At 37.4% G+C, this 144,179-nt stretch overlaps 1 protein-coding gene, 2 long non-coding RNA genes and 2 pseudogenes across 5 annotated transcripts; 3 read left to right on the top strand and 2 right to left on the bottom strand.

The window, feature by feature from the left end:
• The first annotated feature begins 1,171 nt into the window (after positions 1-1,171).
• LOC148852573 (uncharacterized) lies at positions 1,172-14,016 on the top strand. Its single transcript, XR_016098799.1, has 4 exons — positions 1,172-1,750; positions 9,657-9,779; positions 13,208-13,293; positions 13,386-14,016. It is a non-coding gene; the product is annotated as an uncharacterized LOC148852573 (long non-coding RNA).
• A 20,692-nt stretch (positions 14,017-34,708) lies between these two features.
• On the bottom strand, positions 34,709-37,884 carry LOC148852572 (uncharacterized). The gene is made up of 2 exons (XR_016099028.1): positions 36,949-37,884; positions 34,709-35,068 (listed from the first exon to the last, which is right to left on the bottom strand). It is a non-coding gene; the product is annotated as an uncharacterized LOC148852572 (long non-coding RNA).
• Positions 37,885-61,219: 23,335 nt separating this feature from the next.
• On the top strand, positions 61,220-61,833 carry LOC148852571 (pyruvate dehydrogenase E1 component subunit alpha, mitochondrial pseudogene; annotated as a pseudogene).
• Positions 61,834-61,887: 54 nt separating this feature from the next.
• On the bottom strand, positions 61,888-69,042 carry LOC148852570 (uncharacterized; annotated as a pseudogene).
• LOC148852569 (binding protein) lies at positions 63,137-115,282 on the top strand. 3 transcript variants are annotated; one of them, XM_088946327.1, is made up of 14 exons: positions 63,137-63,532; positions 77,500-77,737; positions 77,942-78,114; positions 78,226-78,443; positions 81,464-81,672; positions 81,765-81,867; positions 88,400-88,563; positions 98,802-98,940; positions 99,959-100,135; positions 100,254-100,390; positions 104,280-104,600; positions 105,990-106,132; positions 106,261-106,358; positions 114,576-115,282. In XM_088946327.1, exons 2-14 carry the CDS (start codon positions 77,583-77,585, stop codon positions 115,089-115,091), a joined length of 2,553 nt encoding a protein of 850 aa, XP_088802453.1. In that variant the 5' UTR covers positions 63,137-63,532; positions 77,500-77,582; the 3' UTR covers positions 115,092-115,282. The 3 variants fall into 3 exon arrangements, with proteins under 3 accessions (XP_088802453.1, XP_088802454.1, XP_088802455.1); XM_088946328.1 differs by having other exon boundaries at positions 63,143-63,532; positions 77,486-77,737; XM_088946329.1 differs by having other exon boundaries at positions 63,171-63,532; positions 77,407-77,737.
• The last annotated feature ends 28,897 nt before the right edge of the window (positions 115,283-144,179 follow it).

The following is a 144,179-nucleotide window of genomic DNA, read 5'->3' as shown; positions in this document are numbered from 1 at the left end:
GATCGAAAGCTATCGAGCTATCCACCGAGCTGTCTACCGAGTTATCTGTCAAACTGTATGACCGACGAATATGTCGAACAGTGAATAATGGGTTGTAAATTGCAATCTAACTACAATTCTATGAATTTTTATTGAATAATATTAAAAGGTCATAATATTTAATATATATAATAAAATATTTATGTGAAGCATGCCTTAAATTTTTTGGGTTCACTAAGTCATTCCATGCAAATTGCAACATAGTAACTAATAGGTTCCGATTTCAAAATTTGGGAACAAAAAGTGAAAAGGAGAGGATGATAAGAAGTAGAAGAATTACCACCTTTTCAATTGGAAGACCCCAAAAGATATAACACTGGGCACTGGGCAAAGGACTCCCTGTCAGTTCATGATAGACTGATACTCTAATAGTGTTGAAGCCTTATAATAAGATGGATAGGGTGAAGAAAAACTCCATTGCTCTAATAGTGTTGAAGCCTTATAATAAGATGGATAGGGTGAAGAAAAACTCCATTGATTGCCTTGAGAAACAAAATCCACAAGAATATAATACTTATATGGTTATCTTTTTGGATGAATATGCATTGCCCTCTGCTTATTTATTCATTTTTGGAGGGAAAAGGGATGTTAATTCATCTCTGAATGTGATGCAACGAAAACGTTTTCCTTTCAAAATCAAGTTTAATCAGTTGCAAGTTTATAAATGTCTGTGTGTGGGTATTTTTGTTTTGACATGTTGTCAATACCTGATTTTTGCTTAGTCTGCCGCGTGAACCCCTAATTCATCCAAAATTCCTAATCAGACCCTTTTGGTCATTCTCAAACACCTAAAACCCAAAAATCCCAATTTTTAGCCCCAAAGCCCCTAAATCCACAGTTAAGCTCATTCGATACCAATCGGATGGCCCCAATCAACCCCCATCTACACTTTTACCCTCATATCAGACACCATCATTAAACTCAAGACCTTTCAAAATACCCACCCATAAAATTTCAGCTCAAGATTCCTTCCTTTACCACTTCATTAAACAAAGATTCCATTATGATGCTTCTCGTTAGCCTAAACACTTGGAACCCAAATTCTCTTGATCTTAACACATTCAAACTGATCAAACCACATCATTAGACTTCGGATACATCAAAACACTTGAACATAAAGTGTTCCTGCCAAATTTCAACCCCAAATACCCCTGTTTGGCCATTCATCCAAAATGATTCTATTTCGAGAAAAATCATTCCTAATTGAGAAAAATCCACTAGTTCTCTCTCTCTCTTGAAATCATTCGCTAATTGAGAAAAATCCACTGAAATACACTGTGATTGTCTCTTCCAACCGGAAAACAGAGGCGTCAGCAACCCTCCTCCGTGTTCCTCTCTCTCTCTCTCTCTCCTCTATTATTAAATTCCCTTTCTCTTGGTAACGTTCTCACCCCTGATTCGGTCTCTCCCGCCGCTACAACAAATTGCAGCAGCAGCCACCGCTTAAATCTGTACTTTTCTCAATCTCCGGTGAAACCTACACCCGGAGGATTGTGACTTATCTCCCAGATCTCGGTTGCAATAGCTAGACACCATTGTCGATCAAGGAAGTTATTTTCTGAACACAAACTATCGAAGCAGATCGAGCTCTTCCCTGCAGCAACAAATGAATGAATCCAGGTCTAAATCTCTTCAGAACGATCGGAACCCAAGGGAGACGGAGAGCCGACGGAGCATCAACCAGCTTCTATGAATTCCCACATCAATCCAGGTCTGTAAACATTTCTTTGTTGGTTATTTAGAAATTGAATAGGTCTTTCCTGGTTTTAACGGTTGTGGTCTTTTCTGATTTTACTGTTCATTTTGTTATTTCTTTTTATTGAAGTTTAAAATTATTTGAATAGAAAGGTTAGAAAGTTTTGAATTCTCTGCACATCGTTGGATTGAAAATTTATATGCTATATTAGCCATAGCTACGACTGCGACTGGTACTAGCATCTGACTTACTCTAATGTTAATCTAAATTAGTCTGATATTTTAGTATCGAGTTAGCTTTAGTTTTGTGATTTGAGTCAAGTAGCTATTGGGTTTGGCTTACTGATATGAGATTATTGGCTGTTTGATGACAATGAATTACGATTTCAGAGAGCCTCCCGTCCACTGTGAATGAGCTGACTACCGATACGAGAGTTCGCCCCCGGAGCTTATTTAGCTCCTTTCCCGTCTTCTCGAAACAAACCCCCTGACCAAAATTAATAACTTTTATAGAATCAGCGATGTTAGGAGAAGAAACAGTAAAATATATAAATATGGTCTGGTGGGTTTGTTTTCATTCTTTTTGAATTTCACTTCACATACCATGATTATGACCTTGATGTTGTCTCTCGTTTACTCTTCTAATTCATCATTTTTCCCATCTTCATAATAAAAGGGGTCCCTTTTATACCATCAATGCTCTTTATTGAATGTTTGAAAACCGTTGTTTTTATGCCATTTCCTGTAACTTCAATGGAGAAGACAATGAACAGTATAAAAGATGTAGTTTGGACATTTAAAAAACTTTAAACAGTCGGATGAAAATTTTTAAGAAGTTAACCCATAGAAATAAAAACAAAAAATAAAAATAATTAACAAATAAAAGGATTTAAAAAGAAAATGATAATAATTAACAAAACAAAATAAAAATAAAAAAATGTAAAGATAACAATAAAAAAAATAATTCCATCAAACAAATAAAATAAAATATGGGTCTCATAAGAAAATATCAAAAAATAAATAAAATGTAAAAATATACAAATACATCAATATAAAAACATAATTAGGGTAGAATCCCTTGTGTCATTTTGTTCTTTACTTGTTTTGCTTTATTATGTTCTTAGTTAAATGAATAATCATGTATTTGTGATCATGCTTATTTGGGATTCCATGTGGGCTCCACCTATTGGACCTAGGAGAGGAGTGCCTAATCGCTTCTCTCTCCCATCCGAGTCTTACCTAGACTAGTTTAATTGGTGCCTCGGGCTATTGACATCACTATTAAAATAAAACAATTTTGAAATCATTCTCAGAGGTCCCATCACCTTCATTTTCGTAACTGATGGGTGGTGACTCCGTTTTCAACCCAAGTTAGCCATTTCTCGATGCTCACAAATTGGTGAATCCACTAGGGAGTTCTCGGACCATAGGTGGGCCCACATGGGCCCATTTGTGCTTCATTGCTATTTTTGTATATGTGCATGTTTATTTGTTATTTCCTTTTGTTTTAGTAATAACTGTTCATTTTCTAATAATTAGATAGTTATTTACTGCTTTATTGCTATTGTTCTATATTTGCTTATGCAAACTGTGCACATCATCCTACATTAGATCTAGAATCCTATCGTCCTATAGGAGAGGGTTAGAAGCCTAAGCGACAGGATCTAAATATCCATTAGCTAAGTTGATGGTTCTCAACCAGCCACTAACTAGAGAAGCTCATTTGTCTTATGGGTGGAGGTTTAAAGGCTGGCAACCTTGTTGGAGCCACTTGAGTCTAGGTGTCAACCCTCCCCTCATGCACCACACTTCACATGTCAGCCTAGTCATTTAGGATGTCAGCCACCCACCCAACTTACTTTGCTTGAATACTCCATGTGGGACCAACGTCAAAATAATAACATAAAATCAAAAAATAAAATATAAAATATAAAAACAAAACAAAAAATAGATAAAATGTCAAGAGTCAAATAAAACAAAAATGGAAATGGAACAATAGGATATATATATATATATATATATATATATATATATATATATATATATATATATATATATATATATATATAACAACTAAAAACATAATAAAATCAAAAGAAAGAAAAAAAATAAAAAAAGGGTAGGAAGGTTAGGCACAAGTACACATACAAGAAAAATAAGAAAAATTAAAAATCCAAAAAATTGAAACAGAGGAAAGAGAAAAATAGAAAAAAAAAGAAAGAAAAAAATAAAATATAAAATAATAAAAATTCCCCAAAAAATTTAAATCAAATAAAACGTCAAAAAATATAAAAAAATAAATCCAAAAAATCAAAAGAGAGAAAAAAATCAAAGATGAAGCTTTTATAAAAAATAAAAAATAATAAATTATAAAATATAAAAATGTAAAGAAAAAGGGTAAAAAGTAGAAATAATAATAAGATAACGAATTTCTAAAATAAAACAAAAATAAAATATATTGTTAAAAAAGTTGACAAAACAAAATAAAAAGAAAAAAAGTTATAATATAACAATTGAAAATAAAATTACAAACATATGAAAAATCAAAACAAACAAAAATAATAAAATAACAAATTAAAATATCAACAAAAATAAAAAGAAAAAGGAATAGAAATAGAAAGGTGAAAAAGTAAAAGGGATAATGCTAGAAAAATAAAAAAGAAAAATCTAAAAAGTCCCAAAATAAAGTGTCAAGAAATAATAAACCAACTTCTTTGAATTACTGCTTCAAGTCATTCAATTCTCTCTTATTAAATCCAACATTTAAGGTATTAACTTGCATTCACCTTCATTTAATCATATATTTAAGGTATTTTTATTTATTGTCATCATTAAATTCTATTAATTAAATTCATTAACAACAAACTAATAATTTCAATAACCTAAAAACTTGTACTTTTACAATCTACCTGAAAAAATAGTATTTTAATCTATGTGGTAAGAAATTAAACCATTTGGGTCAAATGGGCCAATCCATGCTGTCACAATTAAATAATAAAATTCAATAATAGATAAAATGTAAAAAATATTGAAATTAAAAAATTGGAAACATTTTTAGCATCATGTATTCAACATATTAAACAATAATAAGTATGAAAATGGAATGTAAAATTTAAAACCAATTGGAAATAAAACTATTTTCCCGTTCTCTCTCATTAAATGTCATATCTAAGGTATATTTAAAATATATTTAAATATTTTCATATATTTAAGATATATTTTTCTTACCATTAAATTCTACTATATTAATTTTAATAGTATAAAAATAAATATTTTGAAAAGTAATTTGAAAAAAAAAATCATTTTCTTCCCTCCCTATGGTGGGTAAGCAATTCAAGTATTCCACCATTTGGGGCTAAATAGGTTAATAAACAATGCCATAATTAAATAATAAATAAATAAAAATATATAATACAAAAGAAAGAATTGGGCATATCTCTAATATTGTACATTCATTATACTAAACAAAAAATAAGTATGAAATGTAAGAAGCATTTTTATTAATGATGAAAATGGAATGTCAAATTTAAAATCAATTGGAAATAAAACTATTTTCCCATTCTCTCTCATTAAATGTCATATATATTTAGGATATATTTAAATATTTTCCTATATTTAAGATATATTTTTCTTACCATTAAAGTCTACTAATTAAATCTATTATATTAATTTTAATAGTATAATAATAAATATTTTGAAAAGTAATTTGAAAAAAAAAATCATTTTCTTCCCTCCCAGTGGTGGGTAAGAAATTCAAATAAAATTTTATTAATGATGAAAATGGAATGTCAAATTTTTATTTCCAATTGGCTTTAAATTTTACATCATTTTCTTCATACTTATTATTGTTTAATATGTTGAATATATGATGCTAAAAATGTTTCCAATTTTTTAATTTCGATATTTTTTACATTTTATCTATTATTGAATTTTATTATTTAATTGTGATGACATGGATTGACCCATTTGACCCCAAATGGTTTAATTTCTTAACACCTAAACTAAAATACTATTTTTTCCAGGTAGATTGTAAAAATACAAGTTTTTATGTTATTGAAATTATTGCTTTATTGTGTATGAATTTAATTAATAGAATTTAATGATGACAATAAAAGAGAATACCTTAAATATATGATTAAATGAAGGTGAATGTAAGTTAATACCTTAAATGTTGGATTTAATAAGATGGAATTGAATGACTTGAATATCTTAAAATCACCTCTTTTCAACTCATTTAATATCAATAACACATTACCTTATTTGCACTAGGGGTGTCCATGGTTCGGTTAACAGAACCATGGCCCTATTTTGTAAACCGAACTAGTACCACTGGTTAACCGGTCCTCTAGTTTCAGTTTTTGACTAGTTAGGTTCTTCGACTTTTCGGTTTTTTATATTTATAAATAGATCATTATAAATATAATATAAGTATATATTTATATGTATAATGAATATTATTTATATATAATACACAGAAAATATGTGACATATATTACAAATATATATAAAATATACATATAAATATATATACCAGTCGGTTCGATTAACTGTTTTTTGTAGGTTAACCAAAAACTGAACTGGTCCTTCGATTTTTCAAAAATTCTGAACCGAAACTGAACTGATCGATTCAGTTAACCGCATTTTGTGGTTCGATTTGGTTTTTCAGTTTTTCATGAACACCCCTAATTTGCACTCATGTTTTATCAATAAATTTAAATATGGAGGAATAAATTTTATCCAAAAAATTACAGAAATATTCGTGAACCTATTCATGCTTTTAAAGTAATATAAATTTTATTTTATTATTTTTTTAATTGGATCACTTTGCCCCCTCGTCCAAACTCGGTAGTTGGATCATTCATAGTGGGCGAACTCCCGCAAACGGGAGGCTCTCTGAAATCGCAATTCATTGCCATCAAACAGCCAATAATCTCAGTAAGCCAAACCCAGTAGCTACGACTCAAATCGCAAAATTAAAGCTAACCTGATACTAAAATATCAGACTAATTTAGATTAACGTTAGAGTCACTCAGATGCTAGTACCAGCCGCAGTCGTAGCCATGGCTAATATAGCATATAAAATTTCAATCCAACAGCTGACAAAAGGAGAACAATATGTAGAGAATTCGAAACTTTTAACCTTTCTATTCAACTAATTTTAAACTTCAATAAAAAAAGAATAAACAAAATGAACAGTAAAACCAAGAAAACCATTATAAATGACAATCGTTAAAACCAGGAAAGGCCTATTCAATTTCTAAATAACCAACAAAGAAATGTTCACAAACATGAATTGACGGTGGGAATTCATAGAAGCTGGTTGATGCTCTGTCGGCTTTCCGTCACCCTCATAGAAGCGGTAATTCATAGAAGTTGGTTTATTATTTCTTGACACTTTATTTTGGGATTTTTTAGATTTTTTTTAAATTTTTCTAGCATTATCCCTTTTACTTTTACACCTTTCTATTTCTATTCCTTTTTCTTCTTATTTTTGTTGATATTTTAATTTAATATTTTAATATTTTATTTTTATTATTTTTGTTTGTTGTGGTTTTTCATATGTTTGTAATTTTATTTTCAATTGTTATGCTATAACTTTTTTTTTGCTTTTTATTTTCTTTTGTCAACTTTTTTTTACACTTTATTTTATTTTAGAAATTCGTTATCTTATTATTATTTCTACTTTTTACCCTTTTTCTTTACATTTTTATATTTTATAGTTTATTATTTTTTCTTTTTTATAAAAACTTCACCTTTGATTTTTTCTCTCTTTTGATTTTTTTGGATTTATTTTTTATATTTTTTTGACTTTTTATTTGATTTAATTTTTTGGGAACTTTTATTATTCTATATTTTATTTTTTCTTTCTTTTTTTCTATTTTTCTATTTCCTCTTTTTTTCTTTATTTTATATTATCTTATTGTTCCATTTCTATTTTTGTTTTATTGGACTCTTGACATTTTATTTCTATTTAATTTCTATTTTCTTTATTTTATATTATCTTACTTTGGTATTCAACCAAAGTAAGTTGGGTGGGTGGTTGACATCTTAAATGACTAGGCTGACACGTAAAGTGTGGTGCATGAAGGGAGGGTTGATACCTAGACTCAAATGGCTCCAACAAGGTTACCAGCCTTTAAACCTCCACCCATCGGACAAATGGGCTTCTCTAGTTAGTGGCTGGTTGACAACTATTAGCTTAGCCAATAGATACTTAGATCCTGTCGCTTAGGCTTCTGACCCTCTCCTATAGGACGATAGGATCCTAGATCTAATGTAGGATGATGTGCAAAGTTTGCATAAGCAAATATAGAACAATAACAATAAAGCAGTAAATAACTATCTAATTATTAGAAAATGAGCAGTTATTACTAAAACAAAAGGAAATAACAAATAAACATGCATATATACAAAAAATAGCAATCAAGCACAAATAGGCCCATGTGGGCCCCACCTATGGTCCGAGAACTCCCTAGTGGATTCACCAATCTGTGAGCATCGGGAAATGGCTAACTTGGGCTGGAAATGGAGTCACCACCCATCAGTTACGAAAATGAAGTTGATGAGACCTCTGAGAATGATTTTGAAACTATTTTATTTTAATAGTGACGCCAATAGCCTGAGGCACCAATTATTTTTATTTTTTGTTTTTATTTCTATCAGTTAAATTCGAAAAAATTTTCATCCAACTGTTTAATTTTTTTAAATGTCCAAACTACCCTTTTTATATTATTCATTGTCTTCTCCATTGAAGTTACGTGAAATGGCATAAAAACAACGGTTTTGAAACATTCAATGAAGAGCATTAATGGAATAAAGGGGACCCCTTTTATGATGAAGATCTGAAAAAGGATGAATTAGTAGAGTAAACCAGAGACAACATCAATGCCATAATCATGGTATGTGAAGTGAAAGTCAAAAAGAAGGAAAACAATTACTGACCCGCCAGACCAGATTTATATATTTTACCGTTTCTTCTCCTAACATCGCTGGTTCTACAAAAGTTATTAATTTTGGTCAGGGGGTTTGTGTCGAGAAGATGAGAAAAGAGCTAAATAAGCTCCGGGGTGAATTAGCAAGGGCACTGGAATCTTCTTGTACATGGCCGTGATGTTTTGATCATGGAAGGGAAGATAACCAACAATCAAAAGAAACAAAATCACCCAGATATCCATTTCCTAGGTTAAATAGGTTTTAAGAGAAAAAGGGCAAGAAAAAAGAAAATAGAAAAATTTTAGTGGGGTATTTTGATAATTTTACGCTTTCTATCATCTGACTTAACAGCCAAGGGGTCTTTGTCTAATGGCTAAAGTTCAAGGGGTTTTTGTAAAAAAAAAGTATAGGGTGGACTTTGTCACTTACCCCATAGTATAAGGGGGTATTTGTAATTTACCCTTATTTTATCTATTCTTCTTTTTTATTATTATTTTATTTTAGGGTAAATTTCTTAGGTTAAATACGTTTTAAGAGAAAAAGGGCAAGAAAAAAGAAAATAGAAAAATTTTAGTGGGGTATTTTGATAATTTTACGCTTTCTATCATCTGACTTAACGGCCAAGGGGTCTTTGTCTAATGGCTAAAGTTCAAGGGGTTTTTGTAAAAAAAAAGTATAGGGTGGACTTTGTCACTTACCCCATAGTACAAGGGGGTATTTGTAATTTACCCTTATTTTATCTATTCTTCTTTTTTATTATTATTTTATTTTAGGGTAAATTTCTTAAACTATCCTTATGGTTTACTAATTGACCAACTCTACCCTCATTGTTTGAAAATTGACTAAGTCTACCCTTATTGTTTTTAACAATTGACTAAGTGTACCCTTAACTGTTAAATATGGACGAAAAAGGTAAAATGCTCGTTATACCCCTATGCAAAATTACATTTTTATCCCTATTTTAACTTAACTCAACCCCTCTCAAATAGTCACCCCATCTGTCGAAAGAGAAGAGAGGAGCGCCGGCTCGACGCTGCCATCGCCATCGTCACCGACGACGATCGCTACAAATACCGAATAGCAGAGGTCTGGCAGAAGTCCGATGGAGGTCGGTGAGTTTTTTTCTCCTCTATTCTTTGTTCAAAGCTGTTTGTTCCTCTGTATCTAATCTCTCTCTTGTTCTCTAAAACTTCCTTCTAAGACTTCGTTCAAATTTCGTTGTGGGAGAGATCAAGGATTCTGAGCTTAAAGTCCTAAACCAATCTGATGTAAAATTTAATAAATATTTTTATTAATGATGGAAATGGAATGTAAAATTTAAAACCAATTGGAAAGAAAACTATTTTCCCATTCTCTCTCATTAAATGTCATATCAAAGGTATATTTAAGATATATTTAAATATTTTCCTATATTTAAGATATAATTTTCTTACCAGTAATTCTACTAATTAAATCTACTATATTAATTTTAATAGTATAAAAATAAATATTTTGAAAAAAAATCATTTTCTTCCCTCCCAGTGGTGGGTAAGCAATTCAATTATTCAACCATTTGAGGTTAAATAGGTTAATAAACAATGCCATAATTAAATAATAAATAAATAAATATATATATATATAATACAAAAAAAAAAGAATTGGGCATATCTCTAATATTGTACATTCATTATACTAAACAAAAAATAAGTATGAAATGTAAGAAGCCTTTTTATTAATGATGAAAATGGAATGTCAAATTTAAAATCAACCTAGACATAGATTGATGTCATAGTCAAATAATAAAATTTTTAAAGAATCACTAAAATAAAAAAATAGAGAAAATTTTGGACACATATCTAATGTTATATATTTATAAAGATAAAATATTGGGTACATATATAATATTATCAATGATGGAGATGTAAGAAATAATTTTATCAATGATCGAGATGTAATTCAAAATTTAATGTTAACTTAAAAATGAAACTATTTTTCTTTTTGGGTGGTGAGTTAGTACATTGGGTCAAATAGATTAATCAATGATATGATCGTTAAATAATAAATCTTTACAAAATAAAAAAGTACAAATAATCAAAAGAATATATAAAAATTAAGTATTGATTATGTTAAACAAAAAAATCAAGTGTGATAAGTAATTATTCATATAATATAGATGAAATATATAATTTAAAACTGATCAGAAAGCAAAACTATTTTATTATCTAGATGGTGGGTCAATGATCCAACTTTTTAAAGAAACTCATGATGTCATAGTTGAATAATAAATATTTAAAAAAAAAAACAGATTGAACACAAAAAATGAAAAAGAACAAAATTTTGTCAAAAATCTTTAGGAACATGTCTAATGTTTTATATTCATCATATTAAATAAAAATAATTGTTAAAATAAAAATTATATTTATTTATGCTAGAAATGGAATACAAAATTTAATAATAATAATAATAATAATAATAATAATAATAATAATAATGGTTTTTTACAAAAAAATAATAAAGTTGGTTGAATCGACAAAATCAGATATGTTTACAAACAAATTACAAAAACAAGGAGCGGGAAAATAGTTAACTTTTATGGACCTAATTACCTTCCCCAATTATTATTTTTCACTCTTCCTTTCTCTCATTCTATTTCTTCTTCTTCTTCCTCACCGGCACCATCAAGCATGGTGACCATTGAATCAGTCTAGTGGTTACGCCTTCTTCTTCTTCTTCTTCTTCTTCTTTTTCTTCTTCTCATCCTCCACTATAGCAAACCCGCCATTAGAATCTTTGAACTAGCATCTTGACTCCACCAAATTCCTGAATCTCGTGTCCCTCCTCTAAACGATACCAACAGTGATAGAAGCACATTAGAATCAATTCTTGATGGTAAATGATTGAGTTACTAGGGAGAGAAAAAAATTCTATGTTGTTGCTAATATGGGTAGTAGAAGAAAGCAAAAATGTGGAAGTTGGAGAATAGAGAGGTGTTGATAATGAATGGGCAACTGTGCTATTACAGGATAGAGGAAAAGGTGGGAAAAAAAATCACAGGGGACCAGTGGAAAATGAGTCTGAGAGGAGAACTAATGGGGGTCAGCTTCTAGTTTCGTTATTGATTCAAAATGCAGCGACGATGAGAGATAGAGTAGGGCAATAAGGGGGACCGAGGGGAGCCATGGCCCCCCCTATGGTTCAAATACTCCTCACTGAAAAACAGATTTCCATGTAAATTTTCTCCTCTACCCACTCTCCATCTCAATGGTTGGCCCCCCTATGGGCCCATCCATACTTCATTTATGTTTTGGCCCCTCTTATAACAATTTCCTGGCTCGCCCTATATATATATACAAAGAGGGAGAGAGAGAGAGAGAGTAGGAGATGGGATGAGAAGAAGACTTACCTTGCCAAGTTCTGTGTTTGAGTGTCGGGAGGAGGAAGACAATGAATGGTAACTTCTGCCCTCCCTTCTCAATTTAATTTGCAGATTCATAAAAGGAGCAATTTGGTCCAAGAAAATGATTTTCTTGTCCCACTCATTATTTTCATAATATATTCATAATAATGGCAAGTTCTATGTCTGGGTGCTGGGAGGAGGAAGACGATGAACGGTAACTTCTGCCCTCCCTTCTCAATTTAATTTGCAGATTCATAAAAGGGGCAATTTGGTCCAAGAAAATGATTTTCTTGTCCCACTCATTATTTTCGTAATATATACACACACAGAAAGAGAGAGAGAGAGAGAGAGAGAGAGAGTAGGAGATGAGATGAGAAGAAGACTTACCTTGCCAAGTTCTGTGTCCGAGTGTTGGGAGGAGGAAGACGATGAACAGTAACTTCTACCCTCCCTTCTCAATTTAATTTTTAGATTCATAAAGGGGTAATTTGGTCCAAGAAAATTGAGGGAATTAGCCCTATAGGCTCAAACTTGTTTAGGTGAGAAGCAGAAAGAATAAGCTCTAAATGGGATGCAACAATAATAAAAAAATGAAAAAGACAAAAACATATAAATAAAAATATAAAAAGTATAAAATAATAAAAAACAATTAAAAATATATAAAAGATGTAATAATTAATAAAATAAAAATAAAAGGTTTTCAATAAAACAAATGATAATAATTAACAAAAAGTAAAAAAAAACATAAAAATTGTAAAAGAAAAAAAATGAAAAGATAATAATAAAAAAATAATAATTCCATCATGCAAATAAAATCAAAATTGGGATTCATAAGAAAATATCAAAAAATAAATAAAATATAAAAATACATGAATATAAAATAATAATAATAATAATAATAATAATATAATTAGGGTAGAATCTCTTGTGTCATTTTGTTCTTTACTTGAATAATCATGTACTTGTGATCATGCTTATTTGAGATGCCATGTGGGCCCACATATTAGAGCTGGGAGAGGGGTGCCTAATGCCTTCTCTCTCTCATCCGAGTCTTACCCAGACTAGTTTAGCCGGTGCCTCGAACTATTGGAGTCACTATTAAAATAAAAACAGTTTTGAAACCATCCTTAAAAGTCTCATCACCTCTATTTCCATAACTGATAGGTGACAACTCCATTTCCAATCCAATTGAACCATTTTCGGACACTCACACTGAGGAAAATGTCAGATCTCAATCGAAATGTTCAAAAGTATGATCTGCAACATGAGCTCATGAAGGTTGTTCTAGTTTGATTTAATTGTCGTAGTATATTACATGCGTTTGGCTATTTTTTTTATGCAGCAAAAGATTGCCGTCGAAGTGCATGATCTGCAATAAAAATGCCGATCCAAGGCTATGAGTATCGATCTTCACGGTGGCAGTGGTGATTGTACCATTTTTTTTTTTTTTTGAGAGATTGCTGCTACATGGGCGAGAGGCATTTCCTCTGATGTGAGGGGATCGAACGAAGAGGAGGCGAGAGAGAAGAGAAAGAAAGAAAGAGAGAGAGAGGAATGAAAGGGGGAGGGATGGGTTGTGGGGAAAAACTTTGGCTGTTATGGGGCAACAGCCTATGCTGTTGAGAATATTTTTGGGAATGCCACGTTAGGGCTGTTTATAAGAAGGCCCAACCCAAATAAACCGACCAATTCGGACCGACCTATTCTGAGTCGGCTGGGTTTTCATCAGTACGGGTCAGTTTCAGGTTGTGCAAATTCCTAAATTGATGATTTGGGTCGGTTTCGATTTTTACATAAGAAAACCAAAACCAAACCGACTTAGTTCAAACATGAAGTTCCAAAGCCCATTAGGCCACCTAGTTTTTGAATGTTTGCAAGAAACTTTGGATTAGTGAATAGTGATTAATGAACAACTTTTGTGAATAACTTTTCATTTAAATTTTATCATAGGAGATGGTTGAAATGATGTTCAATTTATGACTGTTTTTAAAATTAGCAAGATTTTATCACAGGGATGAACTTGGAACCGAAACTGACCCAACCCGATTCAAATCGACCAGATCGGTTTTGCTTAACACTGGATCAATTTCAGTTTCTATGTCAGGTAACCCGACTAGGTTGGATCGGTTGGAAAAACCACAATAAACCGACCCAACCAGACTTGTGAACAGCCCTATGCCATGTTACTGTGGGGTAAAATAGTAATTGCCTCCTAATTATTTTTAACCATAAATATCGGCATGGGCGTGAATTAGTGGGGAGCGGAATAGCTGGAGACAAAAACATATACACCTCGTTGAACTATCTATCAAGGTTGAACATGCGAGTGTTCAATACAGTTGGATTTCAGGTGGGAACCACAGTGAGCAACTGGTGTGTTCAACTGATAGGTAGTTCAGCTGGGTGTGTATGTTTTTGTTTCTAACTAATTCGTTCCCCACCAATTCACACCCATGTTTATGTTTATAGTTAAAAAGAAATGAGAGGCAATTACTATTTTACCCCATGGTAACGTGGCATTTCAAAAAATATTTTCAACAGCATAGGCTGTTGCCCTCTAACAGCTAAAGTTTTTCCTCACAACCCACCCAGCCTAAAAACATAGGCTGTTGGCCCCCAACAGCCAAATTAACTCGGAATGTGCGCCTTAAATGAAAAAAAAGGCAAAATGACTATGAATACCCCCCTCACAAAAAGAAAGCCCCCTAACACTTGCAACCCTGCACAATGAAAAATCAGCCCCAAAAACCTAACGGTAAAATCAAAATGACATTGCAACCCCCTTGTACTTAAGTCTGGATCACCTATAACAAAACACATTCTGTTCCTTTACCAATATAATCTCACATCCCACATTTCATACATGGCGGATCCCAATCTCATAGTGAAATGTGCTGTGTTAGATCAAGTTGGTAGAGGGTTGAAACGTGTTTTGTTGGCAAAAGATCTTAACTCTTTGTACTCACACAAACTTAACATACATCATCACTCTCTGAAATTTTTCACGAAAATGCCCTAAAAATCCACTTTTCTGATTATACTATGTAAATAATGAAAATGCCACTAAAAACCTCCCTATTCTTTTCCCTAAGGCTTCATTTGGAAAGAGTACAACTACAAATATATAGAGCACAAAACCTTATATTTTGTATTATTTTGTATGAAATTTATATTTGCACTCCTCCTAAGCTTAAATAACGAAAATACTACTAAAACCTCCCCACTCTAACCATGACCCACGTTAGCATTCTTATGGAATTGGTTTTATGAAAATATATAGAGCACAAAACATTCATTCAATGTTTTAACAAGAATCCCACTAATGGTCGGTGTTTTTGAACACCCGTATATCTTCTCTCAACCCATCTAAATAGATCATTAAACTAAGCGACTCATATACTATTTTATATAATCTGTAAATAACAATTAATACTAAGTCAGCAAGTGGAGTACGATTTTCTATCAATTAATGAAATTTGCTTTATGGTTTTTTTGCAAACAAAAAAAGGCATCAGCTATATCTTGTTACATCAAAACAATCTATTTTAGTTTTCCCCGTTTCTGAATTTTACCTATTTTTATCAAAAAAACGGCTTGGTATTTTGAACATCAACTACTATATAACCGGTTTCCATAAAACCAATTCCATAAGAATGCATTACTGAGCATTTAATAGTTGGCTAGCACTATTGAGAGCTCAATATAGTTGGTGTTCACAACATTGATGAATACAGTATGATTAAGATAAGTACATTATTTTTTTTATGTTTAATTGGTATAATTTTATGAATTATTTTCTAAAATGAACACTGATGAGACTTGTGTTAGTTTGAAATGGTTTTACCCATTAAATAGACTTAGGGAATTTACCCAGATAAGGCTGACACCAATGTAATGCTGAATTGGTAGAGGCTGATTTAGGTATGATATTGGGCATGAACTACCAAACTAGGAGCTGCATTCTATAGACTCCATATCTAATACAAATAGTATTTAATTTGGATTTTAAATCTAGTCTGGTTCAGTGCAAGATCAATAAAAGAAATTATATTTCAAAATACCGAAAAATTGGTTCTCGAGTTGGGCTGGATTTTTTTTTTTTAAATTCAACCAGCAACTGTAATAGGTTCAGCCATGCTTATTTGAATTTCCATCTCATCCAACGTATGGAACCTATTCAGCCGTTGGAACCACCATAACGATCCTTAACGGTTCAAACTACAAAATTGCAGTTTTGGTTAGTTAATCCATTCCACACATGTTTAGGTGTTGAGACAAATTCCACCATCCATTAAATAAGTCTCCACATTAGCTACTAAAAGGTAGTACCCATTTGGCCCCAAAACTACCATAATAGTCTTTACTGGTCAAAACTATAAAATCATAGTGTTCACCATCGCGGTCCTACTTGGTGTTTGGTGTGTTTAGATCTCAATATCAATTCCACCTTCTGTTAAATTGTTACCACATCCACCTAGAGATTATAGTGTCCAATTGGCCATTGAAACCACCATAACGGTCCTTAATGGTTAAAATTATGAAATCGTAGTTCTATTGGTGTGGCTGTAATTGGCATGCCCAAGTGTCAATATAGTGTTAATTGGCCTGGCCATGTTTCTTGTTCCAAATGTTGTGATAAACTGTGCTAGGGGTTCCACATCTAGCTGTAAAAGATGGTCAAAATTGTAAAATCACAGTTTTGATTGTTTTGGCCTTGTCTAGAAGTTTCGAGTAACTAGATAAATTATGACATTTGTTAGATGGGTTTCCACATTCAATTGTCAAAGATGATTTTCATTCAATTGCTAGAATTCCCAGAATGGTGCTTAATGGTTAAAACTTCGGTATCTTAACTTTGGCCATTCTGGCTTTGTTTTGTAGTTCAAGTGTAGGAACCAACTATACTATCCCTTATACAACTTTTTACATTTGCCCATAAAAGACGGTGCCCATTTAATCGCCAGAACACCCACAATAGTGCTTGAGGGTTGAAACTGTGAAATCACAACTTTGGCTAGCCTGACCCAGTTTTGCAGTCCTAGGTGTTGGAACCAATTCTGCCATCTACTATAATAGTTTCCACATTTGCACATAAAAGGTGGTACTCATCCGATTGCACATAAAGTTTTGGTCAATCCAATCTTGTTTGACTTGTCCAGGTTCTCAAATTAATTCCACCATTCGTTATACAAATTTCAACATCAGGGTGCACCCAACTACCAAAACCCCCACAATAGTCCTTAATAATCAAAACTACAAAATCATAGTTTTGATAGACCCGGCAATGTTTGCCAATTCCAAGTATCGAGACAAATTGCAAAATCTGTTATATGGGATTCCACATCCATTTGTAAAAGTTCTCCATCCGATTGCCAGAACCCCCATAACAGTCCTTAATGATTGAAAGAGAAAACCCCAAATTTGGTCAGCTCAGTCATGTTTTGCGATTATAGATGCTAAGTAAAACTATACCATCTGCCTTATGGGTGTCTACATTCACCCACAAAAGAGGATGCCCATGTAGTTGTCAAAATGTTTGCTATAGGTTTCGACACCAACTATGCTATCCATTGTTTGGCTTTCCACATTCGCCTATAAAATATGGTGCCCATCCAATTGCCAAAACCCCAATAACAGTTTTTAATGGTTGAAATTGTGAAATCACAATTTTGGCCTACCTATCCATGTTTTGCAGTTCCAAGTGCTAAGACCAATTATGCTATTTGTTATACTAGTTTTCAAATTTGTAGGTAAAAGGCGATGCCTATCCAGGTGCCAAAACTCTTGTAAAGGTCCTTGTTGAAACTATGAAATTATAATTTTGGTTGGCCACCTTGTTTTGCAGTTCCAGATCTGGAACTAACTACAACATCTGTTATACCATTTTGCACACCCATACATAAAAGATGATGCTCATCTGGCCGTTAGATCCCTATAATGGTCCTTAATAGTTAAAATTGTGAAATTAAAATTTTCTCTGACTTGACCTTATTTGGATGATCTAGTTGTTGGAACCAGTTCCATCATTTGTTTTATGTATCTCCGCATACCCACAAAAGATGGTGTCGATTTGACCATCAGAACCCTTCTAACAATTATTAATAGTCAAAAATGCAAAATCATAGTTTTCATTGACCTGGTCATGTTTGGTAGTTCTAGGTGTCAGTGACAAACTGTGCCATTGGTTGTATAGAATTCCACATCCATCCTTAAAAGAAAATCTCCATATGATTGCTAAAACCCCCCATAACAGTCTTTGACAGTTGAAACTATGAAATCACAGTTTTGACCAGTCCAGCCCTGTTTGGGGGGTTTTCTTTTGAACGGGCTTTCCAAAAGCTTTTTTTAACAAAAAAAAAGTTAGTTGTAACAAAACTTGGGATCAAATCCTCGTTGCTACTAGGATTTGAGGGTTATGGGTATGTTAATTAGGAATGGCAACGGGGCGGGTTTCGGGTGGAGCCATATTCCATATCCCTGCTCCCGATTTTGTAATAAATCCCCATCCTCAGTCCTAATCCTTATTGGGGATAAAAGTTGTCCTCCATTCTTGATGGGGACAAGTTCCCCATGGGGGCCTGAATCTTTGAAATTTTTTAGTTAACAATATTTTTTGAAAAATAAATTTATTTAAAATAAATAAAAAATTTTAAATATAAATAGTATTTTAAATATATTTTGATATATAAATAATACAAATAATATCATATATATAATATATATTTAATATGATTAAGATTTAATATATATAGGTGGGGTCAAGGTGGGGCGAGGACCTCATTCCCCATCCCTAACCCCAACCTCAATTGGGGATCCCTATTAATCCCCATCCTCATCCTTGCCCCACCAAAGCAATCCACATCTCCAACCCAATGTTTGACCCCATTGGGTTAGGGAAGTCAGGTGCTTGTCGGGGATGTAGAAAATTGCCATCCCTAGCTTTAACTTACCATGAGGTTGGATTGAGGTATCGAGTAACCCAAGTTTAGACTAATACCCTTTCGTATATGTAAATTGTGTATTTATATTATACTAGCGGGAACTCGTGTGATGCATAGGATTTGTCAAAGGAAAGTAAAACAAAACAATATAATTGTAATTCATTATTTTAGCTAATGTAACAAAAAATAGACTTCAATCATATATTCTCTATGCAAAAAAAAAAAAAACTACTTTAAATTCTTTATGATATTTTTTAACCATCTTGACTACTTCTTCATTGCCATCAAGCCTATAATGTAAAAAAATTGTATGCATTAATAATAGATAATAAATAAGTATTAAATTAACTTGTAGGAATAGTCCATCTACATCAATTATTATTAAACTTTATTTACCATGATTGAAGCAATTCTTCCTTTGTAGTGTTGGAATTGAAAGTTGTTGCTGTTGTTGTTGTTATTATACTATGAATCACATGGTATAGAAAAACTGTGTGGTGCATAGTATAATAGAACTGTGAGTTATATGGTTTGGGTTTCGAGTGAACCTGAAATATTTTTTGAAGCCATTTAGTAGTTAATATTTATTATATATAGATTTAAATAATAGTTATTTTGTATATGTTAATATATATACCTTAATTTTTAATAAATAAATATAATTTCTATTAATCTTATTATTATATACATTTTAATAATCAAATTTTAGCATTTGTTGGGAAACATCCACCAAGGCAAGAAAGATTACTTTAAGCATAAAAATCATATTATTATGATAAGTAATTAAGGTTGGCATAGTGGTAAATTAATTATTGTCATAAGCAAATGACTAGGGTTCAAACTTGTTGCCTTTAGTTTATGAATAAAACTTAATGACGTACTAAATGCCTTAATTAAAGGTAACTCAAATGAACATTCAATTAAATAATATTAGCATTTAATGACATCTCAAATTTAAAGGTTTAATAAGATTGATATAAATGAGAGAAAGAAGAGATGAATTAAATTTAAATTTGAATAGGGAAATTAAATTCGACTAAAGCATAATGTGTATCATCCCATTTTAGGATTGTATCAGCCAATGCATACTCGAAACGGTCCGATACAGATGAAAAACTACAAAAATATGTAATTATATATGTTTCATGTATCATAACTCTTCTAAAACGATACATATCAGCCAATATTGGCTGATTCGTTGCAAAATTTTAAACTTTGCCCATTGGCCTTGCTATGTTTTGCATATCCAACAAACATATTTTTTTTATCTCTAGGTCCTAACTTAGTTCTTTTAGGTTCTAAAATCTTGTAATATACTAAAAACCCTCATACTTTTAGATATGCTAGATTAGACTTCCTCCATTTTCATAATTCATATGGACACTTATTATTAGTTCTAAAGACTATTTTATTATGCAGATGGTAGGTAGTTAAGAATGCTTCCCCCATAGATTCAAGGGTGAAATAACTTTCATTAGCGTGCAATATATCATTTTTGTAAGTGCTTCGTTTTTTCCTTTTGATTAAACCATTTTATTAAGGGATATAAGGAGTACAACATTGATGTATAATTCCAAATTTTATACAAAAGGAATTAAATTCATTTTTAAAGTTTCAACACCCCTATCACTTATAGGTATTTTAATTTTCTTTTCTAATCAATTTTTAATTTTAGTTTTGTACTATTTAAACATGTCAAAGGCTTTTATCCTTGGTTTTCAAAAGGTAAACATAAGTGTACCTTGAGAAATCATTAACAAAGGTTATGAAATATCTTTTACCTCCCTTAGTTAATACATCATTAAATTCACAGATGTCAGAATAAATTAATTCTAAAAGTTGAGAATTTCTCTCAACACTTGATAAAAGTTTCTTGTCCATTTTAGATTTTACACATACCTCATAGTTATCACCTATTCCGTTAGTGTAGGTGATTAAGCCAAGTTTACTCATATTCTTTATGGATTTAAAATTTTGGTGTGCTAATCTATTATGCCATAAAGAAAAAAGAATCAACCATATAAGTAGAATTCTTGTCTTCATTAATGCTCAATTTTAACATCCCTTTCCAACAAACATCATATTCTTAGACAGTATTAATTTGTTTAATTTAAAGACAACTCTGAATCCTCTCTTGCAGACAAAATTCACTAAGACCAAGTTCTTTCATATATTATAAGCATGGAGAACATTCTAAAGAATTAGTCTCTTTATGAAGGTGAAGTTCAATTCCAAATTGTCTCTCCTAACACTCTTGGCACATGTTTGGTTTCCCATCTACACCTCTTGGCCATCAATCACATTTTCATATGTTTTGGACAATGATTTGTCCTTGCAAATATGGACTATGGATCTTGAATCAAACCACCATCTGGAATATGTTTTTTCCATATTCACTTCAATTATCATAGCCACATGTTAGTCTTCTACCAAATTTATGATCTTTTTTCCACCTTTCTAATGTTGGCAAACTCGAGAATGGTGCTCATTCTTTCAACAAACATAGAAGGATCCCTTCTTATTATTGTTTTTCTTGACGTTCCTATCCTTTTCTTTACTTAAAATGTAGGGACAGTCTTCTTTGATCCATTTTCTATAAAATTAACCTTAGAGTTCAGTATACTAGCCATGGTCTTATCCATGTTGTCTAATCCGAGACTTTTCTTCAATGCGAAGGTATTGCTGAATTTGCTCTAAACTAAATTCTTTATACAGAAGCATCTTCCTGTAATCCTTCCAAATAGGTGGGAGTTTGTCAATTATTGCACCCACTTAGAATGACTTAGAAAAGGTGATGTTTAAGGACTGAATTTCATTGACTATCACCTACAACTCGTGAACTTGCTCCAATATGGGCTAATGGTCGCTCATGGTGAAGTCAAAATATTTTATGATGAGATATTTATTCATACTTATTTCTTGCACCTTGTACTTGAATCTAAAGCCTTCAAGATTTCTTTAAGAGATGAGAGTTCCTTGTAAAAGTTGTAAAGTTGGCCTAACAAGCTATTCTGTACGTGTTCTTAGTATAGAAGTGAATCCTCCTCTCATTTTGCCCTTTCTTTCTTCAGTTTTTCTAAGTCTTTATCGGTAAGTTCAGGAAGATGTTGCAAATTTGGATTCAGGAGATAGTACAATTTTATCATAATTAGGAAAAAGATAATCTTGTTTTGTCATCGACTAAAATTGGCTCCATTGAATTGGTCAAGTCGAACAAGGTCTTAGTCCATCATCTGGATTGAAGTCACATTGACTTCCACCTGCATAGAAAAATAACATTCTAAAATGTTTGAAATGGGGTGACAAAAATTTGGAGAAGTTTTGAGCCATATCTAAAGACATTGTTTTTAGAATGTTATTTGCCCCCACTTAAGACAATAGTAGATCGGACTGAGAAAGGAAAGAGTGATTTTTAGTGAAAAGTTATCAAAAACTTGTGTGTGAATCAGCATGGTTTACACCCTTTTATAAGTTTTGGATAAATCTCAAAGAGGAACATGTTGGTTCAAAGAGGTTTTTTGTACAACCACGATTTCAAACTTTGTAATTGTTTACTGTTAGTTAACAATTAGTGACTGTTAACGTTTAGATAACGTTCTAAAATCGCAAATCATGACTATTGGATTAACTTAAAATGTCAACATTCATGGTTTAACCTTCAAACCAAACACACCCTTAATTGTGGCACAAACTAGATGGCATTTTACATATTTTGTGATTTTGATATTTCACAAAAAAATCTATAGTCTAAGATTTGTGATATTGCAAATTGCATAACTTGTTATTTATGATTTCGCAAAGACAATCTACGATTTGTGATTTTTGTAAAATCATAATCACTTGTTTGTTTCATTGGAAATTACCTTATCGCATCAAGTGTCATCACACCAAAATATTAATGCTCCTTCTCGCAAATCACGTCAGTGTGCAAGTGTGCCTCTAAAGCGTCTCATTGCGTTACACACGCGAACGTGCATTGTGCGGTAGCAAGCATTTATACTCTCTTTTATATAGTGTAAACAAGCTCTTGGTTAAAAGCTTAAATCAAATTTAATAATTTTTCCAATGTGAGTCAAGACTTTAAAGAAGACAAAACAAGTTGAAGAACTAGTTTTGGTGGAAATTTAAAACCATTTTCAAGGTGTTTGAGTAAGTGTATTTTACATGTAATTTATCAATTAAACCCCATTGGATTTTAACCTTTTAGTGAGATTAAAGTCAAAATGATTTACATAACCTTTGTCAATAAAGGAGGTAGAAGGACATTTTTTGATACAAATAAACTGATGTTTTGGCATGAGTTATGCTTGACAGATTGCTATGACAAGAAGGTTACTCACCAAGCAAACTAATGAGAAGGACATTACTCCATTTCACACCTATAGATCTCAAAGCCACGGTTGAAGGATTTCATAGTCTAGAATCCAACAAACTAACAATATCTATTTCAGGTTTTCTATAGTTTCTTCATTGTTGTTGTAACATATCTATTTGTATGTTTAATGTGGAAGATGCTCCCTCAAAATTATTGTTTCTAATTTCATGCCTCAAAGAATTGTTCCCTTATTAACTGTTCTCATTTTCATTGTAGTTTTTGAATATAGAGTAAAGGAATATTTTGGTTTGTCTTATAAACTCATGGCTTCAAGCAAAACCCTCATCTATTTAAAAAAAAAAAATAGAGCATATGAGGGATACATTGATCAAAGCAAGAGAATTACTGTTTTTTTTTCTACACATTTTTTATTTAGGTTGAATAGGAAGGATTTGTCGAACAATGGAAGATAAGTAATTGGCTTACTTTGTTAATTTGAAAGGAGTGTACTAGAAGTCCAATTAAGTTGAAAGGACATTGTATGTCCAATTCATTAGTCCTTTGTCGCCAACCCAATAAGGTCTTACACGTTTTTAATCTATCTTATAACAAATCAAAAAATAGGAATCAAATAATGGTTTGTTCTTAAAAGTGGCCAGCTTCGCAGGTTTGTTTCTACATACTACACTTGCAAGTTATTCAAATACACAGTGTTTGGTAGCACTTCCGTTTTCTAATCTAATATATAAGAAACCCAACATCATACTTCAAATCGAGTTTCATAATACTCGTTTCTCATTGGTAAGTGGATAAGATGATGTGAATAGGTATTCAATGACCCGTCCACCCATACTTTTATGTGGGACCAGTATGAAAGACAACTAATAAGTAGACCTATTCATGGGTCGGGCTCGGGTTTGGATTTTGTCAAAATTCTAATGGGCCTGGCCTGATACAATGTGGGGGTGCTTCGATGAGAATGGGATCCCCGAGGTGGGGATCGACCTGTTTATCTTTTGAAGTCATTTCTTGGCATCTTGATCAATTCTTGAATGCACAGTGAAGAAAGGGTATCAAGGAAGGCTTTTTGTGTGTATCCCACAAACAACGCTAATCTAATGCTACTCGTTCCTAGGTGGTGCAAGAACTGAGGTCGTAGTCAAATAATCATTGCCACTTGGGTGGAGCTAAGGTGGAAGGATGAGGCCGCGCTCCAAGATCTAAAATCAAGAAAGGAATCAGAGGCCCAAGGAGTTATCCCCGGGTCGACACTCCAACGCTCAAGTTAGTAGAAAGTAAGGGGAATCGGGCTGAACAATTGGAGATCAATGCTAGTCCGATCAAAGTAATGGTATGTGAGTTAAGAGTTGGATCCTTTACCTTGAGTGAGGGATACCTTTTATAGCCAAGGTCCGTGTCCTAGTCAGATTAGGCTTCTGGGGTTGTCGGGATGAGGTTAAACGCCGAGGTCTTTAGGATAAGAGCTAATCCCTAGCAGAGTTGTCTCCATTCACTCTTTTGTCATGGTCGTGCTTATCCCCGTGATGTGGTGCCAAAATGGCTGAAGGGATAAGGTGGGCCACGGACGTAACGTGGTGCTGACATAGCTACGGAGGTGGCGCGACACTGATGTGACCGAGGAGCTTGGGTGGCCACATGGCATCCGAAGCCAGATTAGCTGTGACCCGAACAGTTAGTGTAGGTGATTAAGCCAAGCTTACTCATTTCCTTTATGAATTTAAAATTCAGGTGTGCTAATCTATCATGCCATAAAGAAAAAGAATCAACAATATAAGTAGAATTCTTGTCTTCATTAATGCTCAATTTGAATATCTCATTACAACCATATCCCTTTCCAACAAACATCTCATTCTTAAGAGCATAGAGAAATTCTTTCATATATTAGGAGCATGGAGAACGTTCAAGAGAGTTAGTGTCTTTCCGGAGGTGAAGTTCAATTCCATATTGCCCCTTTTTACAATCTTGACACATATTTGGTTTCCCATCTATGCCTCCTGGCCATCAATTACTTTTTCATATGTTTTGGACAAGGATTTGTCCTTGCAAACAATGACTATGGTGCCTAAATCAAACCACCAGCTAGAAAATGTTTTTGCCATATTCACTTCAATGATCCTGGTCACCGATTAGTCTTCTACCATATTTGCAAACTTGTTTCCACCTTTCTAATGTTGGCAAACTCAAGCATAGTGCCCCTTCTTTCCACAAACATTAAAGGATCCCTTCTTATTGTTGCATTTCTTGAAGTCCCATCATTCACTTGAAATGCAGGGGCAGTATTCTCCTATTCATTTTTCTGTTAAGTTAATCTTAGAATTCAGCATACTAACCAAGGTCTTATCCCTGTTGTCTAATCCAAGACTTTTCTTCAATGTGAAGGTGTTGTTAAATTTGCTCCAAGGTAAATACTTGTCTTATTCAAAAGTTTCTTCCTATAATCCTTCCAAGGAGGTGGAAGTTTGTCAGTTATTGTACCCACTTGGAATGACTTATGAAGAATGATGTTTAAGGATCTAATTTTATTGACTATCACCTACAACTCATGAAATTGTTTCAATATGGGCTAACGGTCGCTCATGGTGAAGTCAAAATTTTCTATGATAAGATATTTATTTGTACTTGCTTCTTGCACATTCTACTTGAATCCAAAGCCTTCAAAATTTCTTTAAGAAATGAGAATTCCTTTTAAAAGTTGTAAAGTTGGTCTAACAAGTATTTAGTATGTGTTCTCGACATAGAAGTGAATCATCCCCTCATTTTGCTCTTTCTTTCTTCAGTTTTTCTAAGTCTTTATCAAAAGGTTTTGGAAGAGGTTACAAATTCGGATTAAGGAGATAGTAAAATTTTATCATAATTAGGAAAAAGATAATCTTGTATTGTCATTAATTGAAATTGGTTCCATCAAATTGATCAAGTTGAACTAGGTCTTAGTTCATCATCTTGATTGAAGTCACTCTAACTTCTACTGCAAAATAACATTCTAAAATGTTGGAAATAGGGTCACACAAATTTGGAGAAGCTTTGAGGCATATTTAAAGTTTAAAACATTTTTTGCCCCCACTTGAGATAGCAGTAGATCGGACTAAGAAAGAGAAGAATGATTTTCTGTGAGAAGTGATCGAAAACTTGTGTGTGAATCGACTTGGTTTACACCCTTTTATAAGTTCTAGAGAAATATCAAAGAGGAACGTGTTGGTTCAAAGAGATTCATTGTACAACAACGATTTCAAACTTTGTGACTGTTTACTGTTAGTGAATATTAACGTACAGATAATGTCCCTTGGTCACACCTGATTAAGTCATGACTGTTGGATTAACTTAAAACGTCAATAGTCATGGTTCAGCCTTCAAACCTAACATACCTTTAATTATGGCTCAAACAAGATGGGTTTTACATATCTTGCGATCTTGAGATTTCACAAAAAATCTATAGTCTACGATTTTGGCAATTTTGCAAATCACATAACTTGCTAGTTGCAATTTCGCAAAGACAATCTACAATTTGCAATTTTTGTAAAATCGTAGTCACTTGTTTGTTTCATCGCATCAAGTGTCATCACACCAAAATATTAATGCCACTTCTTACGAACCACGTGAGTGTACAAGAAATGTGTGCCTCTAAAGCGTCCCATTGTGCGGTAGCAAGTCTTTATACTCTCTTGTATATAATTTTAAGGAGTGCAAACAAGCTCTTACTTAAAAGGTTAAATCAAATTTAACAATTTTTCTAATGTGAGTCAAGACTTTAAAGAAGAGAAAACAAGTTGAAGAACTAGTTTTGGTGGAAATTTAAAACCATTTTCAATGTGCTTCAATAAGTGTGTTACATGTAATTTATCAATCAAATTACATTGGATTTTAATCTTTTAGTGAGATTAAAATCCAAATGATTTACATAACCTTTGTCAATGAAAGAGGCAGAAGGACATTTTTTGACACAAATAAACTAATATTTTGGAATGGGTTATGCTTGACTGATTGCTATGTCAAGATGGTTCCTCACTAAGCAAACTAATGAGAAAGACATTACACCATTTCACACATATAGATCTCAAAGCCATGGTTGAAGGATTTCGCAGCCTAGAATCCAACAAACTAACAATGTCTATTTCAGGTTTTCTATAGTTTCTTCATTGTTGTTGTAACATATTTATTTGTATGTTTAACGTGTAAGATGCTCCCTTCAAAATTATTGTTTCTAATTTCATGCCTCGAAGAATTGTTCCCTTATTAGTTATTTTCATTTTCATTGTAGTTTTTGAATATAGAGTAAAGGAATATTTTGGTTTGTCTTATAAACTCATGGCTTCAAGCAAAACCCTTATCTGTTTTAAAACAAATAGAGCAGATGGGGGATATATTGATCAAAGCAAGATAATTACTGCTTTTTTTTCTACACATTTTTCATTTAGGTCGGATAGAAAGGATTTGTCGAACAAGGGAAGATAAGTAATTGGCTTCTTTATTAATTTGAATTGAAAGGAGTGTACTATAAGTCCAATTAATTTGAAAGAAGCACATTGTAAGTCTAGTTGATTAGTCCTTTGTCGCCAACCCAATTAGGTATTACACGTTTTTAATTTAACTTATAAAAAACCAAAAAATAATAATCAAATATTGGTTTGTTCTTAAAAGTGGTCAGCTTCACATCTGCATACTGTACTTGCAAGTTATTTAATTACATGGTGTTTGGTAGCACTTCCGTTTTCTAATCTAATATATAGGAAACCCAACAACATACTTCAAATTGGGTTTCACAAAACACGTTTCTTACCGGAAAGTGGAGAAGATGTAAATAGGTATCCGGTGACCCATTTTCAGCCCACCCATACTTTTATGTGGGACCTGAATGCTAGACAACTAATAAGTAGACCTGTTCATGGGCCAGGCTCAGGCTTGGCTTTCATCAAAATTCTAATAGGCCCGGTCTGAGACTGTGTAAAGTTGGGCCCGAAGCTCGGCCCTTGAACAGGTCTACTAATAAGTTGTGTGTAACTAACAATTTGAGGCCCAAGACAAGCTTAACCAAACACATCTTGGGCTGGGCTTGGGGTCAGGCATTTTGATAATATGTAGATATATGTATATCATAAAATGTTGTGTAGGATCATCTTGGGTTGGGTCGGGCTCGGGTTACCTATGGCCTCAACCCAAGCCCAACCTGAGTTTAGGTGCGAGTGTTTTGGCCCAATTCCAGCTCCAACACAAAATCTCAAGCCTAATCTGTGCAAAAACTTTGGTTGGGCCAGATCAAGCTCAGGTTGAGCCTACCCAAATTACAACCCTAACTAGGAATGGCAATTTCTATCCTACCTGGTCGGTACCCACCCTACCCTCCCTGCGGAGTGGGTTTTTTTTGCTTAAAGGGCAGGTTTTGAGGCATATATGGGTTTTGGGACTCTACAACCCATACAGGTACGGGTAGGGTACGATATTATGCTAAATCCGACCCTCCCCGACCCACATGTTGTTGGAAAGCATATAAACTTTACGTACTAGGTGTTGAATTAATAATATTTTGAATTTTATGTGAATGATAATTGATAGTTTATGATTTTTTTACATTTCTTAATCAAATAATTAGAAATCTTGATATTTATTTGTATTATTTTACTTATTTATTGCTTATATATGACAAGAAATAATAAGAAATTAGATGCGAGTTTTAAACCCAACCTGCCCCCACCCTTGAATGTGGGGAGGGTTTTGCAATTTCATGTGTGGGAGGATTTTGGATTCTCAATTTATAAAACCCTCCCCGAACCTGTCCCGTTCCCATCCCTACCCCTATCTCCTTTTGCCTCATATTTTTTTAACAAAGCAAATGCATGACATAGGTCTCTGCTTGTAATAAATATAATACCTGAAAAAACTAACCTACTGGTAAAATCTTTAGCTAATTGTAGCGGATATCTAAAGTTGAATCCTGCCTCTACTTCGGTTGGGAGGACCTAGGGGTTTGTGCGATCATCAAAAAAAATGAAAAAAAAAAAAACCTTGGAACATTCTAACTTCTAAGTAGTTACCAGATCATTCAACATCTTGAAAAATGGTTGATTAAGGTGTTGAAATATGGATAGGAACACTTCAATGTTAGTCAAAAGTGGCATTATGACTTCGGAACTTCTGTAAACACAAATACACAAATGTGTATAATGGGTTGTCTAACCAATTACAAGTGAACACATCAGTGTTTCATACATATGGGACCCACACAATGAATATGAAACACCGGTATGTTCACTACATTGCCCATTTTACATGCATGTGTTCACACCGGATCCAACTAAATTTGGAACCTATGTAAGAGTGGGTATAAAGGAAAGGTTCAGAGGAGCATGAAACACATGGAGAATTGCTTTGCAGGAGAGAAAGGTAGGACTAATCGAGCCGAGCATAACTTTTAGGAGTCTCACGAAAAATTCCATTTCCAACATGAAGAGGGTACTACTTCTGTGTCTATATATTAACCGGAGCTCAATCCCTAGATGAAACCAGGAAAGACCATTCTTCCGGCTTGGGGTGAGCTTTCGGTTTATTCAGTTAAAAATTAAACTGAATAAATTGAAACTTTAAAAACTAAACCGAAACTAAATTATAGAAAGTTTTATTATATTATGTATTAATATAATATATATATAAATAATTTATATATTATATATTATATGTTACATATTATATACTATATCTTACATGTTATATATTATATATTACATATAATAATAGAAAGTTTGATTAATTCAATTAATTCTAAAAACCAAAATCGAAAACTGAATTAATCCAAAAATGAATTAATCAAACTAATTTAACCAAAAACTAAAAATCCAAACAAACTGAAACCAAAATTTTCAGTTCAATTTTTTGGTTTTAACTGAATAGTACTCACCCCTACTTCTGGCTCTTCTTTCAGCACTACTTAAAGCCATTTGCAACAGCTAGGGTTTGAACTTCAACCATTTACGAGGAAACGTGGTAACTAGTAAGCATTCATTCGTTAATTTCAACCACTTTGGACCTGTAATTTAGTAATGACCTTTTTTAGTAAGAAATATTTGTTATATTTGGGCCTCCAATTTCATATTTTTTATGTTTGGGATCTTTTTCTTTCTATAAATTTCTATTTACAAAAAGAAAAAAAAAAAAAAAGATATACGTGACCTTACACATAAAGAACATTTTTGAGCATTTTTAAGAAGATAGACTGCTTTTATATGATTAATAGATATTCATAAATAGAGATCAAAATCAATTTTGTTGTGATATATCTTGGTAAAACACCTTATGCAGAAGAGATCTAAACTAAAATACTTTTGGCTACAAAGTGTGTGTGCAACATGAAATCAGCTTTTCAGAAACTATAGTCATGCTGATATGTTAGAGAATAAAAACCTATTCAGGAATCTCACTTAACAGCTTAAGCTTTCAGGTCGATTGGGTTCGTTGAAATGGCACCAGAATTGGTTTGATACAAGTCATTTAGTTTTTTATCTTCATCGCCCTTATTATAATTAATTCAATTTCAGCACATGAGCCCATTCTGGTCCATATTTTATGCTTAATAGGCTTTCACATGAAGGATGGTTTAAAGAATAAAAACATGGACCTCATGTAACAGTTTAAGCTTTTAGGTTGAATAGTTCCTTGAGATGATGGGTCCCAATAAATTCATATATTTGTTTTTCTCTTAGTTTCTTGTATGAAATAAAACCCTATCCTTGGTGTTAAAAATAAAATAAAATAAAGTAAAATCTCATCCTTGGTGTCAAAAATTAAATAAAATAAAGTAAAACCTCATCCTGAAAATTTTCATTTATTATATCAAAAAAGAACAAAAAAAAATCATCCTAATAAGATAGAGTCCTAAAATCTAGTTAGTTGCTAAAATTTTCTAAGGCTTAAGCTATGTTTGATTGCAGTGCAACCACATACAAATTTTGCACCTGGCCCAGTTTTGTATCTTTCCTGATACAAAATTTGCAATTTATTATCTCATTTGCACTTTTGGCAGCACAAATTTTGCATCCCAATGAAGTGGGAACAAATAACCCTTCTCCTATAGGTCCATTCTCTTTCATTTAAGGTGGGGCCTATAAGGAAAAATAAACCAAATCTTACACTAAGCCTATTTGCACTCCCATGCATTAACACGAGTGCAAACAAAATTTACACTGTAAACAAACTATATTGAAGTATTACACCGATACACTCCAACGTGTTGACATTTGTCCAGTCTCTCAATTTTGGTGCCGTTTGGTAAATCTTTTTTGAAAGATCTTGCAGCAAACTTGACAGCCAAAAGAGATATGAGCTTTTGCATTAAGATCTTATCATCCTGAAAGCCGTTTGGTTAAGGCACATCTTCTTACATGTATTTCCGTGCGAAGACATAATGAAAAAAAGTTGAAAAGTTCCATTTGGAACTTCCCGAAAATAACCTAAAACAGGCTTCGCATGTCTTTTTGGAGTGTTATCTTTTGACGACTAGATTTTTTCTCAACCAAACGGGAAAAGATTAAAACACGGACTGTGCAGAAAAACGCACCAAACGGGGTCTGGGTCTCCTCCCCAAAGAAGCGGTGTCTTTAATAATATTTGTTCGTCTATCACTGTCTAGCATGATCATAGGACTAAGGGGTGTCTTGAAATTTTTACCATACATAGATCACTTATCTACCTGGTAAACTCCATTGTAGAAATAGGGTTACTAGGGTTGGATATGGTTACACATTTTTAAGTCAGGTTCCGCTAGAGTTGGAGTCATCATGTTGATCCTGGACCGTCTAATCTGTTCAAATTGATTTTGATTTAGATTGGTTTCAACCCAAACCCAGTCCATTGATACATACACTCTTATCGTATATCAATGGGCCAAATATTGGCTTAATCCTACACAATCCAATATAAATTTGTTACAGACGGACCAAGTCCAATCCAATTTAATAAATATTTTTAACCGGATTGGTCAATCTAATATGTCTTGTTGGTCCATCCAATCCATCCAAATTGACTTTGGACTAGACAGGGTCTTATCCAAAACTGGTCCATTAACACCCTTAATCCAGACCAAACCCAGCCCAAGTTGCAAACCTAGGAGTGCAAATTGGGTGCCCAACTTGAAGAATTAACAAAGCATTAAGCCCAGGCACTCGCGTCAGGCCCATTTAAATTTTAGCAAATGCTCAACCCACCTAATTAAGTTGCAGCCCTAATTCGTTATTTCAACTAAGACTCGACTATATCACAGGTTTGTTTTCCTTTACTTCTGTCCTCATTGAGCACCTAACCTAAGTAGTGTAGACCTTGGCTTTCTTAGGACATTGTTTAATATGGTTCACCATGTATTTTGCTTCTTCATTTGTGAGATGAAAATAAGAAAGTAGCAATGAATTAAATGAATGACTCCTATTCAATTTACCTGCAAATTGTAGGCCAAAGACTCGATCCAATCTCTATTGAGTCCAACATTCAAGACAAAGAAAATACTAGCCAACTCTAGCATGATTCAAACTATAATCAATAATCCGTCCTAATTCAGGTACAAAAACTAGCTTATGGTTAGAAATTGTTTTTAATGGTATTACATATAAATACTCAGAATTAGATCAAATGCCTTTTAATTTGAATGCGGAAAAACAAACATGATTAATTTGCAAAGAAGACACATACATTAACTGCATTTAAATTCTACAAATTAAAAAAAAAGAAAAACAATTTAAGAACTTCTAATTGGGTGCCAGGTCTAGAACCAAGAGATAATCCTGGATCAAAACATAAGAGGGCCTCAGATCTAGCATATGCAATAGGATATAGAGGTCAAGTAATTTAAAATGTTCAATTAATTATTGTTGTAATTTATCATGATAAAGAAACTGATGAAATATTAACCATGTTAGGTGCTATATAACTAACCTCAAGCTTACAGGGATAACCCAGTAGCAGTCACAACTTGGGATGGCAATTTTCTCCATCCTCGACGGGACCCAATTTCCCCAACCCAATAGAGCTGGGGATGGGGATTGTTTTGGCGGGGCAGGAATGGGGATGGGGATTAATAGGAATCCCTGGTCGGGGTTGGGGTCGGGGTCAAGGTCAGGGATGGGGATTGAGCTCCCCACCCAGCCCCGACCCCAATTGTATATATATTAAATGTTATTTATATGAAATACACTACTATATTATTTATATGATATATATTAAAATATATTTAAAATATTATTTATAATTTAAAACTTTTATTTATTTTAAATAAATTTATTTAAAAAAATACTATTATCTGAAAACATTTCAGGGAATCCATCACTGTAGGGGATCAAGGATGGAGGACAAATTTTATACCCAGCAAAAATCGGAAACGGGGATGGGGTTAATTTCAAAATCCGAAGAGTATGTTACTGATGTTAATTTCAAAGAAAGCGACAGTATATCTTTCCTCAACAAAATCCCAGTAAATTTGGAAGAGTATGTTAACACTGTAAGAGAGCTGGAAAATGAAGCTAGAGAATGTTACGCAGAAAACATAGGCCTCAACAGTGGCCAATTTGTGAAAATGATGCTACTTGATGGTTGCTTCAGCATTGCGTTTCTCCTCGAATTTCATGGTTTGATGTATAGTCACGAGACTCACGACTTGTGAGCAAGACCCCTTCATCGGTAGCATCTGGGTTGTTACTGATGTGATTCAAGACATGGTGCTACTTGAAAACCAAATACCCTTTTTCGTTATTGAGCAGTTATTCAATCTAATTAATTCCACCCTTAATTGCAATAAATCCCTTATTGAGATTGTTTTCTTGCCATTTAATGGTTTTTTTTTTTTTTTTTTTTTTTTTGCAAAAGGAGGATCAAGAACCAGATCGCCAAAACGTTGATAGCTCCAAAGTAAAACATTTGCTTGACTTACTACGAAATTTCCATTTTCCATCAAAAGGAATTGATGAGCAAAAAGATGAGAATCCAAGCTTATCCCAACTATGTGGTCGGCTACGTGAATCCTGTTTCCACCACCCATCAAAAACCAGTGAAACAAAAGAGGATCAAATGTTTAAATTACCTCCTACTGTGGCAGAACTTCATGAGGCCGAAGTCAAGTTTGAGATGATTAGAAGCAATAGCTGGTTGGACATAAAATTTAGGAGCAATGGAGTGTTGCAAATTCCACACGTAAGAATTGAAAACAGAACTGAGACTTCATTCCGAAATTTTCTGGCTTTTGAACAGTGATACATAAAGGACGGTTCAGAGCTATACTTCTCGTGTTGCATCTCTCATGGATAGATTCATAAATACTTCCAATGGATGTGGGTTTACTCCATGAATATGGGATCATACACAACTTGCTTCGGGATGATGAAGAAGTTGCGCTTCTCATTAATAAACTCAGAAAAGAAATTCGAATACCACTATCTGATGGATTCTTTTATAACAAACTTTGCCAAGATGTGCAGGCATATAATAAGAACCCTTTGCACAAATGGCGAGCAAAGTTGGTACATGATTATTTCAACACCCCATGGGCGACCTTTTCATTCATTGCTGCAGTTGTGCATCTTCTTCTCACTTTCATACAGACTGCATATACTGTCAAACCTTATATGAAATGAACTGATGGAAATGATATTGTGATCATAAGATGGAACCTACTAGCTAGAGAAGGCCTGGCTGCTGAAGGTGCTAGAAGCTTGAATGATGTTGTGGTCTCTGTCCCGCCTGATTGGTTGTCTTCTCTTCTTTTATCTGACTGTTTGACCTCTGTTTCATTGAATCCACCCTCAGTATCTGTTACAGTTTGCTTTTGTTTGTTCAGTTTTAGGTTAGCTTTGGTGTGTCTATTAATTCTGTTTCTTTTGTTTTAATGAAGTTTTTTTTCACCAAAAAAGTAAAAAGAAAAAAAGAAAAAGAAAAGGACCAAGTTGTCTAAGTCTAAATAAGGGTTTTCTTTTTTTACCTTTTATTTGTTTGAGGGTGGTAGTTAATAGTTATTTGAGCACTGCCATAACAGGGCAAACAGCAAGTGAGAAGACACAAAACAGGGTATTAAAGCCAAAAGGTGGGGAGAGAGAGAGAGAGAGAGAGAGAGAGAGAGAAAGAGGAGAACAAGGACACTCTTATCTATAACAATAAAATTAATATTTAAGATGTAAGAGAGCTAGTCTGTCAACACATATAGACACCCTTTTTTAAAAGTTCCTTCTCAATAATTAACAGTTGGACTCTAAGGTTTTGTGACCCACACACAGCTTAAGTATCAGCTGCAATGAATAAGAGTACCAAAATTTTTTTCTTTCACAAAGGTTTTGTGCCGCACAAGGATTCCTTGACCATTATTTCTGATTAAAAAAAGCAAGAAAAAAAGGATTGCTTGACCAAAGCCCCAGCCAAAATCTCACTAGCACTTGAGCTTTCTTCATTTACTTGTTTCAAAAAGAAAAGTCTACAGAACTACTGCAAACACTTTTGCTTATGAAAAAGTTATAAATTAAATTGTCTGGTTAATAAGATTATGTTGTGCACCACACTTTTGAAGATTATTTCTGAATGAATAAGTGAAATTTACCAGTTCAGAAACTTGTAATTCATAGAACTTGAAAAGGAAAAGAGAACTGAAGAAAAGCTTATTCGAATTTAAAGAACAAAAATGATTTCTTGTATTGTATGTACAGAAAAAGCAAAATGAATAAGATGATCTTTTGGAAATCTGTTAAAACAGGAGATGGATTTCAGAAGTTGACAAATAAAGAGACCACTGCAGTTATTACATAGTAAACATGCTGGACATTAGTAGTAGTGTAGCATTTCTTAAAGATACTTCAGAATTGAAACTAACAAGTATGGAATTCCATATATCATCTGACGAGGTTGCAAATTTTCTTCTACTTGAACAGCAGAAAAAAAAAAATTCTTTACATGCCAAATGAAGTTTGAAAAGAAACTGACTTTATTGGCTCCAATTTTGCGTTATTGTAGCAGAAATAGGGTGCTGACTGCAAAACAATGCTGGGTTTTGAGACTACAAACACATACAGTTCCATTTCCTAATTATAGAATTGACTTTGATTGACACCCGGTCTTGCCAAATGTATCATCAGTCATGTTATTAGGTGATCCATGGGTCCTAATAAGAGATGCTCTCAGTTGATTGTGTATAGCAAGTACTCAAGGTTTTTCTTACCAAAATATAGATTTTCATGAATACCACCTGACTCGATAACTAAAATTTTATGGGTTAGTTGATCATTACAGGGCAGGTGAGATTACAACAAAGGAGCTGGCCATCAATCAAATGGGTTTGCCTGCCTGATGGTGAGAACAAAGATGTAACTACTAAAGGTAACCCGGATGCATGATTCTCTAGGAAGAGAGATTCTCATCAGATAAAGTTTGAGCAAATGGGAATGATCTTTAGAACTCACAACGGTTGATCACTGCAACTGAATGCTGCACTGTCTGTGATTGTGGATATAAGTTGCTGGAAATTGATCCTTAGCTATGGAAGCATTAGAACCCAAAAGTGAATGTTCCATGAAAGAGTATAATTTTGACAAAAAATCAATTGGGTAACCACACAATTCATGTATAACTAAATGGCAGCAACAGGATAAGTTCTGCTTTAGGCACATGGAATAACTTACAAATTTGAAGAAATCAAATACTTAATATGGAAAAGGGTTGCAAATGATCTGTACTTCTACATGAGGCAAGAGGAAACAAGATCAAGAAGCTTTCCCCTCACTTAATAAACTGGATTTGGATAGATTAAACTCCCCCGCTGGTAAGCCTCTATGAGGAAAAACCTTTATCTGCTCCCGTAGTTGACAAATAGAAAATACAGGGGTGATCCAAAAAGTGATCCCTCGTATTCAAATCAATCCCAAACCACTTGCCTATTCTCCACTGTGAAAAGCAAGAACTCATGAACAATCCCAAGGGCCCATTTCTCAAATGCCTTCAAACAAGTTCTAAGCTCGGATTCTCTTTCATCTCTCATACGACAGTTTCTGCCATTCCTTAACTCTAGCCCTAAAATCCTTACTCAACCACGTTTCAAGTGGAAACCCATGTCTAAAAGTTCTGAAGCATCAGTTTTAGAGTCTCGCCTACAGCACTCTGTAATCCTCCAATTCTCAACCGAGGCAGAATGGTAGATTAATCACTACCACGGTTTCGTGCAGATCAGAGAGAAAGACAGGCGTTATAAGAGAGAGAGAGATTAATCGCAGAGAAAGAGAAAACGACGTAAGGATAACGGACGGGTCCCACATCGGAAATTTATACCATCTAATAATATTTTAAATAAAAGAACTCAAACCAAGTGGCCACCACCGGGGGTGTGGGGCGGGAGATTCTCATGCACCCTAAAACCCTAAACCTCACAACCTCTGGGGGTGTTTTTCCGGTGTTTTCCCTCCTTAACAAACGAGAAACACCGATGCCCTTAGCGTGAGAATTTCCCATGTTGATTTCTCCTCGGGAGGTTTGCAGGGGGTGCTGCCGGCATCTGGTCGATGTTTCGTGGTCACCATGTCCTCGCCTCTCGGGCACCCCTTTTTTACTCCTACCCGATTCGTTTCTTGCTTCTTTGGTATGTCCGAGTGACTTATTTTACTTGGCCCTGAGTTTTTTTTAATGGTCGGTGACGAGGGGTAATTTGGCCTCATCTGTTGACATGCTGACACGTGGAGTGACCTATTTATTGATTAGGAGATATTTTAACAATTTCAAATATCTCAACAGGCTAAGGCCAAGTCATCTTGGGCACCACGGGCCATCGGCTAAGACCAGGGTCTCGAAGAGCTCATATGCACCAACCTTCTAAAGTATCACATAGCCCTCTTCTAGAAACTAATTAGCTATCTCTGACCTCTTTAAGATCATGTCACATGACAATGGACCTTATACCACCCGGATTGAAAAGACCCGAATAAAGCTTATCACCTTACACATAATCCATCTTCGAGTGTGGAACATACTCCGAGTTACGCAGGTTGTATTAGACACATTTCGTGAGGCGTACGACAGTTCGCCTATATAAGGGCATCACCTCCGGCCTCACAAGGTTTATGCAATTTAACTCTCGTATTCCCATGCTTACAAGCAATCTATCTCTCTACCAAAACTTTTCGCTAACTTAAGCATTGGAGTGCCCATTCCGGATAAAGTACCCCAGGACCTCTAATACCACTTTCTTAAAATTTGATCAGCCACCGTAGCAGACTGGCACCCGAATGACCATACAACAGGGAGCCACCAGATTGCCCATCATCATTTGGATATTAAATTATTTTATCTACTAAAAAATAAACATTAATTCATTTATTTCAACCACTTTCAACTTTATCCAACTTTATGACTTAGGCTTTCTTAGATTTCTTTTTTGACACAAAGACCCCCTAATTATGGGGTTAGTGACTAAGATCCCTGCATTTTGTTTTGCGACAAAAGGCCCCCTAGACTTTGGCCATTAGACAAATACCCCCTTAACCATTAAGTCAGAAAATACCCATCAAAGCTTTATATATTTTCTTTTTACCCTTTTCCCTTAAATTATCAGCCCTATTGTTAAACTACTCACCGGGTGGTGGTCTGGTTGCATCCGATCGTCTATTTCTTCTCCTCTTTATCATTTTTTTCCTGTCCTTTGGTTTTGTAACCGTTAAGAAACTTCATTGCACAAAATACAGTTGCTAAAGCATGAAGCGAAATTCTTAATCGACCAATACATTGAAGTGGTGGGTCTCTGGACTTTTCTACCTTGGTGGGCTTTGGGACGAAGAGTGATGGTACTTTCCTAATACTGGTAGCTGGGCAGGTAAAGAGATTAACTTCAAATCTGCAATGATTTGACATATGCAATGCAAGCGTCTTCTTCAGAGGAAAAGCGCTCATTGAACTATCATTGAGCTAGAGGCAAATGCACTTGGGTTGTTGATCATAGAGTTAAATGAGGTTGTCACAAGTTGAATGCATTGGCCAAGTGCCCAAGTGTTGAGCAGAAGCTGAGGCGGAGGTAAGCAAAATGAGAGACAACAGAAGTGCAGAACCATAGAAAGAGAAGCCATGCTCTCTCTCTCTCTCAAGCATTACTGACTCCACTAAGCCTCTTGTTTCAATTCCATTTGTAGTATTCTTCTTTTAATGCAGACAAATCACATAACTGAAAGTTTAAGATCCTCTCAAAGATGTGAGGTGTGGTTGGCTGGTCACCCACTTGGGAAGCAGCCTTTCCTTCACTCCAGGAAGGAGGTAGTAGAGTTCATTAACATAATTGAATTGTACGTCTTGGGAATGGAGAAAAGGTCTGAAGAACTCTGATATGGACACTGATCTTTTTGTTTTCTTAAGAGAGGACTAAGTAATCAATCTGACTCTGTTTCTTTTGTTCTTTTATATTAAACTCCATTGTTATGGCCTTATGGGCACCGGTCTGCCAGTTGGTCCATTTCCACTCCTGAAAGTTCAATTAACCACTTCATTATTTAAAAATAGGTTAAAGAAAGAATCATTGTGTTCATTGGAACACCAGAAACATACCACTGTGTGACCAAAGCCAGGGAGCTCTCTCTGTTTGCTGCCATGTCTCGGTGTCCATGATAGTTAGACCAGTCTCAGTCGATCCCTGCAATCTGCACACTCCTGTTTAAGTCTTATTATGCCCTACTTCAAAAAGGGAATTCTTAAAATATCATGGTTACAGTAGCAAAGAAAGCACCAAAATTGACTGCATCTGAATACAGAGCTTAACTTTTATGAGCCTCAAAGCGAACAGATTGATACGTTAAAGAATAGGAGTAACCCTGACGTTTGCAGAGTAGGATCTCTCCATTCCTCTGTGTTTGACTCTGGCCTCTAGATCCCCCATTAATGCTGCTTGGACAGCTTGAGTTGTGCTCCAAGCTTTGGAAAACAATTTTTCCTGAAAAAAAAAATCATCTGTGGACTGTCGGTGGAGACCCCTCTGGCTGAGATTGCAGTAGAATCCGGTGCTCAGTCGATTGGGCTCCGTCCAACTCGGGGACATTTCTCATCCTCTCTTTCTCTCTCTGTTTCTTCTCCCCTTTATGATGTATCCCAAACCATTGTTCAAGATTTAACCATCAACAATGTTATCGAATTTTTACAGGTGTTTTTTTTTTCTGATAGAAACCAAGAGGGGCTACACAAGACGGGGAGTAGCGCATCCCCATAAATCAGACTTACAAATGCAAGCTAAATTCCAAAGAAGATCACTAAGATTGAGACTTACTATACCCTATAGGGACCAAAAGGCTTGATTGGTGAGCCAGTCTGGCGCTTGATTAGCTTCCTATAGACATGATTGTAGACCAAGTCTTCATTTGCTCGATTCTTCAAATCCAAACACTCTTCAATGATGTTCCGAAGGTTCCAGGGGGGTCGATGAGACATTTCAGACAAGAAATCACGATCAAGGAGTCTCCCTCAATGATGATGGAATGGTTTGGGAAATTCATTGCCAAGTTGTGGGTCTCCCACGCGGCCCAAGCTTCCGCCAAGTTGATTGTCATAGAACCTAAGTAAGCCTTGTAATCTACCACCTCACCCATGAAGTTCCTAGCTATGGCTGCGATTGAGCACAACCCATTGTTTAGCCGGGACGCATCGAAGTTAATTTTGATAGTACCATTTTTTGGAGTTTGCCACACAACATATTTGCACAACTTATGGGAATCCACCCCATTAGTCTTCAAATTGGTTTCATAGTATTCCGAACGATAGAGCTCTTTCAATGACCACTTGAATAAGGGTTGACGCATTATTAAAGGATTTTCGGTTTCTAATTTTCTAGATATACCATAATAAGAATGCACACTTTTCTCTTTCATTGTTTCCTCCATTTGGATTTTTCTTACCAATTTTAAGCCACCAAACTTCAAATGAAATATTAAATCCTCAAGGACCCTCCAAAATGGGATTTATTGCACCCAATTTTGTTTAATAACTGTACAATTTTTAAAAATATGATCCACATCCTCGTTATTTCCACAAAAACTACATTTTCAATCCACACTTAAACCTCTATTTTGCAAAAGCAATTTTGTTGGAAATCTTTTATTAAGCAGGAGATAGAGAAAAGTTTTCAATTTTAGTAGACAATTAACCTTCCAAACAGTCGAAATCCAATTTGGGTTCAACTCTTCATGAATAGACAAGCTACATTTTAATTTATAAGCAAACTTAATTGAGAATTTTCCATCACAGCTAAGTCTCCACACTAATTTATCTTCTTTTTTATTTGAGGGGATAAAGATAGATTTTTTTTCCCCCAAATATTCAAAGGAACCAAGCTACAAATTCTATTTTCAATCCATACACTCCTATTCTGATCAATAACCTCACTAAGAAGGAGATTATCATTTTCAATCCTATCAGGAGGAATAATTTCGTCCAAAGAGGTATTGCCAACCCATGTATCTTTCCAAAACTTGATAGATTTGCCATTATTTATTTCCCAACCTAACCCATTTTTAAGGAGATCTCTCCCCTTAAGGATACCATTCCAAGCTCATGATATACCTTTCTTTTCCTTCACATTCCAAGAGTCCTTCTGAAGGTACTTTGTTTTAATAAATTTAACCCAAAGGTTATCATTGTTAACTAATATTTTCCAACTCGACTTTGCTAAGTTGGCTTCATTAACCCAATGGAGGTTTTTTAACCCCAAACCACCCCAACATTTAAGGGTACACACCTTGTTCCAACCAATTAAATGAACCGGCTTTTTTTTACTAGAATTTGTCCATAAGAAGTTCCTTTGGCTTTTATCAATTTCATCAATGATATTTTGGGGAAGCTTGAAAGAATTCATGAGAAATTGCGCCATTGTATTTGATGAGGGTGGATTTGGCCCTCTAGTGAAATTGTGACACCTAACACCTCATGCCAACCAAGTGCAGCCTCTTGACAACTGGTCAACTCGGCAGAGCTTGCCACAGGCAGCTTGCCACTTACAAGCAGTTCGGCATAGCTCGCCACAAGCAGCTCGACAGAGCTTGCCATAGCTCACCACAGGCAACTCGACAGAGCTTGCCATAGCTCGCCACAGGCAGCTCGATAGAGCTTGCCACAAGCAATTCGGCATAGCTCACCACCAAGGAGCTCGGCATAGCTCTCCCCCAGGCAGCTCGCCATAGGTAGCTCGCCACTTGCAGAGTAGCTCATTACAGGGGAGCTCGCGGAAGAGCAGTTCGGCATATCGCAGGAAGATCTCTTGCCTGACAACTGTACCTGATAGATCCGGAGACCTGCACCCACGTCTCTCGCCAGGCGGTGCCATGCCTGTCAACCCTGAGAGCTGTCCCTTGCCTGGTAGAGTCGTACTCTACAACAGCTACCTACACCCGCCACCTTAGCTCTGACAGTAATGGCTGCGACAGAGAGACAGAGGCGGTTATGCCTGACTTGACAGAGGCGGTTACGCCTAATTTGAAAGGACACCACTATATAAGGACTCTGACCCCCAAAGAACAAAGAGGAGGAAAAAAATGGAGGTAATCCTTGCCCTCTAGCTTTCTCATTTCTCTAATATCATCTTCAAGCTCTCTACAATCAGAGTGCTAACTTAAGCATTGGAGAGTCCCCATCGGATAAATACCCCTTGGTCCTCTGATTCAGTTCTCGCAGGTTCCTCGGCACCCGCCACCTACAAAGAGGAGAAAAAGATGGAATTCTCGCAGGTCCCTCAGCTCCTGCCGCCTACAAAGGAGAGAAGATCACCTCATGCAGAGGGCAGTCGGGTTGCGCTACACCAGGGAGCTCCACCATCCTCTGAGTCACAGGCCGCCTAGGAGCAAGTCAAATGACGAGTCCACCAAGGTAGCTCACCGCTAGGGAGCTCGGCATAGCTCTCCCCCAGGTAGTTCTCCATCAGGGAGCTTGGCATAGCTCTCCCCCAGGCAATTCACCATCAGGGAGCTTGGCATAGCTCTCCCCCAGGCAGTTCACCATCAAGGAGCTCGACATAGCTCTCCCCCAGGCAGTTCGCCACCAGGGAGCTCCACCATCCTTTCTTGAGAGCAGGTCAAATGACGAGGTACTTAGCCAAAAAAAAAAATGGTACGTGACCAGAACCAGTTACATCAATTGGCGCCGTTTGTGAGAACACGCTACCAAAAGCTAAGTTCTCATCCTACAAAAGCTAAGTTTTCATCCTATAAAAGCTAAGTTCTCATCCTACAAAAGCTAAGTCCTCTTCTTCCAGAAAGCTAAGTCCTCACTTTTTAGAAATTGAAGCTCTCGCTTTATAGTTTACATTTTTTTATGAACTCAAAGACTATGCAAGGAGCTAATAGACTAAGTAGCTCTACCAACTTTACTTTCAATTCGGATAAAACCTCATCAGTCCTCTTCTCAAGGTCCCCCTGCTAAGATGAGCTCTTCGTGGCTTCCGCGGGAGTTGGCGGCCAACAGACTACATAGGCGCCCTTACTGGTCGAGCCTTCCAAGGCTCCCGTGTGAGTTGGCAACCTAAAGTTAGTAGTGCTGCCCCCGAAGGACGAGCTCCTAGTAGCTTCTTGTAGGAGTGGGTAACCGGCATTACGAAGTTGATGTAGCGCAATCATAGCTCTAAGGCATCCAGTCAGCCCAACACCTCACTGGTAGCTCGACACCTGGTCATCTCGGCACCTAGTCAGTTCGACACCTCACAGGTAGCTCGGCACCCGGTCAGCCCGACACCTCACAGGTAGCTCGGCACCTGGTCAGCTCAGCACCTCATAGGCAAAGCCTACGGGCAACGTTACTTCTTTAGACCCAGTCGCCTCTTCGGCACAGGCAAAGTCAAGAAGAGTGGACTACGAGTCGCTCCCAAAGCCTACGGGCCACATTACTGCTTAAGACCCAGTCGCCTCTTCGGCATGGGCAAAGTCAAGAAGAGTGGACTACGAGTTGCTTCCAAAGCCTACGGGTCACATTACTGCTAAAAACCTAGTCGCTTCCTCAGCATGAGCAAAATTAGCAAAAGTGAAGTATAAGTTGCCCCCAGAGCCTAAGGGCTACACTACTGAACTAGCGGAGACCTCCTCACCATATAGGCAGCTCCCAAAGCCTAAGGAATTGGATCAGCACTTACTAGCTCGTCGACTTCCAGGCCAAAAGAAGAAATCTACTCCCTTCGCTAAGTTACTCTTAGCTCGGGCATGGGGGCAAATGATGAGGGCGGATTTGGCCCTCTAATGAAATTATGACACCTGGCACCTCATGCCAACCAAGTGCAGCCTCTTGACAACTGGTCAACTCAGCAGAGCTTGCCATAGGCAGCTTGCCACAGGCAGCTTGCCACTTACAGACAATTCGGCATAGCTCGCCACAGGCAGTTCGGCAGAGCTTGCCACAGCTCACTACAGGCAGCTCGGCAGAGCTTGCCATAGCTCGCCACAGGCAGCTCGGCATAACTCACCACCATAGGCAGCTTAGTAGAGTTTGCCACAAGCAGCTCGACATAGCTCACCACCAGGGAGCTCGGCATATCTCTCCCCCAAGCAGCTTGCCACTTGCAGGGTAGCTCAGTATAGGGTAGCTCGTGGAAGAGCAGTTCGGCATATTGCAAGAAGATCTCCCGCTTGACAACCATACCTGACAGATCCAGAGACCTGCGCCCACGTCTCTCACCAGGCGGCGCCATGCCTGCCAGCCCTGAGAGCTATCCCTTGCTTGGTAGAGTCGTACTCTACAACAGCTGCCTACACTTGCCACCTCAGCTCTGACAGTAACGGCTGCGGCAGAGAGGCAGAGGCGGTTATGCCTAACTTGACAGAGGCGGTTACGCCTGATTTGATAGGACACCACTTTATAAGGACTTAGACCCCCAAAGAACAAAGAGGAGGAAAAAAATGGAGGTAATCCCTGCCCTCTAGATCTCTCATTTCTCTAATATCATCTTCAAGCTCTCTACAATCAGAGTACTAACTTAAGCATCGGAGAGTCCCTGCCGGGTAAATACTCCCGGGATCCTCTAATTCAGTTCTCGCAGGTTCCTCGACACCTGCCACCTACAAAGAGGAGGAAAAGATGGAGTTCTCGCAGGTCCCTCAACTCCTGTTGCCTACAAAAGAGAGAAGATCACCTCATGTAGAGGGTAGTCGGGTTGCACTACACTAGGGAGCTCCACCATCCTCTGAGTCATAGGCCGCCTAGGAGCAGGTCAAATGATGAGTCCACCAAGGTAGCTCACCACCAGGGAGCTCGGCATAGCTGTCCCCCAGGCAGTTCACCATCAGGGAGCTCGACATAGCTCTCCCCCAGGCAGTTTGCCATCAGGGAGCTCGGCATAGCTCTCCCCCAGGCAGTTCACCATCAGGGAGCTCGGCATAGTTCTCCCCCAGGCAGTTCGCCACCAGGGAGCTCCACCATCATCTCCTGAGAGCAGGTCAAATGACGAGGTACTTAGCAAAAAAAAAAATTGTACGTGACCAAAACCAGTTACATCAGTATTCGTTGTAACATTCAGAAGGGTCATTCTACCTTCCAAGGATAAAGTGTTTTTTTTTCTAGCTTACTTGTTTGTTATTAACCCTTAAGATTCAAGAATGTGCTCTTTGAAACACTACCATTTATTATGGGGGCTCCCAAATAAATATCAGGCTTTGCTTGGATTGAGATCTTCAGAATTTTTGCTATGATTTTTGGGAATCTCATTGGCACGTTTTTCGAGAATTAGAGTGTAGATTTTGAAAATTTTGGGCATTGGCCAGACGCCGCAACAAAATTAGTAAGAATGTCTTTTATTTTCAAACATCCTGTAATCAAGGTCTCAAAGAATATCATACAGTCGTCTACAAACTAAAAAATTGGAATTTTTTGACTTCCTTTGGCAACCTTAAACCAATTGGGCTTTTCTTACATAAAGATTCTTTTTCAAATTTCTTTGCTAATGCTTTTGCACAAAGAACAAAAATATAGGGAGAAAGAGGATCTCCCTGTCTTATCCCTCTAGAAGGGGTAAATTCCATAGAGGGGCTATCATTTATTAAAATTTGATAAGATACCTTTTTTATACATTCCATAAACTAGGTAATCCATTTCTCATGAAATCCAAATTTCCCTAAGATTTTCTCAATGAAATCTCATTCTATTCTATCATAAGCTTTTCCATATCAATTTTCAGGCAAGTATACCAATTTTTCCATTTTTTCTTTCTCATTGTATGTAACATTTCATGAGAGATAAGAATATTATGTTAATCCTTTTTCCATATCAATTTTAAAGGCGTATTGGTAATTTCTTCTCACCGTTCAAATAAATAAAGAAATGGGTAATTTAGGGATTTAAAAAAATATTTTTGAGGTTAATTGAGAACATTAATGGAGGGGGTCTTTGTCTAACGGCCAAAGATCAGGTGAGCTTTTGTCACAAAAAAAAAAAGTGCAGGAGTCTTTGTCACTGACCCCATAATACAAGGGGGTCTTTATAATTTATCCTAAAAAATAAGAAAAATCTATCATACAATATAAAATTTGACCAATAAAAAATCCTATGAATTTATTGAAAATACACGTGATTGATGTATAGGCTTTGTTAAACAAAAATTAAAGCAAGAGCTATCTTCTAACATTTTCACTTTAGCTAAGTTAATCCAAGCCCAAGTCAATAACTATTTTCTGTTTGAAAAATCAATCTAAAAATGAAAGTGATTTCGATTCAATTCTCAAATCAATGATACAACCATCCAGATCAAGCAATTTAAAATGGTATAATTGCATATTGTACCCTAACTATTATATTAGAATGTTAGGTTATTAGTAATAGATCACGTCTCTTTTCGAAATTTGAGCTAGCTCTCTCTGTTTTCGTATCATAGTTGACTCTTATTCTTTTATTTGTCTTTATTCATCATTTGTGTTCATCTTTATTAATGTTAGAGTTCTGTTTGAACTCCATCTTCTTGTATTTAAATATTTTGGCATCGAATACAGAAATAGATCTCTTCTTCTTATGTCAAATATTTCATCTATGCTATCAGAGCAGGATCAACAAGAGATGGCTAATCACATCGACAACAAGTCAATTACTTCTATTGTAGCTACCACTACAAGAACAACACAAGATACTACTTCTCTTCAAGTTCCTTAAACCATAATAGCAACACTCAATTTTGGTCAACTTGTTACAGTAAAATTGGATCGTTACAATTATCTGATCTAGATATCATAGGTACTACTTGCTCTCTTTAGATCTGATCTGCTTGGCTATGCTGATGGAACACTTCCTTATCCGTCAAAAACAATTCAAACTAATGGTCAATCCACTCCAAATCCTGCACATATGCAATGGAGGAAGCAAGATCATTTCCTTCTTAGTTGGATGCTCTCCACGCTTACTGAAGGAGTTATTGGGCAACTTATTGCCAGCAACAAACACATGTTGTATGGAGCACCTTAGATAGAGTCAAAATCATGCAATTACATAGTATATTGATGAATCTGAGGAAGGGCATGTTGGATTTTAATCTCATAAGAGATTAAATCTAATGGGTTTGATTGGACAATTACATGAGAAGTTGCACCTACACATTTGATTGAAAAATTAGTTTTTCTCTTATAAAACCTAGTTTTGAACTTGTCCCACATTGGAAAATTATAAGCTTTATTTTCAGTATTTTAATAAGAATTGATTTACATTCCTTAGAAATAGTAAAGGAGAGTATGGGGGTTTGATACTGTGCAACGCGTGCGCATGCGTGTGATCAAGAGGCACAATTCAAAGTTAACAGTCATTAACTGTTAACTACTTTTTAAACAGTCACAATATTTGAAATTGTAACTATTCAAGGTGCCTTCTCTAAACCAGCACCTACCTTTTCTTCATACCTCTTCATAAATTATTTAAGGAGCATGAATCAGACTCCAAAAACACACAATTTCGAAATTCACTTTCTCTCTCTCTCTCTCAGTCCAGTCTGCTACAGTCTCATAGAAGGTTTCTTCGGAGATTCTTCAACTTTGCTGGTTACAGATTCTCGCCCAAGGCTCTATTATATCCTGGGAATAGATTTGCTTATAACCCAACAGCAAATTCAGTGAAACTGAGTGGGGGCAAATAACATTCTAAAGACAGTGTCTCCAGACGCGCCTTAGAGCTTTTTCTCCAAAGTTTCAATGACCCCATTTTCCAACAGGGCAATCTCTCTATGATTGAATGCCTTCAAAAGGCCAAAGTCATCTCTAATAGTCTTTCTATAGCCGACCAACTAGTGTTTGACTTTGATCTAGTGCTTTGGACGTTAAGTAGGGTTGGCCCAAATTATGAGTCCTTCATCACCTTTGCAAGTACTTGATTTAATATTGTTACTTTTGATGACTTACAAGATATGTTTCTTAACCTTGAAATTAGATTGGAGACCCTGAAAACTGGATCTAAAAGCATTTTCACCAGCATCCATGTTGCTCAACACAGACAACAAGACAAATCTAGCTATAATAAAAACAAGGGAAGAGAAAATTAGGGGAACCAACAGAAACCCAAATGGTTGAAGTACTTACCCACGACCTAGATGAAAAATATGATTTCATTTCTAGGTTTATTTTAAAAATAAAAAATTTTATTCTATTAATAATTATTGTGTATAGATTTATTAGTGGAATTTAATAATGATAAACAAAAGTATTTTTTAAATTTCTAAATTTGTATTATTTATTTATGACATCATTAAATTATCCATTTGACCCAAATGGTTGAACTACTTACCCACCACCTAGATGAAAAATATTATTTTATTTTTATGTTTATTTTAAAAATATATAATTTCCTTCTATTAATAATTATTGTGTATGGATTTATTAGTGGAATTTAAGGATGATAAACAAAAGTATAAATGTTGGATTCAATGAGAGAGAATGTTATTTATCTAATGACTTAAATGTGAGACTTAATGAGAGGTAATTGAATGTACTTAAATATTCTTTTAATTACATTTTCTTCCCTTATATATATATATATATATATATATATATATATATATATATATATATATCCCTATACTTGAACAAAATGGGATCACTCTTAGATTGACTTGTCCTGAGCATCATGGATACAAATGTCTTGATCCTTCCACTAGCCACTAGTATGTTCCCCATCATGTCTTCTTCAATGAGAATTATTTATTTCCATTTAAATTTATTGATCATGATACGTCTCAACCCACTCACTCCCAACCTATACCTTCCTTGCCTATTCAGTCCATAATTCTACCTCCCATTAAACCGAATCATATTGAACCCTCCCCTCCTCTTAACATCACACAACAAACCTCTTCTCCATTCATACTATATCTAATTCATTGCCCTCCAATTCTGGGTCCACCTTAGAATTCACCCATCACCATACAAATGAAAATCTCCCACCCTCCTCTCCCTCCTCCTCTACCAATCTACCTCTTGCCTCTACCCATACTGCTCCACCAACCAATATCCACCCTATGACCACTTGGTCAAAGAGGTATTTTCAAACCTAAAATCTACCTTGCACCTAAATACCCTACTATTAAACCCATATCTGACTCCTTCACAGTTAAGCAAGTTCTCTTGGACAAGAATTGGTATAATGCCATGAAAGATGAATTTGAAGCACTCACTTGTAATAGTACTTGGGTCCTTGTACCCCATCCAACTAATCAAAATGTCATTAGATTTAAGTGGGGTTTTCGCCTTAAGCATGGGCAAAATTGTAGTACTTTACATTATAATGCCCACCTCATGGCCAAGAGATTCTCCCAAAAAGAGGTGTGGACTTTCACAAGATATAAAGATATTTAACCCAGTTGTCAAACCTGTCACCACCAGGTTATAACTTTCTATTGTCATATCTAAAAATTGGCCAATTCATCAAATTGATGTTCAAAATTCATTCTTTAATGGGGATTTGTCTCTTAAAAATTGGCCAATTCATCAATTTTTATGGAACAATTGTTGGGTTTCAAAGAAGTTATTCATCCTAATTATGTTTGTCTCTTAAATCACTCTCTCTATTGATTAAAACAACCTTCTCATGCTTGGTACATCAAACTTTCCAAATTCTTGCAAAACTATGGCTTCAATTACTCCGAAGTGGATCATTCCCTCTTTTACAAGCATGATCAACATGAGTCTCTCTTCATTCTCATTTATATGGATGATATCCGCATTACCGGTAGTGACTCTTCCATGATTTCATCTCCTATTGCTCCTTGAGCTCTACATTTGCAGTTAAAGATCTTGGAGATATTCATTATTTTTTGGGTGTTGAAGCAACACGACTCTCATCTGGTTTTTTCCTCTCACAATAGAACTATAGTATTGATCTTTTAACTTCCACTGGTTTGATTGATGCCAAACTAGCTCGCACTCCATTCTCTTCAGGCTATTCTCATACTACAGAACATTTCTTTGATGTTACCCTATATAGGAGGTGCATTACAATACTTATCACTTACTCACTCTGCCATATCCTTCTCTGTCAATAAGGATGTCAATTTATGCATGCACCATCCACAAGTCATTGGGTGGCTATCAAACATATTTTATGTTACTTGAAAGCAACCATGCGCTTTGAACTATGTATCACATTGTCTTCAATGGATTTCCTTTTCTCATTTTCTGGTGTTGATTGGGCGAGTGATCATGTGGACAAAAAATCTCAAAATGGGTTTTGCATTTTCTTTGGCAGCAACCTGGTCTCTTGGTCTTCCAAGAAGCAAAAGACCACTAAGAGTGAATACCACAACCTTGCATCCACAGTAGTTGAGACACTATGGATTCAATCTTTACTCCATGAGGTTGAATTTCCCTTTGATCGCATTCTACTTTTGTGACAAAATTAGTGCTACTTTTCTTGTAGCAAATCCAATTCTTCATTCTTGGTCAAAGCATATTGAAATTGACATCCACTTTGTCTGAGATTTTGTTGCCAAGAAGAAATTTCAAGTTCATCACATCAACTCTGCAAAGCAGTTGGCCGATGGTTTCACTAAAGGGCTTACCTTCAAGAAATTTTCATTGCTTCGTTCCAAGTTATGCGTTACATGCCCACGTATAACTTGAGGGGATAATAGATCACGTCTTTGTTTCCATATTTTAGCTGGCTCTCTCTCTTTCTCTGTTTTTAGATCACACCTGACTCTTATCCTTTTATTTGTCTTTATCCATTATTTGTGTTTATCTTTATTATTGTTAGAGTTCTACTTGGACTCCATCTTCTTGTGTTTAAATGCCTTGGCATCGAATACAGAAATAGCTCCCTTCTTTTCTCAAATATTTCATTTAATTAGGGAGGAGAGAGTAAGAAGGAACAAAACCATGTTGGTATTTGTAGAGGACAAGGGGAGGTTTAAGTAACTTAGAATATTTAGTTTAAAAGTATTTTCTTTTTTATATTATTTCTTTTAAATAATTGACAGCAATAATGATGAACAATAATATTATAGATTACTATTAATAGTAAATTACTAATATCCTATTAATAATTTTCAGCAACAACAATTAGATTATTTATTAACAATAATAATTAACATTAATATCATATATTATAGTTTATTGTAATTAATTATAGATTATTGCTAATTATTAAAAAAATAATTAACATTCATGCATTAATTACTATAATTAACAATAATGTGTTTATTACAATAAATAATGGTTTGGTCAGCATTAATTAAACACATGTTTTTAATAGTTCAAGAGAGATCAAGCTGATCCACGAACTAATTGCAAAACGGGTTATGAGGACCCTATAACATCACCTTCCTCACATGTTTGTTGCAAAAAGTTGTCGAGAACTGCTTTGTTCATGATTGGAAAATGGTCTGAGTTGACACGTCATTTGAAATTGGTGATTCAACAGAAGTGACCAGCTGATCATAAACCAGTGAAGTGACCTACTAGCAAGGTTCATAGGTTGATAGTATGCTTTTTGCAAGCTTCAAAGGTCAATAATTATATCTGGGTTCTGATTGGCCTTGTTGGCAATTCTTTGTAATTGTATCAATTTCTTAAATGAATGGAATATGCTTTAAGCCTTCAAAAAAAAAAGGTCAGGCCTACCCTTACTCATTTTGCATGGAATAGTATCTGTATCTAAAACTCTGCTTAGAAGAGATATAAATATAAATATGTAGAGTACAGAATTTTGTATTTTGTATTATTTTCTATGTACTTGCACTATATGTATTTGCATTTATACTCTTTCCAAACTGAGCCTAAGTAATACTTGGGTATCGACCTATTTGGTTGAGCATCAATAAAACAAATAGAGCTAACTGGATACGGATCCAATTACATAAAACCCACCCTTGTTGCATGTTGATGACTATATGTTTTTGTTGAAACACCCAAAATCCAACAAAGGTTCAAAAGAGAGAAATTATTGGTTTTACATGGAAAACATGTATTGGAAACCATTGGTTTCAAGAAAGATTATGAGGCCCAATGGAAAATAACAGTGAATACATACCTTTAGTGGTGTCAATCGAATGAAGTAATCTGTCCTTTCATCAAAGCAAATTGCAATAATTTACTCCAAAGCTTTCGATAAAAAATCCATGATTACTATAGTTTGTAAAATGTTAAAAAAAACAAAGAAAAATCTTGTTGGGGCTTTACTAACCAATGGGGAAGATGGCTAGAGAGAGGAGTAAGAAGAGGGGAAGATGGGTAAATAGAAGAATGAAAAGAGAAGTAGCATGTAAGTTGAAAGGAATAAGAAGAGGAGCAAGTAGCATGTAAACTGAGGACTATGAGGCTAAGGAAGTTGCCACCGAAGAGGCAACACACTAACCATTTATGTTCCTATTTTCACACAAGGCTATATTTGGTTTGAAGGAAAATGTAGGGAAAGGTAAGGAAACCTTTACAAAGCTTGTATAGTTTTTCTTACCTTTCCCTTCCTTTTTCTACTTTTTCCTTCAAACCAAACACAACATAAGTGTTATGGGAAGTTTCCCACTATGCAGAGATATTTCAAAGCTTTTCCACATAGCCTAATGAGAAGTAATCTTGGTAGAGGAAAAGAAAGAATGAGAGAGGCTCAATGACAAGGCTAGGAAGGGGAAAGGAGAAAGGAGACAAAATTTAAGGAGAAAGCAAGAAAAGGGGGAAAGAAGGAAAGGAAGGGTGGGTGACATGCATGGACAACCTTACTTTTATATATATATATATATATAATATAGATTTTCAATTGAAGAGTGATTAAAATTAACCAATAATTGATAGTAGCTCAGTTGGTAAGTACTCTCATTAGTATTCAGAATGATAACAATGTCTTCATTTCCAAAAACCTCAATAACAGCAACCCCAATCTTGTTAACATTACCCATTTTAATTTCTTCATCTACATAAACTCTATCCTTTATAACACCATCTCTTCCATAGCAACTATTTCCTTTGAAGTTTGAAACACTCAAAGTAGCCATTGCCTTAATAATCATGGCCTCATTGTCATTAGCATCAATGAAAAAGATTCATCTCTAGTGGAAGCCATATATTTGCATGCAACAACCTCACTATCATAAAAAAAATTTATCCTTAGGCAGCACCACACCACCCTTATTACAGCCTTCAATCCTACACACATAAAATACTCACTTAGTATATGTTTGGTTCCATCTACATTTATTAATTAAACATTTATTGACAGTGCCACATAGGTGCCGCATCAGCAAATGCATCATTAATTGTATCTACATGTATCGATGTTTGCAAAAGCAAACTTTGGTTTCTATGCGCCTCTCCTGTTTCAGGAAGCTTCATTTTGGAGCTTCCTAAAATGGGTAGCCATTTATTTACATTTTGCTAATGTGGTACCTAATGACGCCTATGTGTCATAAACGCCCTCATTAATTGTTTTTCTTAGTTTTGCAGTCACACAAGTACAAAACGTTTATTCAATTAACGTAAACGGAACCCAACACCCTGTTACTCTCATAGAATATTGAGATTTCAAACTCTAAGGTATAATCCCAAGACTTCGACAATATTTACTAAAATATTCTCTTGCCCCATAGTCATTTTCTAACCCATCAATTAAAGGATATCCTAAGCCAGTGGTATTCACATACTCTCATCCCTTACAACCAATGGGCTCTCTTACAACGTGAAGACATATGCCCAACCCATGACCAACTTTGTACACTTTCAACCTCATTAGATGAATAGGACTAGATGTGAACCACCCAGCCCCAGAGGCAATCCTCCTATCCTCTACCTCCAAATTAATAACAACACCAAAATCCAATTGAACTAAGAAGCATTGCATATCACTTAGTGCTTCACTGTAACAAGAAAAAACAACAAAAAGTGAGTAAGTAACAATTATTTGGGGGGTCTGAACCATTGTAATAGGAATCTCATCAAAATTGGAGACAAATTCAATATTTCCAACAATATTAGAAAGAGCTTGAATAGGGTCACCACTCAAAACCCTCTCCATGATCTCACTACTCTAGATTAACTAAGACAACACCCCCACCTTCATTTGGAGACCTAGCCAACTTAATAGTAGGGGTGTTCAATTTCGGTTGATAAACCAAAAAACAAACTGAACCAAACCAAATAAGCTAATTCGATTATCGGTTCAGTTCGACTTTTATTTAAAAAAAATCGGTTTTTAGTTTTGGTTCGGTTTAACTGAAATTTTCAACCAAACTAAACCAAAAATCGAATTAATGTTGTTATTTAGTTAAGTATATTAAACATTAATGTTTAATTTAATACTTTATGCTAAATAATTATTCTATTTTCCAATGCATAATTAATAATAGTTAATTAAAACTATACTCATTATTAATTGTTTATTAGTCATTAATTGTTCATTAATCATTAATTACTTTTGAAAATGGCCAATTCGCCAATTCCCCATTGGCATAGGGCATTGGGCCTATTTTAGCTTTTAATTAATAATAGCTAATTAATTAAAACCATTAGGCTTTGGGGTCATTCTAACTTTTAATTAATAATAGATAATAATTAATTAATTAAAACCATTGTGTTTTGGGGCCATTTTAACTTTTCATTAATAACACTAGTGGCGGTCTTAACCGTGCCTTAGGCCAATTGAAACATTGCTTCCGTTTTTAGGTGGCGGTCTGAACCGCCGTCTTAGATCTATTTGGACCGCCACCTTAGATCGGTCAACATGTTGCTTCCGTTTTTAGGTGGTAGTCTGGACCACCAGCTTAGATCTCTTTAGATTGCTGCCTTAGGTCAATCAAAATATTGCTTCTGTTTTTAGGTGGTGGTCTGGATCGCTGGGTTAGATTTCTTTAGACCACTGGTGATAATTTCTATAGCTCCCAAGTAAGCTCATCCAACTACTAATCAATACTACTTATATGCTTATTCTTTTATTCTTTTGTATGCTCCATAATCACCCTTTTACCACCAATGTTAATGCCTCTATAGTTTATTCAACTTTGATTTCCCATTGGGCCTACCATCTCCAAAAGAAGTCAACATTTCAATCTAGTCATTCTTGGGCCTATTCTTCTTTATCTCAATTCCAATCTATTCTACAGATTTCTCTTCCTTTTGATAGTCCCAACTTCCCTAACACTACATGTAACTCCCTTGCGAATATAAATCCATCTCCATCATTGTGACAAAAGATGTGGTGTATGCTCTCTCGTTTTCTTTGCCCTCTTCACCCACCACCATAATATGTCTCATATCTCCCTCAACAACTTATGCAAAAATTCAAAGTTATGCTTTTTCCTTGCCTCCTTCCACCTCTCCTATCACCTTTCACCTCCTTACCTCCATCTCTTAGACAAAGTTGTTATTTCTCTGTCATGACCACCTTGCCAAAGAACCTCACATTTCCATCCCCTCTATGCCTTTGGTGACTATAAGTAATGACTAGGTCGCATTGCTCTCTTGGAATATTGTCTTTGATTAGTCTTCATAGGTAAAGAACATACTAAAATATGCACAGCTGTGGTTCCAAAAAACTCTTCACATCTCTGATGAAAAGTTTTGCTTCTTTAATTAAGATGTTTGGTTTCCCAAGTCGCCAAACTATTTTTTAAGCTAGCAGGCAATATTTCATTATCAAGTCGAAAGAGAGGTCTTACTACAATCATCCCTAAGATCAAAGAGAATAAAGTCAGGTGGCCCGATCCAGAACTCGAACCGGCCCATAGATAAATCAAGCTTATTAGCAACTTTATGGGTTAGAAAGTTCTCTGACCTATGAACATAAGAGAAGACAACGTGCGATGAATGAGACAAAATCACTTGACAATCTGCTATAAGAGAATGAATGTGCCACAAAGGTGGTAAGGAAGGGTCTAAGAGGAGCTTGATGGGAACTAGAGCATCACCTTTGGTGAAGGCTGAGATCATAGGCCCACTGAATGGCGAAGATGAAGGCTTGAGACTCCACTTCAATTAAAATGCACTTAGATTTGATTTTGGATCTAGCCACAACATATGTATCATTTAAGTCCTTAATTAGTAAATACTACTCCCACCATTGCACCACCATGAGAGACGATTGCATCAACATTCATTTTGAGATGGGCCTTTGGGGTTCTACTCCAATGGTGCGGGGTAACAATCAGAGATGGGGACCAACTCCTTGTTGAGTCCCGAAGAGAGACCACTTTTCTATGTGATAGAAGGAAATCTTCGGTTGCAATAATAACAACTAAGGGGTTTGGTCTCTCATTGTTGAAGATAACCTTGTTGTAATGCTTCCATATTTGCCATATGTAAACTACACTAGCTAGTAAGGAGGCAATGAAGATTGCCACTAAAGTCTTCCTCGGTCATTATCAACCCAAGTTTCAATCCAATCCTGAACAAACCATTGATTGAAGCTTTGTGCGGACGGCCAAGGGGGGAAGCAAACCAAACTGCTTTTACCATTGGGAAATAGAAGAAAAGATGGGAAGCCGATTTTGATTCATATTTGTATAACAAACAAAGTGGGTCAAAGTGGTGGGATTTGTAGCTAAGAGACTCAAAGACTGGAGTGCACCATTGAGAACTCTCCAAATAAACATGGACATGCGAGGAGGGATACACACACTCCATCTAGATTTTAGCCAAGGGAGGGCCATTGAACCTCTACTAGATGATGTAAAGGATTCAATGCTACAAAGAAATTTGTAACTAGATTTATTTGCAAGTGTAAGCACCATGAGGTGTAAGGTTCCACACCAATTTGTACGGATGGTCCGTAACGAGAAGGTGAAAATGGAATATTGCACTTGCAATTCCTTCATCAAATAGATCATGGACACTCTCCAGTCTCCAAGTTTGATTTCTCATATCTAACTGATCACTCACAAGGGTGGTCGGATCACACTCTTTTAAACAAGGTTCAACATATGAAAACTCAGAATCCAAGGGTCATGAAGAGATAAAACATGGGTATTATCACCAATAATCTCCTCTCTACAACCGAACATGCTTTGAAAAGCTAGAATATCATCCGTCCACAAGTTCTTATTCTGTAAGTATTTTCCCCTTAACACCCGGGCCCAAAGAGAGTTTGGTTCAACTAGAAATTGCTATATCAACTTGAATATCAAAGCCTTGTTGCATTTTTGGGCTTCATGGATTCCAAGACCTTCATTAGTAGTAGGTTGAGTGAAGTCTTTCCATGCCTTTAGAAATATATGTTTCTTTCCATCATCATGAAAAAACCCACCAAAAACTTCTAACAATTATATTAATGTCCATAAAGGTATAGAAACAAGGGGCAGATGGGCAAAATGGTTAGAGTGCTCTTTATAAGAGTGGTACAGCCTACATGCAATATGGAATTTAATTTCCATAAGCTAGAGGAGTTGGATGCTAGAGGGAGACAAAGGTAGTTTCACCATGGGGGCATTCTTTTTCTAGATTTTGAGACGGGGGAAAGTTGGTCAATGGAATTTTGATTTCCATTGACCAAGAACCCCATGTTCTTTTTTTTAGATTTATGTGGGGACTAGGGAAAGTTTATTTTCCTGGGGTAAGTGATACCCATCTCCTATGTGGGTAAATAACTTTACCACTTTAGGGGAAAGTTGCCAACACTTTAATGGGACAAAAATGCCCCTTGTAATAATGAATTTTTATGGATAAAATGGTCATTGACTTATTTATATCGGAAATAAAAGAACATGGGTAAATGCACTTAACTGGGTTACTCTTTCCTGGAAAACACTTACCTGGGTAAGTAACTTACCGAAAAGTGAACGTAGCCTATTCGTCATGTTAACTTCCAAGTGACTAGCAATCAAAGAGTGATGAATAGAAGAAGTGATCTTGCTAAATAGTATGGAGGATTTATTGAAATTTACCAACTATCTAGATCAACAACAATACAAGTCAAGAATAATCTTTAAGCTGCCAGCTTCAAGGGGGTAGCCTTGCTAGTGAGAATGAGATTGTCGACCAACATAAGGTGGTTGAATTTAATAGGTCTTTGTGAAGGAGTCTAGAGATAGCCTTAACACAAACAATGGGGAGTTAAGGCGGTAAAGGACACCTTTTTCTTAAGCCACACTAGGGAGAGAGGGAAATACCAATCCACCCATTGATGAGGGTGGTAAGTATCATGGTAGTTATGCATTGTTCTATGAAAAACTTGATCGTAGGCCTTGGCTAGATCAACCTTAAGAAGGAAGAAACCATGTTTGGACTTTTAAGCTTTCATAATTGATAATCTCCTAAACAATGACCATGTTATATATCTACAATTTGTCTTCCAGGGGAGAAGGTATTTTGAAATATAAGATAAAGCAAGGGAGAAACTCTTTCAACTTGAGCTATAATTTTGGTGATGAGTTTGTAGATCACGTTATAGAATCCTATGGTCTTGAACAAAGAACAATGTTAGTCCTATTGATGGATTTTATATTAGCTGAAATATCTCTTGCACAATTTCTACCAATTCAAGGCCCATAACAACCCAAATTGATTGATATAATAGAGCTGAAAATGCCTTCTGAACTAGGGGCTTTAGTTGGGCCCATACTAAATAGCATGGTTTTCAAAACCAGACCGGATCGGATGGTCGGATTGGAAAAACCAGGAACCGGATCCGTTTTTCCACAAAACCAGAATTTTGCCAACAAACGTTTATTTGGTCAGCAAACTGCTGACTCGAGCAATTTAACCGTTCGAACCATTCAATGATTTTGACTGCTTTTTAGTATTATTTTTTTAAATTTTTTTTGTTAGAACAGACTGCCCGTTCAATTCGAACGGTGGACCCAAGAATTGGACCCCTGACCAGTTCGTTGTCCAGTTTGGTTTTAAAAACCTTGCTGGATAGTGTTGCCTTGACTTCTTCCATGGTTGGAGGCAAGGAAAGCCAATCATTCTCATCTTCTGATATAATGGGCTTGAACAATTTGGATTGTAAGCCATAAAGGTCAGGTCCACTAGTGAATAAGCTAATGAAATAATTCTTAAACTCATGCTCAATTTCTTTAGAGTTAGAAGTCCACACCTCACCAATTTTGAGTCAATGAATAAGATGATTTTGGGATAAGTAGATTGGACTTCGCCTCAAAAATCTGAAATTATAGCCCCCTCCTAGTCTATTACTAGTAGCCCCCCTATAAACCGCATCCTACCCATGGATTTTGCATCAATTCACGATTATGACTCATCTCACCTGTACGGTAGAGCTAAGATTTCTAAGGGTCGAGTGAACAATGAAAACCCCGAAGATTTTTGTGTATCCTAGTCATGGCATACGTATGGAAGTAGGCCATGTTATGGTCACCAGATTTTGGTGCCAATACAACTCTTCTTTGAGTAACCAATCTTCTAGCTCCTTCCTCCTCTAAAGCTTGGTTTGAAGGATTGAGTGAGTGGAGGTTTGACAAATGAGCTTCAATCTTCTTAATATGACTATAGGTGTTGCCATTTATCGAGTTAGTCTAGCGAGCAAGAGCTTTCACATTGGACTTGCATTTGGAAAGGGAGTCCCCATTGTTCTCTGCCCATTTCAGCAACATAACCTTGCGCTTTAGTCTAGAAGGGCTCAAACTCTGACAAACGAGTTGCATCGTTGAGAGAGACAAGTAGACAAGAGGATAGGAATGTGGTCACTGCCAATGTACGAGAGGTGCATGATGTGGGCACCTGGAAGAGAGCACTCTAGTCATGGGTACATAAAGCTCTGTCTAGTCTTTCATGGACCAAGAATTGGGTAGACCATTTATTACTCAGGTGTAAGATGACCCAGAATAACCCAAATCCAATAGTCTATAATCATGCATGAAGTCCCTAGACAAAGCGAGTATGAGCCTCGGTGACCTTGTGACCTCCAACTTTATCTTCTAAAGAATAGATAGCATTAAGGTCCCCAATGAGTAACCAGGGGGTCAAGCAATTTCTGCCAAGATTCTTGATAGTGGATGATAACTTCTTAGCTTTTGGGCTCATCAGAATACAACCACCGTATTTTTGGGCTTGTGGGTCCTAGCTTAAAATTGGCCCATCACAAAATTGGGGGGATTTGTTCTGCTTTGAAAACAGAATTGGAGTCACATCTATCGCCATGGTAGTTGTATTTGAAATCACTCCGACATTAACGCAAGGTACCTTGATCTTTGGCGCACTAGCTGGTGAGGAACTCTAACAGTTGTCGTCCCTCTCTGGATCAATCATTGGCACCATGGTTTTTAAAACCGGACTGGAAAAATTAGTAATCATTCAACCCTCGGGTCTGGTTATACTATAAACCGATAAATCCTTAAAACCCATTGAAAAAGTCAGAAAAACACTGACCCAGACAGTCAAACCGCTAAACCGTTCGGCCCTGGCAGCGGTTCACGGGTTACCAATTTTATTTTCCCTAGTTTAAAAAAAGGATAAAATACAAAAACCTCCCTTGAATGTTTTGACAATCATAAAAACTTCTCCTAAACTTTCACTTTAGCAAAAACCTCCCCTAAATTTTTAAATAATTCAACAAAAATTTCCACATGGCCGCTCGTTCTCCTCATTTGTCGATGACACTTCGGTCATCACCATCGAAATCAGTGTCCCCTTCACTGGCCACAAGATCGACCCACCCACCCGCACTGTCGAAACCACCCCAAAGGTACTCCTTAGTTTTTTCAGAGACATGGCTGTCATGCACCGTATGGAGATTGTTGCGGACTCGCTCTACAAGGCTAAGCTCATCCACGGTTTCTATCATCTCTACGATGGCCAAGAAGCCATCTCCATTGGAATGGAATCTGCCATCACGAAGCCATCACGAAGAAGGACTGCACCATCATCGCTTACCAGGATCACTGTATTTTCCTCGATCGAGGCGGGACCCTTCTCGAGTCCTTTGCGAACTGATGGGTCGTCAAGTTGGTTGCTCTAAGGGAAAGGGAGAATCCATGCATTTCTACAAGGACTCTAGCTTTTATGGTGTGCATGGAGTTGTTGGTGCAGAAGTACTCCAAAGATAATACTATCACGTTCTCTATGTACGATGATGGTGCAGCCAATCAAGTCCAGTTGTTTGAAGCACTCCATATGGTAGCTCTTTTGGATCTGCCAGCAATTTTGGTCTGTGAGAACAACCACTGTAAGTGAATGAGATAAAGAAGTAATACAATTTTACCTTGGTTGAAAATTGAAACTTTTCTTTCATTGGTGGTTGTTATGCCGACGGCGGTTACTGACCTCCTCCCTTTGAGAATACACAAACATCATCAATACGAAGATCATTGTCAAACGAAGCCTGCAGTTCATGCCGACAAACTGGGCAAGAATTGTGAATTTGCAACCAGGGAACAATGCAGTCACAATGGTAAACATGCTTACACGACATCTCCCTAACTTCCTCACTAATCTTAAACTCCTCCTTACAAACTAGACAATGCGAATCACCTTTCAAATGGGTCTATGTGATTTTCACTTTCAGCATGGCATCAATGGCTAAAGTAGGTGCTGGAGGCGAACTTGATCGGTCATTCTAGGTCAATTCCTCAATCAGCTCATTCAGCCCTGGCCCGACAAAGTAATCTCTAGGGTCAACAGTCTGTGGCAACAGATTTTCTGGTGGGGACATGGTTTCGGTCGGATGAGGAAAGTTAGTGGGTTAGACTATAATCAAATGTCTGGGCTGGTCTTGAAGTTCAGCCTTCAGTTCCAAGCGAAATCTCCCGTCGAAATCATGAACAAGCTGACAAATTGGGGGGGGGGGGGTCAAGCATGAGAGACAAGGCTTCCGGTAACCGGGCCTTAGGAGAGGAATCGAGACCAGTGAGGTCAAGAACAAACCTGGGCCTAACCACGTCAAGCTCATGGAGGAATTGGCCGAAATGTCAAGGGCAGAAAATCTTTTTTTTTTTTTTTTTTTTCTGGGTTTATGGGTTTGTGTTTGTTTGTGGAGAGAACACAATGAAGAGAGATTAATAGAGACAAGGCATACGTGTATAAAGATCCGAAAGGAAGAGAGAAAGGAATGGCTTTTGGAGTTGCAGAAAGCGATTCTTTATTCCTCACCGATCTGCCTTGCTGTTTGACGCTCCATCTTCGATCTCCTCTAACTAAAGGAAAGGATGAGTGAAGAACGATGCAAAGCCTTCTGAAAGCCCTTCTGTCCTTCTGTCGACGTATGAGAGAGGAAAAGAGGATAACATGTCGATAAGGTATTTTAGTAAAAATAGATGCAAACTAATTTGGAAAGGGTTAAAATAGGTATTGTGAAAATTCACCGATTTAACATTTTCGGTCTTTGTCATTGACGAGGGACTTTTTGTCAAATTCATTAAAAATCTAGGAGAGGTTTTTGCTAAAGTGAAACTTTAAGGGATATTTTATGATTATCAGAAACCTCTAGGGAAGTTTTCGTGAAAACAAAAATAAAATGACCCCATATATCCCACCTCTTACGAATGTTTAGTGTTAGAACGACCCCCATTTTCGTTCTAACCCTTTCCTCCTCTCAGCCCTCACACCCAACTGACCACCTGCGGCGGCCACGACCTACGGCGACCGGCGATGGTGGTGAACTTAATCTACGGAGGCCAGCGTAGACTTTGCAGCAGGTCCAGTAGTAACCTCTAAGGTCTTAGTCTACTCTATTTATCAACGACTTGCAGCGGCGGGCGGGGTTTCTAACATGCTGCGGCAGTAACAGTTGCAGCGGCACTGGAGGTCGGAAGCGGAAGTAATAGTTGCAGCGGCAATCACCTGCGACCAAGCCCGAGCCCACCGGTGGCGATTTTTGTGAGTTTAACACTGTCACACCACCATTACCGGCAGTGAAACAGTGAAGGACCTGAAGGTATAAAATGCTTACTTATTTGAATTTTTTGTGAGTTTAATTGATTCTTTGAATTTTTTTGCTTAATTCTTTGTTTAATTAATCTTGCTTAGTTTTTTTATTTTTTATTTTTTTTGAATTCTTTGCTTAATTAGTTACAGAGGGTTTGTCAAAGAATGATGATGGTGATCTCAAAGAATGATAAAATCCCTTTTTCTTTGGATTTTTTTTTGTATTTTCTGCAAACATATGACTGAACACATATCACTAAAACATTCTATTTTCTTTTTTCATGTTTTTTTTTTCTGTATTTTCTGTGTTTTCTGTATTTGTTTGCAATTTTCTGTGTTTTTTTCTGTATTTCTTAGAATTTTTTATTTGTGCATTTTTGTATTTTCTATGTGTTATGTACATTATTACTTTGTATTTAGATAGTTTTATTTTTCTGTATTTTTTTGTGTTTTTTTCTGTATTTTAGAAATTTTCTGTATTTTTTTAATTTTTTGTGTTTTTTTTTTGTATTTTTTGTATTTTCTATCTGTTCTGTATTTTATTATTTTTGTATTTAGATAGTTTTATTTTCTGTATTTTTTATGTATTTTATTTAATTTTATGTTATTTTTATGTATTGTATTTAGATAGTTTTGTTTGATAATGCTGAGATCATTTTCAAATAATTGTGGGCTTTTGCCACATTAAGTGTTTAGATCAAAATGCGATAGACACAAACCCTATAAGAGTCCTTGTGCTAGTCGGTAATGGAATTAGGATTTTTCAATTTCCAGGCATGGCAACGCATTTCCTTAAGGCTTGCAACTTTGATCTGTTTGTCTATCAACACTCTGATAATCATACAGGCCTTCCAATCCATTGGGTCCATAATATCCTCTTCACTGGCTTGCAGTAGAGTTTGATCCTTAGATGGAAGTAAAATAGAGAACCTACAAAAGATCTCTTCTTCCATTGTGTGTGTGTGTGTGAGAGAGAGAGAGAGAGAGAGAGAGAGATGCTTAGAAAGCATTTTATGTCAAACATTTCAAACTCTAAAAGGTATTAGCATGCATCGGGGTTGGTGTCTTGGTGGGAGTTGAGTCCGTGTTAGTGCACCTGGACGCATGAACCCACCAATCACGTTCGACCACGTTGTCTAGGGGAACGAAGCATAATGCTAATGGTGTTAACATGGGTTTGGTGGTTCAACCAGACTATTAGAAGAAAGCTAACGTATATGACACAACATACTTAATATTTATCTCATGTATTTGTGTTGATCCCAAACTCTGTATTGTGTGATAAGCTCGACACATTACCTATTGTTTTAGATGTCTGTTGTAACTACAACATTCTTTCTACTATAAATACTTGCTGGTTGTATGGTTGATAATCCATCGAACCAGATTTCAACCACGTTTGTGTTTGCTTTCTTTAACTTGGTATCAGAGACATTTATACTCATGGCTTCTGTCAACCAGTTTGCCTCAATCTTTGTGTCCCAGACCTCCACTCAACATTCTTCCTTGACAGGGAACTCTACCTCTGTTCCTCAACTCCCCAACAATATACACTACTTACCTATCAGGTTAACCATTGAAAATTACATGTTGTGGAGGGCACAATTTATTCCCATTTTCTACACTCATAAGTTGATGGGAATAGTAGATGGGTTAGTTCTTGTACCACCAAAGCAAATCCCGGATCCCAACAATAATGAAGAGATTATTCCCAACCCTGCTTACGAAGCATGGTTCTAGTTGGATCAACTTGTGCTTAGCTGGCTGATTTCCTCATTAACAGTTGAAAACAACCCTATTGAAGTATAGAACTACTTGAGATTAGATGCAAAACTAGAAAACAAACAAGAGAAGATTAAGAGGATGAGAGAGAGAGAGAGTTGGTGGCAATGAGAGTTAGAGAGTGAGAGGTTCGAACTAAACCTTCCTCCAACACTCTAAAACATTTTATTAAGTTAATCTTTGAATTATTACAGAGAGACCCTTGGGTGGGCAAGAAATTACAAAAAATAGAGTATATAAGAGTATGGGCCCAGAATAAGGCCCATTACAGAGGAAAACATAAACATAACATAGAATGACAGCCTATGGGCCATTCGGCCCATCTCCTCTACACTCCCCCTCAAGTTGAGCATAGATGTTAATCATGCCCAGCTTGCCAGTGTCATGTTGAAGCCTTGCCTTGGAAATACCCTTGGTGAGGAAATTCGCCAATTGTCCTTAAGAATTGATGAATGGAAGACACACTTCACCAGAGACTCTTTCTCGAATAAAGTGTCTATCAACCTCAATATGTTTGGTTCTATCATGTTGTACTGGGTTGTGAGCAATCCCAAGTTTTTCCATTAAGGACTTTAGCCACAACAATTCAAAGACTTCATGTGCCATGGCTCTATACTCTGCTTCTGCGGAGGATCGGGCCACAACTGATTGTTTCTTACTCCTCCGAGAGACAACGTTACCAGCCACCAGACTGTAATACCCTGAAGTAGATCTTCAATCATCAATATTTCCAGCCCAATCAACATCAGTATAGGCTTCAAGTTTCAGATGACAATGCTTGGTAAATAGAATTCCTTTTCCTGGAGAGCCTTTCAGATAGTACAAAATTCATTATGCTACTGCCATATGAGTATCTCTAGGAGCATGCATGAACTGGCTAATACAACTGGCAGCATACGTAATATTTGGCCGAGTCATGCACAGGTACAAGAGTTTCCCAAGAAATCCCTGAAAGACCCCTTTGTCTTCCAACAATATTCCATCCGAAGTTGAAAGTTTGTGACTCGAATCAATGGGAGTTGCAGCTGGTCTAGCACCCATTTTTCTAGTTTCAGACAACAAATCAAGGACATATTTCCTCTGGGAAATAAGAATCCCATCCTTTGATCTAGCAACTTCTATGCCAAGGAAGTATCTCAACTCCCCCAGATCCTTAATCTCAAATTCTGTACGGAGGAAAGACTCAAGGGCCCGAATGCTTGAGGCATCATCACCAGTCACTATAATGTCATCAACATACACAATGAGATACACTGCTAGAGATCCATTTTTCTTCACAAAGAGAGTATGATCTGACTGTGTCTGAACATAGCCTAATTTAACAAGTGCAACTCTAAATTTCTCAAACCAGGCTCTAGGAGACTGTTTGAGGCCATAAAATGATTTCTTCAATTTGCATACCTTTCCTTGCATATCTTTCTCATACATTCTGGAGGGAGACACATGTAGACCTCCTCATGTAAGTCACTATTCAGAAATGCATTCTTTACATCCAATTGATAAAGAGGCCAATCAAAGTGAGCTGCCAGAGATAAGAAAACCCTCATAGATGTCATCTTGACAACAGGGGCAAAAGTCTCCAGGTAGTCAATCCCATATGTCTGTGTGTAGCCTTTTGCAACAAGTCAGGCCTTGTACCTCTCAATACTCCCATTAGCCCCGCATTTAATGGTAAAGACCCACTTGCACCAACTGGATCCTTCCCTTCAGGCAAATCCACCACCTCCCAAGTATCATTTTTGTGTAGAGCATCCATTTCAGACTTCATGGCATCTCTCTATTCTGGAATCCCAAGAGCTTTTGACACAGACCTATGAATGGGGTTAGCAGCAACTGAAGAGAGGTAGGCAAAGTATGAAGGAGAAAGTAGATCATAAGAAAGGTGTTTGGAAATGCAATGTGCAGTGCACTTCCGCTTTCCTTTTCTAACAGCAATGGGACATCAAGATCTGGGAAAGATGGTTCCATAGAGGCTGAAGTAGTACCTGTTATATCATTTGTGATTGGGAATGTATGAGCCTCATCTGTTGTAAGGGAAACAACTTGTTCATTCCTGGATCTTTGCCTTTGATACACTTTGGGATTATGGATAGGACAAGGAGGTAAAGAAATAGGGGCACTAGGGCAAGAGGAATGAAGTGGTTGATCATCTTTTGATTTGTTTGGTGAGGATACAGGCTTGTCAAGTGATTCAACTGGGACAGGAAGAGGAAGAGCAAATACTTGTGACAGACTCTCCCCCTGTTGACAATGCCCTTCTTGAGGAACCATAAAAAGGAGAAATCTCATCAAAGGTAACATCCATAGAGACATGTCGAGTGCCAGTCTTTGGATCAAAACAACAATAACTCTTTTGTGTGGGGGAGTAGCCAAGAAAGATGCATTTGTGGGCTTTTGGTTCAAACTTATGTCTCTGGGCACTTGGAATGTGAACATAACAGATACAACCAAACACATGAAGAGGAATCGGGAAGAGATCATTGTCTGGATGAAGAAGATTGAATGGAGATTTAAACCCTAAAACCCTAGATGGCATCTGGTTTATGAGATAGGTAGCAGTAAGAACAACATCACCCAAAAATCTTGTGGGAACATGTAAGGCAAACAAAATGCTCATTGCAACTTTAACGATGTGTCTATTTTTTCTTTCAGCAACTCCATTTTGTTCAGGGGTTCTAACACAGGAGCTTTGATGAATAACCCCCATGTCAGAGAGATACAAGGATAAACTCTTTTGCATTGTCAGATCTGAAAACCTTAATTCTGGTATCAAATTGAGTTAAAACAAGCTCATGAAATTGCCTCACAAGTCTTAGGACTTCATCACGGGATTTCATTAGGTATATCCAAGTGAATCTAGAAAAGTCATCAATAAACAAGATGAAATATCTGTAGCCCCCCATAGAAGATAAGTGATAAGGCCCCCACACATCAGAGTGCACAATACGAAAAGGGAAAGAAGATCTTTTATTGCTCACAGGGTAATTGTTTCTACAATGCTTTGACAACTGACATGACTCACAATTGAGACTGGACACACCGACTCCCTTAAACAATTCGGGAAGTAAATGACTTAAAGCAGAAAAAGGTAAATGACCCAACCGACAATGACTCAACATAATTCGATTGCCAGACTATGAAAAAGTAGAACCAAAGGCAACATTCTTGGGATGATCAAAACATTGGCCAGGAGTGTCGAGCAAGTATATTTCATTCGCTTCATGGCCACTCCCAATCACCTTCCGAGACTCCAGGTTCTGAAACACACAGTGAGAAGGGGAAAGGTTACACAACAATTCAATGATTTGGTCAAGCTACTTACAGATAATAAATTGATATTTAATTTAGGTACATGAAGAGTGGAAGATAAGAGTAAGGAATTTGTATCTTGACAGTTCCCTTGCTAGAAATAGAGGCAAGAGAACCATCAGCTAAGGTGATTTTGTCACGACCAGGAAGCAAATCATACGAGACAAACAAAGTGGAAAGGTTGGTCATGTGATTAGAAGCACCTGAGTCTATGATCCAAGGGGTTTTAGGATTACCTGAGGTGGATGCATGGTTAGCAGAAGCTCTTATACTTGAGTGAGCAAATGCGGTGGTGGCTGAATTTCTAGAAGGGTTGGATGATGAAGTTACACCTTCAAGATGGCTTATCATCTTTCCAAACTTCTTATACTCAGCTTTCATGGTTGCCAACTGTGCACAGGCAGACTCAACTTCTGTATCTGTACCCATGGCTGCATTTGCACTTTCTGTGTTTCTATTATCATTTTTCTTCTGGAACTGAACAGGGACAAGACTGGGATGCAATTTGCAGCACTAGTCCTTGGTGTGTTTCGGCTTCTTGCAATATTCACAGACCACCTTTTTTCTTGTGCCACTGGGAGCCCTTATAACCTCTTTGGGTTTAACCCCATATTTGCAAAATGATCATTGATGCCAACTCCTTGAACCTGTACTCGTCTTCTACTCTCTTCATTGCTGACCAAAGCATATGCTTGCGACAATGAAATACTTTCCTTGGACAAAATGTTCTGCTTTGTGATATCATATTCAGGATTTAGCCCAGTTAGGAACTCAAAGACCCTGTTCCTTTCAACTAATTTTCTGTATGTTTCAACATCATTGGGGGTATCCCATGTTACAACTTCTATCAAATCAATCTCTTGCCATTAAAATTTCAGGGTTGAGAAGTATGCCGCAAGGGATTTCTCCCCCTGTCTTAGATTCTTCACATCACTCCTCAGTTTATAGGTTTTGGCAACATTCAATTTCTGGGAGTAGGTTTCTGCAACACTATCCCAGATTTTCTTAGCCGAGTTCATCCAAAGATAGTGTTGATTAATCTGTGGCTGCATTGAATTCACAAGCCACCCAATCACTGTGTAGTTCTCTTGCATCCAACTCTCATAAGATGGATCATCTTCTGGGGGAGCATTCTTGCTCTCATAAACAAACCCCCATTTTCCTCTGCTACAAATATGGATTTTCATTGATTGTGACCATGCCAAGTAGTTGGTCCCATCAAGTTTAACTGTAGTTACAACCAACATAGAATTGGCTGGAGTTCCCAAAGTCTGTCCGTATTCAGCAGCATTCTTGCTTTCAAGGTCTGGGAAGTCCATCATGAAAAGGCTCCAATTAGGGTTTTAATAAGTTTCTCAAAGTGCAGGGATTCTTGATGAACTTGGTTTGAGCTGAATCGACAACACCACACAACTCACGAAATCAGTTCAGTCTTGACTACCGTGATAGCCAAATTCGGTGGCAGCTCTTTCTAGAAGAAGAAAAACTATTTCAGCCTTCAAGGTGCAACCGGTAGACCTCTAAACACAAAGTATTCCAGGTCCCCAACAACCGTTGTCCCAAAGAGAAGAAATAACAGTCCACAGTCCTTAAGAGACCTTTTAACAAACACTCTGTGTGTAGTAGTTAACACCCTACTGATAACTAGTAGAAACCACTTCAATAGTATTTTGTATAGGTCCGAGAAAAGGCTGGGCTGAATTAGAGACTAATACCACTGAGTCCAAGCCAGTTTCAGCAACTTAACAGTCCAACAACAACCGAACTGCTCCCCAAAATAACCCAGAAATCTCTGAGTTGAATTAGTCCAGCAACAACCAACCAGTAGGGCAGAATGGAGAGGGGTTTCGAGTACTTTAACAGCCCTCCCAAGCAAAGAAAATAACTCAGCAATAACTGCGGTAACTTACAGTATGTGAATCTCTGATTTGAGCTTCAAATCAGGCCGAACACTTTTCTCTCTGATTCTTCCTGGTCCCCGAACTATTCTCCAAGTGGGTAGAGACTTGGGCACCCTCCAATGACCTCCAAGAACCAGGCGAATGACTTTAAACTTCCAGCCCTAGAATATCCTCATGCAGTGGGCTGGACTAGAACCACATGAGGGTCACGCCAAGCTCTGGCCTGCTCTGATGCCAAGTTGAAAACAACCATCTTGAAGTATAGAACTGCTTGAGATTATTAGATGCAAAACCAGAAAACAAACAAGAGAAGATTAAGAAGATGAAAGAGAGAGAGCTGGCGACAATGAGAGTTAGAGAGTGAGAGGTTCAAACTAAACCTCCCTCTGACACTCTAAAACATTTTATTAAGTTAATTTTTGAATTATTACAGAGAGGCCCTTGGGTGGGCAAGAAATTACAAAAAACAGAGTATATAAGAGTATGGGCTCAGAATAAGGCCCATTACAGAGGCAAACATAGACATAACATAGAATGACAGCCTATGGGCCATTTGGCCCATCTCCTCTACATTAACCAAGAGTGTTATGTCGCAAGTGGTAGGCATGCAATCTTCTCATCAAGTTTGGAATGCACTATCGAAGTCTTTTTCGACTCTTTCTTGATCATGGATACTTTAGTTACGCAGACAACTCCAGAGCCTCAAAAAAGGTATGATGACAATCTCTTGTTATGTTCACAAAGCAAAGTCCATTCCAGATAATTTATCGGTGGTTGCTGATCCCATTTCCAATCAAGACTTAACCATGTACATCCTCTGTGGACTAGGTCCCGGATATGAATTTGTAGTTACATCAGTGACTTAACAGATTTGATTTAGATCAATTGGACGTAGATGACATCCTTGGGATTCTATTGAATCACGAAGCCTGGCTTGAACAACATAGCACCCTGACTCTTGATTCTCAATCACCATCTGCTAATATTGCCAACTTCAAATCTAAGAATTCCTCTTAGCAGCAGAACCATGGGTTCTTGCCCAAATCAGATGGTCTTGGCCTTGGCCGGGCATGTTGCCACAACCTTTGATCCTATGTGGTATCCTGACATTGGTGCCACACATCATATGACACCAAACAATGATAATCTGCAAAGCCGATCTGAATATAGTGGCGGTGGTCAAGTGAAAGTTGGTAATGATTCCGGTTGAAGATATCTCATGTTGGATCTTCTATATTTACTTCTAATCCTTACCAATTTCGGTTGCATGATTTACTTCATGTTCCGGATATTACAAAAAATTTATTGTTTGCTAGCAAATATACAAGAGACAATGACCTATTTTGAGTTTCACCAGGATGATTTTCTTTTGAAGGATTATATGGGGAGAACAATTCTACGAGGAACCATTAGAGATGGACTATATTGCTTTCCGGGTAGTGCTTCAGTTATGAATAAGTCTCCTCAAGCTTGTGTTGGTGAACGGATCACTGTTGAAGAATGGCATCGACGACTTTGCCATCTAGCTCTTCTAGTAGTGAGGCAAGTCTTGTCTAGGTTTAGCTTACCATATGTAGGGCGGTTTGATTTTCCCAAAGTTTGTGAACCCTGTCAATTGGGTAAAAGTCATAGGCAGTCGCTGTCTTCCTCCTTGTCAGTATCAAATAGTCCTTTGGACTTAGTTTTTTCAGATGTTTGGGGACCAGCCCTAGTGGTGTCAATAAATGGTTTTCAATATTATGTTATTTTCGTGGATAATTTTAGTAAATTTTCATGGATATTTCCCATGTGAAAAAAATCTTAAGTCTTTGACATATTTGTGAGATTTAAACGACATGTTGAAACCCTTTTTGACACCAAGATCAAAAGATTTCAATCTGACTAGGGTGGAGAGTACAAGAATCTTTCCAAATTTCTTGATGAACATGGTATAACTCACAGACTTGCTTGCCCTCATACTCATGAGCAAAGCGGAGCCATTGAAAGGAAGCATCGCCATGTTGTCAAATCCTGGGATTTGACATTCGGCCTTGTTGTCAAACAGAGGGCTGACGGATCCATTGGGCCCGTCTTGTGGCCCAAGGATTTAATCAAATTCCAGGAGTTGATTTTGGAGAGACATTCAGCCTTGTTGTCAAACTGGTTACAATCCGAACCATTCTTGCATTGGCAACTTCACAAAAATGGGTGCTTCGACAACTTGAGTTTGATAATGCATTTCTCAATGGCTTTGTTGATGAGGACATCTTTGTTCGACAGCCCAAAAGGTTTGAAAATCCAGATTTTCCTACTCATGTCTGTAAGCTCCATAAGGCACTTTATGGGCTTCGACAGGTGCCCCGATCTTGGTATTCCTGTCTCACAACTCACAATCCTTGGGGTTTAAATGTTTGTTAACTGATCCATCTCTTTTTGTATACTCCCATGGCAACAATCCAGTCAACATGCTAATATATGTAGACTATATTCTCATTATAGGCACTTCAACCTCTCTTGTGAACAATGTCATTGCTAACATGGGCAAGCATTTCTCTCTAAAGGATCTAGGCCTAGCCCACTTCGTTTTGGGCATGGAGTTTACACATAAGCCATCAAGACTGTTCATCTCTCAAAGACGTTATATTTTGGACCTGCTACATCAGGCTCGGATGGAAAACACAGAGCCTCTTACTTCCCCTATGGTTGTGAATTCAAAACTCTCTAAGCTTAATGGTGATTCTTTACCAAATCCAACTGAATATCGGAGCCTAGTTGGTGTTTTGCAGTATGTGACTCTTACTCGTCCCGGCCATTCCTTTTCAGTCAACAAAGTTTGTCAATTCTTACATGCTCCCACCACAGAACATTGGAAGGCTGTTAAAGGATTCTTCGGTACTTAAAACACATTCTTGATCATGGATTGCTGTTCTCATCTTCTTCCGGGCCACTTATCCTTCAAGCTTTTTCAAACGCTGATTGGGAAGGTTGCTCGGATGATAGACGCTCCACGGGGGGATATCCTATCTACTTGGGACGGCAGTTCATTGTCTGGAGCTCTAAGAAGCAAGCAATGGTTGCCAACTCAAGTACAAAATTTGAGTTTTGGGCCTGTGCTATAACAGCCACTGAATTATTATGGATTAATTCCTTGTTGAAAGATATTGGAATACACCGTAAGCAGCTTCCTCTCATTTGGTTTGACAACATTGGAGCAACATACCTTGCTGCTAACCCAATATTCCATGCTTGAACCCGTCACATAGAAGTAGACTTCCATTTTCTCCGAGATTTAGTGATGCAAAAGTCACTTCAAGTGCAATTCATTTCCTCTGTCAATCAAGTAGTGGATATTTTCACTAAACCTCTTAGTGGAACACAATTCTAGTTGCTTTTTCTCCAAGCTTCATGTCCGTCCAGAACATTTTGCTTGAGGGGGCGTATTAGAAGAAAGCTAACGTATAGGACACAACTTAATATTTATCTCATGCATTTGTGTTGATCCCAAACTCTATATTGTGTGATAAGCTTTGCACATAGTGATAAGTTCTGCACGTTACATACTGTTTTAGATGTTTGTTGTAACTACAACATTCTTTCTACTATAAATACTTGTTGGTCGTATGGCTGATAATCCATCGAACCAGATTTCAACCACTTTTGTGTTTGGTTTCTTTAACTCAGACAGAAACCGGACCAGCGGCTATCAGCCGTGACAGCGAGAGCTTCGGTGGTAAGTTTTCTGGCCTCTTCTTCTCTCTACTAATCGTGATGATCATCTATAGAAACTGGCCACCGAACCAGCGACTATCAACGGTGACAGCGAGAGCTCCGGTGGTAAGTTTTTTGGCCTTCTCCTCTTCCTCTTCTTCTTCTTCTTCTTCTTCTTCTTCTTCTTTTCTTTCTTCTCTCTACTGATCGTGGCAACTTCATCATTCATCAACCTAACCAAAATCAACACAAATGACGATCCCACATCATGAAACCGTATTCCACTTCCACTCACATGATGCAAAATACTAGCCACGTGGACTATATGACCAAAGTTATGGGAAAGGAATCTCTTGTAAATGCTTTCGATTCTGTTTTCTTACTTGGCGACTGGCGAGTCACGATTCCCTATGTGTTAATATGAAAATGAAGAGGGAAAAGCTTTTGCTTTTAATCCCCTTACGGTTTTATTATTTTCTTCTGCCAATTCAATACAACACGCCACTCTACCGCAACCGCTGATACTGTGGCATATAAGAACTTCTCCAAAAGCTGAGAACGACAAATCAAATCAATGAAAGAAGGAAAAAAAAGAACTGGAAGACAATCGAAAAAACAAACTTAAAATCTATAAAAGGAAAAAAATAAATTGTTCGAGAAAGGAAATTATGCTCTGCTTTTCGTAATGAAGTCTTTGAGTTTCGGTCATTGATGGGTGGTTCAAGTATAGATGAATCCGAGAGCAGTTCATCCAATATCACTATCACAATCGATAGCCGCTGGTTCAGTGGCTAGTTTCTGCAGATGATCAATCACGATCAGTAGAGAGGAAGAAGAAAACTTACCATTGGAGCTCTCGCCGTTGCCACCGATAGCCGTTGGTTCGGTGGTCGGTTTCTATAGATGATCAGTCACTATCAATAGAGAGAAGAAGAAGAGGAGGCTAGAAAACTTATCGTCGGAGCTCTCGTCATCGCCGTCGATAGCCGCTAGTCTGGTTTTTGTCTGGTTGAACCGCCAAACTCTTGTTAACACCGTTAATGTTATGCTTCGTTCCCCTAGACGACGTGGTTGAACGTGATTGGTGGGTTCACGCGTCCAGTGCACCCATGGGTGCACAGAATGTGGACTCGTGGGAGTTTAAGAGGTGGTAAAAGCACTCAAAAGAAGCTACATGGAATATGTAGAATTTATAAAACAAAATATAAAAAAAAGGAGAAAAAAGATAAATGTCGTGTCACACGATTCGTTAAAGTATAAATTAATATGTTTCATAATCTTTTATAGCATCTAATCTAGATATATTTCTAGAAAATTTTCTATATGTTGGATTAAGTGTTTGTACAAAATTTTCAAATTTAGTATCTTTTGCTAATAAAAATGGTTGTTTATTATGTACTATAACTAATGCTGATCTCATTTTTTCTTGTGAATAATGAAAATCAGAAATGTTACAATTCCAATATGGGTTTGAGTGGTTCATTTTCAATTTAGTTAATATGTTTTAATACAAATTTATACTATATATAAAAGTGTGGCTGTAGAGTGGAAGCTTTTTTGGACTAAAAATTATCCTTTATTTCTTTGTTTGAGAAAGGGTATAAAAGTCATTTTATTACAACTTTAATGCCAAGTTTCATGGTTACTAAAATGCCCATATTTGTGTATTTAGTCCAACTCTAATTGTGAGGGTTGAAAATGTAACTTCAGTTATTACTTTCCACCTCATTTAATCCCCTCTCATTAAGTCTTACACGTAAAGTATTAACTCCCATTTTCTCTTATTAAATCCTATATTTAAGTTATTTTTCACTAATAAATGCTACTAATTAGATCTATTTCAAAATTTATAACAATATAAACCCATATATTTTAAAACTGACTCAAAAACAAATCCATTCTTTGTCAAGTGGTGGTTAAGCAATTCAACCATGTGAATCAAATTAACCAACCTATGAAGTCATAGCTAGGTAATATAAATTTTAAAATATAAATAAATATGAAAAATAATAAGAATGTAAAAAATAGACATTTATGATATTTTTATTAATCAAATTAAAAAATAAGTGTATTAAACAAGAATTATTTTTATTGATAATGAAAATGAAATACATAATTTATAACTGACAAAAAATGAAATTATTTTATTGTTTGGCAAAACTTTTTTTTTTTTTTTGATCAATAACACTTTTATTAATTCATCAGTAGAAAATTTACAAGTGGAAGACAAATACACTTATCTTCCAAGAGTCACAAAGTACTTAAAGAAAGGAAAAAAGAAAATACAAAGATACATTTAATGTCAAACGTGTTGACATTTAATGTCATAAATAAATAATAAAAAATAATAAAATATAAAAATACATAAATTTTGCAAAAAAAGAACATTTAGACATATCTATAATATCATATAATTATCATATTAAGCAAAAAGTAAGTGTGATGTATCATATAATTATCATAGTAAGCAAAAAGTAAGTGTGACGTATCATATAATTATCATGTATAATATCATATAATTGTTTTAGACACATCATTCCCTTAGCCTGGCCCAACCCCAGGGGTCGTGCCTTGGCTGGCTCGGTCGGGCCTGTTTTACACCTTCACGCCGGGCTTCCCTTTTGAGAGATTCTGGGCCAGGCAGGCACTGTCCATGCTGGCCCTGTGCCTGCTACATTGTGGACGGCCCGCCAAAGTGGGCCGTTCCCATGCTACACTAGCTAAACCCTAACCCCTCTTTTACTTCTCTTTTCACGACAAACTTCAGCAATCTCTGGTGTTCACAACGGCGTGAGGTATCTTCAGTATCCCTTTAATTTTTCTTTTATCTTTTCACATTTGGATTTGCATATATTGTGTGCTGAAGCAATTTTATCTCTGCTCAATGATTGTTTGTTTGAAAGTTGTTGCTCAGCATGATGGTTAATGAATGTTGTAGGTCATCTCTTTACAGTTTCTTTGAAACGGAGAGTGCATTTAACACAATCTTCGCCCTTTGTTCTTATGTTTCTTATTGATGGTTTTATATTTATAGTGCTCATTTGCAACCTTTTTATATACTTTAGTTCAAAAGGATCTCATAAATGATATTAAGTTCATGAAAATGGGCAAATAGAAATATTTCAAATGTTACGACATTTGCATTTTCCAAACATATTTATTTTGAGGGGTGGATTTAAAAAGCAATTTCTTTTTCTCCTCAAAGGTTACAACATTCAGATATTCAGAAAAGCAGAAAAGCATCTCCTGGTGGTAGCCTTTCTTATTAACTCAATCTGATCAAGTCTTTGATCCACAGACTAGAAAACAGAGAATTGGGGCCTTTTCTTCTTAACCGTTGTCTCTGAAAGAACCCTGCCTTCACACTCTCAACTGCTTTGAATGGGGAAGAAGAAGAAGGTAATCCTCCCGCCTCAGCTCCCTCCAGAATTAAAAGAAGATGAGATTGAAGTCTCCGATGAGGATGTGCAATTTGTGAAGGACAATCAAGAGTATGCTGGATTTGTTTCAAAGCTAGATACTCAGTCGATTACAAGGTTTGTAAATTTGAACTACAACACCACATCATCTTTGAGTTCATGTGCACTGCTTGTTATGCTGTATTAGTATGTTTTCTAGGGTTTCAGGCATAGTCATTGGAGTTTTAACTTATAATCTCATAGCTTTATTATGAATTGTTAATATGTTCTTCTGTAGTGAATGGTATTGTGGTTTAATCAATGTTGTTTGCAAATCTAAAGGCATGTGACTCGTGTTGCTAATAAAAAAGAGGAAGAAATAGAAGCATTGTACGAGAAGCGGATTAGAAAGAATAGGTCTCTAGAGAAAGAAAATGAGGAAGATGGAGTTCAAGTTGATCCTGTGGATGCTCTTCCTGTTAAGACCTTAGATGGCAAGCTTTATTATAGAACAAGTGAGATTTTTTGTTCATTCTCTCTTTTGCTTGCAAAATTACTGTTTTTGTTTCAAATGTAGCCAAGTAAGCATTTGGTTGATAAGCTTAGATGTTTCACATTTAATGCAGTGGCAAAGGAATCCAGGAAATCTGAAGATGCACCCAAGGAAGATGACAATGAAAATGCAATGAGTAATGAAGATAACAAGGCTGATAAAAGCATAGTGAAGCTCACAAAAGCAGAAAGGAGGGCGAAGCTGAAGAAAAGTAAGAAAGAGGCAAAAAGGCAAGAGAAAGAACTAACCAAAACAGAGGAACTGCAAACAAATCCACAAGCTGAAGTGTTGGTATTTCCCTCATTTAAATTGGCAATCTCTATTTTCTTTATAGTTTCAAAGACGATTCTTTAAACGGTGAATAACTTATTTTTTTAATATTGGTAAGGCAACGATGTCTTGTTGATATAAAGAAGTAACTAATAAATTATTTTCCTGACACTAGATGAAAGTTTGTAGCATTGTAGCCTTGGAAACTACCTGATTCTTAATATATATATATATAAATTAAGAATATATAGATAGATAGATGGATATTAATTTTAGAAAACTTATCTCCTAGATGACAAGGCACCTCCCTGTCACCTAGCTTTGCCTTTGTCTAGAATATTGCAAAGATCTGTTTTTTTAGGTCAGTAAGATATGGTCAGAGTAGTACTTTCTATTTCTTTAAATTTTTAAAATGGCTGTGATTGAAAAGTATAACATTTGCAATCTTAAAGAAGCTGATCTATAAGGTTTATCAAAGGTTGGAGGGTAGGGAGATTTGAGGTGGTGGTATCTCACTTGCAATTTGTAGATGATATTATCATTTTTTGTGAGGAGGTTGATGATTATAGCTTGAGGAATTTGAAAATGCTAGTGGAAGAATTTCAAAGGATCTCTAAATTGAAGGTAAATTGGGGAAAAAGTTGTGTGGCAGGAGTTAATATGGAAGAGGATGAAATCTAATTAGTGGCTCAATTACTTGAGTGTGAGGTGAAAAGATGGCCATTAGAGTACCTTGGTTTGCCTTTGGGTGGCAACCCAAAACATGAGGGCTTTTGGAAATCAGTCATAGAAAGATTCACTAAGAAGTTAGCCATGTGGAAGAGAAATTACATCTCATTGGGGGGAAGAATTGCTTTGATTAAGTCCACCTTAGCAAACTTGCCCACTTACTTGTCTACCTTTAGGATCCCAGAAAAAGTAGCTAGGCAGCTAGAGAAAATAATGAGGGATTTCTTATGGGAGCCAGGAGAGGAGAAAAAGGACCAACTAGTTAACTGGGATCAGGTTTGTATAACCAAGGAGTAGGGAGGGCTAGGGGTTGGGAATCTAGTGAAGAGGAATACAACCCTACTAGAAAAATGGTTATGGAGGTTTCCCTGTGAGGAAGATAGACTGTAGCACAGGGTCATTGAAACAACTAGTTAACTTGGATCAGGTTTGTATAACCAAGGAGTAGGAAGGGCTAGGGGTTGGGAATCTAGTGAAGAGGAATACAACCCTACTAGAAAAATGGTTATGGAGGTTTCCCTGTGAGGAAGATAGACTGTAGCATAGGGTCATTGAAAACATTCATGGAATAGCGACAAATGGCTGGGATGCAAAACTAGCAACTAATGTAGCTTCTAATTCCCCTTGGAAAGCAATTTCTGAAATCTTGCCTTTGTTTCCTAATTTCATTTATCTTGATGTTGGGTGTGGGAACAAAGTTTTATTTTGGGAAGACCTTTGGCTTGGAGACCAACCTCTTAGCTTGTAATTCCCTAACCTCTGTGCTCTGTCAAACCTAAAGGCTGAACTTATAGCAAGGGTAGCTACACCCTCAGAATCTGGGTTAAACTGGGATTTAGGGTGTAGAAGGGGTTTGAGAGATGAGTGTAATTCTCTCCTTGTCCTTTTATCAAAATTGGAAGTGGTTTACCTGGAGCTATATAGCTGTGATAATAGAATTTGACATCCAGCTTCAGATGGTTTATTTTCCTGTTCCTTCTTCAACATACTTGCCCAATCGGCTAGTGTGGGGGTGAATTTTCCTATAAGAGAAATATGGTGTAAACCAATTCCTCCTAAAGTACAAGCTCTGTGCTGGGAGATGTTTCTAGGGAAGGTAAACGTGTGATGTGCTACAGAAAAAAAGGCCAAACATGTGCCTTTCTCCTCATGTGTTTGTTCTCTGCAAGGCTTGTGGTGAAACCCTCTCTCACTTACTGCTCTCCTGGTCATTTGTTTCTTGTATTTGGGACTATTTTTGTTCTCTATTTGGATACAGATGGGCTCTCCCAGGCCACAAGACATAGCGAGTCTGTTCAACCCAACCTTCCCAAGGCAACAGAAGAAAAGAGGAAGATGCATGTGGAAGACAGTACGTGCTGCTATAGTTTGGTCTATTTGGGAAGAGAGAAACCAGAGGATCTTCAAGGAAAAAAGTAAATCCTTAGAGGAGGTGATTGAAACCATCAAAATCAGATTGGTACATTGGGTTAAAACCTTGGAGTTGTTAAAAGGTATTCTCACGGATGGCTTCTTAGGAAATTGATTGGAGGTGGCACTCTTAGAACAACATAGAGAAGCTATAAGAGTGGAGTGGAAACCACCAGGGGTAACAAAACTGATGGTAGTTCATTTGGCAACCTGTGAAGAGCAGGAGTAGGGGGAAATCTTTTGAAACCATCAAGGAGCAGTGTTGGCCTTGTTCTCAGGACAAATCGGGTATGCAGACTTGATTCAAGCTGAATCAAAGGCCCTGTGCAAGGACTGAAGCTTGCTGAACAATTAGGGGCAAGAGAGCTGGAAATTGAAGGCTCGCTTCTGATTATAACATGGGCAATGCAAATTGAGTCAGCACCTTTGGAAGCTAAGATCACTTTTAGACAGATTGACCAACTTGCAAAGAGATTTAACTCTACTCTCAAATGGGTTAAAAGGGAAACTAATGGGTTGGCGGATATGTTAGCCAAGCAGGGAGCTAATAGACCACCCTTATTTTTGGCACTGTTGTAAACTAACTTTGTTTTAGGAATTATTGTATCTTAAATTCAGATTTAAATTAATAAATGAATTTCTTTGCTGTTCAAAAAAAAAAAAACAGTATATCATTTGCAATCCTAATCCAGGGATCCCTATTTTCTTTTTATGTAAATCAGGTTGCCTCCTTTTAAAGTATAACTATGTTTCTTGCCTACTTGTGGAGTCTATAACTAACAGTGAACATTCCTCGTTTTTCTAATACATTGTTTTTTATTGCCAGCCAAATGTTTGTTAGACACTACAGTGTGTCCATCATGTTTTTTGATTGGTATATCCTTTCATTTTACTTTCTATAGGCTAAGGTGAAGGAAGAGATTTCAGCTGAAGAAGCATTTGCAATGAAAAAGTGTAAACTTGCAGAGCTGGGAATGGCTCTACTCGCTGATCCAGAGTCAAATATTAAATTCTTAAAGGAGATGTTGCAGATTTCTAAAGATGAAGATCATAATATTGTCAAACTTGGGCTGCTATCCCTGTTGGCTGTTTTCAAAGATATTATTCCTGGGTATTATTATTTGCTTTCACTTTATAATGCTTGTTGCATGCTATTGGTGCCTGACTTATTTTCTGACCTTTCACTTTTTTTGATTCCAACAGCTATCGTATCAGACTTCCCACTGAAAAAGAGCAGGAGATGACTGTTTCTAAGGCTGTAAGGAAAACGCGGTACTATGAATCTACACTTCTGTCCTCATACAAGGTTTGTTTCCATTCTTATTTATTAGCATGTCTGGTATTTCAATGAAGATTTATTCTTAAGGTTAAGAGATGCTATGTAAGTTCTGTCTGCTACCATACAAGGCTGTAAATGCTGTTTGGTTACTTGATCCTTTTGTGGTATATATGTATGATTAGCATACCTAGTGATACATATTGTGTATTTTCCCTTTCTATATACATGTATGGCGGAACTGGAACCAAACACATAACTTCTAACTAGACACAGTATATAGCTTATCAACCTCTTTATTTTTTTTGATCAGCAACACAAAATATTTCATTAATTACGAGAAAAGCATGATTACAAAAAGAAGTTGTGAAGTAAACCAGCTAGAGAAGCTGTCCCAGTTCAGTACTACATTTGAGCCCAAAACATGTGTTCTATGTACCCCTTGCTTGGCTAAGCTATCTGCCAAGCTATTAGCAGTCCTCCTCACCCATTTCACTCGGATTAACGTGTCCTGTGACAACCAAGGTTTTAAAAACCGGCCTGGAAACGGAACTGTTCTGGCCACCAGTTTCCGGGTCAGCGGTTCGACCATCCGGGTCAAATGGTTCGAATGGTTTAAATATTGTAACTGGTGATATGTCATCTTACCCATTAGACTGGAATATTAGGGTAAGATGCATATAAATACAAGAGAAAAAAGGTTTGACTGTTTGAGAATGATAGAGATGTGAGAAGCTGCCGATGGCTGAGAGAGTTTAGAAGAGAAGAAGAAGAAGAAGGAAGAGGAGGAGGAGGTCACTTGCAGGCTGCAGTGGCGACGACGACGGCGACTTACAGCAGCAATAGTGACGGCGACGGTGATGGCGAACTACAGCAGCGGCGATGAAAGTAAATCTGAGATTTCTCTTAGTCTCAGATCTCTCTCTCTCTCTCTCTCAGATCTGTCATCTAGACTCTAGCCTGCTCTCCCAGATCTCTCTCACTATCTCACACATCCCTCAACTGATCTCTCTCTCTCTCTCTCTCTCCAGTAGATCTCAGATCTGAGAGATCTTCTCTTTTCATTCTTGCTCCAACTTAGTAAGCCGCAAACCGTTCTCCGGGTCGAACAGTTCAACGGTCAAAACATCCGGGTCAACGGTTTTTGACCAAAGACTGGGTTTGGGGTAAAACTGTACCGGTTGCCTGAACGGTTTCTGGTCCGAGCGGTCTGACCGTCCGGGTCAATGGCGGTTCAAAAACTTTGGTGATAACCATTTGTATTTTCTGAAATCATTCCTCAAATGCCGTGCCACCCCTCCCCTTTCCTCCCCTTTTACCAGCCACTTGACCACTGTTTTAGAGTCTCTCTCAATCATCAGCCTACTAATACCCAGTTCCCCTCTTCAATCTTGCCACGTCATCCTGCTCCACAGGGCTAAAGTATAAAGCAATTATGTTCCCCTCTTCATCCATAATGACCCCACCCCCCCAAATACCTGAGGGGCCTGGGTTACCCAAACAGCTCCCATCAAAATTTAGTTTCTTTCCACCATTTATTGGGGGAGACCAAACCTCAACAAGTCTGTCTTGTAGTTTTTTTTTTTTTGATTAACCGTGAAATGTATTAATTAAGATTAAGAAAATTACAAAGCAAGGGGGCTAAACAATAGGTCTGTCTTGTAGTTGAGGATGCAGCAATGATACTCCAAGCTCTGAAGAAATCTTCAATCTCGAAATCTGAAAACAGCTTCAAACTTTTTGCCCAGTGTGCTACTCAATGTTATAGTTTCAACCAAGGCTTCCTTGCTTCGTTCCTTCTCTTTAAATATTCTTGCATTTCTTTCCTCCCACACTGTCCAAATTAGTGCTGCTCTAGTGCATCTCCATAAGGTCCTGCCCCTCTTTTTTGTACAAATAATTCTAGTAGGTCTAAACAAACCCTCCAACCTATCAGGAGAAGACCAACTGCATCCAAAAAGAGAAGTAACCCAATCCCAAAGAAAGCTAATAAAAGGGCAAGAGATAAGAAGATGAAACACAGTCTCACCATTCAACTTGCAAAGAACACACCAGTTGCGGGACTGATTTTAGGGGGAATGGAAGAACACCAAATTTCCTTGACTGGGAAAGAAGAGGTGGCAACCAGAGAACAAAAGGACTTACAAGAGAACTCCCCATCAGAGTTAGGACCCCATACTTTAGAATCCGAGCCACCTTCACTCAAGAAAACTGAATTCAGCAAGCTCAAAAGATCAGTCATCATAGAAAGTTCAGATTAGGGCACAAGTAAGGTGTACACCTTCTCCAGAAGGGGTTGTAAAGCTGAACTTTGATGGTAGCAGCCAAGGCAATCCAGGGCCCTCAGGCACTGGAGGGGTTTTGAGGGACAAGGACGACAACATTATCTCTTTATTCTCAGGTCCAGTGGGAGTTGGAGACTCAACAAGGGCTGAAATACTTGCAGCTGTACAAGGGCCTACAAATTGCTAACCAACTTTGGGTGCAGGTGACTCAAAGGTGGTATGTGTTGGCTGCTGAATCCGATCAGTACTGTTTGGGGCTACAGAGATCTCCTGGAAAAAGTAAAATGGGATCACAAGGAATATGTCAGTCAACTTCCAGTGGATTAGCAGATCAAATGCTTTGGCAGACTCTGGCAAAACAAGGGTTTCCCGGGCTTCTTTGTATTGGGCTAATCTATAGTTCTGTTTTGTTTTTTGTCAAGACTTGGGTCTGTATTGACCCTTAAGGGGAGGTAGCATCTCGTACCTCCTCCAAGGTTGATTGTGCTCTCTTTTGTTCTCTACTCTCTTTAATAAAACTACTTCTTCATTCATAAAAAAAAGAATCTTTGGTTTGTGCTGGCGGTTTGCCCGCTAACCCCATTTTGATCATTAACATACATTTGACCCTAGTAAAAATGTTCCCTGGTTGCCCCTTGTTTGGCCAGTATATCAGCCAGGCCATTGGCTAATCTAAATTAATTGAAGGTCACATGCGGTTCCCTAATAAACACTGCAGTTTGTTAGTGGCCCCTTTAAATTTCCATAGCCCTTGTTTTTTGCTCTGAACCAGCCAATCACTATCCTTGGGACCCTTTCTACCACTGAGTTCTTGTAACTTAGTAGCTTTTCCACTCTCAAATTGTGTAGTACTGCTAACAGCTCAGCTTGTTTGGAGTCTCTTTGTCCTACTGGTCTGGAATACAAGGCTAGAACTGCTCTTATTTGCATCTCTACATACTCATACACCTGAGGTTCCAGGGTTGCCAACACTACAGCCAGCAAAGTTGAAGTTATTTTTGTCCCCAAGGTGATGGGGTGATTCTTTTTATTGTTGAAGCCCAAACTACATTCTTCCAGTTTCTGAGTATGGCATCCACTGACAAGATACTGAACATATTCATTGTTTCTATTCAATGAGCAAGTTTAACCAAGAATCTGAGATGCTGTCAATGAGGACTTCCTTGCAGTGTGTCTTTTCCTTAAAGATTCTTTGAGTCCTTTCTTCCCAAATCGTCCAAACCATTTCTGTGCTGTGCACCTCCACATAATTCTCCCTCTCTTTCTTGGTAAGTTGTGGAAAGAAGGCTTGAAGAGGAAGAGGGAATCCAGATACAACCAAAAAGAGTAGAGAACCAATCTAAGATATTAGATATGTGTGAGCAAGAGATTAGTAAGTCATAAATAAATTCTCCACATGCAAAACAAAGGGAAAAAATATGAGTCTTCCTCTTTCGAAGAATGGTAAAAGTGTTGATTTTTCCATGAAGGCACCTCCCAAGGGAAGCCTTGATTTTTGGTGGTACTGGTCCACTCTATTTTTTCATTGGATTGCCTGTAAAAAAGAATGGATGAGAGATAGGGTCTGGTAAAATGAAGCACAATTAAAATCACTAAATGTGTTAATAATCCAAATATGATGATTGTTTAATGGTTTCGAGAAAGGCCCCTTGAATAGTTTTCCACAAAACTTAAGGCTGAAGAAGTTTCAAAGTCCCTCAAACTCATCCTAAAACCAAAATTCCAATACATGCCATGAGGTGTGAAAGAGACAAATGAGGAAACTGAAAATTTCTGTTTGTTTAGAAAAAAAAAACAAATGAGGAAATTGTGATTCGTAATACCATCATCATCATTCAAGCTTTGTCACAACTATATGGGTTTGTCTACATGAATTCTGTTTCTCCATTCAATTCTGTTTAATGCCATATCTATTGTTGTGCTTAAATCATTTCTTACTACTTCATCCATGTCCTTCTGGTCTAAGCCTAGCCCTTTTAGCCCCTTCAATTGGCAACAAACCACTTCTTCTTATGGGTGCTGTTGATGGTCTTCTATGCACATGTCCAAGTCATGGTCATTTTTAAAGTGCAAGGGCCATTTTGCGTCCAAGGCACAAGGTGCAAGGTGAGGGGTGTGCCTTTTTGAAGCAAAGCTTAAAAATGCAAAAAAAAAAAAAAAGAAAAATTCAGAAGAATGCCAAAAATTCAAAAAAGCAAAATATTAAACACATTATTAATTAAAATATAAACCTAAAATTTAAAATAAATGCTTTTGAAAAACCTATTATCTCAAATTAAAATACATAAACATAACATGTAAAACATATTTAAAATGAAAATTTAAAAATAAAATCAAGCATAACATATAAAACTTATTCAAGTTTCCAACAATGCTTTAAAACGTGGAGGTGTGACGTGAGACGTTCCACTACCTAGAGGCGTGAGAGTGGTTCAGAACGCAAGAGGCGTAAGTCTCCTTAAGGGGTGGGGGGTTAGGAGGAGGAAGGGGGGATTCATTTTTCTTTATTTTTAATAAAAATCTTTTATATTAAGAAGAATAAAGATGCACAACATTAGTTGAAAGGGGCCCCCCCCAGTTGAAGGGACAGGGGGCAAACCACTTTCTTTCCCCTTATCTTTTCTTTTCTTTTCTTCTCTTCTCTTCCCTTTCCTTTCATTTTGTTTCCTTTTCTCTTTTCTTCTTCCCTTTCTTTTCTTTCCCTTCCCTTTCTTTTCTTTTCTTTTCCTTTCCTTTCCTTTCTTTTTTTTTTGTCTTTTTATATAAGATGTACATGAGGCGTACGCCTCTAGCACACCTCATGAAAAAAGCGCATGAGGCATATGCCTCTTGCACCTGAGGCATACGCCTCAAAGGTGTCAGTGCCTCTAGCATATGCCTCAGGGCGTTTTGGAAGTGCTTCGCCAGGAGGCATATGCCTTCCATGCCTTTTAAAACACTGTATTCCAAATAGTTAATGTGATGTTAAACATTATGCATTCTTGATTCTACGAGCTGCCTTTGTACCAAGCCCCTCGAGGCAAGCCACATACCCTAAAATGTGCCTTGCCTGTGTGCCTAGGCACACCTTTTAAATTTCTTACTAGAACAAACCTCATATCTCACAAAATGCCAGAAAAAGGAAGGGGCATCATAATTCAGTATAGCCTTTCAAGGTGAGACTAGAGAAAAGGTGAAGTGTATCACAATTCACTATAGCCTTTCAAGGTGAGGCTAGACTAGTCGTTTGGGCCAGTACAATACCCCAACTATTTTTATTGAATAAAATCCCAACCATATGGTACTGTTTCATGAATACTTCTCTCTCTCTTTCCCTCTCTTCCCCCCTGTCCCCTCTTTCTCCTTATGATTCTTGTACATGTCTTATCTAGGTTCATAACATGACTAACATGCATACTGATCAAAAAAAGCATGAGCAACATGCATGCCTCAGGCTGGTACATAGAAAAAACTTAAAAAAATAGGGACGGTGATAAAACCCAATTTTAAATCCACATCCATTGTACAGGTAATCACTATTATAATATTTACCATGTCTTCACTAAAATCCATAGATGGTGTAATTAAATTCAATTTCAAGGTCAGATAACCACACATAATGGTTCTTTAATATGCAAAACTGGTGGAAAATAAAGTCAAAAGGATCTTTAGATTGATTTGTATAACCCAAACCAATTTCTAATCTAGCAAAGGTTTAAAAGATAAAATCCCTTGAATCAAAAAAAAAAAAAACAGAAAAAAAATATTGGTACAGTACAGGCATGGGCCCTGGTTAAGTTGATTTGAATTGCATCATAGGTGGTGTAATTAAATTCAATTTCAAGGTCAGATAACCACACATAATGGTTCTTTAATATGCAAAACTGGTGGAAAATAAAGTCAAAAGGATCTTTAGATTGATTTGTATAACCCAAACCAATTTCTAATCTAGCAAAGGTTTAAAAGATAAAATCCCTTGAATCAAAAAAAAAAAACAGAAAAAAAGTATTGGTACAGTACAGGCATGGGCCCTGGTTAAGTTGATTTGAATTGCATCATTTGGGTCAACCATAAGATTCTGAATTGAATTGTAGGATTTAAGCATTAATAGATAAATATATTTTTTTAGAAGGAAGTGGTAAGATTTGTATCTGAGCCTTTGGGGTTCATAATTCAGATTTCAGTCTGTGAATCTTATTGTAAATCACAAGATTTTGACTGCTTTGCTTATCAGTCTTCATCTGTATGTTAATTCTTGTAATGGGATTGTTCTAACTATTGTTTTATATATTTATTAGGCATACCTGCAGAAGCTGATAGCTTTAGAAAAGCAGCCATCTTTCCAACATGTTGCTGTTCGTTGTATCTGTGCTCTACTAGATGCAGTTCCCCACTTCAACTTCAGTGATAATCTGTTAGTTGCTGTCGTAAAGAATATAAGTTCCTCCGATGATGTCATAAGGTTCTATATCCATACATTTTTTCTTTGAGCATTTCAACAATTTCCTAGTAGTAGTTTTTTGACTAAGGTAACATTCTGGAAAAGACAGTCCATTTTTAGACTTGCTGTGCTTCTGAACTTTAACTTTTATTTGATTCTAATAGCATGGGAGTTATGATTTACAAATAACCCATAAGGAGACTTATCAACCATGCTGAGTACAAACAGACAAGCTGGCACAATAACAATTAAAAAAAAGTAACACCAATAAATACTATCCTTGGAGAGATGATTCTGAGTACAGTTCCAATCTCCCTAAACCTGGCCAAGATAATCCATCATTCCAAAGAGTTTGCTGATTGTTGGATTTGTCTTAATGAGATGTTATCTCTGTATGCCTGAACTCTAGTTTTTGATAAGTTATTATGAAGTAAAGAGGCCCATGGGATCCTTTGTTGACTTGCCTTTTCCTTTCTTTAGAGCCATAGCATTTTGCCCTTTGGTCGTACTCATTCAATTATTATTTTTGGATTTTGCATTCTTCTCAATGTTCCCACTGTCCCAGCCCCCAACTGTTAGGATGTCACACTAGAAGATTCACAACTTGCTCTAGCGGCTTATACTGGTTGTGGAAGTTCAACATTCTCGTTATTGTAAAGTTCTGCATGTTACCTTTTGTGGGAATCATAATTTTTCTCCTCTATTCTTGGATAATTGAAGATAAATTTGATTAGAATAAAAAGAAGGTTACGATAAAATGGGTGATGAGATGGCACCCTGTCCATAAAAAACAAGAACAAAACACAAGATATATTAAGTTTTATTTTCTTTGAAATAGATAAAATTCATCCCAAAGAAACGAGAGGTAGTAAGTAACTAAGTATTGACAAGTCCTGGAGCACATCTGGTCTGGGGAGGAGTAGCCATGGAGAACTTCATTCTAGCGACAAGGTAGAGGAAAGAAATCAAGGTGAAGAAAAGACTACTACTGGAGGATTCAAAATCTAAAGGTGGAATAAATCTGAAAATCGAGAAGATAAACAAGCAATGGTCATCTTGGACTTGGTGGTTCTGAATTGGCTCAAAGAATTCATAGATGGCCTGATTTTCTCAATGAAGAAAGAGGGGTGGATGAATAAGATAGATAGAGGAGGAAAGTGGTTTTTGGTCGAGAACAGAAGAAACAATAAAGCTTGGTATATTACATTAACAGAATTTTTCGGCCAAGGGAAGAAACAAATGTGATGCCTGCCAGAAGATTTCCAATCGAAGTACGAAGAGCCTAGAGGAATTGGAAATGCTAAGAGCCCCGGAGAAGAAGTCTGAACAAACACAGAAGGGAAGGGAGGAAGATTGTCACGACAAAGGAAAATGTGACAAACTCAATCCAAAGAAAAGGCAACCCTTGTACCTTTTCGTGGAAGGAAGGCAATTTTAGATATGGGGAATTTTCAGTTGGAACTGATGGCTTTTGAAACTTGATATGGAAAACTGTAAATAGAAAGTTAGTTGCTCAACTGTAATGAAGAAATAGGCTTGGAGGGTAGTCTGGTTATCAAGCTTCTGGGACTACCTTTAAACCTTTGGTAGGAGCAATTTTTCTAGAGTTGCTGCTATTGGCAGAGGAGCTTAGAAGGCTGCTGTATGAAGGAATTGCAAGATAAAAAGATCAAACTAGTGGGAATGAAGCCAGGAAACACCCCTAAGTGTTGGAGGTGTTTTCTGATGATGCCTGGATAACAATCTGTATTGCATCGGAAGCTGAAGCGCTGCTTTGGAACTCCTAGTTGAAGGAAGAAGGTGATGATGTGTCATACTAGATGCCACGTGGAGTAAGCTAGGTGAATGGAAGGAAATGTGGAGATGAAGCTAAAATTTTGGAAACTAAAAAGTTGGAGGAAGTGTTAGAAACCGAAACACTTCCTTCAAAGGATAATATTTCAATTTTTTCTTTTTGATTTTAATCCAAGGGCCACAGGGCCTCTTATGTGGAAGTAGTAAGATCAAAACCAAACCAGTGATAACATCTATTAGATACGGATTGAATCAATGCCTAAACCTGTCGTAGGGATTAGAACAGAACTGGAGACACATGATTCACTTAAGAAGCTGGTGCTTCCTCAAGAGCAATAGAATAGGGACACAAATTATGGTATATCATAGTCCCATTCAAAACAACTAAGCTTTCATCAAGTTCAGGCTCAGGTTGCGAAGAATTCATGTAGAGCCAGGCTCCCTTTTCTCTCTTTAGTGGCAAAAGGCCTAGAATCTCCAAGGAAGAGTTTATGTTGGAAGATTTTCTTGGTGGAACACTCAATCACCCCTGATAAACCCAATCCGCTTTATGACAGGGAGCGAGAGCATGACTTTGATGATGAAACTGACTGGGAGGAACTTAGGGATTTAGATGAAGTAGTTAACGAACCGTCAAATATTGGAAGTGTGGACTCAACAAAAAGTTGCAAGATTGAGGACATAGAGCAACTTGGTACAAAGCTCCTTTTTGAAGAACAATTGGGTACAGAAGTTCTGGAGCTGAAGGAATGGGAGTGGAAGAAACTACTGCTGACTGTGGGGGATCTCAGGAGGAACCTCAGGGAGAGGAAAATCTAGGAACAGGTCAAATGCAAGAACATGGTGTCCGTAAATGGGGTGAAGAGGATCAAAATGAACGGAGCAGAGGAATGCTTGAGGAACAAAACTTGCTAGCTGTATAGGTTGATCAAGAAAAGGAATTTGACCATTCAAAGCTTAACATTGGGAAAGTTTGTACTATTTCGGTTTAGGGAGTCTCTTCCCCCCCTTCCCTCTTTTGTTCCTCCTTTCACTGTCTTCTCCTTTGGTTTTGTTTCTACTTAGCCTGATGCTAATCCCTCTGTTGGTGCCACACCTTAAGCGAGCTTTGACCCTATTGGGTTTGAGAAGAGTGGAAGAGTTGAAGTGACAGTGGAGGAGGAGGAGGAGATTATGGACATGGTATTTGGACACCTAGCAAACTTAAGTTGAACTGGAGGATAAGAATGAGAAAAGGTTAGAAGTGTAGGGGATTACCATAGAACTAGTAGAGAAAGAGGAGATTGATGGCCAAATTAAAGAGAGAGGAGGAAAAAGTAGTGATCAAACAACTCATAAAAAAAAAGGTAGTGATCAAACAAAGAAGGGGAAGAAACTTAAGAGATCAAAAGAACTTGCCAAACTGAAAGTATACCATATGAAGGAAGTGGAAGGTAATAAAAAAAGAAAGAGAAGGATGAGGGAGGTTGGAAAACTTGCCAGTGTAGTATCGTACGATAAGGACGAGAGTCAAAAGAGGGTAGATCAGTTAGTGATTTGAAAGGTGCGCATAGGTGCACAGACGATTCGCATTTCAAGGTAGGCGCCCTCGCCTAGGCTTGCGCCTTTTGAAACCAACACTTTTTTACTTTTTTATGTCTAGTGACTAGGTTGGGGGCTCAGCCTCCGGACCCCGTGCCACACCCTTCGAGGCAAGCCCAAACAAGTCCATATTAGGTCTTAATTTCCTAGTTCTCTCACACAAAAAATAATGATTTTATAGTTTTAATTGCTTTTTAAGAAGACATTTTATTAGGATGAATGAATGAACAACATTACCAAATAGGGGACTTGTTTGGGCTTGCCTCGAGGGGTGTGGTACAAAGGCTGTTCGTAGAATCAGGAATGTAATATATTTTACATCACATTAGCTACTTGAAGTAATGCAATTGAGGAAAAAAAGAGTGGGTTTTATATGCTTGAAAATGTTTTATATATTTGATTTTATTTTTAAATTCTCATTTCAATATGCTTCACATGTTATATTTATGTATTTTAATATTAGATAATAGGTTTTTTAAAACATTTATTTTAAAATTAAAGTGTATTTTTATTAATATTATGTTTAATAATTTTTTGATTTTTGATTTTTTTTTGCATTTTTTGATTTTTAGCTTTTTTTTTTTTTAATTTTTGCACCTTGCTTAAAAAAGGCGTGTGCCTTGCTTTGTGCCTCAGTCGCAAATTGGCCCATGTGCCTTTTTTGCGCCTTGTGCTTTTAAAACACTGAGCTTAGGTACTAAATTGGCACTCAGCTCATGTGCGGATAGTTTGAGGCTTCTATAATAGTTACAATGATGATTCTTTGTTGGAATCTAAAGGGTTTAGGGAGTTCAAGAAAAAGGAGAATTATCAAGAATGTGGTAAGAAAAGAGACCATATATGTTAATGCTGCAAGAAACAAAGTTCTCAGAGGTGGATAGAAGATGGATAAGAAGTATCTGTAGTAGTAGAGGTTTGAGTTGGTTCTGCCCCCTCTTGGGGTGTTTCAGAATTATTACAGTGTGGACAAATAAGGAGGTGGGGTGTCAAGAGGAGTTGATTGGGCTATTTTCGGTTTCAATAAAAGCAAAGAAAGTGGGTGATGGAAGAGAATAGGTTTTCACAAATGTTTATGGCCCTAACTTATACAGAGATAGGGGCCTCTTGTGGAGGGAACTATCTGCAATTAGGGGCCTATGGGAGGGACCATGGTGTTTGGGGGGAGACTTAAATGCTATAAGATTCACAAATGAAACAAATAACCCGAACCAGACCATAACCACAAGCATGGGAAAGTTCAATACCCTAGTAGAATCTCTAGAGTTATGCCTCTTTTACCTGGTCAAACTTTAGGAAAACCAAGTATGCTCCAAGTTAGATAGATTCCTTTCATTAGTAGATTAGGAGGAGCTTTGGGGAAATTTAATTTTAAAATCTCTACCTAGGGAACCTTTGATCATTGTCCTTTATGCCTTAATCAAGCAACTCCTCTAGGGCTCTCCACACCCTTTAGATTTGAAAATATGTGGCTGGAAATCCCAAAATTCATTGAACTAAAGGGTTAGTGCCCGGTGGGTGGAGAGTGGAATCAATGTGAGAAATAAAGGGTGAGATTTACTAAAGTCTAAAGAAACTAAAGAGGTTGAAAGAAAGGATCAAGGAATGGAACAAAGAAGAATTTGGGAGAATAGAAGAATCAAAAAAGAAAAATTGCTAAAAGGATAGAGGAGCTAGATCAAAAAGAAGCCAGAAGGGGGATTAATGTGGAGAAAAGAACAGAGAGATGGAGCCTAAAGGTGGAATTAGAAGGGATGTTAAGAAAGGAAGAAATCTCTTGGAGACAGCAAATCAAGATGCAAATGGTGGAAGGAGATGGCAATACAAAATTCTTCCTCTCGTTAGCAAATGGAAGAAGGAAAAGATTGATCTCTCGTATTGAGGTTGAAGGCCGAGTGATAGATAGGGAGGGGGAAATTGTTAAGATCTTTGTGGATCATTTTAAATCAACCTTTGCCACCATAGGAAATAGACACCTTGATTTGAGTAATTTGGATTGGAACAAAGTGCCCGAGACAAAAACAACTTTTTTATAAAGGAATTTCATTGTGGATGAGGTTCATGAAGAAATTTTCTCAATGAAATATCTAAAGCTCCAAGTTCTAATGGTTTTTCAATGGCCTACCAAGATTGTTGGGAGATTATAAAGGACATGATGGGTATGTTTTTTGAATTTCATTAGAAAAGGAAAGTCTCACCAAGAGCAAATGCCACCTACCTGACCCTAGTGCCTAAAAAGAAAGAGGCTAAAACTTTGAAAGACTACATACCTATAAATCTCATAGGAAGCCTTTATAATATCATTGGTACAGTCTTGGTAGATTGCAAGGAGGTTGGGAACTATTTTTCCCTCAGTAATCTCTCAAAAATCAAACATCCTTTGTAGAAGGGAGACAAATTATAGACCAAATCCTAGTAGCAAATGAGTTGTGGCTGAAAAAAAAGGAAATAGGGGGAGAGAGGCTTAATTTGCAAGTTATATTTGGAAAAAGCCTATGACATGGTGGATTGGTCATTTCTTCTTGTCCTTTTGGAAAATTTTGGCTTGAGAGAGAGATGGACAAAGTGGATTAAAGGGTACATTAGTTCAATACATTTCTCAATTTTTGACATATGGGGTAGGCCAGTGATTTAAAAGGCATGCGCCTAGGCGCACAAGTGAGGCGCATTTTAGGGCAGGTGCCTCGTCTAGGTCCTAGGCACACGCTTGGTGCGCCTAGGCATGCACCTTGGCCCAAACGTGCACCTTTTGAAAATTGTACGCTTTTTTGCCTTTTTTTGAACCTAGTAGCTGGGCCGGGGGCTCCGCCCTCAGACCCCCAACCACACCCCTCGCTTTGCTCACTCACCAAAGCTCCGAGAACCCCTTATTTGCTAATGTTGTTCATTCATTCATCTTAATAATATATCTTCTTAAAAGGCAAATAAAATTATAAAATCATTATTTTTGTGTGAGGATTAAGAATTTAAGACCCTAACATGGACTTGATTGGGCTTGCCTCGAGGGGTGTGGCACAAAGGTGACTTGTAGAATTAGAAATGTAATTTGTTTTACATCATGTTAGCTACTTGAAGTAATGCAATTGAAGAAAAAAAGAGATTGTGGGCTTTACATGCTTGAAAATGTTTTATATGTTTGATTTTATTTTTAAATTTTCATTTGAATATGCTTTACATGTTATGTTTATGTATTTTAATTTGGGAAAATTCTCGATAGGTACCCTGTACTTTAGGCCGAGTGCCAATTTAGTACCCGAACTTTAAAACGTGACAATCTGGTACTCGAACTTTTGAAATGCAACAATTTAGTACCTATTGTTAATGGACCGTCAGTTGTGTATATCACGTGACCTCATGTGCGATTTAAAACTTTTGGAAATGCCAAAATTACCCTTGAAAATAAAATACACCATTCATTATCTTCTTTCTCAACAAAATGAAGCCCAAGCCAAGCTCTCAACAGTCCACGCCTTCATTTGATGATGAAAACACTAGCTAGGGCTCGCCGCTGTCCGCCACCATGACCAGCGGGAGGAGTGGTGTTCTTAGTTCACCACCGTGGCTACCAACATGCCCACGCTTGACGCTCCTGATCAAGAGAGATAAAGAGAACTACTCCTCAAGAAAAAAGGGTGCTCGTTTCATCGTCGCTTTTCCTGTTGTCCTTCATTCCTTCATAGTCGTTTTTCCTGTTTCATCAGGATTGTTTCTGCCACCATAGGTACCATTCCTGGTATTACGATTGCTACTGTTACAACTCTTGTTTTTGTTCCGACGCTTTAGGTCGGCCAACTCAATCTCCAGCGTCCGTACTATGCCCACTCAAAAAATTTCCCATATTGTCGATCACCTGTCCCGATTACCTGCATTCCCCGGCCAAGCAGTAGCACTCGAGTACCACAATTTGGGTTTGGGCTAGGGTGGGTATGAAAATGGTTCTTCACTCTTGGCTTGTATCTGGTGGCGTTGACGGAGCTGCTACTTGATAGGTTGTGGCTTCTGCAACTGCTGCTTACGCTGGTGAAACCACAAGAAGAACTATGCTCCAAGGACTCTGACCTTGAACCACAATGACCAAAATTCCGACTATCTTGACGGAATCCTACCTGAATCGAGAAGGTTTCGAAATATTCTTGACTGTTGCGATTGGATTGGAGAACAGAGAGGAAGAACAAGAAGAATAAGATCAACGAGATATATCTCGAATCTCTCTTATCTTCTCCTCCTCTCCCTCGACTTATATATACCTTTGGAGATAAATGAACGACTTAATGAATTAAAAAAGGACTGAAACCCCATTTTAATATAGATTTAAATAATTTCCCGCCTGGATCACCTCATAAAAAATAGGAAAAACGACAATGAAATGAGCACCCTGAAAGAACACGTCGCCGACTCACACATTTCTGATTCTATCAAAAGAGAGGCACCACATGAACCATTTTATGTTGTTGGTTCACACACGTCGGCCCTGAAAGAACACGTCTGCTTTGTCTTGTTCTTTATGGGAATCGAAGGCCATCCATTTTACCTCGCTACCTCTATTCGCCTTCTGCAAAACTGGAATTCTTTTAGTAGAAACACCTGCCATTTCCTGCGAACATGCAAGTGGAAAAAGACGGGAAGAAATGTATAGAGAGTGATGAAAGACATTTGAATCCTTAGGCAAATAGAGTTTAGTAAAGTGGTCAAACTAAAAAATAAAAAAGAAAAACCTTTAACAAATAAATTAGGAGGAAAAAGTGGGGATTTGGCATGCAAGGCGAGCCAAATTAACAGGTGAGAAGCTTGGAAGAAAGCAACTGTAATTACCAGGGAGGGGAGCTGCTATTAGCCTATTACCTTCCGAGTAATGACCACTTGGCTCATTTTCATATATTTGAATTCTTATGCTTTGTGTTTGGTTTGGTTAGTGGGAAATTGGGATCGTTGTTGCTTTATTAATAGAGGGTTGATAAAGAAAATTATATGATAGTTGAAGGGTATTTGTGTCTTTTCCCATGACACTTAACAGTTGGTTAACATGTACTAAATTGTTGTATCTTGAAAATTCGGGTACCAGATTGTCGTGTTTTAAAATTCGGGTACTAAATTGGCACTTGACCTAAAGTACAAGGTACCTATCGGGAATTTTCCCTTTTAATTTTAGATAATGGGTTTTTTAAAACCATTAATTTTAAAACTTAAGTTTATATTTCTTATTAATATTATGTTTAATATTTTTGCATTTGTTTTGAATTTTTTGGATTTTTTTTTGAATTTTCTGACTTTTTTTTAGCAATTTTTTGTATTTTTGTGCCTTGCTTTTAAAAGGAACATGCCTCGCCTTGGGCGCAAATTAGCCCTTGGGCTTTTAAAACACTAGGGTAGGCATGGATATCTTCCTAGCAAAGGTTTAAGACAGGGAAATCCCATCCCCCCTTTCCTATTTACCTTTGTTGCTAAGGTTCTTAGCAAACTGATTATCAAGGTTGATTTAAAAAATCAGTTTAGAGGCTTGAGGATTGGAAGAAATGAAATTCTTGTTACCCATCTACAATTTGTAGATGACAAAATCATTTTTTGTGGGGATTGTAATGAATCTCGTCTAAGAAATTTGAAAGCTTTAGTAGATGGGTTCCAAAGGATTTCAATGTTGAAAGTGAACTGGGGTAAGAGTTGTGTGGTAGGAATTAACATGGAAGAACAAGAAATTCAATTGGTGGCATGTGTGCTGGGCTGTGAGATTAAAAATTGGCATCTAGAGTATCTTGGTATGCCTAATCCGAAAATAAAAAGCTTTTGGAAACTAGTGGTAGAAAGATTTGTGAAAAATTAGCTTTGTTGAAAAGATGCTAGATATCCATAGGAGGAAGAGCCACTTTGATCAAACCCACCTTAGCCAACCTGCTTACCTATTACCTATCCACTTTTAGAATACTAGGTAAGATGGCAAGGCAACTAGAAAAGTTTATGGGGGACTTCCTGTGGGAAATAGGTGAGCGGAAAAAAGGCCATGTGATAAAATGAGAGCAAGTGTGTAAACAAAAAGAATTGGGAATACTTAGCATTGGAAATTTGACTAAAAATAATACAACCCTCCTAGGAAAGTGGCTTTGGAGGTTTCCTATAGAAGGATATAGGTTGTGGCTTAGGTCATTGGAAGCATAGTTTTCAAGGCACCAAGGCGAGGCTAGGCAACAAGGGGGTGCCTTGTCGCCTAGTTGCCTAGGCGATGGATTTTTTAAGTAAAAATTATATATTCTAGGGTAATTCCCCAGGTTCCATGGCATAACCATATTTCCTTAATAATTATCCATAGTTTTCATAAAGGAAAGTTTAAACTTCATGTTGAAGTATAGAAAATTAACATATTCATAAGAAAAAGAAGAAAGAAAAGAAAATTCAAATAATATGGGGGCTGAACCCCTATTTTGTTATAGGAAAAGAGGAACAGACAATGTGTTGATTAGATGAAATTTTAAGTTCTTTACTTATTGGTTCAGATTTTGAAGTCTTTGAGGGTTAAATACAGCATTTAGCAATGTTTGTGTTGATTAAACCCTAAGAAATAAGAAAATAATAACAGGAAATTAGTATATAAATACACAAAATGAATGTTTTAGTTTAATAATGTCTATTTTATAATTATAATCTCAAACAATTAAGAATATAAAAGTATTTTATAACACAATGTACAACTATGCCTTCTATGCATACATGTGGTTCAAGTTGAAGACAGCTTCTTAATGGCTTCCCGGGAGGCATAATTGTCTGTGGATCCTTACTTTGGTGTCAGCAAAAGTGTTGAGTCTCTAATTTTCATTGTTAATTGCCTTCTTAAGGTTCTTTTTTTTTTGCCTTTTTGATATGCACCTTTTGAGAAGTATGTATTTTATATGTTACAGAAAATTCTGTTGTGCAACTGTGAAATCACTTTTTGCCAATGAGGGAAAGCATGGTGGGGAAGCTACTGGTCATGCTGTTCACTTGATAGCGGATCATGTGAAGGTTCATGATTGTCAGCTGCATCCTGATTCTATTGAGGTATTAAGGGTTTTTATATGTTGATTTACTTCGGGAGCGTTTTTATTTATTTATTTATTTTTTCGACGTGCCTACTGAGATAAGAGAGAAAAAGAAGAGAAGATTAAAAAAAATTTCAGGGCTAATGTTATCGCTTGCATTGATCTCTTTAATGAGACTAGTGCTTTGTATTGACACTAGAATTGTCTAAATTTCGAAAAAAACCCCAGTGAATCTGATATTATATCAAAGTCTTTGAATAAAAATATTCTTTCTAAAGTACCATCATTCCTCGTATATGTTACATCTGAATACTTGATCAAGAATGATTAGAAAATCTGCATCTTGAAGTGTCTGTACATTTTCATTCACAAATGAATACCAGTATAGACATGGATGAGGGAGACAGGGATATGACATTCCATTTCCTAATTTCCCAGACATGGATAGAGGTGTTAATATCCCATTTAATATGCTTATTATCATGCTTTTGTATCTGTTTTTTAAATTTCAGTGTCATCTTGGTATTTGTATCTGAGGTTCAAATCATTAACACACTTGATACTGAACTTTTCAATATCAAGCGTCTAAAGCTTCAATTCTCCATTTTTTTATGTATGTTTAACGGGGGGTTCTAACATTTAAACCCATAGAAACTGCTTAGATCCTATTATTTAGCATTTTATTGTCCTTGAAAACTAATACGTGTCATACAATATCTCAAGTATGAGGGACAGATGTTGTGTCTAGACTGAACCCTTCATTCCAATGACTTCAATGATCTAACAACTCAGTTATTTATAAGAAGAGTTGAGGACTGATGGAGGATGAGATGGAGGAAAGGCTTGTTATGGCAAATAGATGAAGGAAGATCCTAGGTGTGGAGAACAAAGATTCCTGTTTGGAGAAACAGGTGGAGGCTCGGCGGTCTGTCTTTAAGAACAAATAAATATAAAACCCAATGATTAAAATTAACTTGTTAAAATTTAATACTTTAATTGTTTTTCGTTTTATTTACTTCCTTTCCATGATGTATCAGGTTTTCTTGTCCTTGACTTTTGCTGAGGATCTTGGGAAGTCTGAACTGTCAAAAGATGCTGATGATGTCAAAGGCAAGAAAAATAAGAGAAAGAAAAATGCTCAAGAGCTAAAGAATATGCAAGTCAGTGACAGAAAGAAGAGTAGACAGGAATTGCTGTCAAAGACAAGGGCAGAGGTATAGTATGATTCACGAGAGCCCTTAATTTCTTTTTGCTTTTTTTTTTTTTTTTAATTTTTCTGTTAATCATTCTTCCATTGGGTGTGTTACTTAGGATTTTTGATGTTATGCATAGGTCCATGCCGATCTGAAGGCTGTTTCCTTTGCTCCAGACATTGAAGAAAGAAGAAGGATGCAGTCAGAGACGCTTTCTGCTGTATTTCAAACATATTTTCGCATCTTAAAGCATACCTTGCAACCAACTTCCATCAGGTGTGTTTCCTATCTGTTTTGCTACTCTTCCTTTAATGGTGGGTAAAGGTTCTGCTTTTTATGACCCACCTGCAGCATGCCACAAGGCACTATTCCATCCATGTCAGTGCCTTCAATCTTGGTGCCTTCTTGTGGCCTTGCCTCTTCCAAATCGTTTTTGTTTCTGGGTCACAGGTCACTGGTTCAACCATCCGTGTCGAACAGGTCAGACTGTACTACAATATATGTATATATGTGTGTGTGTGTGTATAGGTATGTATAAACATGTATGTTATTAATAAAAATGTATAATTATTTTTGAGATGTAATATTTGTATATATAAATATTATTAATTTATATTTTTCATTCAGTTTTTTTTTAATTGTAAAAAATGCTTAAAATTGCAACTTGAGGCCCCAAGATGTTTTACCCAAAATAAAAAAAAAGATCACCCCAATCGGACATCAGAGTGCAAAGATTTTTTTTTTTTTTTTTTAATTTCATTTGAAGAGCTACTCAATGGGGTAGCCCATTCCCCAACCTGTAACCCGCCAACCTAGGTGCAGGCAGGATTCGATCCAAAGTCTGCTATGGCCAGCAGGAGACCTTACCAACCAGCTGGTTGGCACCTTGCAGTGCAAAATTGCAGTTTGAGTGCTGAAACGATTCACATAAAGAAACAATTTTCTCCAATGAGGGAACAAACAAAGGGTTTGGACCAAATTATCATGAATAGAAAGGGTTTGGACCGAGATATTTTGGACCCAAAAGTCTAAGTTTTAACATCATACCTGTAGGATAATCCCACCACAAATGCAGTGAGTCACTATGCCATTCACACCCAATATGCCATTGTCTCATGAACCTGGAAAGAGGTTGTAAGTGGTGCAATCTTGATCTTGCTCAACCAATTAGTTCTTTGATGTGTAGGATGAATTTTGGCAACTTTTGCATGCTTTCCAAGGTGTCAAACACAGTAACCTTGGCTGCAATTGGCCTGGTTTAATGATGGTTTCAAACAACTTTTGTTGAACACCAATTAGGGCAAGATTTAAGAACTAGTTTGGTTCTCTTAGGAAGCTGAATTGAGGAGAAATGGTTCTCTTATGATGGTTTGAAAACTTAGGGTTTGTTCCATCTCTTAGAGAGCTTCTTAAACCCCTAGTCAAACCCCCAATCCAATTGGAAAAGAATTGGTTAGAAGAGCTCTCCTCATTCAGCCATAACTTTCCTAGTCAAACTAGGTTCAAATCCTAATCAAACTGAGACATTCTAAAAGTTGGTTGTACCAGTTGAAGTTTCCTTCTAGAAATCAGAGTACTTGTGAGTTATGACAGTGAGTTTGTTAGGTGTTGATCCATAGGAGTTCAGTTTGAAGCAATATAGGAGTCTCTTCCTCTTTTTTATCAAGTCCTAGAGTGAGTGGGACCACCATGGCCGAATTCATATTAAGGTGAATTTGTCCATGGTAGTTCGGCCTACAAATGGGCCCAATAATGTCTTACATTTAATATTTGGACTTTGCCACCCTTAGTGCCTAAACCCATTGGTTCTAACTGAAATGTGTCCATTAGGATTTTGGGCCCAAATTGACTCTTGCAATGCAATATCACTGCCATCAATGTCCAACACTCTTAATTGGGGATTGTTCCCTAACCAAGAAATCTAGTGTCACATCCTTTGCATGATGGAACCCTAGGAAAACACATTTTTCAAACCATTTTGAAAGTATTTACTTAATTTAATATTTGCAAAACCTACTTCAGACAAAATGGCAGATCCCATCACAATGATTACTTACCCAGATATCATTTTTTTTTTGATAAATAAGCAATATTTCATTATTAGAAAGAATAATTCAGTTACAAGCTTCCCATGGAGAAGCACGAGCTGCATCCTCTCCTAACAAGAAGAAGAATTCAAAAGATAGAAAACAGATTTAAACTACAGTTGGACCCAATAAAATCGTTCCTTGTTTGCCCTTGCTTTGCAAGACAAGCAGCCATAGCATTTGCTGATCTCCCCACCCATTATATTCTCACAACCAAATTCCCTGTCAGCCACTTGAACTTTTTAATTTCATTCTTAAAGCACCATTCTTTAGAGTCTGGGTTTTGTAGCCAGCCCACTATCACCTATCTGAACTGCTAGTTGTACGCCCTGGATAGCAGCTAGAATTTCTGCCCTAGTAGAGTTTCCAACTCCTAGGGGACCCGAATAAATGAGAACCACATTACCACTCTCATTCCTCGTTACCCCTCCCACCCCTGAGGGGCCTGGATTACCAAGGCTTCTGCCATCAAAATTCAACTTCACGAATCTTTTAGGAGGGCTGGAGGGGGTTCCCAACCCATACTTATTCTAGCCTTTAAAGATGAACAGTTTGCCACTGATAACCAATTCCTCGATATCTCATTAAATGAGATTTGGTGGAATAAGTCCAGTGATTTTAGCCACATGATCACTCTATTTAGAATGCACTCCCTTAGCTCTTCTAGGCTTCTCTCCTCTTGGAAGATTATGGCATTTCTCTCTTCCCACACTGTCCAAATCAGCGCTGCTCTTGCACACCTCCACATAATTCTTCTTCTTCTATGATGCCAAGGGAAGAAAGAAGGATAAAAAATCAAACTTACATCAGCTGGCCTAAGCAACCTGCACCCAAACAACAAGAAGAGCCACTCCCATACTTACCTAGATGTCATTCTTACCTGCTCCAACATACCCGGGTATTGGCCTCAGAAGGACCTCACTAGTTGGCATTATCAAAAGCAGACAAGTTTGATACCTGGTAGAGTACAATTGTCATGTCTGGGATTACATGCAAAAATCCAGGTGCTCCACCAGTGAAAAAGTTCTGAAAGTGGTCCAATTCAATGTTTCTCATGAAATAGACACCCATACATGTGCCTTGGGTCTCACCCTAGCAGTTATGCAAACTGCTTCCTCCCATAAGGTGGCATAAGTATGTCAACCTTGTCAGGGTGAACAACCCAAGTTCATCTACTGTTTGGGAATAGTTTCGGTCTGCATACTGATCATATTTGTCTCTATTTTATTCATAATTAACATAAACCTAAAATGTTGATCAAGGGTTATTCATAGAGATGAACACCCAAAGGCATATGTGATTGTACATGAAACAAATCTTTTATTCAAAATAAAAGTAGTTTACATATCCTATTGGATCATGAGGGCAAACATTGTCCAACAATAGCATTGGTGAGTGTGCATCATTTGGTTATTGCCAGTACTCCACATAGCGATTCAATACTTATACCTGCTATTTCCTCTATAGTCTCATTGGTTAAAAGCAGTGCTTTTTTCTTATCTAATGGTTTTATCCTCTTATCTGGTTTAATATTCATTATTTTGGAAAAAAGTTCTCATGATTTATCATTATTTCTCCATACTTTATGATCGTCTACCAGTGTTATCATTGGAAAATCTTCTATTTGGATTACTTTGTTTGAATACTATAGTTTCTCTTCTGTTGTATATGCGCCATTATATCTTTTTGTGTCACTGCATGCTTGTGTTATTAATTTGTTATGAAGGAAAATAGATGCATTGGTGATATGAATGCCTGAACTTTTTTAGTCCATTGTAATTAAAACTTGGTTTAAAGAGACTTGGGGATTTTAACTAGACACTAGAATATTGGTTTGAGATATGAACTTACTTCGTTTTCTGTTTGATAAAGATCATGTGGCAACATTCTCTCTCTTTCCATTTCAGAAAATTAGTATTCATTGAGATTTGGTTTCTTTTCCCAATCATTTTTATGAACAAAAGACTGTCCCAAAACTATGTCTTTGTTGCTATTACCCCAATGAAACTGGTTGTATTTGTTGACTTCTACCTCAAGTATCTGAGATCATTTTTTTTTCCTGATTTTGTTGTTTTCAGGTCTAAAGTGAATGCCAGTTCTGTACCTGGTGGATTTGGGGCACACCCATTACTAGCTCCTTGTCTGGATGGATTGGGGAAGTTCTCTCATCTGATTGACTTAGATTTTATGGGTGATCTTATGAATTGCCTCAAAAAGCTTGCCTGTGGTGGTAGCAGCTCTGATGATTCCCCAGAAAACTGTTTGACTGTTTCTGAACGCCTTAGATGCTGCATTGTTGCATTCAAAGTAATGAGGAGTAACCTTGATGCTTTGAATGTTGATCTAAATGAGTTCTATGTCCAGCTATACAATCTGCTACTTGAGTACAGACCCAACAGGTTTGTACCGCTTTCACTACTGACATGTGCAGGATATAAATTTGAGCAACTATCCACCTATTAGATTTTTGGCTGCAAAATCTTTTTTTTTTTTTGATAAATGATTTTTTTTGGCTGCAAAATCTTTTTTTTTATAAATGAGTTTTTTGGCTGCAAATTCTTCATTATGTGACTTTTGTCATTTTGTGTTGGTTGAGCATGTCAGTAGATTACCACATAAAGCTGGGCTCCCTTTGCTCCTCATGTCCATCTTTTGCTTGAAGCTTCGAATTTCTAAATACTAAGTTATACTTGCATTGCCAAACTGAACAAGATACAAAATTCAGTCCTTTTTTTCCCTCAATTACCTAATTGACTTAATCTAATTTTACCTATTTCAAGCTTGGTAAAAAAGGGTAGCTGTTTTCAATTTACTTATATTGTTTGTGCAAGTTTGTTACTTATTGTTTAATGCAGTAAAATGGCTAGGCATTTCTTTTATCAGTAGCAAGTATACACCAGCATTATACTTTTTCCAAGTGTGTTTCATTCTACTGTTTGTATTGGGCAACAAATTTCTGATAGGACAGACAAAAACTGACATTTTACCCATCAAATATATTCTTACCCCACCAGTAGGGATAGGGATGCAAACAGATGCGAGGTTAAGTTGGATATGCCTAGATTCTAAATCGATTCGTTAAAATTTGAATTTGAATTGAATTTTATCCATTGGATTTAGATTAAAATTGAGCCAGATTTGGTTATTGAATACCAGTTTAAAAAATAAACTATAGATGATCAAAATATCATATGCTATTAATAACATAAAAAATGAATTTGATATTTTTACCCTTAGTAAAAAGACTTGAAAATAACTTTTATGAGACTTTAACCTATGACTCTTCTTACAACATTCACACCAATTTTACTAATAGAGGTACACATTAGTTTTCTGTAGACGTAAGTGCAAAGATAATTTTTTTGATAAATAAAAGTACATATTTACTGAAAAAAAAAGATTGGATCATATTGGGTTGAACTAGATTTTGCCCATATTTGATCCAATTATAAAGCAATCAAAATTGGATAATGTTAATTAGACTGGATTCAAATTAATTTGTTACAACTCTATGTTATTGATTTCCTATTATCTTCTAGTAAACCATCCTTTCAGGCAAGCATTTAACAGTTATGATGGGTTTGATTTAGAATATTCAGGCAAAACATTTTGAATATTCAGATGATCCTAAATATCCACCCTATAATATTTTTTCTAAGTTAATGACAATAGTTAAGCTTGTTTTTCTTTTCCTTTTTTTTTCCCTCTTTTTGATTAATTGGGGTTTAAGCTGTGTGAATGGACCAAAGTAGTTCACCTTTTCTGAAATTTTCATGTCTTCTAAGCAGAGCTGATCAGGGTGAAGTGTTGGCTGAAGCTCTAAAGACATTGTTGTGTGAAGGAAGACAACATGACATGCAAAGAGCAGCTGCCTTCATAAAGCGCTTATGTACTTTCTCCTTATGCTTTGGATCTGCAGAGGCCGTGGCTGGTATGTCTAATTTTATTGTAGACAACTGTATATTCATGAGTAACATTTTTCTTGTGCAGTAGCAATCTTGTTAGTTGCAAAAGTTGGGCAGCAAATGTCTGATTATTTTGTTTTCAATTTTTCTGCAGCCTTAGTCACGTTGAGGCATCTACTTCAAAAGAATGTCAAGTGCCGGAATCTGTTAGAAAATGATGTTGGTGGTGGCTCGCTTTCAGGATTGGTTGCGGTAAAGTCTCATTCCAGCGTCTAGAAGATGATAGATAATATAAATGAACCTTTAGGAAACATGTGGCCCATCAATTCTATTATATTGATTAATGAGTGGATAAGCCAATTGTCCCCTGGATTCTAGTTAATAGGTTTGTAGTTTTTACCATTATTGGACATTCTCACCCATGAGATAATAATAATAGAGGCCATTAATGTGACTAAAAGAAAAAATAAATAAATTCAGAAATCATTAGCGAATCTAAACATTTTTTTTTTTATTTTTTAAGGAAGATAATGAATTTATATTAATCAGAAAGGGGGGGGGGAGGGTAGTAGTGGGAGAAATCCTCCATGTACATCAAGATAAATGCATGTATCAGTTAGCACCATTTATGAAAAGAAGTCATCAATGAACAAAGAGGGAATTGAACTCAAACAGAATTAGCACCCACACCCCAGATATCCTTGTGAATCTACATTCAAGATACAATCATCCCAATTTTTATTTATTTTGTTTTCTGGGATTGGTAATGATCATCCCAGTTCTGTTTCTTAGGACTTCCTCTAAGGATTGACTTCTGCTCATGAAAATCCTATTGTTCCTTTCTTGTCATATGTCCATATAATAGTCCAGGAACAAGACCTCCAGGCTGCTGAGTTCCTCAGACCAGATTCTATATATGGTTGGGAAATGTGACCATAGGTTAGTAGCAGACTGCAATGCAACAAAAGGTGATTTGTTGACTCTTCATGATTACTGCAAAAGATGCATGTGATGGAGTTCTGTGACGTGCCTCTTCTAGTTCTAGCTAGGCTATCCAAAGTGAGGCATTTCTCCCAATGGCAATCCAAGCAAAGAAGACATGTGGAAGGGGCTGCAGATTTCCAGATTGCTTTGTGGGGGAATTCATTAAGGACAGAATGTTGGATCATATGAAAGGACAACTTGACCATGAAAGACCCAGAATGGTCATCAGATCAAACTTTTCTGTTGTCCCAACCATTCAAATTCCTATGGAAGCTTGGCTGGCAAACAGTCCCCTGCTCACTTGTCTCATAGTGAGTGAGCTTCAATGGAAGGTCAAGGCTGTATGGAAGTTTCTCTAGGTGAATTTGGTAGAACCTTCTTTAGGCGCAAAGAAATGTGCAGCAAAATGGAAGGTCAGGGCTGTATGGAAAAGGCAGTTGGGGAGGTGCGTGTTAGACCCCGTGGTCAGATGGTGACAGGTGGGAATGTTGAACAAAGCTTTTCAAAATTTGAAACTATGCAGGGCGAGTTGAACCAACATGAGGTTGTAACAGGAAGAAGGACCCATCCTTTATTTCGGTGGGTCGAGCAAATTGGCGTGAGGCATGCGTGAGCTTAAGTTATCATGTGGGGGTTGTTAAGGTGGGCCAGGAAATATATTAAATGGGCCATTTACAGAAGAGGGGGCAATAAAAGGGTTTTGTACTTGATCACATGAGAGGGGGGCAAGGTTGGGGGATGGTAGACAAGGTCTGAAGTATCGATATGATACACCCCATATTGGGCATATTGTGTTGTTTCGTGAGGGTTCCAATACACTTGTTTAAAGATGTTTTCAGGAAACCCCATATTAGGCATATTGCTGATACAGTCCTGCTGATACATTTGGGTGTACTGATACTTTAAACCATGATGGTAAATTATCTATTGGATCCATCATCATCTACTTTAAAAATGTGAAACACTCAAGTGTGATGTGGTAGAGCTATTGAAACCAATGTTTTAAAATGTGGAGGCGTGATGCAAGGTGTTTCACTGCCTGGAGGCATGAGGCATAGTAGTTCAGAACATAAGAGGCGTAAGCCTCCTTTACTTTGGGGGGGGGGGGGATCAAGAGGAGGGAGGATGAGGAAGAGGAAGGAGGATGGAGGATCCCATCTTTTTTTTGTTTCTTTTTTTCTTCCTATAAAAGATGTCTTGTACCAAGAAAAAAGAAGATGCATAACACTAGCTGAGAGGAAGAGCTTGAAGTACTCCAGGAATTTTGAACAAGGTCTTTTTCTCCTCTCTTGAAGTACTCCAGGAAGCTCAGTGGTTCGGGAAAGGAAGAGCTTGAAAAGTGGGAGTGGGAGATAACTAGTTTCACTCAAGCTAATGGCGATTTGAATTTTTTTTTTTTGATGAATATGGCGATTTGAATTTTGAACAAGGTATCTTCAGACAATAACCAGCGTCAGGTTAGCAGAGTACTAGCGGCCGAGAGGTTGATAGCAGGTTTTGACAAATAGGTTTCATGCTCAGAAGAAGGGAATGCTACTCAAGTTCGTCCCCTTGTGGACTTTGTTTTGGAAGCATAATTGGTCCCATGGGGGGCTTCAATTAAACCAGTAATTCAGACAGAGTTGGAAAGTGCTCTCTGTTCAACAAATCTAGCTAGAGAGTCTGGGCTTACTGTGACGATTCAGTTTCAAGAAATCAACTTGATGGGGGGCATTATGGCTAGGGAGGAGAGAGAAAAAGTAGCGAAAGGGAGGTCAATCCTATCCAAAAACGAAATCAGTTATCAAACTGTTCGTAAGCTGGTCTCAAGTCTAAACATCAGTAGAAGATTGGAGGATTGTTCTGTTTGGGGAAAAAGGATTGGAAATGTCTAAGAATCCAGAAAAGTCATGTAAGGAAGTGGAGAAAGTAAAGTAGACAATGTTTTGTTATCCCATGTGTTCATTGGAAAATTGGAGGTGGATTTAGGGAGGAAAAAAGTTGCTGTCATGATTGAAGAGATAAAGAACGGTGATGGGTCAGTGGTTAATCAGAAAAAAACACAAGGACTCAAATGCTGGCCACCTAATTCATGCCACAAAAGATTGAAGGCTGGGCTTTTTGGTGTGCATCCTAGTAGTAAGTATAAGATGTACTACAAGATGAAGGGGTTTTAGAATAAAAATAGAACACATAACAGTATTAAAATCAGTTCTGGATTGGATTCTTTGAAGTAAGGGGTGGAGGGAAGTTTAGGATCTGCATTAGATGTTCAATTAGAAGATGCAACACTAAAAGGGGAAGAGATCGGAGACGATGCTAAGAGAAAGAAGAGGAGGATGACGACAAGATGATTATTGGTCGAGGTAAGTAGAAGGATATGGATTTGGAAAAAAAAAATAGAGGAAACTGAAGTCCGGGTAAGCAAGATTTTGGGTCTATATCTTATAGGGGGGTTAGCAAGAAAAGCCTTCTGGGAACTGGAAGAGAAATATGTATTGAGCAAGGAAAGTGAAAAAGGGCAGTCTTGATTTTGATGTAGGAAGGTTAATTAAAGCATTCCTAATGAGAGTGATCATCCCCTTTAGAGGTCAACTTCTTATAAATTCTTTCAATAATGGGTTTCCAAATAGAATTAGAGTTGCAGTATCCACCCAAAGGCATGTCAATATATTTTGAATGGGGATGGCCAGTCCTACAACCAAGGTAGACAGACAAAACATCAAAATTATTGACATTAACAACAGCCATTACTTTCACTTTCCTGGATATTGATCCAAAGGTCCAATATCCAAAATAGCTTCAAACCATCATTGTAAATTCGTAATTAACATCTCAGATATAGGAGTTGTTCCTCAACAGTCGCAAAGAAGTATTATATTATTATCAGAAAATTTGGGGGAGGTGGTAGGGGAGCCTTCAAGAAACCAAAAGCCTCTAGAAAACCGCCCTCAGAAGCCTTGGTTTGTGAACCTGTTCAGGGTCTCACTAATCCAAAAAGAAAAGCCTATTAAGGGTCTCCATAACACATAAGAACAATAGAGGAGAAGACATACTTGTCCCAGCTCTCTAGAGATGTCAAAGAATCCTGTATACTCTCCATTTACATTAATGAAGATAGAAAGCATAGAAGATATACACAGTATTAATCCATCATCTCCATCTGTTACTGAAGTTCATCCTCAGGATATAATTGAGATAGTTCCAACTTACATGATCATATGCCTTCTCGAGCTTGATTTTGCATATAACTCCTGTCTTCCCAGTTCTAATCGCGGAGTCAGTCAACTTGCTTGCTACGAGAATTCCATTTAAAATTTGGTGATCAGGGAGAAAAGGTCCTTGTGAAGGTGAGATCATCATACTGCATAGAATTTCCTGCATCCTTGTCAAGAATCCTAGAAACAAATTTTCCTGCATGATTTTGTGTCCACTCTCAAAGGGACTAATTGACCATAGTCTTTGAACTCCGAGGTACCATGTTTAATTGAAACTAGAGTGATGAAAGTGGCACCAGGATTTTTTTTTTCCAATGATGGTTTGAATGGAAATTATTCAAGACCATAGTTGTCAAGGTGATGTCTAGGTGACAAGGCACCCATGGAGGGTTAGCTCACTTAGTGCCTAGTTGTTTTGTACATGGCACTATGAAATATTGTCGTATTCTTTAGTTTTTGAGATTAATAAATAAACTGAATTATTCATTTTTTGGGTTTATAAACGAAGTTCTTTTTATTATTTTCTTATTTGTTAGGGTTCGATCAATAGGTTTAACTCACATATTGGTGTATGCCGTCTTCAACCCTTGAACAATTTAAAACCTGACCAACAAGCTAGCATGAATTTAAAATTTTGTCCAATCAACACATTCTTCTTTTTCTTTAACCCTTTCTTTTCTTATTTTTCTAAGGCAAACATGGCTCTGCACCTATATTTTCTGAATTTTCTTTTCTTCTTGATCTTGTCATACATATGTTGATCTTCTATGTTTTAATATGAAGTGTATACTTTTTTTTATGAAGATTGTACATAATTACTAGTGGAAGATGGTTGCTGGTTGCTATGGAACCTAAGAAATTACCCTAGGATTCATGTTTTTTATTTAAAAAATAATCCGTCTCCTAGGTGACAAGAACCTAGCCTTGCCTGGGTTCTTTGAAAACTACATTTAAGACATTCATTAAATCATTCTTGATAAATTCACAAGTCTTTTCAGTGAAGGTGATGGTGAATTTATCATGGTCTATTACCTTGTCTCCTTCTATTTTATTTATTGTCTTCCTCACCTCCTCATCGAATGGCTTTTCAGCTATTTGAATGTCATCGTTGATATTAAAAGGCAAGCCCTCCACCTTGGTTCTTCTTTTCAATTGCTTATTCAGTAATTGGTAGTTGAAGGTTTTGATGGTCTGTTTATGCAGTTGGTCAATCACAGGTTCATTCTACCATGAGCTTGTAAGAGGAACTTTCTTTCATCCTGGCAGTAGCCTGCTGGTAGAAGTATTTCGTGTTATTGTACCCCTTGGGAGTTGAAGGTTTTGATGATCTGCTGAATATGCAGTTGGTCAGTCCCTGGTTCATTCTACCATGAGCTTGTAAGAGGAGCTTTCTTTCTTCCTGGCAGTTGCCTGCTGGTAGAAGTATTTCATGTTATTGTACCCCTTATGAATCCAAATTACCTGTGTTCTCTCTGCCTCTATTAACTTCCTCCTGGTGTCACACGTACGAAATTGCTATTTAGCTTCTTGTCATTGGGCTATCTTGTTTGGTGTGCTCTTCCCTTTTCCATGCAATTGATTTTCGAAATAAAGAGAGCAACTCCACTTTCCTCTGTTTCGCTCTTTCAAAGGTGTTCCTTTTTTCATTCTTTACTACATTAAAGCATTTCAGCTTCAGAACTATGATATGGCCAGCTTTTCTTTTGACTTGAAACAAACACCTGTTCCGAAGTTACTTGAGAAAAATTTCTTCCTCCAGTCACATATTCTTGAATCTGAATGTGACTGAAGAGAGGATGAGGTAAAGCTTCTTGTGACATTCCCAGGCAGAACTCCTCCCAATCTACAGAAAGTCTTTTATCAATTTCCAGGTATCTTCTCGTAGGTTTATCTAGAAAAGTCTGAATGACCTGGGGAATCTTTCAAGTGGCAATGTGTTTGTAGGGCTGTCAATGGGTTGAGTCTACCTGACATAACCAAACCAACCGGACTGGTTATGTTTGTTCTGGTTCTGGGATTTTGCCCTGAATAATTGGGTCGGTTCTGGTTCTTGCTTGTTCCGGACCAAACACTTGAATTACTAACATATAAATAAAATACTATTTTACTGTCATTTTTATTACGGTTATAGGTTAAATTATGTAAAATTTATATATATATATATATAGATATATAGATATATAGTCTGGGTCTACAATTTTGTCCTGATTAATATTTGGTTTGGGATTGGGACACCCTGTCCTGACTCAAACCTGACCATTTGACAGCCCTATGTGTTTGTAGTCCAAATGAGTACTTTGTATTCCTTTCTTCTCCATTCTGTCAAGGGAAGGTTTCGGCCCAACAACCCTTGGAAGGCATCCAGATTAACACCACTGGCTCCCCCACCCCCCCCCCCAAAAAAATGAAAAAACATAAATAAGCAAGTGTACTAATATAGAGACCCCCAGGACATTAGGGAGCTCTACAGAGGGATATACAAAAGAAAGTATATATTTATGTGCAAAGAATATCAAAAGAAAGATGAGACTACATCCCTGTAGCTATGATGCTTAGCCAGGATCGGATTGTGTACTTGGTGCCCTTATAGTTTCCTTCTTCAGTGTTGCTGGTTTTTCCTTCAAAAGTAAAAACTTTGTGATAGATGGTTTGGATTAGCTACATGGTTCATGTGATAGAAATGACTGATGTCATCAATCTTCTAGATATTAGGCTTCTGATTAAGGTAATTTTTCTGTATAACGTATAACAATTTCACCAAGTCAAAAGTATGTCTGTTGATATTTATCTCAAAAAATGTCTGTTAAGACATTCACATAACACTTTTGGAGCAGTTGGTTGCTACTCCAAATGCTTCAGTCAGGTGTCTAAGCATTTCTTTGAGAATAAACAGAAACAAGTTTTCCCATGGGTAAACAGAAACATCTATGATGCAGACCAGATATAGTATTTGTATATTTTAGAATTTAATTAAATTTGACAATATATATGATGCAGGATGGGTAGGGGTCCTACTAACTTGGTATCTGGTGGTAGCCTTTGTGAGGTGAACGAAAGGCTGTGGATGATTAGAGAAGAAGAGTATGGATGTAAAAGCAAGTAGGGTGCTTACTGTTGGGATAAACAGACAAAAGATAGATTGCCTAGAAAAAGAAATAAGAGAAAGAGAGCTTAGGTCTTTTGTCTTTGTTATAGCCTGTGTACAGGGCTACCTGTCCAGGGTGGGAGTGGGCCTGGGTCTTCTTGTGGGAATTGTTGTAGTCTTGGGTGGGGCAGTTTCCAATTTGAGAGAGAGAGAGAGAAAGAGAGAGAGAGAGAGAGAGAGAGAGAGAGAGAGAGAGGGAGAAAATTTTCTGGCAAAAACTCTCCTTTCATGACATCAGAATTTACTAAAAATAGTGATAGGAGAATTGCTATAATTAGTACATCTGGAAGTTACCATAAAAAAGTAATTTGAAACAATTATTAAAATCTAAACAACCAAACCATGTTCTTAAGATACCAATCACTAGTAATTTCTCCATGATTTCTTTCCTTCCATATCTTCATCAATATAACTATTGAGTAATAATGCTTAGCTTCATAATCTAGATACCGTAGTAGCATATTATATGGAGCCCTGGTGCCTTTCCCTCTGTGTGAAAGAATACTGCATCCAACTGTGTGTACAGGGATGGCAAGTCTGCCTAGTGAGGTTGTTTAGTGAACAAGGTTGAATGACCAAAGAATCTTCCACATGGGAAATTGGTTTTGGGCCCACAATGGTGTATCCCTTTAACGGCAAAGTTGACCCCCAAAATCCTTGCCACATCAGGATAATCCTCTCTTTTTAGGAAAGTTCTATATTAGATCATTGAAACTCTTGACAGCAAAAATTGCTTGTCCAAAGAACTAATAAAAGGTGGGGGGCAGGATGGATAGGACTTGGAGAATGCACAAGTGGCCAAATACAGGGTCCTCTTGGTGGGTGGCTTGCATTGGTCACATTGGCTGAAATATGGCAGGTTGGTTAGGAAAGCTCCCTTTTTTGGTACTAGCAAAGAAGCTCCCTAATTGACCCAATTGGGGAGACTATTACTTCCATTAAAGTGCCTTCAATCTCTTGTACCATGCAGATGCCTTGTCAATTGGTAAAGTGTTCTGAGATGAAGAGTAGGGAATATAGAGGCTTTTTTTGCTGCCAAGACCTAGGATTAAGATAACTATGTTTTTAATATTTTTTTTTTTATTCTGATGATTGACCACTGAACCACTTGCTACCATGTCTTGTGTAATGTTTTCTCTGCAGAAATACCAGCCTTACGCCATGGATCCAAACCTAAGTGGTGCACTAGCTTCGGTACTTTGGGAACTGAGCCTACTGTCTAAGCATTATCATCCTTCAGTTTCCACGTTGGCTTCAAGCATTTCAAACATGGGGACTGGTCACAGTCAGGCTTATCTCTCCACTGTTTACCCTCAACAAGCTTTTGCAGATTTATTAATTGAAAAGGAATCATTCGACATCAAGCAAAACCTCGGTACATTGAGCCGGAAGATGAAAAGTTTAAGGAGGTCCTCTAAATCAAGCTGTGATACGTGCATCGAATATAATACGAAACTGGAAACGGATGATGAAATCAAACAAAAACTGTCCAATCATTTCATAGTGCTCAAGGGTATTGCTGAGAATGAGAGATTGAGGAAAGAGTTGAATCGTACAGTGTCATCCTTAAAGCTGTATGAAGAATATAAGAAGCAAAAGAGGAAAACGCAAGGTGATCATTCCAAGGCAAGGAAAAAGAAACGTTTATCCAGTGTTTAACATTTCCAGAACAAGGTTTTGGAAGTTGAATTGTAATTCGTGCATTTTTAGAAAAATTTCCATTAAATTTTGACCTAAACTTTCTTGAGTTTCATCTCTTTTCCAAATCACACAAAAATGTCTGAAATGTTTGTAAAAAATCGATTCAGCAAGATTCATAATATCAGTATTGCAAAGCATATTCGTAAGCATGTTATTGGGACACTCGGTCTGTCTACCCACATTGTAAGTGTTCCTTGACATGTCAAGTATTTGACTTCTCCCATCTTAGCGAGGTTTAAATTATCAATACTTGAATCGTGAGTTTTCAATATCAGCAGTATCAAGGCACCTGGGTATGATACATAGTGAGAGTTTGGGCATTTATAATTTTATATGGTTTTAAATGTTAATGTCCATTCTCAGTTGCCTGTGTGAGTGAGCATATTTATGTCATGGTTTTTGAACCACGGTTGACTTGGATGATCGGATCGTTTGACCCAAGAATCGTTTATGCAAGTGATTCCGTTTTTTCCAAACCTGGTCTTTGATCAAAAACTTTTGAATCAGTTAGCGATTCATTGACTTGGGTGGTTCACCCATTAACCCGTTTAACAGTTTTTGGCCTTTTTTTATTTTAAATTATTTTATCAGAATGAGCTAATTATTTAAACTGAACAGTCAAACTGTCAACCCCAAAACCTGTGGTTCTATTTCTGAGTCGTCTTTTTAAAACTATGATTTATGTTTCAAAATATTTTAAGTTTGGCTCAGTTTGAACGGAGTACAAAAGTTAAGTGCAAAATCTTGTATTTTGTATGTATTTGTACTTAAAGTTATTATCTATATTTGCACAATTGTTCTCTTTCCAAATCATTATTAACAATTTGAGCTTGAAGAAGATTGGCCAGGACTTGTCAACGAACATCTCCCGTTCGGACCTTTGGAAAAATAAGTTCAGTTGATCTTTAATACAAGAAGCCGCAATGGCAGGGCATTTGTCAAAGATTAATAAGTCATCGACAGAAAAAAGGTATTCAGCATTAAGCTCGACCGACCAAACTTAATGTCCAAGAAATCACTAGAATCTAGTTTGGATGACAGAAGAGAAGATAAAACTTCAGTGCAAAATAAGAAAAGAAAAGGTTATAGTGGACATCCTTGTTGGAGTCTTACTAGGGTAGAAAGCATTGCATGCATTCCCATTCAAAAGAAAGATATTTGAGTTGTTGAGATGCATCTTTAAAGTCACAAATTGACCTAGAGAGTCCTAGAATTTCCAAAGTTTTGAGGACTCACCAGCTAACTTTGTAAGTGTTTGGCATCGATGCCGGTTGTTCCAGAGATGCTTTCTGAGAAAATGGTGCTGTATGCATGAGGGTCTGTTGCACCGTTTTCTCAGAAGATGACTTTTTTTATTTGACATCGATGCTTCCACATAGACTGTTACCAGTGCTGTGTAACTGTTGTCAGCATTGGCTTACATTATCCAATGCCGAAGGTGATGCCATGTCATTTCCCATTAGCAGCAATAGGCCGTTTTTTGAGAAAATATTGAATGACATTTCCTCAGATCACACTTTCCTGATTTCTAAAGCATGGTCTAGAGTAATATTTTTTTTTTCCTAGAAAAAATGCCAAATGAAAAACCGTTTTCTGAAGCACCACTTTTTCTGACATGACACCAATATGGCACTGATTGCTAAGAAAACAGCATCAATGCCAAACACCACCTTTATCATAGCATGAAATATCCATGTCGGCCTTTGTGAAAATTTATCATGTAGATAACCTCTTGAGCAATAGTAGTACTATACTACTATCATAGATGTATTGGCTTGGGGTGAAAGCATTTTTCTATAGACCAATAGTATAAAAGATAAAAAAAAAATCTTTGCTATTATCTTATAAATCACATTCATTGCAGAGGGCCAAAGGTTAGAAATCTATGGCCTCCTCAATGCGATTAGCTCTATGGGTAAAGCAAAGTTAGGTTTACTTCTTTGATTCTCAGTGTTTCTTAGAACATATCTTGTATATATTGATTGCATTAGCCTGACACCACCGGAGCCATTGCCTGTTTCTTCATCTTGAATGCAATAAAGGGAGGCATTATATTCATTAGAAACAGCAGGGGGATTCAGCCCATCATCTGAAAATCCGAAAGATGTGTTTGGGTATTAGTAAACAAATCTTCAAAGTAATTGTCAACAAGGATTAAAATATCACTATATATCAGAATGTATCATATTGGAGGCTTCCTGATATGCTCCTATAGGGGGTGTTTTGGGGTTTGGCCTAGTTCAGGGGTAAACCGGACTTAAACCGACCCCTCTCAACTAGTTTCAAAGAAAATTTGAAAAAGTAAAAAATAAAAATAAAAAATAAGTAAATGGCGAAATATACAGGCCGATACGCCAAACCTTGGTTATCAATGATACTCATTTAGTCATTTTAGTATAGAAGAGGTTCAAGCACCACCTATTTTTCCCCCAACTAGTGGAGTAAGTGGACATTGCTGTGGAATTTTCTGTTTGAAGCATAATGGGAAAAACCGCATGTTGCGTTTTCCGTCTTTAGGCAATCAAGTCCCATACTTGACACAAACGCTTGGTTTTAAAAAACGACTCGGGAAGTGGGACCGTTCTGGCCACTCGTTTTTGAATTGATGACTCAATTGTCCGGTTTGAACGGATGGCCCATTCTGACAAAAAATTAAATAAATTAAAAAAATTAAAAATAAAAAAGATAAAAATTGTTGAATGGGTCAATGATTCAGTCACCCAAATCAATGGATCATTGACTGATTCAATGATTTTTAGTTAGGAATCGGATTTGAGGTAAAACGGAACCAATTGCCTAAACAGTTTCTCGGCCGAACGGTCTGACCATCTAGATCAACAGTGATTCGAAAAGCATGTACAAAAGTACAGTAGCATTTTCTATTTGAAGCATCACATGAGAAAAATCGCATGATGCATTTTCTCTCTTTAAACAACCAGATCCCAAACTTGACACAGGAGCGCTCACCTTGGGAAGAATAAAACTTAGCCAAATTTGTGTTTGAATTCAAATCTCATTTGGAAGAAGTGTAGTCACAGACTTGGGTTACATTTCACAGTCAATTTTGCAGGTGTATTACATTGAAGATAAACATTTTGCAAATCTATACAAAAAGATCTAAAGGTCTGCTTTTCAAGGCTTCAAATGGAACTGAATTTGGAGCTTTCTTGGTTGCTCTAATATATCTTAATGTGCATTAATTTCGAGTCTTTTGAATGTTTCTACGCCTTCTCCACTTCCTAAGTCCGAGTTTTCTAAAATAGTCCATGAATCGTATTAATTGTGATTCATTGCAGGGTTATTCCAAGCATGGTTTTTAAAAACGAACCAGTGATCAAACCGGTTAGGGGTCCGGTTATCGGTTCGAATGGTTCGATTATTTGACTTGAACGGCTGGCTCGTTTGACAAAAAAAATAAAAAAAATTTAAAAATTGGAAAACGGTCAAAATCATTCAAATGGTTAACCAGCCGGTTTAGTGGTTTGCTGATCAAAATCAATGATTTTGGGGGAAAAACGATTTTGGAGGAAAATGGAACCGGTCAGATGACCAGTTCCCAGTTTTTCCGGTCTAACCATCCGGTCCGGTCTGGTTTTGAAAACAGTGATTCCAAGCAAGTCTATATAAAGCTTCTAGTCATGTAAATCTAGTGGAGTTCACAATTTGAGTTTGAATACAATTGAACCTCTGGCTTTCTTAAAAGTTCTTCTAACTCAAGTTCTAATTTGATTCTTCTCTCCTCAAGCACATTTATTTTAGTGATAAGAAGATAAGAACCATTTGAACTTCGTTAGAAATTTTTCTAAATACTGAATTAGTGCTGCTTTTCACATGGGCATACTCATCATAGAATCCATCATATACATTGAACCAGTTCTCTTCAAAATGGTATTCCCATAATCTGTTTGGTCCAAACATGTAGGAATGGAAATGGGAATTGGAATCAAATGGAGAATGCCATAAATAAAAATGGGATTCTGATTCTGTCCAACCAAATATTTAGAATTAAAATAGCCCATTAATTCCGATTTCAATTCAAGACCCTTATTCCCATGAACCAAATGGGGCGATAATAATATATAGTATTCCAAAAATCAGTTTCACAGGTCTTACTAGGGTGAAAAAAACCATAGAAGGTTCTAGTGCATGTGGGCAGGCCAATTTAATTTGTTATTCTCTGTTAATAACAAGATTAATTGGCAAGTGCAAAATGTCAATATTCAGTCTGCCATAAACATGGGCAGGGTTCTCATGGGTAGGAGATCCGGAGTCTCTTCTCCCAGCCATTCCAAATATATTCCGTTAGGCCGTTTGATGGCACAATGTGAAAACCAATCGTTACAAAGGCTCATTTTGGAAAGAGTACAAATACAAATATGTAGAGTGCAAAACCTTGTATTTTATACTATTTTGTATGCATTTGCACTGTACATACTTGTATTCGTACTCCTTCCAAACTAAGCCAAAAAATTTTAATTTTTCTACTATTTGTCTCAGATAAAGTGTCAATTTTGGGCCCTGTGCTTCCTTAGGAGGCTTTTAAGATAGAGAACTGGAAATACTCACTTTGTATGGTGGGGCAGTTTTAGGGCCACCTCTCCAGCCCAAGAAGAAGAGTTTCTAGTGTTCACTGATGATTTGAGTCTAGCTGACTATTTAAGACTTGATGTTCTTTGATTGTGGCTAGGGCTGTTCATGGGTCGGGTTGGGTCGGTTTACTGTGGTTTTTCCAACCGGCCCAACCTGATCGGGTTACCTGACATAGAAACCGAAACCGATCCAGTGTTAAGCAAAACCAACCTGGTCAGTTTGAGTCGGGTTGGGTTGGTTTTGGTTTTATGTTCATCCCTGTGATAAAATCTTGCTAATTTTAAAAACAATCATAAATTGAACATCATTTCAGCCATTTCCTATGATAAAATTTAAATGAAAAGTTAATCACAAAAGTTGTTCATTAATTACTATTGACTAATCCAAAGTTTCTTGCAACCATTCAAAAACTAGGTGGCCTAATGGGCTTTGGAACTTCATGTTTGAACTAGGAACTAAGTCGGTTCGGGTCGGGTTGGTTTCGGTTTTCTTGTATGAAAATTGAAACTGACCCGAATCATCGGTTTAGAAATTTGCACAACCCGAAACCGACCTGTGCTGATGAAAACCCGGCCGACTCGGGTTGGGTCGGTCCGGGTTGGTCGGTTTGGTCGGGTTGGGTCTTCTTATGAACAACTCTAATTGTGGCCTGACATAGGCTCATTACTTAAATGGATTCGTTCACAAAACTAATACCTCACATTAACAAGAATGTTGAGGACATCTTAGGGTGTGTTTGCATTACAGTTGGAATTGAAATCCTTTGGAGTCGGAATCTGAATAGTCTATTTCCATAGGTTGTTTGGTTCAGATAAAAATAAGAATAAGAATTGAAATTAACAAGAATGAGAGAGAGGGGCAAGAAATGACTATTTCCTCAAATGGGGAATGCCATTCCAGCAGGAGTGGGAATAGAATTCCAATCCAAACCAATAAAACAGTTGGAATCGGAATAATCCATTCTGATTACGATTCCAAACCCTTATTCCTGCAAACTAAAATGGCCTTAATTTTTTTTTCTTCACAATAATAAAGGATAGCAATTGCAATCCTCGGCGTGATATTGCAATATTGCTGTTGGTGGGTTCTTTGTCAACCAATTTACCATCAAAATCATAAATATTCAACATTCCTGTCTATCTACATTTTAGTTGTTCTGTCAATGTCCATCTTTTCCATCGAAATGACATTTTTAGCATATATACTTAGAAAGTTCAATCTCAATCTCTTAGGCTTAGTTTGTTTGCAGTATATGAAATTTGCATTGGTATTAATTTATGGGAGTGCAATTTTTTTTTTTCAAGTTTGACTTTGTCTTGTTTGTTTGTTTGTTAGGAGTAAAATGAAAAGTAAAATATATGATTCTTACTTTTTTTTTTTTTACTTTATTTAAATGTTTTAAAGAGAATGCAGGCAAGATCAAAGTCTTTTGTATGAAAAGATTAAAATAAGAAGTAAAATGATATGATCCCCACTTTATCTAAGAGAATTAAGTTTGGAGGAAGGTGGTGCAAACTTTGCATCAATTTTTGACATGCAAATTTTGCACAGCCATACAATTGGACAAAATGCAAATTTTGAATCAGGTAGGAGTATCATGGTTATATGGAAAGCCTTAAACTCAGCCTCTTAATTAGGGTTATTGTGTGGTTATTCAGATACTCTCATGCAATAACTTGTCCCAGAGGATGTGGGCATGATTAGGTCCAATAACCATTTGAAATATTTTTTGGGCAATCCATTGGAAGTTGAAGCAAAGGGCAGCCCGGGAGGCTATCAAATTTTCTATGGATATTGGAGTTTCTTATAAGAGGGCTATTCTTACACTGTCATTAAGGCTGCATTTGGAAACAATGTAAATGGAGTGTAAATTTCGGTTCAGGGTAAGTTTGCACTCTAGTTCACTTTTGCCTGTGTCTTTGACAATATTACATTTATACATTGACGAATGACAGACCAATGCATATTTGAATTGATAACAAGATGTAAAAATACATCAATAAAAAAAAATTAATTTGCATTCAAGTGGGCTTTTGATAAAAATAAGCATATATTTTATTGGAATTCATGTTTGCATCCACTTACAGCTAAAAATCTATTTGGCAAGAAGGTAAATTTGTCAGTGCAAAATTAACTCAATTTTGAAATTTATATGAACTGTTTTCCACTCTATGTATTTGCATTCACACTTATTTACATTGTTTCCAAACGCAGCCTAAGAATTTGTTGGACTCTGATTCTTTTGCTCCTTGGCGTATCAGAATTCAGAACAATTATTGCTGATTCTAAACTCATCAGCTCACACAATGGGTCTCTCGTAATTGCAATAAATCTGTACACCACAGTTTGGCTAAACAACTCTTCCTGATTTTCTGCTTGAGACGTTGTTATCTGATTGTAATTCTGAGCAGATTCGTTAATGAATTGCCTCCATTACCATGCTGGATGGCCTTTTGCCTTAAATAAAAACATAAAGTTTAGGGTTGGAGTGGTGGATTGAAGACTATGGATATCTCTCTTTCTCTCTCTATAGGATCATGACCCACCACTGTAACACCATACACAAATCAAGAGGTGATTTGTAACCGTCAGATATGGATAGCTTTCTTCAATTCTGAAAGAAACATACTACCAGCTAGATTCAGTCTTCTAGTGTGGGCCTTCTTGGAGAGTGTAGTGGATCTCACTGAACCAACATTCTTGCAGAAACAAGAACAGTTTGTCTTCAGAGCATTAGTTTGTAAGCAAAAGAATAATACAGTACATAGAATCCACTACTCTCCCTTCTATACAAATAGTTTATGAACTAGAAGGATCTGTTAACAGAAACGAAGAAGAACAAACAGAACAAGAAAAGGTCCAGTGACAACTGATAATGAATGCAGTGCGAGACCAACAACCCCAAAGAACGAATCTTCAGATGAGTAAGGTTAGCCCTTGTACGGTACAGTCCTAAACATCCTAAATACAGAACTGAATGGGAGGGAATAGACCTGGCAATCTGCATCCATGGCTGTGGATCTTGTGCAGAAACCATACAGATTGGATTCTTTCTGCAGAAACAAATAAGCCATGCTTCATGCTTCTCTTCTGTTGTGGCAAGACGCAGACACCTTTATTTCCTTCACTTCATGAATCAGTTTCCATCTTCGAGAAGATAAATTGATTCAAGAAGGGAAGGAAACAAAGATATCTGTGCTGATCCCTCCATTAATTCGATCTTCTTTCTTCTCCATCTCTACACACACACTCTCTCTGACAACCCATTTATAGCTTGGTTTCTTGATTCATGCATTGAAAATAGACTAATGATGAACTTTTACCATAAAATGAAGAAATCATAAACTAATCCAACAAATAGAGGATGGAATATTACTTTAAGACTAAGGAATATTCTTAACACCCCACTATTTAAACTTATAGTGACCTCCACATGCCACTTGTTTTATAGATTATAATTGGAATCTTCATATGGAGAGCATAAAAAAAGGTAGTTCTAGATCTTTTGAATGAATTGTTCGATTGGATATATAATGCATCAAGGAAACTTTTCTCTAGTTAAAGAAACGTTCAATTCGAACCATTTGGTCAGAGAACCGTTTAGGTAATAGATTTCCATTTACACTTCCATTTTTTTTTGGTCAAAACCGTTGACTTGGTTAGTAATTCATTGATTCAGATGGTTGAACCCATTGTTTTCAAAACCGGACTGAAAAATCAGGAATCGGTTAGGTGACCGGTTTCGTTTTTCCCCAGAACCATTATTTCAGCAGAAATCATTAATTTGGTCAGTAAACCATTGACCCGGGCAGTCAAACCGTTTGAACTGTCCAATGGTTTGGCCGTCTTTTATTATTTTATAATTTTTTATTTTTTTGTCAGAACAAAATGTTCATTCGGTTCGATTAATCAGACCATTTGACCTGGGAACCAAACCTCTAACCGGTTTATTGTCCAGTTCAATTTTACAAACCTTGGTTGAACCATCGACCTGAACAATGGTTTTGGTTTTGGCCATTTTTATTTTAAATAAATATTTTATTTTTAAATTGAAATGAACTTCCATTCAAACTAAATGGTTGAACTTCTGACCTAAAAATTGGTGGCTAAAATGGTTTCAATTCCAAGTTAGTTTTTAAAACATTGATTGAATCTACTTATTGATTGCACCCAAGATCAAGAATAACTTAAATCTAATTGGGTTCCTAAGTTCGAACTCGTAATCTTAGCATTCTTCTATTTCCTTTTTATTTCTCTCTTCCATTCTATGGTTTGTTCCTTTGCCATCTGAGTGGTTTTTAGGGCGTTGTTTGTTTTTGTATTTGTTTTCTGGCTTTGAAAATTAAAAACGGTGAGACGCATTTGAGGAAATGACGTTTCAACAGTGGAGACTCTACGCTGTGTCTGCGCATTATATTGCATGTGAGATGAGTCCATTTGATTGAAAATTGAAATCTCACTAATTAATATATCAATTGGATTAGTGTGAATTCGGATTCGTAGTAACAAACATTATAGAAACCGCTATCTCAACAAGAAAATGTCTAATATACCCCAAGTTAAATTTGGGATTATATATTTTTTCCGGCATAATACATTCCTTGATCAAATACATTACCCCTTGCTAGAAATTCAACAAATAAAGAAACTATCATGTAGAAACTTCTCCTAAAGCTTTTGGCAATTATAAAAATCTTCCCTATAGTTTCATTTCAACAAATACCTCCCCTGAATTTCTAAGAAATTCGACAAAAACCTTCCTTTCATCACCTTCCCAGATGGAAAATGTTAGATTGATGAATCAGTTTTTTTTTTATTTTTTTTATCCAAATACCCATTCTATTCTTTTATAAATTATTTTACATACAAAATTACTGAAATAATCATGTTTTAACTGAACAAAAATGTTAGAAGATGACTGTTAAAGGAGGTTTTTGTCAAGTTAAAACAGGGTATTTCAGTAATTTTGTATGTAAAATAATTTATAAAAGAGTAAAATGGGTATTTGGAAAAAATCGGTGCATCAGTCATAACATTTACCATCTAGGAAGGTGACGAAAGGGGGGTTTTTGCCAAGTTTCACAAAAATTCAGGGGAGCTATTTGTCAAAATGAAATTATAAGGGTGGTTCTTATGGTTGTCAAAAACTTCAGGTGAGGCCTTTGTATTTTATCCACTCATATATGACTTGTAGTACATATTTTTCATAAATTTGTATTGATCAATCCAAAATACAATAGTAATACAATTCTACTATACTAAAACAAACACTCCCTTGATAGTGCAGTCAATATGACATACATTACCAATGGTTTAAGTCATTGCCCCCAATTCCGTACCAAACTGCTAGATTTTTATAAAATTTTTTCATACTATTGAAAGTACAAAAAATATGATATAGCATTTGTTTCATATACTTTATATTTTCACTTTCATGCTCTTTGAAAGTATGAAAAATATAAAAAACATGAAGACGGTTTTTCATACTTTATGTTTTTGGGGAAATATTGCTTTCGTTTTGTGCGAATGGCGGGTCATGTGTGACCACCCTTTGATAAAACTCTTGACCCTATTTCTGCTCACCACTACTAGAATCGGATCACCGTTGCTGGTCATAGACCATAAAACCACCAGAAATCATCATAGAAGCACGAATGAATGTGTTTTTGTCAAACAAAAAATTGTACTTCTTTTTAAAAAACATACTTTTCAAAAATTTTTACCCAAACGATTTTCTAAGCAAAAATACCAAAGTAAAAGTATTTTATATACTTTATACTTTGGTATTTTAAAAGTATAAATGTATATAAGTCTATCCAAAAAGCGCCTTATGCTTATACACCTTTATAATCTGGATTCACCTTGAAGTTACTGACATCCTTGATGTCACATAAGTACTTAATATTTTGCTTTAAGCAGAAATCCCTTAAGATATCTACATGTTCCAAGTTTCCGACAATGTTACAGCTTTTGACATATGCACAAGTATGTAATATGTAACCATATTGAGAATGATGATGACTTTAATACATTGAGACCAAACAAGTATTAAGGATTGGGGATTCACCAATCATTGAGCTTTGCTTCTATCCAATAAGAAATATTTCCAATTTGAAGCAAGACCACCAACCATGGCGAGTTACCTGCAAAGGGTGCAAAAGCTCATCAAACGGCTCAAACACTTCACTACACAGCAAATCCCTCGAGCCGAGAACATACGAGTTGATGCAATCTCAAAGCTCTCTAGCTCGCCACGCATAGACTTCGACCCGAAGTGTGATGGATACCCTAGCACAACCTAGCATTTCAGAGGCAGCAAGAGCCCTCATGAATGGCCCCCAAAACTTAGTACCTACAGGACAACACCCTAACAGCTGACCGAACTGAAGCAAAGAGGCTCGTACATAGGTTAGCCCGATATTGCCTCATCTAAGGATAGCTCTACTGTCAGTTATATACTTTCCCCTACCTAGGGTGTTTCCCTCCAGCTGAGGCTAACTACATCCTCAAGGAGATACACGAGGGTATCTGCAGAGACCATTCCGACGCCTGAACCTTAGCTCACAAGGCATTTTGGCAGGGGTACTTGATATTTTGCTTTAAGCAGAAATCCCTTAAGATATCTACATGTTCCAAGTTTCCAACAATGTTACAGCTTTTGGCATATGCACAAGTATGTAATATGTAACCATATTGAGAATGATGATGAGTTTAATACATTGAGACCAAACAAGTATTAGGGATTGGGGATTCACCAATCTTTGAGCTTTGCTTCTATCCAATAAGAAATATTTCTTTTTCCTCCCCAACAAAATAGTTTTGGAAAGTCCTCACAGGTGCAGAGACTCGATACTCAAACTTAGAGAAGGTCGCCCTGGCTCTAGCCATCTTGGCAAGAAAGCTCATGCCATACTTCCAAGCACACATCGTCCGAGTGTTCACTGACCAGCCTCTCAAGCAAGTCCTGCAGAGGCCAGAGGCATCTGGCCGCCTAGTCAAATGGAGTGTGGAGCTGAGTGAGTTTGATATCGACTACGCGCCTCAGCCCGCCATCAAAGCCCAAGCTTTGGCCAACTTCCTATCCGAGTGCACCTTCTCAGGTAAAGATCCAGTTGAGACCCCACTAGTTTGGACCCACATTGTGGACTGCTCATTTAACCAGCTGGGTAGCGGAGCTGGGCTCATCCTCCTCGGCTCGGATGACACCATACTAGAGCACACCCTCATGTTCGAATTCAAAGCATCTAAATACGAAACTAAGTACGAAGCTCTAATCATTGGACTTTGGCTCGCCCTAGACCTCGATGCTGGGCGAGTTGAGGGGTTTAATAACTCCCAACTGGTAGTCAACCAAATCCTTGGCCAATTTGAAGCAAGACCACCAACCATGGCGAGCTACCTGCAAAGGGTGCAAGAGATCAACAAACGGCTCGAACAGTTCACTACACAGCAAATCCCTTAAGTCGAGAACATAAGAGTCGATGCAGTCTCAAAGCTCTCTAGCTCGCCACGCATAGACCTCGACCCGACGTCTGATGGATAGCCTAGCACAACCTAGCATTTCAGAGGCAGCAAGAGCCCTCATGGATGGACCCGAAAACTTAGTACCTACAAGATGACACACTTCCAGCTGACCGAACCGAAGCAAAGAGGCTCGTACATAGGTTAGCCCGATATTGCCTCATCTTAGGATAGCTCTACTGTCAGTCACATACTCTCCCCTACCTAAGGTGTTTCCCTCCAGCCGAGGCTAACTACATCCTCAAGGAGATACACGAGGGTATCTGTGGAGACCATTCCGACGCCTAAACCTTAGCTCACATGGCACTTCGGCAGGGGTACTTTTGGCCCACCATGAAACAGGATACAACTCAGCTTGTCAGTAAGTGCGATCGCTGTCAGAGACACTTGAATCTCCTCCACTAGCTAGCAAATCCCTTGACGCCCATCATTAGTTTATGGCCCTTTGCCCAATGGAGAATGAACATCCTCAGGCACTTCACTACCATGACCGGGTAGAAGAAGTTCCTCCTCGTCACGGTAGACTATTTCACCAAGTGGGTGGAGGTCGAGCCCTTGGCACTCATCACCATGCAGAATGCCAAAAATTTCTTATGGCAAAACATCATTTTTCGTTGCGGTATTCCTCAGGTCCTCATCACTGACAACGACCCCTAGTTCATCGATCAGAAATTTGAAGCCTTCTGTGCCAAGCTAAAGATAAACCATCGGACTATGGCTGTTCATCGACCACAAAGCAAAGGACAGACCGAAATGCCCAACCGAACCCTACTCCACAGTTTAAAGACAAGACTTGACAAGGCCAAGGGAAGGTGGTTCGAAGAGCTACCGAGCATCCTATGGGCATACAAGACTGCACCACGGACAACTACCAAAGAGACACCGTTCAGCCTAGCATATGAGGTCGAAGCAATGATTCCCGTGGAAATTAGCTCTCCTACTCTTCGGACCGAGCTATATGATGACGAGTAGAATAGTGAAGATCTTCATGCAGAGATTGACCTAGTGGAAGAAACCTGTGGCTGAGCATAACTTAGAATGGTAGTGCAACAACACCGTGGCCAAGTACTACGACTCTAAAGTTTGGAGAAGGGAGTTCAAGACTGGTGACCTCGTCCTTCGCAAGGTCATAGTACTTGCGCCAAGATAAGAGAAGCTATGACCAAAATGGGAGGGGCCATACAAAGTAATTAGGGTCCTTAGCCTGAGGACTTACAGGCTAGAAGACCTCAATGGAAGGCCCATCCCAAGGAGCTAAAACAAAGGAAACCTAAGGATGTACTATCAATAGCGATGTTAATAAATTGCTCTATTTTTTCATCCAACTAGCTAGCACACATCGAACACACCGCCTAGTCGAAGTCTAATGGTTGAGGTGCCTAAGCACACCACACAAGCACACACCACCAAGCCAAACTCTAACGGTTGAGGTGCCCGCACATAGCATGCATGCGTCATTGCACAAACCTTCACACCTCGGCAACGCAAAGCCGATCTAAAAGCGACCAACAGACTCGGTCGACCTTCAACGGCTGAAGCTCGAAGCGGGAACGATGCTTCTGCCTCCAAGGAAGAGAGGGCAGCCACCTAACTCTGTGCACCCAACTGACAAACCTTTAGAGCAGAGCCAACTGAAGAACACTGCTAGCCCAAAGAGAGCACAAGGCTCCCCAAGACCAAGTACCACAGAGCATCCCCAAGACATCAAGCCATCAGAAGCACCTTGGCCAATGCAAAGCCGAAGAAGTGAACTCCAAGATCTTGGCTACCTAACACCATAGCCAAGGCAAGACCAAGGCCTATGATCGACCCATTTACTAAGCATAACAGTATGGAAATGAAGAACACAGTGCTCGGGGTAGAAAAACTGAACTTTCATTAATTACCAAAATAATTACAAGGCTTAAGGCTCACCATACCTAGCTACATATATGGAAAAAGAAAAGAAGAAAGTAGTAAAAGGCAGAACACTTTAATCTTCAGTAGGTGGCTCCCCCCAACTTGCTCTTGTATTTCGGTAGTGGTGTCTTCCCCACTAGGCGTAAGAGGATTGAATGGGCCGAACCCTTGAACGGCCATAGCCATTTCTGGAAAACAATGCACTATCCTCTACTGACAAAGGGCAAATCCCTGCTGCTAGGACTTAGTGGCGAAGTCATCAAACTCATTTTGGTAGGCCTTCGAAGCCTTGCACTTGGAGATCCCCTCTTCCCTCGCCTGAGCAATCCTCTCCTCGGCATCCTTCTTCAGTGCATCCCACGCCTCCCTCAAATCGTGGATGTGGCCCTTCAGTTTACGAACAGTGTCACCTCTTTCTTCGACACCATGCTTTAGTTTGGACAGCTTGGCATTCTCCGCTTTCACCTGCTCGAATTCCACCTCCCGTGCCTCACAAAGGTGTCGTAGCATGCGAAGACATTCGACAAGGCTGATGACCGAGCAGGCATACTACAAAACAACCAGCCATCAGTACGATGAAAGAAGTAATAAACAACTGAAGAGAAGGGGAAAGGACTTACTGCCGCTATCTGGAGCAGGGTCGCGATGTCTAGAGAACTGCTGGTCGGATTGTTGATCTCCTGTCTGATGACGGGTGTCATCAGACCTCAAATGATCTGCTCGGGGACCCCCTCCATTTCGAGCCTATCCTTTGGTCGAACACTCCACTGCAACACCTATACGCCCACCGAGCTCTCTATCACAAAGCGCTCCAACACACTCTCCCTTGGCAGCAATGGACCACCGAACTGAGGTGAGGCCTCCTCCGGATCAACGACCATTACCTCCTCTAGAAGCCTCAACCTCTTTGCCTATCGAGGCATATGCTCTGCTGACCACCCATGCTGCTTGGCGGTCTAGGGTTGCATCCCTGGAGTCCTGGTTGATTGCGCCCTCCACTCCGTAGCGGCCCTCATGCACCATGCCATCTCCTCAAAACCAACCATCTCAGTACCTACACAGACCAACATGAAATCAGAACAAGGAAAAGATCTCAAAAAGCAAAGAAGAAGACCCAACATAGCCTATAAACTGAATTGGTATTGCTCAGTTGTACTGCTCATTAGCTCGACATGGATCAACATAGGGAATGACTTGTACTCGAGCATATTTATCCTCTCTATCCACCTTATAGACACCAACTTCTCCTCGGAAAGCTCAACCTCAGCTGGCGCCTTATTTCTGCCTTAGTCCTCATCTTAAGAAGCTTGGCAGAAAATGACCAGCCTCTAGAGCAATGCATGAAGAAGAATCTCTCCTTCCAATGCTTTACTAAAGACGGAGCCCCGACAAGCACCTTGTTATGATGCTGAGCCAAGAAATAATAGTAGCCTTGTTGGTGCTTGTTCAGTTGTGGAAAATGGACAAACATTAGCAGGGTAACTTCTAGGTTGTGGACCGAACAGTGGCAGAGAAGGCTGACTATGTACATAAAGGAGTTGGGCATCAATTGGATTAGTTGGATGCAGTACCACCTTAATACTGCAGCTATACCTGCACTCAGTGGAAGCCTTAGCCCGGCCATCAAGTTGTGCTCAAAGACACAGAGCTCACCAAGCTGAGCCGAGGTGGCTCACTCACCAGACACAAAGCTCCCCAGGAGTCAAGTAGAAAGAAGTAGACCCAAAGCGGTTGCTGAGCCCCTCCCTAGACACTACCTCGACCTCGACCTCATCATCCTCGGCCCCCAGACCACGATCTCTTCTAGCTCCATGGCCTCACCCTTGAATCCGTCAACCTCGGCCACCTGGCCATCGGCCTCACCTATCATGAGCGCGGTAGCCTCAACAAGAGACCTCTGCTTGGACTCGTTATTTTATAGGAATGAAGACTATATCACGAAAAACCAAAGCACCATCCAAGGATGACTTCTCTTTGAGCTCCAAAGAACACTCTTCGCAAATGACAAAAGTGAAAATGCTCTTCACTCCCCAATTATAGGACTCCCAATGACCTAGATCAAGACAGATAAACGTCGTCGATTCAACGCCGCCCTCTGACATCTCGGAAAGACAAAACGATGCCTCTGCTATCCACACGTGCATAGCCTTAGGGAAGCAAAATGACTCACCTGCTGACCCGTCTCGAAAATGGTACGGGCATCGAACCGGTCGATCCACTCAACAGACCAGTTTCACTCAAAGTCGCTCAACTTGGAAAAACATGCTCAACCGAAATTAAAGTTCCTCAACCGAGAACCACAGAGTTCTTCCATGCCACACTACGGTCGAGCACTACACTTCTTAACTTCGGAACTGGGGGTGGTGTTTGGGTTAGCTGTGGGTGTCACGTTGCAGCCTCCGTGGCTATCTTATCTCTTCAGCCACAACAGCACCACATGGGATAGATAAGCACGACCAAGGAGAGTCCTGCACAAACACGAGAGGCTACTCCACCAGGGATGTAGACTTATCCCGAAGATCTCGACGGGTAACTTCATCCTGACAACCCGGGTACCTCATCCGAGTTGGATACAAATCTTTGGCTAAATAAGTAACCTCTGCTCAGGGTAAGGAACTTTTTGACTCTTTATACTGCTACTTAGCCTCTTCTACTCAGACTAGCATTATTCTCAACTTCTCGGCCCAACCACCTACCTTTCACACCACTGACTTGAGCATTGGAGTGTCTACCCGAGGAACAACTCCTTGGGCTTTTGATCTTTTTCCTTGAATTCAGATCTTGGTGCATGGCTTCATCCTTCCACATCGGCTTCACTAGTTGGCAGGACTATCTAAATGCGAGCTTGATTCGAGACACCTCAAATTGGACAACATCAACTCCATGATGTAAAAATACAGTGATAAGGCCATCTCAATCTCAGGGATAACTGTCCTTTGTACATTGTTTGTTTTGATTTAATAAAATATTATTCTTATTACTTTTGAATTATAGGGTTTCTGAAGGGTGGATTTTGGTTTTATATTTTGTCTTTGTGAACTTTACTATTTTAGGGTCAAATGAAGTTGTTTGGTACAATTGTTTACTCGAAGTTGTTTGACCTTACAGTTCATGAAAGGAGGGAACAATGTTATTTGTGAGGATTATTTTCATAACATGGTTAGTTACTCTCTTTGTTTATTCCTTCATTCATTCTGTTGTCAAATTATTTACATAACATAATCTTGTTAGTGTATTTGAGTCTAATTCATTGTTAGGGTTATGTTTGATTCTTAATCCTCTCCATAGTAAATGAATCTTAATTCAGTCTGAAGAATGTATTGGTCCTCAAACGGTCAACTTGAAATTCCCATGGATTAAGTGTTATCTAAATGGATTAGTAACACTTATAGGAACCACATCAAATATATGACTCAAAAAACCTATTATTAATAATCCCTAGAATTGGGTGACTAGAAAGACAAGGAAAATATTTTCACCATTGAAAATTACCTATTGGAAAATTCGATAAAAGAAAAGTGAAGAAAAAAGAGTATAAATTTAAATCAATTTATGATTTATATAGATATAGCCATACACTTTTGTTTATTTATTTTAATTTGCAAATTGATTTTGATAGAGGGAAGGTTTCTTCCTTTTTTCTTTTAATTTTTAGTGCATAAAAAACTGAAAAACTGAATCGTGGTTAACTGGTTGCATCGGTTCGGTTTTGTTTCGGATTTAAAAAAACCGATAAGGTTGGTTCAACTCAAAAACCCACAGTCAGTTAACCGAACCGTGAGCACCCCTAGCCTGTACTAGTTTCATTTCAATAAACTTTATTTATTCACTTATTTATTTGACTAAGTTATATAAATTATCTAAAAATTTTATTTATTCAATTTTCTATTTATTTAGAAATAATTTACTATAAAGTTATTATTAACCCAATATTTTGGGTTGTCAATGGGTTGAGTCTAGTTTGGGATAGCTTGTACTAGTTCAGTCTTTTTACCTCTCTTTCTCTCTCTCTCTCTCTCTTTCTCTCTCTTGCCTAATATTTAAGATTGTCAATGGGTTGGTTCTAGTTTAGCATAGTATATACTAGTCCCATCCTAATAAACTATTTATTTATTTATTTTATTTAATAAAATAAATTATTATTTAGAAAAAAATATTTATTTAACTTATTATTTATTTATTTAGACATAATTTACTAACAAACTATTATTAGTCCAATATTTATGGTTATCATTGGTAGAGCTGCCAATGAGTCAGGTGTAGTTTGGGTCCACGTAGAACTGGAATGACCCAACAAGAATTATCATGGACCTAGAATTGAAACAAATCCAATAGGGTCTATAATTTTAGACCTAGAATTGAATTGATCGGTTCTCGAAACAATCAGGTCTAACCTGATGGGCCCAATTATAATAAACCTATTGAAAATATTATATAGAATATTAATTTGTTTAATATTATACATTTAATATATCAGTTTAGGGTTGGGTGGAACTAGTTATGACTCGATAAGAATCAAGACAATATATCAAGAACTAGAACTAACCCATTGGCTCTAGTTATTGGAACCAAAATTGATTCAATTAATTTGTCCACTAGGTCCATCGTGTCGAACCCAAACCATTGACAACTCTAATCATTGGGTTAAGTTTGGTTTGGAATAACTTGTACCGATTATGTCCCAATAAACTTTTATTTATTTTATTAAATTAAATATATTATTATTTATTTAATTTACTAAATTATTTATCTATATAGAAACAATACTATTTAAGGTCAAGCCACTAGATAAAACAAAAACAATGAAAGCCATTTCTTTCTATCTTTCCCCTTACTTTTTTTCCTCTGAATTCTTTTTCTCTATTCCCCCCAGCCCAATATTTAGGATTGTCAATGGGTCAGGCTTGGTTTGGGATAGCTTGTACCAATCTTGTCCCAATAAACTTTATTTATTTTCTTAAATCAAATAAATTATTATTTATAAAAAATTATTTATTTAATTACTAAATTATTTGTTTATTTAGAAATAATTTATTTACAAATTATTCTTAGCCAAATGTTTAGGGCTATCAATGGATTAGGTCTGGTTCAAGATAGCATGTATGAGTTCTATCCTAATAAACTTTTATTTATTAATTTATTTATTTTATTAAATTAAATAAATTATTATCTATAAGATTTTATTTATTTAACTAACTAAATTATTTATTTGCTTAGAAATAATTTACTAACAAATTATTACTCTATCCCCATCCCGGCTAGTTGGGGCAAGGTTATCCCCATCCTTGTACCCATGAGGATCCCCACTCTCACGCTTTTTCTATGATGTCAATCATTTTGGATTTCATTTTTTATTTCATAAAAATAAAAATAAAATAGTTAAAATTTATAAAAAATTAAATTAAAATAGTTAAAATTTATAATCTCCTACTAAAAAATATCCAAATATATTCAAACATATTCAACCATATTTTTAATAATATTAATATGCATGCATATGTAGATACATCCATACATATATACATACAAAAAGTAGGGATCTCCAAGGGGCGAGGATCAGGGGCCCCAAGGAAAGTTGCCTTCCCTAATAATCTTTGCTATATTGTTAGTTTCCTAGAGAAACAACATTTCTATTTTCTCCTTGTATATTTTGTATTATGGTTACCAAAAAATTCTAATTTTTCATAGTTTTATTTTCTTCCTGATTCTATTTTAAGAAATTATTTTTCATATTACATCATTTTTAATATTATATATATTTTTATATTAGATACATGTGCGTAGCACGTGCTCTTCTACTAGTTTATAGTAAAACTTAACTTTATTAAGAAATATTGGAAATTTCACTAGCTCATGTTCGTTAAACATTATAACATAATGATAGGTACTTGTTTGTGAGACCTTGGATCTCTTACCCACAAACTCTTCTCACACCCCTACCCATAAGACATTACAATTTTTACATTAGGAACATCTCCCTTATCATTCATGTGAGATCTTTCTAATACACGGTGGAGGTGTTTTGTAGGTAGGGGTGATCAAAGAGTTTGTGGGAAGGATATTTGGAGTTCTATTGCTAGGGTTGTTCATCAAATGATTTAAAATCGATATGATATGTCTAATACGGGGTTTATGGTATTTGTATCGGTTAATGATGACATGGGATACACCTTAAGTAGACCACTATGGATGCTTATCGGCCTATATCAAGATTTAAAATTTTGACAATAACGAACAATGAGAGTAGTTGATTCGGAATTATTTTCAATGAAGGACAAAATGGGTATGTTTGATGTCTTTATAGGTGTTGAAATCTTAGGAATTTGGGTAGCGGGTATCTTGGATAATAAGGGGGTTCAAAATGGAATATTGTCTTGATGAATGGTTAAATGAAGGGATTTTATGTTGGACTTTGGTGGAATGACAAGACTGTTGGAAGGATTTGATCGTGTCTAGGTTATATAGATCGCAAGTTTTTGGCCTGAGAAGTGTCATAGGGTCGGATGCATTACATGGAATCTTTGATGGATAAGCAGTGAAATCAAGGAATTTATGGTGGAAATTTGGTGTGATTGTATGCTAAAAGGTTTTATTTCATATGATGGACTATGATTCTATGTTGGGTGTGGTAATGTAATGCAATCGTGGCCATCAAAAAGGAATCTTATAGATTTAATGGTGGATTTAAGGGTATTTAAATTGAAATTTGGTTTCCTAGGATTTTATCATATTGTAAAGATGTTGGTAAGGTTCAATTGGGCATTTGGAATGTGAGAAGTGGGATAGATAGGGGCTCGAGAAAAAGTTGAGTGCTGACACCACAACATTAAGGTGAAGAAGCATTGCTTTCAAGTTAGGGACCCAATGTTAAGAAAATTCATGGTACCCGAGACAGGCTCCAATAAGCTTGGCCCAAACTGGAAAGGCCCCTATAAGGTAACTAAGGTGATCTAGCCAAGGACTTATGAGCTTGAAACCCTTAAGGGGAGGTAGGTCCACCAAACATTGAATGCCGACAACCTAAGGAAATACTATATTCGAAATGGTTCTGAGCTCCTAAGATGCACAACTTTTCTAAGTGTTAGTAGCTAGCAACTTGACTTGTCGAGCTGCCTTATGCGACCGGCCACTCTTGCTATTACGTCTGACTGACCCGCTTTAAGCACTTCAGTTCATTAGAAGTGAATGCCGACACACTCCAAGCATCTTGGTTCAAAAATTCTAAAGCCGACTTTATGTAGGCATGCCATTTCCCCTGATCATCAACCCACAAATTCAAAAGTGAATGATGACCCATTCCAAGAAAAGAGGCAATTGTCATTCATCATTTCAGGGCACGTCGTCACCCCAGTCTCCATCTGCTTGACGTCAACAACTTTCTAATTTCCGCCACCTTCTCCTTCTTCCTCCTTGAATCGAGCTCTTAGTTGACCCGATCCATCATCTCAGTAGTGCAAGTCAAGCTCCTAAAGTTCTCTAGGTTAAACTCCGGGCTCATAGATGCTATAAGCATATGGAACAACTTGAAGCCTTGGTAGAAGAAAGCGATGCCAAAGTCCTCCATCTCCTTATGAAATTTTCGATAGGCACGGTAGTCAACGACGCCTTTGGCCTTAGCGGAACCGATCTCCTTGGAGAACTTTGACCTTCGCTTTGCGAGCTTGGTTTCCATCTACTCTAGCTTAGTGGCCTTCTTGTCAACCTTCGCTTTCTCTTCCACCATGTCATTATTTAGCTCCATAATGAGTTTGGAACCCTACTCTAAGAAGACCTCATGAGTTTTCCAAGTCCTTCGTGAAAGCTTTTCACTATTGGTAACTCGACTTGGCCCAACCCATTAATGCGTGTGCCAAGGAGTTTGCTTGCAAATAAAACCCCAAGAGGATTAGAAGAAGGCGAAAGGCATGCGATGAACATTAGGGTATTAAGAATACTTACCGCCATGAAGTGGCAAGGTATCTTGTCACTGACCTAAGCAAGCCACCACATAGCCTATGTTTCCACCTCTTCTGAGATGATGTTGGCCTTACTCATTTCCAACAATGTCATCGGGTCCAAGATCAAATAATTCACTCTAGAGCTGGCCTCAAAAGTGTTGATCTCCTCGGCTTTGGGAGGTGGGTAACTCTCCTTGGGAGCTTGGACCTGAGGAGTCTCGCTAGGGCCCCTTGTTGCTCATCCTCAATGAGGTTAATGACCTCAATAGAAACTTGTCCGACCTACTTGTCGGACGTGACCTAAGGAGCCTTACTGGGGGCTACCTTCCTCTTCTTCCTTTTCATGGCCTAGAAGAGCCCCGAAGTTGATACTGCCAACATGTCATTTGCACGAGTGAATTGAAGTGCGCCAAACTACCAAAATGAAAAATTAATAGAAAAGTACCTAAGTTTGGCATGATGACCTACCAGAAGGACTCAACCCGACTTGGATAAGCTTTTATTTAGTCAGAAATTCACCAACATTCAACCTCCTACTAACTAGGACATGTACCCCTCAACCGCACATTCTCACTCAAAGTCTCCTCACCACATTCCTATGGCCCGTCCTCAACTTCAAGGTGAAGGCCACCCGCCAGCAACTTCTAGGAGGAAGTATTTCCTCTTCCAGGCTGGCACCTTTGAAGAAAATCCGCCTAATAGCTTATAGCCAGAGCAGTAGGACAAGTGAAAACTATATTTTTTGTGGGTTTACTATTTAACTGGTAGAGGCCGACAAAGTTCTAGATGGTTAAGGGGAAGTTAACCTCATTAAAAAAGGAGATGGTATCAATCAAGGTCTTGATGGAGTTTGGGTGAAGCTGAGTCAATGAGATATCATAATAGCTTAAGACCTTGGGAGTGAAGGGGTGAAGGGGTGAAAGGTGAATATGAGTCTGGCCTTTAAAGTCCCCTCAAATACATGGACCTCCTCCTTTTCATGTTCCTATGGGTACTGACCAAGAGGAAGTATTCAAATTGGTTGGGTATCCTATACTGGGCTATGAGCTCGAGGACGTCCTAGACTGTTAACTCTGTTGGACTGAACTCTAACCTGGTTTTGGGTGGATATTGAGAGGCTGGGGCCCCTTTATGGAAACCTCATCATTCTTGATCTTAGGGCCCCTCCTTGGCATGGATGACATGATCCTCCTCCCCCTTGAACTCACTACCTAACATAATTCAAAAGACGAAAAGAAAACAAAAAGGAAAGGAATGAAGACTCACCAAGAAGAGGCTACTAACCGATCTCCTCGACCTCATGGTTCTCTACTATCAGTTACCTACTCTCCCCTACCTAAGGTGTTTCCCTGCAGCTGAGGCTAACTACGTCCTCAAGGAGATACACGAGGGTATCTACGGAGACCATTCCAACGCTTAAACCTTAGCTCACAAGGCACTTCGGTAGGGGTACTTTTGGCCCACCATGAAACAGGACACAACTCAGCTTGTTAGTAAGTGCACCGCTGTCAGAGACACTCGAATCTCCTCCACTAGCTAGCAAATACCTTGACGCCCATCACTAGTTTATGGCCCTTTTCCCAATGTAGAATGGACATCCTCAGGCCCTTCACTACCATGACCGGGTAGAAGAAGTTCCTCCTCGTCACAGTAGACTATTTCACCAAGTGGGTGGAGGTCGAGCCCTTGGCACTCATCACCGTGCAAAATGCCAAAATTTTCTTATGGCAAAACATCATTTTTCATTTTGGTATTCCTCAGGTCCCCATCACTGACAACAACCCCTAGTTCATCGATCAGAAATTTGAAGCATTCTGTACCAAGCTAAAGATAAACCATCGGACTATGGTTGTTCATTGACCACAAAGCAAAGGACAGACCGAAGTGCCCAACCGAACCCTACTTCACGGTTTGAAGACAAGACTTGACAAGGCCAAGGGAAGGTGGTTCAAAAAGCTGTCGAGCATCCTCTGGGCATACAGGACTACACCACGAACAACTACCAAAGGGACACCGTTCAGTCGAGCATACGAGGTCGAAGCAATGATTCCCGTAGAAATTAGCTCTCCTACTCTTCGGACCGAGCTCTATGATGACGAGTAGAATAGTGAAGATCTTCATGCAGAGATCGACCTAGTGGAAGAAACCTGCGACTGAGGATAACTCAGAATGGCAGTGCAACAACATCGTGGCCAAGTACTACGACTCTAAAGTTCGGAGAAGGGAGTTCAGGACTGGTGACCTCGTCCTTTGCAAAGTCATAGTACATGTGCCAAGATAAGAGAAGCTCTGACCAAAATGGGTGGGCCAATACAGAGTAATCAGGGTCCTCGGCCTGAGGACTTACAGGCTAGAAGACCTCGACGGAAGGCCCATCCCAAGGAGCTAAAACAAAGGAAACCTAAGGATTCACTATCAATAGCGATGTTAATAAATTGCTCTATTTTTTCGTCCAACTAGCCAGCGCACACCGAACACACCGCCTAGTGCGTGTGCCAAGGAGTTTGCTTGCAAATAAAACCCCAAGAGGATTAGAAGAAGGCGAAAGGCATGCAATGAACATTAGGGTATTAAGAATACTTGCCGTCTTGAAGTGGCAAAGTATCTTGTCACTAACCTAAGCAAGCCTCCACATAGCCTATGTTTCCACCTCTTCTGGGATGATGCTGGCCTTACTCATTTACAACACTGTCACCGGGTCCAAGATCAAACACTTCACTCTAGAGCTGGCCTCAAAAGTGTTGATCTCCTTGGCTTTGGGAGGTGGGTAACTCTCCTTGGGAGCTCGGATCTATGGAGTCTCAGTAGGGACCCTTGTTACTCATCCTCAAAGAGGTTAATGACCTCAATAGAAACTTGTCTGACCTACTTGTTGGACACGACCCGAGGAGCCTTACTGGGGGCTACCTTCCTCTTCTTCCTTTTCATGGCCTAGAAGAGCCCCGAAGTTGATATTGCCAACATGTCTTTTGCACGAGTGAATTGAAGTGCGCCAAACTATCAAAATGAAAAATTAATAGAAAAAGTACTTAAGTTTGTTATGATGACCTACCCGAAGGACTCAACCCGACTTGGATAAGCTTTTATTTAGTCAGAAATTCACCAACATTCAACCTCCTACTAACTAGGACCTGTACCCCTCAACCATACATTCTCACTCAAAGTCTCCTCTCCAACATTCCTAAGGCCCGTCCTCCACTTCGAGGTGAAGGCCACCCGCCAGCAGCTTCTAGGAGGAAGTATTTCCTCTTCCAGGCTGTCACCTTGGAAGAAAAGCCGCCTAACAACTTATAGCCAGAGTAGTAGGACAAGTAAAAACCATATTTTTTGTGGGTTTACTATTTAACTGGTAGAGGCCGACAAAGTTCTAGATGGTTAAGGGGAAGTTAACCTCATTAAAAAAGGAGATGGTATCAATCAGGGTCTTGATGGAGTTCGGGTGAAGCTGAGTCAATGAGATATCATAATAGCTTAAGACCTTGGGAGTGAAGGGGTGAAGGGGTGAAAGGTGAATATGAGTCTGGCCTTTAAAGCCTCCTCAAATACATAGACCTCGTCCTTTTCATGTTCCTATGGGTATTGACCAAGAGGAAGTAGCCAAATTGGTTGGGTATCCTATACTGGGCTATGAGCTCGAGGATGTCCTAGACTGTTAACTCTGTTGGACTGAACTCTAACCTGGTTTTGGGTGGATATCGAGAGGTTGAGGCCCCTTTATGCAAACCTCATCATTCTTGATCTTAGGGCCCCTCCTTGGCATGGATGACATGATCCTCCTCCCCCTTTAACTCACTACCGAACATAATTCAAAAGACGGAAAGAAAACAAAAAGAAAAGGAATGAAGACTCACCAAGAAGAGGCTACTAACTGACCTCCTTGACCTCGTGGTTCTCTATATTCACTGAGACACTAAGACAAATGCAAATGGGACCCCTCAAGGGCCCCTATTTATAAACAAGGAACCCAACTTAAGAAGCCTGAGATCGACATGATCCAACGACTCAAAGGGGCATGATAGTTCATATTCCGAGGAGAAATGAATTTAGCACATTTTTTATGTCTACGGAACTTAATCTTTGTGTGGCATCCACGCATGCCCGGGACATGACTTGTTAGATGGCCCTAACTAGAAAAATGGGTTTAATCTTGAACCATAACTCGATGTCAAGAATTAGGCCATAATCACGTTGAAATGGGCTATTCCCTTCGTCGTGCTTGGCACATTGGTCTTGGGAGTGGGTGAAATTAATGAGGGGTGATTTGGACAACCAATCACGATGGGACACCTAGCTAATCCGAACCATTTACTGACATCTCAGCACCACACGGGGACAAGTCAGCTTAAACCGACTAATCCGACCTACATCTTGACCTAAGAAAGAACAACTGGTCAACCCTCAGCTAAACGGAGCACATCACCTCAAGAGAACAAGATGATGACTTCAAGCGATGGCTTGATATCCCCAACATGGGTAACTAATGACTTGAGTATCCAACCGACCTTTGGGGTATCGACTTACGTGGCGAGCTGTCCTTATCTGGTTAGCATACCTATCGGTTCCAAAACCAACAGTGACATGTCACCCACTTGGAAATGATGACCCCAGTCCTCACACGCTTTGGAGAAACTAGATGATGATTGTCGCTGACACTGGTGCAATGCTGAATATCTTGGACATGGCTCTTGAACCTCGAAGCCTATATAAAGATTCCTCCATTCCTTCACAAGGTGCTCGTGATTAAGTGCAAACAGAGATTACTTTCTTGCTCTCAAATTCTCTACCTTCTTGCAATAAGCTCAACTAACTTAAGCATCAATGTACCCATCCTAGGTCCGTCCTCCACTTCGAGGTGAAGGCCACCTGCTGGCAGCTTCTAGGAAGAAGTATTTCCTCTTCTAGGTCGGCACCTTAGAAGGAAAGCCGCCTAACAGCTTACAGCCAGTGCAGTAGGACAAGTAAAAACTATATTTTTTGTCGGTTTACTATTTAACTGGTAGAGGCCGACAAAGTTCTAGATGGTTAAGGGGAAGTTAACATTAAAATTTATATTTTCTATGTATTTATATACTATTTGTGGTTACTTTGATCTTAAATTTAGTGTTATTAATGTATTTATGAAATTCATATGTATTTATCTAGCATATCCATGTGTTTCCATATATTTTCGTATGTATCCATGCATTTCCAAAGAGTATCCATATCCAAATTGTTTGATGCGATGCCCGATATCAATACTTTAATCCTTGCATTTTGGTTTAGTGTTTATGCTAGGTGTTTTGGTTTGGCTATTTGTAAATCAACCAAAAAAGACCCAACTCGACCATCGATACATATTAATATTTTATATTTGAAATTCATATTTTTAATACTCGAAAGTGGGAAATCTTTCATATTTCCTAGTTTAAAATATTTCATATTTATAAATTTTATTTTATTTTTTAACTGAGGTTTTTTAAAAATACCATTACAATTCTTTAAATTTAAATTTGAATATTTTGAACCAAATGATCAAACTGAAAACCAACCCAAACCAATACAATTTGAGTTGCCTGATTTCACCATTGGTTAGTTGGTTTCAGGTGACCAACTTCCCAATCCAACCAAGTCGGTTTGGTTGGCCAAACAGCTTGGAGCGAAACCTAACCAACCCATGAACACCCCTAGTTGTTGCAATTTAGAAAGAATGGGGATAAGTATTGGATGTATGATTGTCACATGAAAAGCAATTACGAATCCATCAAATTTTACTATTAGGGAGTTTTGTATCAAAAACTAGTGAAAATGAGCAACTTCCATCTTCAAATAAGCATTCCAATGAGAAAGCTATCTAATAGGTAATAGGATCCTGTTCAACATGCAAGATATGACTTCAAATCCAAAAATCTTACACCTAAATGTTGTTTTTGCTTGGGCTGATGGCCTTATCTAAGAGGGCGTGAATTTGGATTCTTACACTTTTGAAAATCTAGCTCAAGACCCTTTCCCCCAAACTGAATTTATAAATAATACGTAGTGGAAGATTGAAAGCTTAGTTAGGTTCAATAGTTAATCAAGTATATACTTTTTGATTAAACAAATTGTTGAACAAGATAACTTGCAACTACAAAATAAATAGATAAATATAATAGCAGGAGTTGTAGGGGTTAGCAATCAATAGTTAAGCACAATAGTAATAAGATTGCTAACAGATAGATAGCAATTGATAAATAAAATGAATAATATAGAACTGCAACTTGTTATTAGGTCAGTGGAACTATAATTAATAAGATAATAATACCAATGAAAACGAACAATTATAGAAAAGTAAGGAGTAGTTGAATATAAATAATCACAAAGTAAATGTTAATTGCATCTAGTGGCGTGTGCCTTAGTAGTTTGAGAGAGAGGATCAACCACAAGCAAGTATCAAAGAATAGGATCTGCTATATAGAGATAGATAAGATATGAACTAGCTACCAAACTCACAAAACTAACTGTTGAAATGTAAACATTGTTGGAAATGTAAATGAACAATAAATGTAAATTTTAGTTAGTAAGTTAGTTTAGTTGATAATGTTAGTAGAGTTAGTAGCTCTTATAGCTGTACTAATAAAACTTGCATCTTGCAGATAAATAATAAGAAACAAAATGAAGAAAAGAATATGCAAGTTAATGCATATTCGAGCTAGAAACTTAAGTCTATATATCACGCTCGAGCTAAGCTCGAAGCTGATTTAAATCGAGCCGAGCTGAGCTTTTCATGAACTTAGCTTGAATAGCTCATGAGAAACTCGACTCGTGGCCACCCTAATACCAAGTATTCAAGTTAATGCAGTTATATAAGTTAACAAGTAAAACAAACTACAAAACTTGAAAGAAAAAGAAACAAAATAGAGGTACATATACATTTTTATAGAAGCTTGACCAACCCTACCCATATCCTCTACCTCAGACCACCACTGAGAATTTCTGCTAACCGATTGGACTTCATGGCACCAGCTAAGTCTTTACAACTAGTAAGACTTTATGGGTGCGTATGGTACATGTACCGGTTGAATTTATACTAGATGCCAAGAAGGCCTAAACTAGAAGGGCTTATGGGTGTAAAGAGATAAAC

The sequence above is a fragment of the Nelumbo lutea genome, chromosome 5 (assembly GCF_056320005.1).
Source record: "Nelumbo lutea isolate HS-2025 chromosome 5, American lotus-T2T, whole genome shotgun sequence".
NCBI lineage: Eukaryota > Viridiplantae > Streptophyta > Magnoliopsida > Proteales > Nelumbonaceae > Nelumbo > Nelumbo lutea.
Note: the sequence above shows the minus strand (reverse complement) of the source record. Positions and strands in the feature narration are given on the sequence as shown.

Bases quoted from the DNA above. Each gene is read 5' to 3' on its own strand.
- LOC148852569 (XM_088946327.1), top strand. From the start codon at position 77,583: ATGGGGAAGAAGAAGAAGGTAATCCTCCCGCCTCAGCTCCCTCCAGAA. The intron at 81,673-81,764 runs GTATTATTATTT...TGATTCCAACAG, and splicing joins TTCAAAGATATTATTCCTGG to CTATCGTATCAGACTTCCCA. The intron at 88,564-98,801 runs GTTCTATATCCA...TATATGTTACAG, and splicing joins TCCTCCGATGATGTCATAAG to AAAATTCTGTTGTGCAACTG.